Here is a 104775-nt window from a genome sequence, read left to right as displayed (position 1 = left end):
CACTGTTAACAGAAATGTTTTAGCAGCCACACAGTTTCAGATTTCTGCCAGATAGAAAAACACATGAGGTATTTGCTTTAAAAGCTGATTTGGTGAGAAAGTGAAGGAAAAAAAAGGACTCCAGGTTTTAAAACAGTGCCAGGAGCAGCTGTGCCACTGCAATTGACTTTGCCTCCTCAAATTTTAGTGCTGGACAAATTTAGCATAGGCCTCAGTTTATAGCCCAGACTCAGTATAGAGTCAGGTTTAGTGCTGACTCAGAAATACCAACTTGTCCTGACACAGACACTTAAAGAGACCTTGTTTGTTCGCCAGAACTTACCCCTCTTGTTATTCACTTAGAGTGGCTTCACATTCTGCAGCTCCAACATCACACATGGATGCAACAGACATGATGAATCTGATGTTCTACATTACCAGCAGACTGTTAAATTCTGCTTTCTGTAAATATGATATCCCAACATAAAAGTCTCACAGTATGCTGGTAATAAACTTCTGGTAGAGTCCTTATATAGCATGATACTGAACCTCAGTGCATTTTAACTACAGACTAATATGAGTTCCTGACATGCAGGATTATACACTGCGTGGTCAAAGTTGAACGTGATATGTTTAAATGAGAAATTATTATTATTAATGGTCAAGAAGTACACGCACACAGACTGCACACACAGGTTAGTGGAATTTACCAGCAAAAGTAATCTCTCAAATTTACAAAGTAAACAGTGAGGACGCGATTTTAGTCTCACCTAATTTGGTTAAAGATATTTTAATTTATGACTCCTTTGATTCAATGTGTGTTCCAGATAAATATTATTATTATTGGCAGAGGGTTTTGCCAGAATAGAAGTGCAATCTTGGCAACCAGTAATGATCTACATGTGATCAGAGTTCTCAGATATATTCAGAGATAAACCATCAACAAGCTATAAGACAAATTGGAGTAACTTCAGTTTCTTTTCACATTAATTTTATACTTTACAATTGAAACTAGAGCAAACTTTAGCCCCCCCAAAAAAGTTTGTTTCATAATGCAAATATTTCTGTTGTTACTGAACCTTCCTTTAAACAGTCAGATAATAGAGATCCAGTGCATTTTACAAAATGTTTTAGTTTCTTTCAATTTTGTCCTCACTAAAAGCCCAAATGGACCATTTCTGAGGAGACTTGTGTCAGTGGTCTCCAGGAAGCTGCACTTTCAGCATACCAGTGAAAAAGATGTTTCGAATGTGAAGTTTTAGAATTGACCTCAACTGCTAAGTATTAATAGTTTCCTTTTATTTACAAGAATATTGGAAGTTATACGGTGCTGTGCAGAGGCAAAATTACAAAACATGTACCAATATACAGAAACTTGCAGACCTGACTGCGTGCACATTACAAGTAAAAAAACCACACAAATTTTTATTACATTGAAATGCTTTATTTTCAGTGAATACAAAAAATAGTTTTTATCGAGGCCAGATAAATATCTTTTCTATTGTATGTTATCATTTACCTTTATTGTAGCGAATTCCTAATTTTATTTCTGTGAAGGGAGGGGGGCGAAAAACAAAACAAAACATACAGAACACTTCAAATAGTCCACAGCATTGAAAATGCATCACAACATCTTAATGGTGACAGATATATCGAAATGTTCTTATCACATGTTTCGTTCATAGTTTTAAAAGCACAAGGAAAGAAAGCCGACTTCATATCACACAATAAAGCAGTCGACAGGCTCAAGTGTCCAGTCTGTCGTCATTTAGAAGCACTGTGGTACATGCCCATGGAATGCAGTACTAAAATGTGTCCATCCGTGTAATATACATATTCAGTATCTACGGCATACTGATAATACATTTTAGAGGACGACATTGTTTTTTTGACTGGCAGACAGTTCCTCCATCATCCCTAAAAGGCCTTGCATGTGGCAGAGAGGAAAATAAAGGGGGTGCAGTTGCTTTTAGCACTTAGAGGAACAGTACGCTAGCGAATGGGAAATCAAATGTTAACAATCCACAGACATGAACCTACATTTAAAAGAAAAATAACAAAAAAATAGCGTGTCCAGTAACTTCTATTGACCACTGAGGTGAAGCTGTCACATAAGCAGACCAAACAGTGTATGGGCTACGGACTAAGGCACTAATAAAAACACTACAGACTTGACTGATAAAGCAGTGAACCCACCCCTCGCTTCTCACGCTCACACAAAATACACAGAATGGCAGAAATTCAGTCCCTCTGAATTCAGCTTAAAAATAAACAAACAAACAAACTTAAAGGTGATGGTCTGTCTTTAGCTCCTCGCTGTTGTATACTATCCTCACGTGGAGGTCTGAAACTATCTGCATCCGAAGCACAAAGCCATGCATTTTCACAGCAGGACCTATTCTCACAATCTACTGTAGTTTAATATTGAAACAGAGTCCAAATAGTAAGACATGTGAACAAAACACATAAACAAAAGGTTGTTCTATTGCAGCGAGCAGCATATTCAGTAACGTAGCACGGAGCACCCAGAACAGGAGAAGGATTAGTGTTGCAGACTCTTCACTTTCAGGTCATTCATATTAAAGATTTGTGTATTTATTTATTTATTCATTCATTTGTTAGAATCAGCTTATTTACCAATCTTTTAGATTCTGAATTTTGTTCTTTCCTGAATTTAGAAATGTGGAGATAAATAACATCAGTCCCTGGCAGTGATGAATTTTACTGGAAAAAAATGAAAGAAGGAAAAAAAAAATATATATATCAACATATAAGGACCAGTAAAGTAAATCTGTTGGGACTAATCACCAGGAAAAAGTGCATGCATAGAAGTGGGACTCTGCATGGCATTCGGCTAATTCAAGTGATCCGTGGCATCTTTCCAGTTATTCCAAACATGCATTATGTAGGAGTCGGCCTGCAGGGTTACGCAAACTTTTCCGTTCTGCACGAAAAGCATAAGCAGAGTTCTGGATTATTACTTTAAGTTTACATGGCAGAAGGGAAGCCAACACTGCCCCCTAAAGCACCATCCATCTTATTGCATCATGATCATATTCTGTTCATACTGTATATGGGTCCCATTACCTGAAATGACAAATAATTGGGGGAAAAAAAAAAAAAAGACTTTTGAAGGTCTTTGAAGATATTTGATATCTTGCCAAGAAGCCACCCAGGACTCTGCTAGTGGTAGTAATTAAATGAGACTGTTTGCGACCCTGAAAGAGACCCCTCTCTGCTAAAAATACTCAGGAGTAATAAATATCCATTTTATGGTAACATGCCCTGCGTAGGAAAGCATTTACATGGTAACATAATGTAAAACATTCTATTTGAGTCTTAGAGGCTAAACATGAGGTCCTAAATTCAAGGGTTGTGACAAACATGTAGAATTTCTTGCAAGTTGCATTAAGGAAGTTTTGCACGTCGAGCGGACAAAGAGTATAAAAATGAGAAGAAAGGAAGCAAAGACGCTTATATACTGTAACTCTCTACATGAAGAGAGGATTGCCAAAAAAATTGTTGAAATGGCCCAAGAAACATCCATACGCAAAATCTGACCTTCCTTCATATTAGGGTTTATGGCCACTGAATTAAAGTCAAGTCATGCCACAGTGATTTACACGATTCAGACAGACATTAAGGTGCCAGATTGGGGGTATACAGGCAAACAATCATACAATATCAGAGTACCAAGCAGAAATGTTTTTGCTTTCAGGGTGTCGTTGCAGTTAAATGGCTATGTGACGTGAACAGCAATACAATCAGTTCTTCATTTTAAAGTTTATGCACAAGAGCTGCAAATTGTTAAACATTACAAAAATGGTGCTTAAGAACAAACGTGAGAGCACATGTGCTGTTTGAACTAAGCATGTCACATTCTGGTTTAGATCACATCAGTTTGAAGTAGTTATACATTAGGACATGAAGAAGTTCTTCAGGCGATCACCACAATCTTTTTGTTGATTTCACAAAGTAGTCAGTATCACGCAGTAGTTTTTAAAACGTGCTAGTAGATGACCTTACATGTTGTCAGCGGTGTTCAATGCAGACCTGGGTTTGTTAATCAGTCACAACTTATCTGGATTCACTGGAGGACGGCGTACCAGTCCAGGTGTGCCATTAGCAGAATACAAATATGCACACAAAAACAGATGTGCTCTTCACACTGGTGCAAGCGTACATAGCAGCAAAGGTGAGGCTGAATAACTAGTTGCTGTCCTCTCGCAGTTCGCTGGGCAGGAACTTGTACTGCTGCTGCCTTATCTGGGCCAGTTTCTTTCTGGCTTCTTCTAACTCTCTCTCCTTCCTCAGCATCTCTTCCTGGGCGGCGATGATCTACACAGACAGTGAGGAAACTTTTATATCAGAGCATAGCTAATTTTAACTATTTTTAATACACACACGACCCAAAACCTGCAAAATATGTAATAATCGCAATGTAATCGTAATATTTAGAAAATTAACTACCTCAGTGTCTTTGTGCCTTAAGTTTCTGTGTGTTTATTGGTTGTATAGTCTAACTTAAGATGTGTGTGAATGCACTTGTGTACAAAAACAGGGCATTTGAATTTCATGTATTGACTGAAGAAGACAAAAGTCTTTTCTGAGAACACTGACAACCATCAGGAGACAAGATGAAACGTGAAATAATTAACAAGTAGAGGGCATTCAATAGCTTGTCAGCATTTTTCAGGAGCATCAAATCAATACTGCCAAATGCCAATGCCCAGCAGTGCTGAAGAATGAGAAACTGAAATTATTTGTAAAGCTGGTGACTAGAGATGTGTGAGCCAGTGGATATGAAGGACAAATTTCACTGACAATAAAACTGGTAAACGCACCAGAATGAACACATTTATTTTTTAATGCAACAGAAACTGGTTTCAAAATTAAATGCTGCTTAAAAGCATTACCTGCGCAATTCCACCCACAAACTTCGTCTTCACCACCACGTTGTCTTCATCTGATTTTTCAAATGCTGCCTTCTGAGCTGCCCGCACCAAATTGTCGGATGCTTTCTTCACTGCATTTCCAGCAATCTAAAGCGCAAATACATCATTTACAGAACAGAACAGCAACATAAAAACAAAAATATACAAGTACTAGCAGCTCAAGATGAGAGAAATACAGCATTTGACTAAAAGCAATCAGTTCCTCTTAACTGGTGCAAAGACAAGCATAAACATTTTCTAATTAAATGCACACCTGTAAAGTAAGAGCAAAAGCTATTGAAGATGATCACTAATCCTCTTCATATCAACGCTTTTAAATTAACCTGCTGTGTTTACCTGCAGTCTCCTCATGGCCTCAGAGTCTTGGTCAGCCTTCACCTTACAGGCCACCAGCAGCTGAGCAGTAGAGGCTGCCACCTGTTTGGCTGAAGAGATGAGTTTCTCCTCACTGGCGTGACCCTGCACCGAGGCATTTGCTGCCTCACACAGGTTGCTAGTTGCTGCTGCTACCATACGTGCCTGTTTATGAAAAAATAAGTTAATTTATTTAAAGTTAATTCATGGCAGATGTGATTGTAACCTGTGTAAAACAACACTTTTCACTCCAGAACTTACAGCAGAGATCAGCCCCTGGGACCACTGTCCATCATCCACAGCATTTGCAGGAACGGAGCCCACTTTTCCCTGAGCCACCAGCTCTCTCTGAGCAGCTGAGGCTGATTTAACCAAAGCACTGGTGGCTGCAGCAATGGATTTAGCTGCCTCTAGGATCTGCTCCTCAAAGTTCAGGGTCTCGTCTGCTTGCTGAGGGAGAAGAGAACCATTCAAATGATTAAGTCTTTCGCCAGAGTGAAATTTAAAGAAATATCAAAGTTGATTAATCCTCTACTCAAACTGAAGTACTTATCACTGGAAACAGATGAACTTTGGATTTATTACTCCGCTAAATAACATTTTGTCTGCACATTTTTAGACAGGACTTGATTGATCATCAGTGATCAAGGCTGGGACACTTGGTAAGAGAAACAAAATGATGATTCAGCCAAATACAGAGCTTCTTCTCAAACTGCAAGAGCTGATAAGGAGCTACATACAACAACATCAAGCAAGACTCTATAGAAAACATCCTATTATACTCATCTGCACATACACGCACACACACTTTTCACACAAACACATTCACACCACATGTCTGTAGACAGAGCGGGACACTGTAGGAATATGTTTGATATATAGTTGGGACTGAATAACAACCTAATATATCAAACATATCAGACAGAGCCCTGCAGAGAAGGCCTCCGGTGGTGGGGGCAGGCAGGGAGGGAATAGGGAGGGCGGGGGGTTAACTGGGAGCTAGAAGACACAGACTGGGACAGGCTTAAGCTAGAACTACAATGAACTAACACAGGTGGCTGGATGAGTGGTGGAGGAGTGGGATGAACAGGAGGGAGGGCACAGTAAACATGATGGTGTTTAAATTGATCTGAATGAAGACATTATGTACAGTATCATGAATTTTAGTGAGTTTGTCAAAACAACAAGTGTCAGCTACAGAGATCAAATTGATACTTCCATGAACATGAAAAATATATATACACATATGCACACAGTACTGTGTAAGACTCTTGAGCCATCCCTCATTTCTTCATAACTTGCACGAAAATAGTAAATGTGTGGAAATGGGTTTTTGAATTATGTCATTATGTGTAGTTTGGACAGTTCTAATGAGGGTATGAACGCTTTTATTCTTCAACACAGCCTGAACTCTCTTAGGTAAGCTTTTCTGTAATTTCTTTAAATTCTCTTCAAGAAAAGTTCCTCAGTCTCTTCTTTGGATGTTGGATGTATGGTTTCACTGCATTGGCATCGTTTTGGGAATCAATGTCATGCTTTATTCCTGGTATTGCATGACGGGTCAAAATTCTGCATTCATAATTCCACGAGTTTTGACAAGGTGCCTTACTGTTGTGAATTTTTCTCCCGACCCCCTCTGTACATACATAATTTGGCATACCTCAGCCGTTCGTCCTGGTTTCCCTTCCTTAAGAATGGCTTCTTGACAGCTACCCTTCCACTGAGCCCATTTCTGCTGAGGCTTCAGTGAACAGTAGATCAATCAACTGAAGGACCAGATGCAGCTCTCAGGTTTTGTGTCAGGTATTTGCTGGATTGCTCTCCATTACTTAAGACATTACTTTCAGATACTCTCCATCTGCTGTAGACAGTTTTTAGGCCTGACAATTCTTCTGTCCTCCTCTTGTCCAGTTTCCTCAATTTAAAACCGTGCCAGTGTTTTGGGAAACATGTTTTGTAAAAATACTATTTTATACCTGTCAAAATGTGTCTTTGGCATTTTTGTAGATTCAACTAAAGAAATTGGAACAAATGGGAAATTGGAGGCGATCTCTTTAAAATGAGAAAAATCCTCTATCAGAGTGATGCAGAAAAACTACTTCATGCATTTTTGCACCTTTGCTTGAGTATTGTAATTCATTATTATCAGGTTATCCTTAAAAACAAACAAACAAAAAAAACAGCCACAGCAGATGACTGTCCTTCCCTGAGCCTCGTTCTGCCAGAGGTTTCTTCCTGTTAAAAGGGAGTTTTTCCTTTCCACTGTTGCCAAGAGGTTGCTCAAATTGGGTTGTTTGATTGTTGGGATTTCTCTTTATTATTGCCCAGTACTTACCTTACAATATGAAGCGCCTTGAGGCGACACCTGTTGTGATTTAAAGGTATTGTAACTAAAAGTGAATTGAATTGAACAAACTACATGTTTATGATAAGCGACAAGTAACAAAGTGCCTCAAGATCCGACTACAAATTGGTTCGTGTCTGTTATGTGTAGACACAATTCGGATTCATCATTTGAGTTAAATTCATTTTTTATGCTTGCATAATTCATAGGTCAATGTTAAGCAGCTTAAAAAAACCCTCTGAAAATGGTCAGGTTTCAAGACTGGCCAGAAAATGCGCCCTTCAAGAAAAACTTTGAAACTATAGCTTAAGATCACTTAAGAAAATATAAGCCAGGCTGCTTCTCTGAAGCAAAATTTAAAGAAATAAGGGATGGCTCAAGATTTTTGCACAGCACTGAATACAACATCTTGACAGACAGGACAAGCAACAGAGCACCCTTTCAGTAATGCCACAAAACAAAATGTGCTATTTTGTTACCGTAAAATTGCTCCTTGTACAACTTCCAATAATAACACTGAAACTTGGATATAAACCACACAACAAGATGTTTACAGGCATGCACAGAGCACTGTTTAGGATATACTTGAACGTATTCCTACAAAGCTCATTTATGTAATGTACAGAGCTGTAAACACTGTGCAGTCCAAAGATCAAAATAAGAAGTTTTATCTAAAAGTCAACAAATCACTTGGCAGTTACAAGGATGACCTGTAATCTGAAAAGGTGAAATATTTAGTGCTCAGATGAAAGTGCACTCTTCTCTAAATCACTAGTCACTAGTTTTTACATTAAATAAACTAACACATGTCCACAGTACAGCACTGGTTGGCTTGTTGTTAGGTGCTTGCTGGGCAACATCATAATATCAGGCGATTTGGTGTTTTATAGTGAGATTATCAACCACATCCAATAACATTTCAGATGCCTCCTGTGACTCTTTGCAGAGGACCTGAACTTTTACTGGTCACCATTAAATTGTTACTATATAAAAAGCATTTAAGCAAGCTGCAACAGTAAAATCACTCTCACACACACACACACACACACACACACACACACACACACACACACACACACACACACACACACACACACACACACACACACACACACACACACACACACACACACACACACACACACACACACACACTCTAATAATGCTATAATAAACAGAGCGATTACAATAGGTCCTTCACACACTAGTGCTCGGGCCCTAATAACACTCTAGAGGTTAAAATTTTTAGGCAATGTGTGTATATCTTTACTTTTAACAGTTACATTGTTATGTTGGTACTTTTTAATAAAACAACTTTAATTTGGTTACCTGATAAAATTAGCACCAAAGTACTCCAGCTCACTAATCTATAATCTATATTATAGAAAAGTTACATTTATCATTTTCTTTTTAGACTTAACATTCACTAAAATTGTAAAGTCTGGACCGATAAAGATTTAACTAATGTGGCCAGCAGGGGATCCTGAGAGGTTTGGTTACAGGTTTTTTTGTAATGTTTTTGCTGTTTATTCCCCTTTTTGTGTCTTGGAAACAACTCTACATCTTCAAATAATTATTTAATGATTTTAAAGTATTTTAGCTGCTCATCACATCATCTTTGAAATACCATATAAAAATCACCTATAGCCATCAGTAAATTGATTGTTTAGGAATGATTTACCATTCATACTTTAAATTTTCAAGTCAGGACATTTTCTTGTGACAAAGTATTTCTATCCACACATGATCTATCATGATGAAAGACTTTTATGAGCTCTGGTGCTGTTTCATGATGAATATTTCTTCTTTATTTCCAGAGACAGCTGGCAGAAACGGTATGTTAGAAAGCTTTAAACTGTAAAAAAAAAAAAAATGGAAAAAGGCCTTTTCACAGGTCCTGTCTTTCTCTCTAACATTATGTTGACATGATTATCTCCTTCACCTCTCTCCTCAGTTATTCACCATACAGTCACCCACCTTTGGCTTGGCTCTGGGTTTGAGTTGCTCGAGCTTCTTAGCTGCTGCTTCGATGGACGCCGCTGCTCCGAGCAGCTCCGTCTCTGCGATCACTGTTGGATCCTCGGGATCCACCCACTCTGAACCTGAGGCAGGCAAGCGCACCCATATTCATGAATAAGATTTGAATTTGTAAATAGGATTTTATTAATGCTTCACAAAGCAGTGTTTTGACCGAACATGCTTCACACTGTGATCAAAAGAAAACAAGTACACCGTGACCACACACAGGAAAGTGTGCCGTGTATCTTCACATCCCATGCATAGCTGACAACAAACCATCATTCACTGCAATAGAGACAGAGTAATGGAACATAAAAGAAAGCATGATGGATAGAGCAGATGGATGTAACAGAGAAGCCTGAGAGCAGCTGGATTTGATGAGATTAAATAAAATCGATGTTAGCGCTGAGGAGAGAAATTATTTAAGAGCTCACAACTGGCACAGTACAGAAAACGGCCCTAACTTACCTCCATCTGTAGCAAGAGAAGGAGGACAGGAATATTACCAAATGTTTGAGTAAATAAATATTTTTTCTGTTACATGAGCTTTTTAAAAATACATTCTACTATTAACAGCAATATAATATTTGTTGGGAGCTTTATTAGACAGTAAATAAGAGCTTTATTCATATGAATTGGGGTTTATTGGATGACTCCTTGTGTAACATGTGGTGATGTGTGACTTTGTGCATTACCTTTCATGGCCTCAGCAGTCTGGATGAGCTCTGTTACTGCTCCCGCTACTCGCTTGGAACAAGCTGCCAGATGCTGCTTCTGCTCTGCAGTAGGCTTCTGCAGGACCTACAAACACACGGGTACAACAGTGTAAACTTCAAATAAACTTTTCCTTATTATTTTTTTATATATAGATACATAAACAGTGTTGCAATGGTGGATGCTCAAATTAAAGATGGTCAAAGTATCAAATAATGAAATTAGTGTGTGTACAAGTCATTTATTTTTACGTAGATTTGCTGGTGCAGTATTCAACCTACCAGCAGTACATGTTCCAGTAGGTCAATGTAAGCAGTTGTACACTCTGCTCCAAACATCAGTGCTCTGTTCTTCACCTCCTCACTGACCTCGGGGTGGTAGGCTGCTTGCTGAAAGACACAAACACAGACTTATAAATTTGTGTGGGTATGACATTTGTGGGTCAGAATTCTAATTTCATTTGCATTTGTAGTGGCGAAAATGATTGATGCTGATGATGCTGGGCTCAGCCTTTAAGATGGGGGGAAGAGCTTAGACAGTCGTAGAGAGCTCAGCGTAGACCCACTGCTCCTTCATGTAGAAATTTGTTCTATCTAGTTAGAAGCTAACGATGCCTCCTTGGCACCTTTCTTTTGAAAATTTACGCCCAAGTTGAATGACACTTCAGGTAAACCACTGGAGAGATCTGGAATACTCTGCTTAGCCTTTGCTACCACAACCAAATTCAGATAAGTGGGAAATAATGGGTAGATGGACATATTTTCTTTTCTTTTTTTTGCAACTTTTTTGGAAGTACTGCAATAAATCAAATTTAGACATGCATGACTTGTTTGTGGCAATAGAGCACCTTGCAGGTAGTGAGCATGTCTGACATGGCTTTGCGGCTGACGTTGGCAGTATGGATGATGTCCTCCTGTCGGCCAGAGTTCCCTGCAGCCACCGCTTTAGCAGTTGCCATGGTGATTCCTTTAGTCATGCGAATGAACTCCTCAGGTGTGGTTGTCTTGTTGGGAGCATCCCTGGATTGAAATACCTGTCGACATTTCAGTGCACAAACTTAATTCAGGGAATATTAAAATCAATAACTCCTCACTGTTGGAAAAAAAACAAACAAACAAAAAACTAAAGATGTTTACTTTGTCACTCACTCAGCATTTTCAATAATTACAAAAATATTACTCATCACACTTGCAAACTGATCAGTCCCCTTTCTGAAACGTGTGACGCCACCATACTGCTAACTAACGTTCACAAGCTTAGCCTCTCGACTCGTCCTTACCGACATTTCCTGTTTAATACACTCGATTGTAGCCTCAAGCGCTCTGGTACCGCGAGTAGCTTCGTCCTCCACAGCTTTGACCGTCTTCAGCAGGGATGTCACATTTGTCACCATCACCTGGAGAAAACAGAACACGGTGTTCAGCCACATCCAAGCTTTGAATTAGAAATAGAGGAAGGACAACAGAACAAACCCCAAATGACTGACATTATGGAATATTTAGGACAACAGTCTTATTACTATGATAATATTACCAACGAGGAGGTTCAGTATTTGGTTGTTTTTTATAACAAACCCCCCCTCCCCCAAAAAACTTTTATGTATAATGTATATGTAGTTGTAATTTATATTTAAAAAAACATCTAGGTATGTTTATTTTATAACTAACTGAGCAAATAAACACATTCCTAATCAAGATATTTCACTACACTGGTGGACACAGCCCTGACGATCATCATATATGGGTGACACACTGTTTTTTTAATATATATATTTCCTTGGCTCATCATGTTTTCATTTATAGTTTGAGCTAATTTAATTCAGATGATATTTCTATAGCTCTGTAATTTCACACTTATGTTGGAACAATGAGAGGACATAAAAACAGAACACATCCAGTTAAAATCAGCTGTAATACACCATATTGAAAGATAGGGGGCACACAAGCCCCATAAAGGAAAGACTGATTTGTCAGAGTTAACCCCCCCACCACACCTCCGGTCCTAAAATTGTATGTGAGGCACGTTGTGATCTTCAGAGAGACTTCATGACACTCTGTGGTGTTGCTGACTGAGAACTGACATTTTTTTTCCCAGGCTTTACAGGTCGAGGTGATAATGAGCAGTCGACAGTGTCATCGGTGAGTTATGAGCCGTGACTCTGAAAATTTACAGCGCATGTGTGTCGGAGCAAAGCACTAAGCATAATCATCTTGGTTGGAAGTATTAGACGCTTCCTGCTATCCCGAACAGCCTGACAATTTCCATTACCAAGTCTCCAGTTTAACTCTTGTGGGTGATTTTACTGATTAATGACTCGGCCTGAGTAAGGGGAGGATGTCTGCGCATACAGGATGTGGGACGGTGGAATTATTGTCATCAATTTAAACTGATGTCAGTTCCAGTTTTCCATTTTTATAATCAGAAAATATGAACATAAGAGAAACCAACAAAACTCAAATAGATTTGATTTTTTTTTGTTGAGTAAAATAAAGAAAATTCCAATATCCAGAATTCTATATTCGAGCCCACAGGAGGATGTTAAATTAGATGACAGTTTCAGTACTTGCAGACTGATCTCCTCACCTTCGCAGCGCTCTTTAGTTGGTACATAGATGGATCATCGGCTGCCTTGCCAGCGGCACACTTGGTGGCACTAATGAGCTCACCCAATGCCTTGGCCACATCTTTGACAGCATTTATCAGCACCACCTAGAGAAAGGACAGAAAGACACCGACTAATCACTGTGCAGTCCAGGAAAGCAGAAACACTGAAAGGTTATTGCCAGTCGCGGTTCATAATTCCATAATTCCTCCTATTAAACAGGCGCACTGGACAAAGGACAAACAGAAATGAGAGGATTACAAACACAATAATGGTCAACCTGTGTCTCAGGGTCATCAGAGCCAATGCTGGCAGCACCCAATTTGACCACATCTGTGAGCTGGGTAATGGTCTTGGCAGAAGACTGAGCAGCCTGTGCCAACTTCTCCTGACCGGAAGCTGCGCCGGACACCAGCATCTTTGTGTCCTCAACCAGAGCTTTAGCAGTCTTCAAAATGTTTTCCCTGAAACAGAAAAGGAAAGATTAAACAAGGGAAAAAAGACATAAAAAGACATTAAAAAAATCAACTGTGTGAGAACTGCTGTGAAAAGGACACACATATTGCTGCACATCTCTTTTAATATCAAAGGCATTTCTTCATGAAAGCTTGTGCAAACACGAGGAGGATTGCTAAGGTTACATAACAAGTCATGTCAGTTATTTTTTTCCTAAAATTGACAAAGGAGATTATAGCAAGCAGCTGCAGAGTTTCTTCTATTATTCTGAGGTAGCTGTGTGAGATGCTCGGAGATTAAGTGATTCTGTTTTCTTTCATCGTGTCCCGAGACTGCTTATCTACACTTCAAAGATTCTTCAGTGAGATACAGTGAAACGTCACAAACAACCATCTGTAAGGAACTACAATGATCATTTCTGGTGGCAAGTAATGGAACACGTCTATTCTCTACCCATTTTGCTGTATTTTTCTTTACACACTAGCATTTAACGGCGGAAGTGCTGCCTTAGAGCGGACAAGTGTGAGAGCAGGACAATAAGAGAAGTGTCACTCTGTGCATTTTTCAAAGCCTTAGGATAATTTATTGTTTCTATCAGCAGAGATTTCCTCCCCGTTCAGCAGCTAATATGTCACTCTGTCAGTCTGGGATGAAAGATAACAACGGTGGATTTTAGACTCCTGCTGGGTCTTGCAGTAATGTCTTGCACTACTGGGTGCATTTCAAGCACTAACCTGTGGTCGGCAAAGGACTCTTCGTTCTCTGCGTTGAGTGTGCCGGCGGACGCAAACATTATTGTGGTATCCAGATCAGCAATGATGCCAGACACAGCAGTGGCTGCTGTAATGCAAGCCTGAGTGCCCTTATTGCCTGCCTGGAGGGCTGAAAGCACCAAAGACACCTGGGGACATGAGCAGACCGTTAACCACACAGGTGAGGATGCGCAGAGGAAGGCTTTTTTCCCCCCCCATCTAGGATAGGTTGGTAAATTTTATGATGCACATTAATAAGGACAAACAAGTTTGGCAGTTTGCAGCAAAGTAGTGTTACTTTTGGCTCAGTTTGAGTAAAGTACACGTTTACTGGTCAAAACAGGGAAGAGCAAGAGGGAAAAAAATGTTAGTGTTGCAATGTGCTAAGTCACTGAAATAAGTGTATGTGATGTTTTTGAAATATTTCCTTCTTATGTATAAGTAGTATTAAAAAAAAAAGACTGGCACACTTGAATTATTAGAAAAGTTTAGATATGAGAAACTTGATAAGAAAAAGACGCCAAGTATGATGTGTAAAACACATATATACATATACATTATACATGCTTTGGATTCCTATAATTAAACCGCACACAGATAAAACCCACCAGAGCCGAATCACTTCACGTGAACTACATCGCTAAAAACAATTTTACTCTAACATTCAATGAAAGAACAACACAGAGGAGAGTTCAGAGCGGAACATACTCGGCCAAGCAGAAATATCTGCAGCCCAAAGATGAAGCAAACAAACAATGGACAACAATTAGCCCGATGGGTTTGGGTTAATGGATGGGGGAACTAAGATAACCTGTTTTGCTTCAGTAGTGGGCAGAACTATTGTGACAAAACTGGAACAAAATAAAAAAAGCACAATGTGTTTTTAATTAAATAAGGCTGTCCCATTTTATTGGCAGAACAATACCTTCTCTGTGACTGCACGGGCACAATCAATGAGCTCCCGCTTAGTAAAACCGTCAGAAGGGGTGATCTGCAGAGCTCCGGCTTTCTGGACCAGAAAGATGCAGCCGTGACCAAGATCCTGCACTCGGGTTTTGATCTGGAAACCAATCTGCAAACACAAACCAAAGCAAGAACATAAAGGAGGATGGGGGGGGGGGTTTAAATAACAAAATAAATAGTTAAAAAAAAAAGAATGAAAAAATGCCACATTTATGTTCCTGGACTAGAGAAGCTTTGCATGATTATACAGGTCATGGTTCAGCCCCTCAGTTCATGTATTGTTTGAAACAAGCTTTTTTTGCTCAGTTCCCCTGCCCCTCAAGCCAACTTTCATCTGACTGGCTGCCCTTTGTAAATAAGATTTGAGCAGGTGGATGGAGCGTCTGTGTTCACAATGCACACAGCCAAGAAAACAAAACAATAACAGAGTGTTTAGAGAAGACTGAAACTGGAATTCTGATGAAAATTCACCAACAGTAAATATATTTATATATGAGTAACAGAAAATAAGAGCACATTAAGTTCCCTTTAAATCCACAGCAGCCTAAAGGTCACATAGAGAAAATTCCCATATTGAAGGAGCAGAGCTCTTTTGTAGGTAAAAACTGTTTTCAGAGTCCACCTCACCTCCTCTGGTTCAGCTGTGTGAGCAGCCAGTCGTCCCTGAACAGCGAGCTGGCTGTAGTCCACGGTCACCTGTGATGCCAGGGCTCCCAGCTCATCTGGACAAGTCACTGATTTGGTCATCTGATAAATGGAGGGAAAAAGAAATTCAGCACTAACAAAACCAGATTAACTTTTCTTCACTTTCCGTCAACAAACTATCGAACATCATTAGGGCATAGTTAAATTAGGGCTATCATCACAAGGTTACAAAAGTGATCAAATGAGAGGATGAAAGTAGAGATGGGACAAATGGAGAACATTAAAATAAATGAGGGACTGCAGGTAGATAAATAATTTTATCAGATCTTTGGATTCTCCCAGGTAGATAAAATCATTAATCATCACTTACTGACTACGCTATGAAATGCTGTGAAGTCAAAATCAATTTTTCTTTTATAAATGAGCTCGTTTCTCTTCGATTTAACCAACTAGTCATCTCACAAAGATGGAGAATTAGGACCACATAACAGGACAATTTCTACTAACCGCAGATGGCTGATAAACTACAACATCAAACTGTGGACTATCAGAAAAAAGCTTGATTTCAGAATTGACATATAAATCAAACTATTTTGTGTACAATCAACAATAACCCATTCGTAGGTCACAGGCGTACTTCAGGAACAAAAATGTTAAGAGTTATTTTGAGAGCTTACCATTTCCTGAGCAGTGACAGCAATGGCTTTAGAGTATTTCACCATACTGGTCTGGTAATCCACAAATGAGCCCTCAGGTTCGGGTGGTGTACCTTCATCCAGCTAAGGAAAAACACACATCAGCACACAGTTAAAATGGCACTGCATTTTTTCATTTTAGGCACGATCGGTTTGTCCTTCGCGAAAGGAACAAACATCTTCAAACGTGAAGGAAATCAATTTTTCAGCTCTTTACTTGTAATGGCACGTTAAATCTAATCTACCCTTCAATTATACCAATTCTGCCAGGTGTGCAGGCATCAGCAAACCGACATTAATGCAGCTTTATATTCAGGGAAACCCTCTGTATGAATGATAAACACTCATTATGAATTATCCACTCTGTAATTACAGCTTTAAAACAGCATCAACCCCAAAAACATTTGATCATCAGCTTGCAGTTCAAACATTATACGTTTCTAGCATTTCTGCCAAATTAGACTACTTGTAATATCACGGAAAAGGCAGAGAAGACAAAGGAGATTCCAGAAAAACATGCTTGTACTGAAAGATAGCATAATACTGCAAGTGCATGATGTTTGCACCTCCTGCTGATAGAAATAATACGTTAAAATCTGCAGCCTCGACTAGGTGACTCAAAGTTAATCAGAAAAGCTGTTTAAATCACCGCTGCTAAAAACCACAATGGAGGGTGACCATTACGCCAATGAGATTATATGGGAGGATTATCCCCATTTAATCAACTACACTGACTGACACACAGACAAAACACGCACCTGCATGCTCAACATGTACTAAAAATGAACCATTTTCATAAATTATTCATGACATGCCACACAAAGTTGATGCAAAGATGCCGTTCCCTCTGGTGAAGCCACACTCCTGAGACGCTTCTTCACCTTTGCAATGCTCCTCACTCAGTACGGTAAGGAGAAATATAATTAGCTGAGGCTAGCTGCTGCCTGTACTCGAGATAAAAGGCTTTTTCTTGGTTTGCAGGCCAATAGTTTCACTGTTAATTGGAAAGATAGGTCAAATTATCTGACTCCGAGTAAAAATGGCTGCGTTCACAGTCAATGTTCCTTTGCTTCAGTTGCTCGTGATTTGTATTAATATGTTAATCAGTGACTTTTAAATGATGGCTGGGAAACATTATGGTTGTAATCAAGGTGTTACACAGAGCAACGGGAAGTCATGGGTCAAATGAACACAAGAAAAGAATAAAACTTTAATTAGATGATGATTGCTCTGTAACATTTGCTTCCATAAGACAACTTCTGTTATCACTACTAACTTTTAATACATTTACCGCACACTCAGTTTCTTTATAGCATTCTGGCTTCTGTCAGTGGGAAATCTTTCAAAACAGGATGTTTCCCCCTACGCAGGTTTAAAAATTCATACTAAAATGGACTATAACTGTGTAATATAACATCAAGTTGCTGCATTTTTAGTGCACTACGTTTAATTTTCCATGCCTGTTTTGGATGTTGGGGACAGGGTGGACAGCAGGTGGTTTTGCTCATTGTAAGATAATGTATTGTCTGACTAGCAGCCATGCTGTCTTACAACACAAATGAAGACAGAATAGAGCTGTCAATCAACACATAGCTGGTGATGAGCTGAAATAGATGACGGTGAAAGGCAGACAATCGCTGATGCGGACTAAGAGCTTAAAAAGTGGAGTTTTTTTTAGAGCTGCAGTAATGTCTGTTATTTATGAACCAGAGTGCGCAATTTAATTCACCCAATAAAACTCTAAACATATCTTTAAATTGGTGTAGATGTTATTCTGTGGCTTCTGATCCAAATGACGACACAGTGTAACCAGCTGCACTCACCTTGGCCATGGCATCTGCGATCGACTCCACCATCCCTCCCACCATTCCCACCTCACTGGCAGCTTCATTAAGTGTCACCATGATGTCATCAACCGCTTCCTTCATGAGCTGAGCTGCCTCTGCTATAGCATCATGGGTATGGGATGCCTGTGAAATGTGACATGGCACAAGCACATATGAAATATACGCACCTCCCATTTCAGAGGTTTAAAATTACCTCGTCAAACCAACCCATATATCAGGATATCAGGATTTATTTGCCTTGAGTAACAATTAGGTTTTTGCAATGGTCATTATCCATTTGCACTGAAACCGAGTCATTTTTGCAGCGTTTGGCTGAATCTGAGCAGAGAGTATAGCTCTGTACACTATAAACACGAGCAGCCAAGACATACTAGCACCCATGCATGTCCATGTCATAACATCGCCTCTAGCGTGTTTGACAGATAATGTGGTATGCTTTGGATCAGGAGATTTGTTGGACGTGGACTAGCACGAGGCGAGCGCCATTTGCCCATTTGCCCATCGTATTATGGCTGAATACTGCATTTACACCTGAGGTTATTCCTACAGCTTATAGCTCTATGAATTTGAGCTTTTGTCACCCCCCCCTTTTCCATCTGAGGAGCAGAGTAGGCTGCATTCTCTATGTCTGGTGCAGTGCTTCATACCTATATCGACGATGCTCAATGTGATGAATTGTTGGTCTGCTTTGTTAATCCATCCAGAGGTAGATCTCCGTCTAAACAGAGGCTACCGGATTATGGAGCCCAGCTCTCTGGCATATGGTACAAAGGGACTCTCTTTTTTCCTCAATGTGTGAAAGCACATTGAACCAGAAGAATGACATCCTCATGGGGTCTTTTTAGAGGTGTTCCTGTGAATGATGTTTGTGCTGCAGGTACTTGATCATCACTGCACACTTTTGTTTGGTTCTATCATTTGGACCTGGCAGTCCCGTCAGTGGTTCATTGTGTCCTCTCGGCTGGATCTACCGTGCAGTCGGATGACGGTGGTCTGACTCTGGTTCAGCAGCTACTTTGTGAGGTTTGTATATATGTTTGATACTACATGTGTACAGAGTGAATTGACTGAAAGGGTACAAACTGTTCTGTCCTCAACTTCTGTTCCCTTAAGGAGAGGAATTAGATACACCACCAGGTTGCCCCGTTGTGAAGCTGGGCTCGGTGAAGAGCGGCTATCAAACTGTGGGATGACTGTGATGATAAGGGTGTATTATATGCAGGCAGGGCCTCACATAGGTCACATATTATCTGCCTTAATGGCGTGAACAGAAGTGTCTTCAACCAGGAAGCGTGATATCTCATACTGTGTGTGTTATACCTTCTTCCACTCCTTCAGGGAACAGAAGTTACTGACATAACAGTTTCTTTCTTTCCTCCATCTGGTTTCATGTGTCCAAAGATTTTTCTTTTTTATTCAGAGATATGAAAAATCTTGTCTCTGAGTGTAACCAGTGGTTCGCACTTTATGGTAAACCCTCTTTATTTCCATTCATTGCGGTTTTTGAAGACAATTATGTGCTTACCAAGTGTTCAAGAATTGGTTAGATGCTGTGAAACTGTTTTACTTAACCATGGAAATAATTCTCTAATCAGACCTTTTTGTGCTGCCGAGCTGGTTGGTGTCCATTCATTATTTTTAAGAATTTAGCAGATTATTAATTTGATTACTCCTAATTCTTCTGGGATTATTTACTTATTTTAAGATGCAGAAATTTTGTAAAACCCTTTTAATTAAAGCTGAAAGTCTCCACTTCAATCGTATTTTGATCGACTGATTAAAACTGTGGTGGCACAAAGACGTAAAGGGTGCCCGTCTCTCCCTCGTCACCCATGTGTGATACTCTTTTGCTCCCATTGTTTGGTAGGAGGAGTTAAAAAGGCCTAACTGATCACACCCTTTTGAAACATCACTGTGTATCATAAGTGCGCAATAAATACAGTTAATTATACTTGTTGATGCACTGGAAAAGTTAATGATGGAGATCATTTTCCAATATGTGTAAAGGAAGTGAAGGAGCACTTTAAACAAGGTGCATAAAGCATAAAATGGTCGTGCCTTTGGGTTTCCTCCACCCTCTTTGGCAGCATAGAGCATTTGCAGAGCCGACTCAGCCATAGTCTTTGTTTGGTCCAGGAAAGTCATCTGCTGCTGGTGGTCCTTCAGCTTGGACGCCACACCCACGGAGGCCTTGATCAGTGGCTCAAAGTAGCCAGCCAACTGGGTCACCTGAGGTAAAATAAACGTTTTTAATGAGTCCAGAGAAACAGCACAAGTCAGCACTTCAGCCTACATATCGCTAAGTGTCATATTCACACGTGAAGAAGCACAGTTTCACAAAATGAGCAGCTTCTCAAATTATTTCAAAATGGTACGGTCATATAAGTGTTTAACCTTTTATACATTTCACTTACTGGGCACAATTTCAGGCCATTAAGCAGACCGTTTGGTGTGCAGACAGAATAAAAAGGAATATGTTGCAGTAATAATCTTGTTTGCAACACATGAAGAAATGCTGATAAGTTTGCAAAGATGGACGGTGACACAGAGCATTCTAGTGGGAGGTGAAAGTTTACTCATATAAAAGTGAAAGTAAGCCTGCTGCTTGAACAATGCATCAACTATTTAAAAAAAAATCACTATTATTTAATGACAGATAATGCTGAGATAATTATAACAGCCCACGGCAAACATAAACATATAGGCAACACTCCTGCCACTGAATCCTGCTGCTGACAAAGTACAACTTTGTTGCTCCACAGTTGCAGTATAATAATAATTAAGGCACTGCCCTATATACCTTGTGTCCTAGTTGGGAAGCTTCGCCCCTGGCAGCAGTGGAAACGGGGTCAATTAAGTGGCCAATTTCCTGCACGGTGGACGTCAGTTGCTCTTGTAGTGCCTGAAGAGAGGAAATAAAAAGAAATTGGTTTTTGTGTTGCTTTTTATGGGAGACAGAGGTGCATTCAAAGAAGGCAGCTGGGACCTGCTAAAAAGCAGGAAACATAACAGAAGGATAACTGCCCTGAGCTACTCTGACTTTTAATATGCGAGCTTAAACTTTTTATTATTTAGCAGGTGCCAAAACTTCCCCATTAAAGCCAGTGTCAGGGTATTAAACATAAGACTCACATCCCGTCCATACTGTGCTGAAGGACTACTGCAAGAAGAACTACTGCCATTCAAATATTTTGTTACATTTAAAGACACAAAAAGAAAAGAAAGAAATAATCCCTAGTCTCTCTTGAATGGTCGGAGAGAAGGACAAGGACAGAAAACCTAATTAATACCACTAAAAATAGACTCAAAACTGAGCGATTTAGCATGCAAAAAAAAGAAGTGGGAAAAGTGGAAGTGGGAAAAAGAAAAGGCAAACAGAGCAGATTAATATCTACGCAAGTAACAAAAAGACAAATGAAAACACAGACAAAGTTTGTGTCTGCAAAGATTCTGAGCCATCTTCCGATGACCGCTTACCTCCAGTGAGATGTCGTCTCTGCTGGGTAAGTTCTGGCTGACAGCGGCCAGAGAGGCCTGCTCAATGTCCCGGATACATTTGTTGATGTTATCGATTGACGAATCGCACTCCCGCTGGCCTGGGGCCTTGTCCCTGCGAACAGGAGAAGAGAAAATGAGAACCAGAAAGATAAAAATGAGTAATGAAGAAAGGAAAAGACCAGAAGAAGAAATGTTAACATTGGAATTATTAAAACACAGACACATTGCAGGATTTTTATCCCCCCCCCCACCCCCCCACCCACCCACCCCCTTTCTCTACTGGCTTCCTCATCTCATTGCTGCTCAGGTCACATCTGCCAAACTGTGGCCTGTAGGGTCTCGTCTCTGCATAGGGAGATCAAGCCAGGCAGCAAAATTAGCTTTGAAGCCTTTGATTTGTCTGTGGCTCCGGCCTCATGGGCAGATTAAGTTCGTTAAACATCCATTTCCATGCACGGTGGCACACCAAAAGTAAGACTAAAATAAAACCTCATCTCTGTGCTTAATGAGGCTGACAAAGTTATGAGCCCGGCTGTTGCAGGATGCTATGTGTATTCTTTGGCCTGAAATATATCACTGAATTCTATTACACTCCCAGTACTGAATTTGCAGTCTAAAAAGGAAGACGGCGATAAGGGCATCAGAACAGAAAGCGACGCTAAGCCGGCTACGCATGAATGCTAATGTGCAGATGTTCTGAGACGAATGAGAACCTTAACATTCAGTGTGTTTGACTCAGGGAATTAGCCTCTCATGGGCATCAGTTTTGTTCTGATCAAGGTCAGGTACAAAACTGTGTGAAAGAGGAGATTAAAAATGTGAGCTGCACAAAACACAAGTGTACGTAACCCCAGGTTACAGCTTTTGGCTGCCCCCTCTCAAGGTGCTTTATACAGCAATACAAGCAGATAAAAAGGGAGCACAAACTGTGTTACGAACAATTCATCACTGCACGGAAATAGACTACAGTGGTGTTGAAGTGCGATAAATTATTAAACTGATGATTTGGAGTCTTCCTGGGTTGAAAGGGTTTCACAATCCCTGCCAAATCATGATATTATTTTGTTTTTGTTTAAACTCTGCTAGCCTAGCTGTTTACCCATTTTCAAGCTTAAATCTGAACAGATGCTGGCACCAACTTCATATTTATCTAACAAACATGAGCAGTATTGATCTCCTCACCTAACCATCAGCAACATAGTGAATGTACCTATCACCCAAAATGTCAAAGTGTTCCTTAAATGTCAAACCTTTGCATAAACACTCCTGCTGTCGTTTGTCTTTTGCAACTAGTTTTGTAAAATCTCACTGAATCATTGTTAACTAACCGGATGGCTGTGATGAGACTCTTGATGGAGTCGGAGACAGTACGAGAATGACCGGCCAGGACGGACCACGTGGGCGGGTCTTTTGGGTTGATAACCAATGAGCGTGCGGTTTTGAGCAGATGGGTCGAGCTATCAAGCATGGACCGTGCCGACTGGAGGATGGGCTCCTGTGCTGCAGAGCCCTGGAGAAAAAACAAACTCAATCTAAATTTTGCATAATTTTCCAAATTTTTCTTCAACTGGTAAACTGTAAAAATGCGCAACAGTCCTGCACTAATGTTGACAGAGCCACACCTCAGTGCTGATTTTAGCGGGCACGCTGGCAAACTCTGGGTTGGAAGCAAATGTTGTTAAGTTTTCAACAGCTTCAATTAGTGGAGCCGTGGCGACTCGACACCTGTTCCTGTTTTCCTCTGAGAAATCACCATCTAAAGCCTGGAAAGTGAGAGAATGGAATAAAAAAAAAAAGGGGTGTATGAAACAAATAGCATTAAAACTGACTGTATTAAAGTTATCAAAAGCAAGCACTGAGAATAAATATTTAAAAAAAGACAGACATATGACATAAAAACAGGGATTCCTCCAGATTATCACACAAGGAAAAGACAGAAATGTTACGTCTAAGCTAAGTTTATAGCTGTACAATGACAATTAGGTCACAGAGTCAAACTTTTGACATGATAGAAACCTACCTTAATTGTTTTGACCAAGTTGGCAGTGCTGTTGGCAACCTCCTTGGCAGACTGCACAAAGTGCCTCTTGGCAACAGGATTGGTTGTCTTAGAAGAAGCGAGACGACAGGCATTGCACAATGCCGAGGTGTGCTTAGCAACAATGGTGGCAGCTGAGAGAACCTGTAAAATAGTAAAATAGTAAATTGTCAGTGACACTGCAGGCATGGACAATACAACATACATTCAGGACAGTATCTGCAGCAATAGATCACATCAGAGCTGACTACTGGAAATACTTTGATATAAGAGGCCCAAATGTACAACAAATGTAGTCTTATTATTTTTGTTTTGAACGTTTTCTGGAACTTTTGGCTTCATCAGAAAGTCGCCGCAGAGATAAGAAGAAATGAGATGAAAGAAAGCAGGAGAACGCAGGTAAGGTCTGGTTAGCAGGGGAATCGTCTCAGGAACTCCCTGCAGATGCCCATGTGGTATATGTGCAGTTTTGTGCCATTACCATTTATCTGAACTAAAAATCATTTACTAATAAAAGATCTTCATTAAAATCTCTGGTATAGACCGATGAGCTGGAATGTGACTTATGTGAGTTTTTAGGAAGTGACATAATTAGACAAAAAGATGTTAATCTTCAACGCAGAGTGTTGTTGATGGAAATAAAGGCAATAATGGGGTAAATATTAATATTAGACTTCCAGATCTGCAGGGAAAGCATCTGGCTACCAAACAGTTGGATGCTTCTGCACGGGGTGTTTGCACAGAATATTAAGCAATTTGGAGCAAACATAACCGTCCGCTTCAATAATTCTGTTTTCTAGAAATTTCTTGATTCTGACTGTTGTGGTGGTCTGCATTTAGTGACTGAATTTTCTTTCGAAACACTTCTCTTAAACTCAAGAAGTTGGATTTATTTAAACAAACCACAAAAAAAGTCTACAGATTAGTTTACGTGAGCGTGAACCATCAACACAGGAATGTCTTTATGCAAGTCAAGCACCAGAGAAAGGCAGTAAATAACAAGACAGACACAGGAACAAAACAAGACCGAGCTGCAGCGGATTAAATTATTCTGAACACATATCAGTCCAACACACTGGTCTGATAATGAATCATACTATAATATCTCTGCAGAGCAGTGTAACCACAGTGCTATGTTGGCACTGTATATTACACTTTTATATAATTAACTGGCTTTGGGAGGCGCACTGTATATAAAGAGAACAGTGGATATACCTGGGAGGGGCTGCTTTCTGGGTCAACAAGATTCTGACAGGCCATCTGGATTGCTTGGTTGGCTTTAGCAAACTGTATGGGATCCACCAAACCCTGGTGTCCTGCCTGACTGTTAGGGTCTGACACACCCACCAAGTAAGAAGCCTGTGGAAAAATAACACTCATCAAACAGCATTCCCCATCACCCCGACTGCTGTTTCTTTATTTCCCCAGAGAGTGTGACAATCGTTGCTCTAACACTCTGTACCTGTCCTGCAGCTTCAGTGAGGCCACACAGGGCTTTAGACGCTGATCCCACACAGTCTCCAAATGCAGACACGTCCCCGGTTTTGCAGTTCTGAGAAATGCCAGCCATAGACTCTCCCAGGACCTGAACAGAGAGTCGGCAGAGAAGAAATGGTACGCTTAAGATGCCTAATTGGAAGTGCGCCGTGTGCTTTGTGTCTGTCTGCTTTAGTCAAAAGCCTACCTTCGAGTTCTCCATCACACTCTCGATACAGTCAAAGTAGGAGAGGTCACTGACCGGTTCATTGGGGTTGTCAAGCATTCCTCTGACAGCCTGAGAGATGAATAAAAGTTTCATAGAAGTTTGAGAGGCTTTTATTTTCACTTTATTCTCATTAGTCAGTGCCAGAAAAGAGAGGCGTCTTATAATCCACAGCTTGTATTGAAACTCGCTGACACCATTGTTGATTGCGAATGCTTGATCACAAGGTGGTAAAGTTTTATTTACCTCCAACTCTCTCAGGGCATTGTCACACTCCTTCTGCCCAGGAGCCTGCTGTGTGCACAGAGTGATCAGCTGGTTGATGCTGTCAGTCACAGCTCTGGCATAGAGAAGAGGAACAAATATCACACTCCAGTCCAAGAGAGCATAAGGGAAACAGGCTTTTATTCTGTGCGCGTCGGTTTTGAAATGTGAGAATTATTCCTGCTTGTTTCTGTGTGGTAATAACACAGCTTATACACTCACCCTTGCAAATATCAACGTCTTTTTTGTTTGTGCAAGCTTATCAATTTCATCCCCTTATCTGATCATCTCAACATTTTGTTTGCATCTCTCTTTTTGTTTGCTTTTAATTTTTTAAATGACCCGTTTTGGTTGGCTGCTGCAATTGGCCCCATTAAACCCATTAATGAGTATGTTATCATAGCAAGCAGATGTCTGAGTGCATTTCGCTGATAATGTGAAAATCATAACAAAGCCCACTTGCCTTGATAGACGCTTTTACCATATGCTCATTGCCAAATGAGTAAAGTGGTAGTTTAAAAAACAGATCTAAACCAATAGCAATAAAATACAATTATCCCGTTCATAGCTCTGAACAGCTAATTATTTGCTGCTAGTCTTATTACCGAACCCTGGATCTTGAGCCTTATATCGACTCTTTGATCTTAAGATCTATCATGAGATACTACCGATCAAATGTGCTGTAAATATTAAAAATCATGGTTTGTGGGTGTGTGTGTACGTGGGGGCCAGTTGTAGTACCTTGCTGCAGCAGCTAGCAGGTTCTTGGCGTTTGCTGCTGCTGGGTCCACAGACAGACTTTTAGCAGCCAACAGCAGTTTGCTAGAAGCCATGGAGATGTTCTTCAGGTTACCAATCACCTGCACCTGGTCGTCCTTTTTCTAGAATGACACACACACATAAGCGTGTGAAAATACATTTAAAAGGAGTCTGAAGTCTTTGTCTCTTTACTGGGATACCCGAGTTGTGATACGTGCTACTACTGTCTTAATATTGATGACCAGATGTTGGAACTGAGATACAAAACCAACCTGAGTGTGCCCAGCCATCTCAATGCCAGCATCCAGGAACTCATCAAAGTCTTGGCTGAACTTTCCAGAGGCCACAGCCAGCTGGCTGCTGGAGCCTCTGGAGGCGTGGACCACCTCGCCCGCTGACTGGTTTAGTTCAGCTGCTGTTTGGTTGAGCTCACTCTGGGCCTCCTGGAATGACTTGGAGGCCGGTGGGATCTGAAGGCAGCACAAAATAGAATGATTGAAGATGAAAGAAATTCAAGCATCAGACGATCATCTAACAGTTCCCCAATGCATTTACAGTGGGTGTATCAGCAATAATGATGTCACTTTAGTGCTAACCCTATAAACTGAAAACTATCTGTAAACCAAAACATCTTTAGTCGTAAGTTTGAAACTTGACAAATGTCTAAAAAGCAACAGAAAAGTAAATCATGACCCTTTCCTGACTTGCATGCTTATGATAAAATGAAATCAGGTTTACACTCCCGTCAGATGAACAACGCTGCTGAATGATTTATAAGTGGTCCCTAAAGAATGCTTGAAATGATATTTAAAAGGTCAGTCCTGCTCTTCACTTGTACGTGTCATTAATCACATATTTCTCGAGGTTGTTTCTTTTTTCCTCCCGCCGTGGGAACGGAAAGCAATCTGTGATGCCGATGTTGTGCCGGCAGAGCTCCGATGACTCACGGTTTCAATCAGTAGCTTCTTGCTGGCCTCTCCGATGCTCTTGAGAGCCATGTCCACATCCTTCTGGCCAGGTAGACAGTTGACGCAGTTGTTTAGGGAATGAGACACAGCCTTCGCCACCTGAAACACACAGCAAACTGGGTTAAGGGGGTGGGCACAGGTGGACAAGCTAATCTAGAAATCCAAACTCAAAACGTTAACGAGCATAGCAATTATCCCCAATAAGTGCCAGTTGTCCATAAGGCTGAAAAGGTTTTTGTCAGATGTAGTGAGAATTTTCAACTGTGCCAAACTTTCACGCCCCTGAAAACAAACATTTTTCACTTTAAACTGCTGCACTTTTTAATAGACTCATGGAGTAGGCCATTATTTTTATTTTAAAGGGTCATTTATTATATAGTTCATTAGTTTATATAATTTTTTTATTACATTCATTTGTTGTACTACTTTTATTTTTATATTTTATTTAGGCCATTACTTATTTTCATAGACCTGAGTCTTAAGAAACTGCGTCTCATTCGGTCATGCTTCTTCATGGTAAATAACAGAATTTTTTTTCATCATAAATATCACATAGCCAGATCTGAAGCACACAACAACATGACATTAGATCTCAGTGAAGCAGTTCAAAGATAACAGAGAGGCTCACACATCCAAAATTAATTTGTTTTACTAAACGTTTCCAAAGGTCTTAGATAACACTATTTGGTTATTCTAATATTCATTTTTCTCCATTGATACCACATAATTTATTCATTTTGAGTGGAAAACACCTGGGCAACGAGGTATAAATAATTAAAATACTTTGCAATAAATTGCCACCTGGTTTATTATAGAGCTACTTCCTAAATTTGACAGGTGTTCACTTGACTGCATCACCAAGCAGATGTAGATATTCCTTCTAAACGTAAATATTCAACTAAACATATTAACCAAAAGAAAGAAAGGCTGATTAATAAATATATTAAACAAAAACAGAACCTGGTTTCATCTTTAAAAGTCACATCATGTAAATTCACGACATAATCAGTAAGATCTATTATTAAACTTCCTGTTCAATTCCTCCGTGAGTCCCAGGGGAAAAATATTACTTTTAACAGTGTATTTCATTTACACATGAGGTAGGAATTCTATCACATAGTCAAGGACTTAATTAGTGCTTCTAAAGCAGTTCAGGATTGTTCAGGAGTTTATTTTGATGACTTTACTTTTAAGGCACAGGTGCCATAATCTGAAAGGAAGCCGAGGGCTGGACCGAGCCTTCCTGCCATCTGCAGTGTTGGACTCCATAACCTCGAGCAATTCTGAACCATCTCACCTGTGCCAGTCTCTGCTGGCTCTCAGCGTCTCCGGGGGAAATCAGTGCCTGCTTAGCCTCATGTATGAGAAGCGCCGAGCCCTCCATAACGTCACGGGCCGAGTCCAGCATGGCAGCCGCGCCTTTGGGGTCCGTGGTGGACGCAGCAACGCCACGGGCTGCTTGGGCGAGTGTTTTTAGAGCCTGAGCTGTCTCTCTGGCTGCTATTCCTACACGCAGGATGATGAGAGGTAAGAGACAGCACAAATGTAACTGACACAAAGAGGCATCACAGTGCGTTATTACAGCTATGACACTTTGTGACAAGACAGTGTTCACTGTCATCTTCGAGTCATAAAAATTTGTAACAGCATTTGTTAAAGGCACAAAAAGTTATTCTTCTGTCTCGAGAAACGTGCAGCAACAAGCAGCAAAACAAAGGTGCCATGAGGCTCTTTCCCTCACAGACAGGAACCGACAATGAGAGTCTCATGAGAAATGTGACATCTCATCCACAACAAATTAGCTGGATAGGATAAAACAAATGGAATGAAACCATATTATGGTTCAGATAACAAGATTACTCAAGGGGGGGAAAAAAAGAAAGAAAAAACGGGTTCCAGGTGATGGGTGCGTTTCTCCTCTGGTTCTTTGGGCTATGCTCTAACCGAGGATACTGTTAAAGCTAATGAAATCACCAGTGAGCCGTGTGTGTGTGTGTGTGTGTGTGTGTGTGTGTGTGTGTGTGTGTGTGTGTGTGTGTGTGTGTGTGTGTGTGTGTGTGTGTGTGTGTGTGTGTGTGTGTGTGTGTGTGTGTGTGTGTGTGTGTGTGTGTGCGTGCGCGTGTGTGTTACATTCTGGAGAGGAAAGCAAGAGATAATAGCACAGGATGAACTTGAGAAAGGTCAAGACAACTAGTGACCATAAATTCAGCTCATTAAGGTGCGACATCAAGCTGTGGTCTAGTTGGTTTATAATAAAGAAGTAGGCCTTCTTGAGGCAATAGATGAAAGGTTGTATGTAGTTTCCTAAAATGATAAAGATTTCTTCCTCTTGCCTCGGTTTGAAGGTTTTTTTACTGGAATGATGTCAGCAGTACCAACCTGTGTAGTGTTCATTTCCTTGTGCAGCACAGGTGAGCAGCTGAGCCATAGAGGATCCCACAGACTTGGAGGTGCTGCCCAGATCCTGAGCACACTTCTCCAACTAGAGAGGGGGGAAAAAAGAGAAAATAGAGGCTTTGTATTTTAGTAACTGAAAACAAAATATTAGCCTGTAAACTATCACTTCTAAGCTCATACATGCTCATGCTTCATGCCCTGGAAGCATAAGCATGTCTTGAATCTAGTGCAGCTGAGTCCTGACTCTGTTTTATGGGGCTACAATGTTTCTTACTGATTCTCCAGGAAGTGGTTTTAGTTGGGCATTCACAGCAGTCATCTTGGCATCTTGTAGCTCACTTCTTAGGGTCTGGATGGCTGTAAGGGCAGAGTCTATCTCCATGGGGCCACAAGCTTCATGAGCCTAGAAAAAAAGCAAGTATATGGTCAATTACAGCTGTTTTGTTTCACTTGTAAGCAAAGATCTTTGAACAGAAATTAACTTTTTGTCTGTTTCTATGAGGTCTAACATTTTTATATGATCCACAAAGGTAAAATACTTTCTTGCACATGCGATCGCCATGTCCAACATCCAGTGATTTTGTGAAAACTATGCATGCAAGAATAAATTCCTACATGCACACATGGGAATGCGAGAATTCCCGTGCGTGTCTATGTTCTACCTTCTGTGCAGACGTCCTCAGCTCCGCCAGGCAGGTGGCCAGGTTCTTGGCACACTGACCCAGTTGCATGGCTGCAGCCTGATCAGTCACCGTGGGAACAGATGACTTGGCCGAGGTCACCATCTTACTGCCAGGCTGCAGAGAGAGAGAGAGACGTGGGAAAGACAGGGAAAAAACCCCCCCCAAAAAAAACCCCATTAATTTAAATTTTAAATAAAATGTTATTTATTTAAATCTTATAGGGCTCAACGGACCGCTTTCCTTTAGAGAATCAAGCAACCAATGCACTGTGTACTTCACAGACTTGGTTATATTTCTCTAACCGCCCGCTAACACCAAAAAGAGGTTACCGGCCTATTTTTAACGTCCCCACATGACAGAAGCACTATTTATACTTTCAGCCTGGTTTGCAATGTAGGACTGAAGTTACCCAGTACGAGTGCGGGCACATAAACTTTTAACAATCCCCACACCAGCAAAACAGGCAAACCAAAAGATCATAAAGGGCTGCACCTGTAAGAAGTTCTGGCTGGCAATAATGAGGGCCAACTGTGCACTCAGGTCCTCCGGTTTGGCCTGGCTGCCACGGACTCCCTGGACAAGCTGTGGGATGTGATCTGCAACTGCCTACACACAAACAAACATGGAGACACATTACCATAAAGATATGAAAGAAACATAGTATGAAGCACAAATTTCAATGCAGTTCACATTGCAAAAAAAAAGCCAAAACCACCAAAAATAAATGGCACCCCGCTGTTAGCAACATCCCTCACCTTGCAACTCTGCACCAGCTGCTGGTGAGCAGCTGTGTTCTTGTTGGAGGCGGCGGCGTTTTGAGCAGCGGCGATTGTCTGTGTGGCTGCAGCTGCAGCTTGCTTGGCAGCATTCTGAGGAATAATGACAAGACCCACACAAACATCACATGTAGAATATGGTTTCGCAGTCACGGTGTCACACTCTCTTCACTCCTCTGCTTCTGGATGCTGAAATGTAAATAGGCTGCTAAATATGCAGCATAAAAGACTAATAATTAGGAGTGGGATTTGTGTTCTCATACGTTTTCTTCTTATATTTCAAAAAAAGATGTTACATAATAAGACTATACACAAGGAAAGTGTGTTTAAAAAATGTAATTAAATAAACCAACAAAATCAATCCTTCTGAACGAGCTCAACATTATTATTTGAGGCGATATTGAGTTGTGAGTCAAGCAACCTTAAGGCATACGAGCAACTTTCGATCCATTTCGATTGTACTTCTTTTCCTATTTCAGGCAAAAATAAATAAACAAACAAACTGAAGCAAATATTTAAAACCTGACATTTAAATGGTGAAAAACAGCTTACTAAACATCAAAATCTCATCTTCCCTAATCTTTGGTGCCTCATTTGAACTTTGTAGACGGTGACACAGTATCCTAATACTAATACAACTTTGGAGATGGTGACATTTAGAATTGGTGCTGGAGATAACACTGTATCACCTCCCAGGCTAAATTCAGGAAGAAATATCATCTGTCTGTGGTAGCTGATTCACTTGGGTCGACGTGCAATGGCTAATTTTGCTCTGCTGACCTCCAGTCTGTTGATCAGTTTCTTCTTGATGGCATTCTGAGCAGCAGCATTAGTGGCCACACGCAGCCCCTCTGCAGCCTCCCTCAGTCTCTGCTGCTGGTCTTCATTCTCTGGGTAGGCTGCTGCTCCCTGAGAACACACACACAGATAAGCATATACATGACAGATAGGCAAGGCAGGAAGAAATAATCTTAGAACATCCAGTCTAGAGAAATCTTTGAAAATGACTTTCCCACTGCTCAACCTGATGCAAACAATCATTTCTTTGTAGACGGCTAAATGTCAGGAGCTGTTGTTTATTCATATCAAGAAGCTTTTCCATCTTCCTGTTTATACATACAGCAGTACATGTTTACTGGGTACTCGCACCTTCCCGTCTCCTGCTGCTGGAGAGAAAGCTCAGCCTGCTGCCATTAAGTTAATTAATGGGGAGCATCACCTGCAGCTACACAGAGAGGAAGGTGTGCATGACAACACATGTCATTAAAGAAATATTTAACCTCACTGATGCTACTGGCAGAAGTCACTGCGACCCAATATATCACGAGTACAGAGACAAAAACAAAACTCATTTTGTGCTCCAAGAGCATTAATCAGAGTAAAAATGTTGTTAGTAACCGGTTTCGAGTCGGTGCAGTTTGCAGCTGTCATCTGCCTGTTGGCAACTGCTGACACCATTTAAATAGAGCAGCCAATTTGCATAATTATTAGAAAGTGATGTTTTCCAGAGGGTGTAACAACACTTTGCAAGAAAGAATTCATCCTGGGGAACTAGTCTTTAAAATCCGAGTTTGTTTAATAGCAGCAAGGCACGCGAGTTTCAGCAAATCAACAGTGCTCAAGCATCAGCATTGATTTTACAATTTGGAGCAAAAGAAATAAGCTAAATATGCTAAACCCGTTACCAAGGCAATGGTTGGCTAAGGTCTCAGCTTCCATTCACACGGATAAACATACAGCTGTGATGGTGATAAGTCTGGCATCAGACTCTACCGACCAGCTGGAGGGCATCATTTAATTTTCATGGTGGGAGTTGAGAGTTATTAATATCAGCGTGAGATTCTGTTGACAGATAATGGGACCGATGTAGAAAGATAGCAGATAAATAATTTGGATAGAAGACGATGAGATAAGAGGCAAAGCTACGCCTGACCTCAAAAGTCTGGGGAGAAAGAATTTTGATGTCCTCGCAATTTTAATGTTGCTTTCATAAAAAAGTTATGAAGAAATAAGTAGATGAGAGAAAACTAAACAATCTATTGCTTCAGACCAATTCTGTGAATTTTACACTTTAGTTGATTATTGTTTCTGTACTTCAAAGTAATTCCTAATCTCAACTATTGCTGTTTACAAGAGAAAGGTTTAAGAGAGCAGGATTTTCTTCATTTCATTTCAAAGTATAATTTGTTTCTCAGTGAGCTCCAAAACCGCCTGAATGTTACAAATTTTAGCAATATAAAAGTCACTATTCACACAACTCCGAGTGTCCATAAATAAACTAAACAAGGCCTAGATTTTTAACGTGTAATTTCTAAATATTTAAAATAAAATAACTCTAATACACAACTCTACAAGTACAAAAGAATGAGCAGTGTCACTAAACCAGCAACGGTAATTAACACAACATTAACACAACATTAACCAACAACGATTCAATATGCAGCTTAACAAGACCGTGTAGATGTTGACTTTGAGAAAAGCAGCCTAGAAATAAAGATCAAGAGGGGTTTTTTTCTTTTTAAATTGAAAAAGTTTTTAAGGTCATCTTTTATTAAAGAACCGTGCCAACAAGACCAAGCAGAATAACCTCCCGAGTGACATTCTTGGTCTTTCCCCTTTGTGTGAACACACACACACCTACCTCCCTCTTGGGGTCTCTGGTTCTGCTTCTTTCCCCTCTGCTGTCACTATAAAGGTCACTTTATACATACCAGAGAAGCAAAGCCAAACCCACTGGATCTTTACACAATCTTAAAAATGCCATTACTGAGATTAAAATGAAATCTTTAGCTCAGTTCAGTCTTTTTGGGGACAGAATAGGTATCAAAGCCAAATTCCAAAAAAAGATAAACAGGTTTGTTTTTGAAATTTTAGCCTAAGGAGATAGAGCACTAATTGAAAGGTTGCTGGTTCGATACCTGGCTGCTCCAGTCTGCATACTAAAGGGGCAAGATGATGAACCCTGAGCTGCCACTGATCCCTTGATCGCAGAGTGAATGTTAGATGGAAAGCACTTAGATGCAAAAAAGTGTGCTTGTGTGTAGGATAAAGTGCTTTGATTGCTCAAGTCGACTAAAAAAAAAAAAAAAGCACTATATAAGAACCAGTCCATTCACCATTTAATAAATATGATTCTTACCTTTGCTGCCTCCACCATCCTTGCTGTGGCGTCAGCCAGCAATTTAGCAGCTGCCAGCAACTTCTTAGAATTGTCGACGTCGACCTCGGCTTCTGCATCGGACCTCATGGCATTCACCAAGTCGGAGGTGGCCTGAGCCAAGACTCGAGCCTGACGCACCATCTCTCCTGAGAAACGCAGCGATGGATTAAAGAGGAGAGATGAGGGGAGACAGAGACAGATGAGACGTGGGCAAATGTAAAATTCATACTAATGACAGGCTCCTTTAACCCCTCCTCGTGGAGTGGTTTACTCAATGAATGGATTAAAATTATGTCAGTGAATGTTTCCTACTAATGTGATAACCTACAAATTATGAACAAGAGGTATTTAAACACCAAGATGTACAACCATGCACCAGCAAAAGCAAAAAAGAAAAAAGAGTTCAACAAAGTATGAAATTCTGGCTTAGGAGGAATAAAATAAAACTAAAAAATAATACTGGCTTAGGAATTTTGTTCAATTTCAGGAGCCCAGTGATGGACTCTATCCAGGGTGTACACAGCCTCTTCCAATGTCAGCTGGGACAGACTCGAGTCCCCTCCACTCTAAATGGTTAGAGGTTTCAAAAAACAGACCGGGTGGTTGCTTGTTTTTAAGAAACCTGTACTGGGTACTTTTAGAGCTCTTTACTGCAAATGCTTCCAAGTTTACTGAATAATGAACAATTTGGATAACAACATTTAAAATTTCTTTAACCACTTGCAATATTAGTCAAACCTTTTTCAACAACTGCTTTCTTTTGTACTGATTAGTGATAACGATGCAATAATGTTCCCATGCTGGCAAACCCTAGCGGAGGAGATAAACATTTTAACAAGACAGTATTGATTTTTAATTTGGAATATTTGAATTTTCTAGCAGTAAGACAACATAAAAGATCCCCTTCAGACATTTTTAAGCTTACATAAAAGTACACTGCTTTGAGCAATCTTTTTGTTTCTGTGGTTTTGCCACAAAAAAGCTCAATTAACTAAAAGGCAGAAATCTTTACAAAGATTCAAGTTCAAGACTCCAACTACAATATTAAAAGACGTGCATATGAGGTATAAGCACCGTGATGAGTGAGGATCAGCTTTTAAACTACAAGTGATATTAGAAATCCTGCTTGCAGGTACACAGGTTTTCAGGTAAGCTCAGGGAAACGTTCAAAAGAATCAGATAAAATCCTTCTGGTGACAAAGTGGAAAGAAAAAAGCCCAACAGATCTCACACTGACCAAAACACCTTTTTTGAGGGAAATTTTAAACCCAAGAAAGTATAAGGTAAGATACAGGATTTTTAAGCTTTCTGATTGTGCATTCACTTGTATTACCACGGTCTGAAGTAATAAATATCACTGAGGTGTAACAAGGGCCTCTTAAAAGAGAGCCTGGTGGGAGAGAAAGAAAATATACAAACATGTTTCACTCAGTGTGGGTGAAGAGTTGTATTCCTAACAAGATCTGGAGGACTTTATATCTCCCTTATGACACACAAAGAAACAAGTGAATGTAAATATTACTAGCACTTTTCAAACTCTCCTAGACTAAGTCTACAAATATAGACTAAAGTATTAAAAAAATAAAAAATGATGAAAGAAATTATTGTTTATAATCTATGTGTCAAAGACACACACCCTAAAAGCTACTTTACGATAAGCCTCTGTAATTCCTGTGAATGTCTAAGGTGATCCTTCAACCTGACACTACTGACGGAGTGACTCCTTTTATGCTCTTCACACTTTATCTTTTTTATACTGGGTGTGACATAACATAACATACCGTCTTTGACAACCAGTTCAAAGGCGGCGTTTTCTGTCGTTCCTCTTTTATTTCGCTCTCAGAAGAATAAACAGCAATTTCTACTGTCAGGCCAATCACTTTGTCAGAGCTGACCTCTAGGCCCTGACATTCTCAGTGCATCTATATCTATCTATTGGTCTTTCTCTACTGTCAGACTTGTTAACATCACTGTCAGCTTTTCTCTGTGGACTCACAACGGCTGACAGGAGTCCATTCAAACCCAGCATCACGTCAGTCTGTCAGAGGAGAAGACAGGATGAGGCACAGATACACAAAAGCATCTACTCAGGGACTGCAAGCCTTAGAGATGTGGTAAGCCAGTTTTTTTAAAAGAAAAATGCACCCACAGGCACTGTTTTAATGCATTTGTCTATTTAAACTCAAACTTCTTAGAATAACAGGTTTAGTTTCGAGTAGCCTACCACGAGTAGGCTGTGGTGACTATTTATATACTTATGGCTGGTTTTTTGGAGGATGCTTCAGGCCGATTCAGCTCTGGTGGGTTAAAAGTGTTGATAGGTCAACGTTGACACTTGATTTCAGAATTGGACAGCTTAGATGGCACTTATCAGCTAGTAGCTATGAGCTCTGCTTAGAAGCCACTGAATGTGTTTTAGTCATTGTTTAATTTCTTGGCGTTCGTTTTTTCCCCTTCTCCAGATTATCAGCAATTACTTCCACAATACTTCTAAATTTGGATGATGGAAACAGGTCATCAGTAGGACAAAGACACATAACAAGTTTACTTTGTAACTGTCTCAGTTTTAGCATATTAGCATGCTGAGTTTTCTAAATGAGCACTGGACCCAGAGTTGAAGATGATCTGGTCGCCCCACCAGTTCATCTGCCTCCATCCTCTTTTGTCACATCAGTCATGAATTTTCTCTGTGGTCTTTCCCTTTTCTCCTGCCCAACAGCTCCATCGTCGATATCCTTTGTCCATTGTATCTGCTATCCCTCCTCTGCACATGTCCAAACTGTCTCATGTCTTCAAACCGCTCAACCTGTGCCGTCTCTCTGATGTCCTCGTTTCTAACCCTGTCCATCCTGGTCAATCGCAACAAAAATCTTAGCATCCGCAAATCTGCCTCCTTTTTTGTTTAAATCAGTGTCACTGTCTCCATACATCATAGCAGGTCTCACTACCACCTTGTAAACCTTCACCTGTCACAAATCACCCATGACGCTAACACTGTCCATTGCTTTGGATGACTGACCCCAGGTATTTAACTTGCTTCTTCACCTTTCCACCTACCTCCCCCTTTCATTCTCACACACTGGCTCTTAGAGGCTTTAATTCCTCTTCTAACCATAGCATACTTCCACCTGCTTCCTACTCTTACTGCACATCACAATGTCACCTGTGAGCAACAGAGTCCATGGAGACTCCTGCCTGACCTCATCTGTCAACCTGCTCATCACCATCACAAACAAGAAGGGGCTCAGAGCTGATCCCTGATGTAATCTCACCACCACCTTGGACCCATCTGTCACGTCTAGCACATACCTCATCACTGTCTCACTGCCTCCTCATACATGTCCTACACCACACTCACATACAGTACTTGTCTGTCACTCCTGTCTTCCTCATACATTTCCACCCTTCCTGACTTCAAGTGAGGAAGCGCGGTACTGTACATGCACTGAATACACAGCATATTTCAGATTTTAAAGTACTAGAAAATTCTCCTTCATTGGACTCACCAGCATCTCCCATTGAGCTGAAAATACTCTCAGTGACAGTCATAATGGTGTCCGTTGCCTGGTCATAGCGCCCAATCGGTTCTCCCCTTGAGGTGTACTGGCGAACATGTTGCAGGAGATCTCCTAAAGCCTGGCTAACCACGCTGGCTGCTGCACTCACCTTTAACACAAGAGATGCATTGTTTATTATTCCACCAGGCAGCAAAAGGTTTGGCGCAATGTTGATCTAAACTAAACCAAACTAACCTGCTTGAGAAGTTCACCATCTTCTGTGGCTGAAAGGCAGGCCTGGACGCAGCTTTCCACCGAGCGGTCGACAAGCTTTCCAGCTTCAATTAACTGCTCTTGGCAAACTGGAGAACTGATAGTTGGGCTTACCACCTACGTCAACATAAAGATGAAAAAAATATAATTACCTCTTTTGTGTGAGAAATGCAATACAAAAACAATTTTTTTTAAAATAAAAGGGCCTCAAATACAAACAGGAAGCTTATTTACACTGAAATAAATGTACCACTTTAACACTCTTTCATCATTAATTAAACAAAAAACCGAAGAACAGAGAAAACATAAATTTAAAAGGACTTGAGCATATGGCTCTCATCACACTGCTATGAACAGAGGTGAGGATTTGCTTTGTAAATGCAACTATTCAGATTAGGAGCCGGGAGGGCATTTAAACTAATTAGAGACATGTGGGCTGTACAATTACAGATGCACAAATATGATGAGGGCACAGGGTATTTATCAGTGCCTTAGCGTATACTGATTTTTTTCCACTCTATAAAAATGGAAGTTTGCGCTGCAGAAAAAATGATAGATAATTCTAATATTTGAGGAAATCATTTAGTTTTTATCAAATCTACAGCACGGTTTTTGTGATTATATCGCAAAGAGGAAACCAAATACAGTCTTTCCCAAGAGTTTTTCTTTTAAGATTCAAAGTGTAATATTCACATCCAAGACAAACTGAATGCCCCCCCCCCCCAAAAAAAAAAACAAACAAAAAAAACCCATTATTCAATCAGCACATCATTTCTAAAAAATAAGCATCATATTTAATGTATCTCATCCGAATACTACTTGATGCGAGCCATTTAGTATAGCTTTGAAAACTTCTGTCTGAAAAGATTACAGAAAAAACAAAACAAAATAAAACCGCAGGGCAATTTAAAAATGAATCCAGTACATAGTTTACGCAGCCAAGCACTGACACAGAGTCCTGTCTGCAGCACATGTAGGTGAGTAGTATCACAACTGAGGAGATGATGGCATTGCTTAAGTTTCTGAAATAAACAATTAACCCATAATTTTCCACACAAAGAATTTTGATGGATCTTTACTATAATACACAAAATCTGTCTGCCTGCTCATGAACTCCTCCTGCATGATTAATAGTTAAGCCAAACTTAGTACACTGGTACATCTTTGGCCCTTAAGGGTTCAAATAGGGCGCAAATAATTACATCATCATGTTGCCCAACAACCACCAACCAATGAGCTGAAATGACCCATTTGCAACATTTATGTATCTGTAACATCTTATAAAAGCGTTACATCCTTTGAATTTCTTGAAAATAATGTCTTAAATCCATAAATCGTCAACGTTATTTATATACCGAATCACATTGCCTGGCATCCACCTAACAATGTACTAGCGCAGGACCTGAGCATTGCAGGGGATCAACAAAAATGGTGTAATTATGAAAGTTTCTCGCTCCTTCTTATTATGTATATCAGTTTATCAACAGACCAAACAATACTGGGCATGGGCATGTACTAGTATATTAAAATCTGATTCAGTAAAAGGACTAGATGTTACAATCCCTGACAATGCATTGCTTTAAATGGAGAAAATCTTGGGGGATGGCTGTTCTGAGGAAAAGCAGCCCAGAAACTTTACCAGCCGCACACATCGTTGTGTGCATCAACTTTCGTTCTTTTACCCAAACTAATCTGCCATTTATCCTTGGTTAGGTTTAGGGATTAGAGATCTGATCTTAGTAGCTAAAAATTGGAAAACCTGTATCTGGCAGACACTCTCTGTAAATCATTCAACATTTCCATGTTTTTTCTTTCCGTTGTTACTCATGTTATAAGCTCCTTTAGCTAGCAAACCCAAAGCTACTGTCATTCAGTACATCAAATCTGACCTTAATATCCAGCATCTGCTTGACTCAGTTAAGGACAGAGTTATGGGGAGTGGTCACTAATAACACGCCAATTAAGTTGTTGTTTTTTTATGGATTACCTATATATGAACCTTATTATAAACATAATAAATTTAATCTTTTTCGCCAACACTTGTGGTCAAAGTAAATGACGCTTACAACTCACAACCTCCACTACTTTGTTGTATTAACTAAAAACAGGAAAGAAGTGGGAGTATTTATGTCTGTTGTAATGCTGGATGTAAAACAAAACATTTTCTTCCATCGGTTGTGTGTGGGGAGAACACAGTTAAGAGTGAAGGAAAGACAAGTGATCTGTTTCACACACACAAAAAAAGACTGAAGAAGTTACTGATCTACATGTCTAAAGCAGAAGAGACAGACAAGAAGATATCATAATTAATACTATTTCTGATGTTCAGCTGATTGGGGATATCCTACATTAATTCTCTTCAGGCTGTAAGGGGGCAATAAACTCCCCAGGCTGTCCTTTTTTCCCCATTTGGTCCACATAGTTTTGATTATGGAGCGCGGACAGTTTAAGCTAAACGCAATGAATTATTGTCAGTGTCACAGAAGGCCGATGGAGCAACGGAAAATATCTCTCAACCAGGAGTTAGATAAGGGATTTAGCACGGAAGTTCCTAACATCGAAGATCTATGTTTAGTTTATGGAATACATGCAGGAATATTAAAACAGTGGGTGATATTTCAAAGTTGTATTCCTTAAAAACCAGTACTGGTGTAGGCCCAAAAATGTAATATCGGTCAAGTTTAAAAAAAAAAAAAAAAGATTCATGCTTGTGACGACTGGTGAAGGAACAGAGCTCGTCACTTTCATTTCATATCACCTCCAATAAAGCATATTTTTGTACCTTGGCACATGCCACCAGCTGAGAGGTGGACAGGGCACACTGCGTGGCTGCAGCAATGACCCGGTTCTGGAGGACGGTGTCCTCTGCAACCTGGGCCACATTCTTGGCCTTCAGCACCAACATGGCTGCTGCATTGGCCACTGCTTTCGCCAGATTCATCAGGACATCCTGTAAAGACGAGCAACAAACATGGAAAAAAATGTGGAAATCCACCTCATTAGCAACATTATGTACCTGTACATATATAACATTTGATATAATAGCCATAAACAAATGGAAGAAATTGCAGCAGCAGCAGCAGCATACAGTATAAATGAACATTTAAACCAACACTATAGTGAAGCAAAAATCAGTGCAGGATTGTCTGCAGTTATATGCAACTAAATAAATCTCATCAAAGCTTCAGCCTCAATAATCCAATTAAACACACATACGCATTTAGCCACTCCACATCTGTTCAACTCATTAACTGAAATGTTGTAAAATGCAAAACAAGCAAAAAATGTAACGCGTTTAGTAAGGCAGGCTAAAGAAAAGCTTCATTGTTTCCAGATTAAAAGCTAGGAAATCCTTGAATTCAAACCGAAAACGTGGTCAAAATATGGAACAATATTTTGGTCTTTTTCCCCTGGATACAAGGCGATTTTGATTAAGTGAGTGGCAGTTCCAGAGCATTGACTTTTCTCTGAATGCAGTGAGGTGATAAATGGCTGCAGTCTCACCTGAAACCTCTCGTCTGTCTCGTTCTCTCCAATCTGGCGCAGGAGGTCTCCGCTGGCCTGACCAATGCTGCCTGCTGCTGTCAGCACAGTCTGTCTTGGCTGCAGAAAACACACAGGATGTGAAACTGTATTTAAACACCCGGCAGCATTTTATATCTTGATTTGTGTGTTGTGTGCGTTGTATCAGCAGCATCTAAACTCAAATCTACAATTCACCTTTCCAACTATCTGCATGCACAGTGATGCACACCTGTGTAAAGCTGAATGGTTTTCGGTTAAACGCTGTACAGTACATAGATTTTTTTCAAAACAAATTAAAACATCCTTACATTAAATTCCTGCAAACTAACTAACTCCAAACTACGTGCCGATCAGCTCAGCTTTAATATCCCGTCTTTATTCAGATTCACCATAACAATTTAGTTAGTTAAAGCTGTCAAGCAGTGGAAGATGGTAATATAATTAGGTTAGTTCAGGACCAGGAGAGAAAATAGATTATTCAGAGACGATCCATTGTCTCATGGTAGAGCAGCTCTGTGACCAATTTGATTAGCTTTTTTAGGTTGCCCATTTGGACTGAAGAAAACGCTCCACAGGCACGTACACACAAAATCTGGCATTTAATGGAGTACAAATGGCGAAAAGTTTGCTTGATGCTTGGAATCCAGAGTGAGGACTCATTTTCACACATTCTCCATTTTCTGCCTCTATCAATGTGGCCGCCACCCCTCCTCCTCCTCCTCCTCCCTCTGGTCTCAACACAGTGTGCAAATTTGGTCCTCCCTTCACATTTTAGCTTCTATTCTAATACCTCCTTTTATGTCCAGATCTTATTTGACTTTAAAGCGACAACCAAAGCTGAAGTTCCACATATTACATATGCAGTAGATGATATTAATGAATATACAATGCTGCTTTTTAACTTAGTAGCCATCGGCTTTGCCGCAGTAATAGATATGGCACTAAAATGTAAAGTAAACCTAAATACTGAAAGAGCTTAAATTGGTTTATTTTCATATTCTTAGAGTTTGGGGTGCTTTCGCTCACCTCTCCAGAGGCCGGCTCCACAGCCTTCAGCAGGTCAGATACGGCCCCTGCAAGTGTCCTGGCAGCCTTCATCAGGTCGTTGCCTCCTCCTACATCGTCCTCCATGAGTGCAGCCAACAGCTTCACACCCTTTGACATTTCAGTCAGGTTGGAGGATATGGTGGTGATGGCGCAGCCCACTGCTGTGTAGTCTGTGTCGGTAGGATCGGCTAATTATGATTAAGAATGAACAGAAGAGAGGAGATCAGGAAAATATACTGTCTCAGTGAAGTGATTATAATAAAGGTACCCCAAAACGAAAGATTCACTGAGTCAGTCAGCTAACTATCAAAAGTATTTGCCTTTAACCAAGATTATAGAGTTTGCATAATCACATAAGTCTATTTCAGCTGAGAGAAATAAGCAAAAAAAAAAAAAAACCCCTAAAAAATAGTGAAGAAATTGGAAACAATTCCCGAGAGTATTAAGCTGAAAAAACCCCACCAATAAATGATTTTCAACATGAAGTGGCAAGACTGGCACAAAGCCAGCCGACACCTTCACCAGCCCACATTCTCCAAACCACAGCAGGATATGAGAGAGCTATTAGACTTTATACAGGTTCTACAATGATGATAATGAACACCAGAGTGATGGAAAAGTTCTCCTTTAAAGTCACTAATTGGCCAAATAATTTTAACTGCAAGAAAATAGCGCCGCTAACACTTCCTCGTAAAAGTGTGAGCACCACTACTTTACTACTTCACTGGCCTTATGTAGAATTCCCAAAATACCTAATTGCGTTTATTTTAAATAAATGTCAGCACTGAACAGTGTACGCCAGAGACACGCTCTACTATTAAGACTGAAATTAATTATATTTTTTCCTATAAGCTAGACTAAATCCACGCTTTCTTAGTGGACAAACCGATTCATGCTCTGAAGAGGAAATTAATAAAGAAAAGCATTATCAGATTGTGCTGACTCCTGCCAGAGCCACTGACCAGCCGTGAGGTTGACAACAGAGGCTGTTCCTGCAGTGATGGCGTCGACCTGGGAGTGGATCTCGTGTTTTGACTCATCCATCTTGTTTTGGATCCACACCTTGGATGCCTAAGGTGACCATAAATCATCACTGAAGCATGTAAAAATGCTACAAACATGATTTTCAATAACACATCTTATAGACATATTATTACTATTACAATATCAGTATATATTACGAGTTCAAGTGCAATGCAGGGTACCATGTCTTGTCCCAGTGGTGGAAGGTTGTCCACCTCCCCCAGGTCTATCTGGGCTTTCTGCACAGCTTGCATGCTGGTGTTGATGGTTCCCATCAGAGCTTGTTGTGCTGAGCTCTGCACATAAAGATAAAACATGTCACCTTACACTGCAAATATTAGACTGTTTCTTAAATTCACTAGTTAACATGTGCAGCAGCATCACTACAACCGCCTCTTACACGTGCGGCTTTAACAGGGAAGAAAACTTTACAGGCATCATTACCAGTGGTGGCATGTGTCCACGGTGCATCTGACCCATTGTGATCTGCTGCTGAGGGGATGGCATGGTACCCATGCTAAGTGATTCTGTGCCGACTGAGCCAGAGCGGATCACCCCTGGCAGCGCCACAGAGCCGTGCTCCACCCGGCCCATACGGTTAAACTGCTGCTGAAGGATGGTGGACCTGCAAATATGATGGTGTAAAACATTAGTCTACCCAGTTCAAAACATAGCTGTGAAAATGTCTAGTAAGAAAAAAGAAATTACTAAGCGAGCACATTTCTGGTTGTTGGTTGTGAGGATACGTGCATTTGTGACTGTGCACAAAGCAGAAAGATACTGAAAAGTCTTTGCAATGTGTACATCTGGCAGACAAAGGCCTTATCTGTTTTTCTGCAGATAAGGCCTTCCAGAGTTTGGCTTACTATGTCTTTGTAATATTAAAGACGATTGCCTACAGCCAGTGAACAAGTCTGGATAAAAGCGGGCGAAGGGGGAGAAAAAAAATACAATAACAATTGCAGCAAATACTCTCTCAGTTGAAAACAGGAAAGCAATATCAACTGAGGCATGAAAGGAAAAGGACTTCAGTTACACGCCGAGAGTCCACTGTGGCTCGGTGAGCTAATATACATCTAATAAGGAAATGTTCAGACAGAGCCTTTGCCTGTCCGGTGCAGCAAAATTTCCTCACATAATGATTATCTTTCAGGATAAGGAAGTGAGGTTCTGTGAGATGGATGTCTGAGCTGTGGTCACAGGCGGCAGAGAGACGGAAATAAAGAAAGACTTAATCTTGTGCTTTGTTCAAATAATATGAGAACGCCTTGCACGGTGCTATTGTGCTCACAGTCAAAGCATCATCATACGACCGTTTATACTCAGCATATATTTGAATACAACTGGGCTTAAATAAAGTCTGCTAATTTATGCTAAACAGAGGCTACATCGCTTAGAAAATAAACAGGACAAACAGGTTTGCAGGCTTTACCAGCAACCAGCTCAAGTAAAACGTGCACCACTTTTATTCAGCAGGCTAATACACATACTTTTTCGGGGATACAGACTCCTCGAGCATTGTTGACTCCTCGTCACCTTCTAATCCGAAGCGATCCTTGCTTTGCTTCTGCAGGAGACAAAATAACAGAACAAAAATTTGAGTGACACAGAATTGCACACTGGCAATTTGTAGGTTCATGACAAATTAGGTCATCCAGAGTAAAATACAACTGAACCTTGAACACACCTGTGATGGATGGTTTTCTAACCCCCAGAAAAAGGAGGGGACAGCAGTTCTAATGCCTATAACAGTGATAGGTAATTGTGTTAACCATGGAACCTCAGCTGTTCACTCTAAGCTTTATTACCAGCTCCTGCTGTATACCGGTGCCACATGAGCCTTTCCACATGTGCTTCTTTTTATTTAAATGGAGCTGCATGACACAGTGGCTGGGCTCTGTCTAGTATCAACAGATGTGAGAATGCATCTGTCACAGGAAGATATTGATTCGTGAGGATTCATCAGCATCTCCAGAGATAAATGTCTCACCTTTTTGAGAATGATGTCGATGTAACCGGCAATGAGCTGGGAGATCTGTTCCCCTTCAGTGGTCTGTACCGAGTAGTAGCTCTCTTGGTACTCCCCAAAGTCCTACACACACACACACACACACACACACACACCTTATACATGCATTTCATCGTGGATTGTAAGGAAAGTAACCACTGCAGAGTGCACTGTGCAGGCTAAGGATTTACTGTGAGGATTAGAACACTACACATCGCACTGGTTGACATCAAAAGGCTGCAACATACAGAGAGTTGGATTAAACCAATAGCAATCTTGGGGTAGACGTTTTACAGGACACTGAAGATTTCTTTCAGCAGAGCATTGCAAAGGTTACTTCCACATGTATTGTTTAAAAAAATAAGTAAAATAACGAGTTCTTTACACTCGCACACTTAAAATGCTAAACCTTCCACCATGACATCTTCCGAAAGCTGCAAATCAAACCTGAAATCACAGCGTCACGAAAAACACGCGGACTAAACGGCAGAGCACTCTGCCGAATTAACAGCAGGAAAGAGGCTGGGTTAATTTAATTAAGATGTTGCATCTTCCAGACCTGCAAGATTAGAACCATGTTGCTGACACAAAGAAGGGATTTTGACACTGACCAAAAAAAAAAAAAAGTCTGTTCAATATCTGAAGTGCACTAGGGGAAAAAAAGCCATGCAGGCTGAGTGTAACAGTGATTGTTTTATAGCACCGCAGGAATCTTTGGGTTTACCGTGAGCCTGTCACTCTTATTTAGTATTAGCGACACGATGCTCAGTGCAAACAGAATGAATAAAAGATAAAACACGCCCCCAACAGAGCCAGCATTACTGAAGTATTCAGAGCTCCTGCTTTCTGTAATAAATGTGCTCTAAGTCTTTGGCTTAAAGGCAGAAAATGTGGGTCTTACCAAGGTGAAGCTCTTGGGTGATGCTGCCCACCTCTTCACAGTAGTAAGTGGCCACTCTTGAACTACATCTTTGGTCTTCTCATCCACTCTCATCACAGACTCTTTGGTGATACCCAAAAGCCGTGGTACCAGTTTATTCTTGCTCTTCATCTTTTCCTGCAAAAACAAATTTGAACCATGTAAACTTTACAACACTGCCAAAAAGCACAAAATATAACTGAGGGTATAAAGTGCGATCAGAGACATTTGAAGCACAGGGCAGATTAACAGGTTAAGAAAATCATGTAAATTTATCTTCCTCTCAGCACAAAGGTCTAATTTTTCTGTCACAATGATATGCCAAGATGGGTACTTATCTATTCAACCAGTGGGGGGGGGAAAGCTAACTTTTCCCAGTTAGCAATTAAAATGTTGCATCTTAAATCATGTCTTTATCTGCCTGTCAACATCTTTCAACCTCCTGCTAGATCTCCTGTATTCACTAAACCTTTAATGTTATACTTAAGTTGCTTCCTAAGCCATAAAGCATTACATTATTCCCCCCTTTTTCTCTTCGATGGAAAGAGCAAACATTTGTTCAGGAGCTGCAGTTAGAGAACAGACAAAGTGATGGACTGTGACACGAGGGGCAAAGAGGTAAATTGTGCAAAAGCCCTGAAGGGCCCGTAAACTCACTGGGGCCTCTGCAGGTTATAGGTTAGAAACTATCGGCTGTTTGTTTTTTTTTTCCAGAGTTGTTTTTAAAATGTTTCTGCTCCGTAAAATTAACCTCAATGATGACAGACAACAAAAGGTGAGCAGATATAATGGCTAAAGATCTATATTTTTATGTATAGAATATAAGAATACACAAGTCACTCGCTACAAGCAAGAGAACCAATACAACAGTCTTTCCTTTTCAAAAAACAAAAAACAAGATGCATCTTTGCTCTTTATCCTTTTGTGATGAAAGCTATTAATGAAAAGCGCAAGTGACTTGTCCCAGTAATACCAGGAAATATCCAATTTTCTACTAGAGAGCAGTGAAGCTGACAGGAACAAATGATGCAAATGGAGATTTCCATTGCAGGATGTCCTCTTTGTGACTAATTACGTGGGGGAAAAAGTCACTGATACTCTTGTCAGAACAGTTTTATAGGTACTGCTTTTGGAAGTCGGCAAATTGCTCCCATCAGCTCGTATCTGTTGGCAGCTGGACTTCTTCATGAGATTCAGTATCCCCGGTTTACCTGTACAATGTCTCCTAGTATATCTCATTCACTCCACTTCCTCCCTACTCACTCTGAAATAATCTTAGCGCCACACTCGGCTGCACAGACAACATTTGGTTTCCTTCCAGGAACACACTGAACTCCCTGCAGAGGAGTTGCTGCCGGTGTGTGTTTGTATGTGTGTTAGCGAGAGAGGTGCGCAAGGGGAAAATGCACGGCAAACAAATCACAAAAGGGTTCTTGCTTTTGCACACAGCGCATTCTTTCATCTCACTGGGAGATTTTGGTTTTTTTGCAACAGGTACTCTGCTTAGTTTAAGGTGACATAACGAGCTGCGAGAGTTCAAATAGGAGCAGACAATTTATACAAGCCGAGTCCACCATCAGCCTCTTTATCCAGTTAGCACCAAACCCAGAGGACAGATTTCATGCTGTGAAGATAAAAGGCTCCGGCTTCACTTCGGCTAATTCCAAAATCTGGTTCCTATTACAATAAATAAATAAATAAATAAAAAGGCAAGTAGAGAACTTGAGGCTATATTCACTTTTTGAAGAAATAAAATAGGGCATTGGTACTTCAAACATTTGGTAAAAGGACAAATGGATGATTTTAAAAACTTACCTTGACGAGGAAGAAGGAGACGCCGTATGTCCGCAGAGACCGCGCCAGCTTGACGTACTTCACTTTTGCCTCAATCTCGGTCATCTCGCCACAGTTCTTGTGCTCCTGCAGGTCAGATTTTTCATGGATTGATTTTCAGAACACTGAAAAATCCTCCCCATTTCACGCTTGTGCACCAACGTGTACATTTATCAAAAGGGACAACACGAACACACCTGGAATATTTTCTTCTCAGCTCCTCTCTGCTTTATGTACTCTTTGGGTAGAAACTCTTTCAGGCTAGAAAAGAAAGGAAAAATAAGAAGTTGAAATTCATGAAAAAAGTGTGAACTCTCCTTTTGTTGTTTCCTTTTCTGTTTATTTCTGACAAAAAGAAAAAAACCTAATATTTTACACGTTTTTCCACAGACGTCATGACACAGATGCTTACTCCAAGAATCCGGGTTTGTGTTTATGCTCTATGTGAGGTCCAAACTGGATCTGGGCCTGAATCCCTCCAAACTCACAGGCCTTATCAAACGACACCGGGTGGGAACCGTTCAGGATATCATCTCGAGCCTAAAAGACAAATTAAAACAGTCAGTAATTAACTGTGACAGCCTCATGCCATTGCTTCAAGTTTATGACTTTATTTTCCACTGTATCTGTTTTCTAGACTTGCATAATTCTTAATTGATCAAAAAAAGCCAGCCGTGTGCACATTTTTGTAGCTACTTGTCACCATTAGGAGACACGAGAAAAATGGATTTTACTGCATATCTTCTGCTCACATCCTGTTTTACTCAGGAGAGGAGAGACACTCTTATCCGAGTGTCTGTTTTGACACTGGCAAACTGCTGATTCAACAGTCATGAACTGCTGAAACGAAAATGAGAGGAAGACACATTTAAAAGTAAGTTCCAGACCTGTACGTAAAGCAGGTTGAGTTGAACTGGGTCTCTGGAGTCTACATTCTGGTCAGAGTAGAAGAACTTGCGTCTCAGGAGAAGAGTCTCGTTCTCGTCCACTCCCTGCTCCCTGAATGTTCTGCTATGGTCCAACCAGTTCACTAAAAAAATTAAAAAATAACAAGTTCATAGAAATCTCTTGTTAAAGAGGCATAGGTCTATTCTCTTTATTTAATGCTCACCATATACAGCAGCAAGTTTGTTTTGTGTGTGTGGTTTATTTATTAATTTTTTTATGAGTATTTGTTTTTGGTAAACACCAAATTGCATCTTCACATTAGTGGCTGTAAAAAGCAAATATAAATACATTTAGCCCGATTTTTTTTAAAAAAAGGGCCACGTGCCATCTCTGTAGCAAATTTCCTCATTTGTGGCACGTGGCCCTTTTTTTATAGCTCAACTGTTTAAATTGTATGAAGGCATAAAAGTTCTGCAGTGTTAGGGGCGTGGCTGCTTTAAGTGACAGATGGGTGCTGAAACAGGCAGCTGCTGTCTGCTACGCTTTAGCTAAACTGATAACAGTGTTTGCAGTGCTGGAGGCTCACTTTGCAGTTAACTGTACTACAAGCCAGTTTAACTATTTACTTATGTGTTACTTAGCACTAATAAACAGGTATCTGTGTCTATGGATCCACCTTGCCACTCAGGTTTGGTAGGGCTGCATATACCTCCAAATATAGTAACTTTTGACTTCTGAAAGCTAAGATGGCTAAAATGCTAAATTGAGGCTTAAAGATGGGACTTCAAACCTGCTGTTCATGGTGGCTCCATCTTTGTTTTATATACATTATACACTTATGGGAAAACAAATGCTGCAAAGTGAATTTATGGACATTTATTTGGATTTGACGTCAACTATAATTAACATAAATTAAACAGACTATGGTCCCAACCAGACTAATCTATATTCCCTTATTCTTGAAGTACAAGCAAGTCCATCTTTCCCGTCTCCATTCAGTCCTTCCCAGGTGAGGCTCACCTTTATTACAGAGTAAGGCTTTAATCTTCTGCTATGAGAGAGTAAAAGGGGAAGAAAGGGGTGATTTCGCACACAGGCACAGAATACAGCTGCATTCCTATCTTGGATGCAAAATAGGCAGGAAGTGAGATGTTTTGACCTGGGATCAGGAGTTTTAGATTTAGTACTCCCAAATTCCAGTGAAAGCTGGTAGATATCGCAGAGAGCTGTGAACGTGGGCTACTAAACTGCCACTGTGTGCCGCTTTCCATACATAACGTGTTTCTGGTAAAAGACTTCACTTTTCTTTTTCTTTTTTTTCCTTTTAAATAGGGAAAACTCATGTTTGCATTTCTTTCCTGAACTCACAGTCATCGTCTGTGTGAAGCTTGGCTTTCAGCTTTTCCATCTTCCTCTCGTCTCGCAAAAGCGTCCTATCTTTCTTCAGGGTACCCATGCCATCCTCCTTCTTCTCCTCCACCGTCTCCTGGATCAGAGAGTATTCCTCATAGTTCGTAATGCCTGGGGAAAGAAAGGATTCCCATCAGAGATAGGAGGAAAAGGATTTCACATGGAAAGATTATTCTTTTTTTGTGTGCGTGTCCATAAAGGTTCAGCTCAGATTCAACAGATTTGTAACACAGAGAGGATTGGCAGCATAAGAAAACAAAGATATGATGTACCTATTCTACTGCATATAGTCACAAGCAGCTCTCCCACTGTTTTGGAGTCGTCCACCATGATAGTTTTGACAGCCCCGTCCAGCATTTTAATTTTCTGTGGTCTTTGCTTCTTCTTGTATTCAAGAATATCCTGGTTGAAAACAAAAAAGGTAGAGAGAGGGGGAAAAATGTGAACAAAATGAAGAAAGAAGAATGAAGGGAGAGAGAGCGAGTCAAAGTAACTACTTAGAAAAAGATCACAAGCATCCAGGTTGCGTGGAGAGAGGGGAGAATAAAGGCCAGAAAACCGTATTTAACGGCTGCCTATCACAGCCTGCTGCTCCCCTCCAATCTCAACAATGAGACGAGATTTGGTTCAGAATAATTGGTCACAGTCATGCCTTCTACCTGAGTTGCCTTTGGTGGATTTAAAGAGGAGAAACCATTTAGAGCTGCAAAACCACAAGCGCAAATGTACCGAGGGGCTGTGATACGCAGTTAAATAGAACACCAGAGTGTATCGGGCCTTTGGCAGTGGGAATCAGAGCCTCTGAAACAAGCTGGCAAGCGATCTAAAGCTGGCTATAGCACTTCTTTAAGGATCGCTTTTAAAATCTTCTTTTGATGTTCTCAGTGTCTTGGTTCCCAATTTTAGCTTATGCTTTATTTTCTCAGGGTGCTTCTTTGTTTTGTCCTCCTGTGCATGATGTGTGTCTGAATGAGATTTCTGGCAGCTGTTTCAATTTCTCTTTAGTGAATTTATGTCGATCGAAAATGTTTTCTAAATTCAGATAAAATGTTTAAATACACTCAAACACTGAAGCATTTTGCTGATCTATTCAACACTGCAACTCCCATACCCAGTCTTAATGCCAGGTATCAGAAGTATTGTTAGCAGAGGCGGGAAGTAACAAAGTACCAATACTTTGAAACTGTATTTAAGTAGAATTATTTTGTCCTCCCTACATTATAACACAAGTACCTCTAACTTTGTACTCCTTATATTTTGAAAACAGGCTTGTTACATTACATTAGGTAACATCTGAGGGGAGATATTTCCTGTCATTACACACATTTAAACAAAACTAGACAATATACTGGTGGATCCATCGATGGTGCTTACGCACTTAAAAAAAGGGGGAGGGTGAAAGAGAAAAAAAAACAAAAAACAAAAAAAAAAAAACAGGAAAAAATACATAATACAAAATACATAAAAATGCACAAAATTATATATGTCAATCATATGACTTATTGTATTACACTCAGGGGTTGCAATACTTCTGAATCTAACTAGCACTGCAGAAGAGGAGTGAGCATGAAGGGAGTAAACTTTTCTTTTTCTTTTAAGTGACAGGTCATTTCAAATTTCTGGCAGCTCACCAAATATCCGCAAACACACAAACTGTTGGTCTGTAGGTTGTCACACAGTGTGTCTGCTAGCTAACTGTTCAGCTGCCGTATTTCCCAGGAAGGGAAAAGAATGAGCGCTAACTTTACTAAGAGATGGAAAGATATAAAGCCGGACAGCAGAGGGAAAAGGCAGCTACTCCAGGACATTTAAAAAAGCCTTTTAAACACATATGGGATTTATAGAATAATCTTGCTTTTTTCATATTGGGAAGAATTCTGCAAATCAAATTAAAGTGCACCAACTTTTTGTTTTCCAAAGGTTCCACTGGTCCTCTTGCAGTAATGCACCATGTTGGATGGGTGCAGAGAAGCTGTGCTGTACATAGTCAATGTTATGTTCCATCAAGGGTAAATTATATTTAAGTTGATGATGCTGATTAGATTCACTCACTAAATTCCACCTTTATGGGAAATCAGCCATGATAGCTCATATAATATCTGCGTATATTTGCTCAGGTGTGGTGGCAAAGTCACTCATCTGTAATGCAGGCAACAGCAAGAGAGACAGTTTTTCTGTTTTTCTCTGCTTCAGTTCTACTTAACAGATGTTCAAGCTGAATAAATTCATTAGAATTCGAATTTAGGTTGAAATGAGATTCACATTCCTTTGTATTAATATTATTTTTTATATTAGTATGGTGTTTTTATGGCAGGAAGTTCAGTTAGCCTTTTATTTATTTGAGTTAAACCAGCACTTCTAACTTTTACAACTGTATTTTTTTTAAAACACAAGTATCTGTACTTCTACTTAAGTGAAGAGTGTTTGTAATTTTGCTAACTCCAATGATTAGAAAATGTGTGAGACGCTGGGACCACCAAGCTCCAGTTTATGACACAGTGTTATTCACACAAGGATCCAGTCACACAAAGCTTCTGCGTGTGTGTGTGTGGCCCCATGATGTCAGTTATCCATAATTCACGGTTACGTTTATTTACCCCATTGCGGAGCATGTAGTAATCCAGTGCCCTTCCAGATTCCAACCAGATGCCTTTTCTGGGGTCTTCATCCGAAAGAAACAGGCCATAGTCTGAAGCTGAGAAGAAACAACTCCACTTTAGACATTAAAGAACTGAAAATGACTCCCTAGGCCAGGATCAGATTAAATGACATCAACTCTATAATGACCCCTCTATGACAGCATTTACCACATGTTCTGTAACAATGATCATAAGAGCGCAAGGCAAGTCTGTAAACATGGAAAATGAAAAGAGGGATGATGACTTTGGTGCTGCTGAATGGAACAGATAAGTCAGACCTGCTACTCGTGTAAAATGGAAAGCTACCACTGGGGTCATGGAAGTAATGGCAAAAATTTCAGATTCCATAGTTGCTTAATTCAGTGGTTCTTTAACTGTGGGACTAACTTTGCAGAGTAAAGAACCAATGAAATCTAATTTTAACACAAATGTGATTTATGTAAAACAATTAAACAAGATTTTAATTGTCATGTTGACATTTAAATCACTGGATGTCAACTTGAATCAGTGATTGATACACAAAAAAAGTATTTTTTTTTTTTGGGGGGGCGGCTTCTGAAAGAAAGTTCATGTCTGAAAAAGTTTGAGACCCATTGACTTAATCAGAAGCACAGCGGCCAAAAGTATGACATAATCTAATCCAAGCATTAGTTTATTGGGTAGCATTACCAAGAAACACACAAATCTGTGCTCTCATGACAAATACTTGAAAACTTGGTTATAAATAAAAAAAAGAAAAAAAGAATCAAGTCTTCTCACAGATTTGACAACTTGTTTATTGACTGCAATCCAATTTAAATCAGTGTAATTGAGATATAAACCTACCAAATGAGGCTTTAATGTCTCTACATTTTGTAAATCAAATATTAACTTTGTAACATTTCCAACATATTGCTTTTTGCTGCTAAAGTCAGCCAGTAAAGTTTATACTTCTCTCTTTGTCTTTACAAAGAAAACCCCCAATCATAGTTTGTTCTTGCAACCAAGTAGGTAAGTAATTCTCACCCTGTCCAGTTTGAGCCTCTGGGACCCTCTCTCTGATGATCCTGCAGGCATCGTAGACGGCTGTGGAGGGCTCAAACTGCATCGTCTTCACAACGTTGCATTGCCGCACGCAGATTTTCAGTGACAACGCCACCATCTTGCCAGGTGGTGCGGGCGAGCGCTGCAGCTACACCTGGCAAAAATCAAAGACAGAGGATCAGAGGTTGAGTTTATTAACAAGGCACGAGTCTCAAATCTGAGCAGAGGGAAGAAACTCGTTGAACAGGATAAAAGAGCCAGATGGTGAAGAAGAAGAAGAATGCCCCTTCAGTTGTTTTGGAGGGGAGGGTCTCTGAAACACAAATCTCTGTATGTTGTTTTTATATTCTAGTATTTCTAATATATCCAGTGTGGCACCACTGTTGTGCTTGATGCAGATATTACTACAGGAAAATGCATAACCTAAGCTCTTGTAGTATATCACTCTTTCATAAGACACACTTAAGGAAAACATCTCCTTGCACCGTCATAAACAATGAAATTTTATGAATGTGAAGTGCTAATTTGTGCACAGTGAAGCCACTGTCATGCTTCATAAATCAAAAAGAGCTAACAAATTTATCACTTTTTGAAAATAGCCCATCTGGTCCCTGCTGGGGACAAAGAAAAAGTCTCTTCTCTGTGAAAGATTTAAAAGTAAAGCAGAAAAGCAGCAACAACAACTGGAAGCAGAGAGGCAGCTCTCTACAATTGTTTTCATACTAGGTGGGTAAAACCCGCTTAAGTCTTTGGTGTTTCTTTGCCAATGGGGGGGGAAAAGGCAGCAAGAAAAGCCTGCATGAAATTTCCTTCTTCAGAAAGGAAACAAAGCAATTTCCAACTTATCTAAGTCAACATCAGTCCTACTTTGTTGAAATAACAGAATGCTTGATGTTCTCTTGCAACATCCAAACCAACAGTGTAAGAAATCACACGCTGTCAGTCAGCTACCTGCTTATCATCTGTTTGCATTCATTAAAAAAAAACATAAAAAAATAACAAAAAAAACCCCAGACAATACTGAGATGAAATACTCAAGGTCCTCTCACACACTGCTGCATTTTTATCTTGGGTATTATAAAAACTATCAAAAATACTTGCTTTAACAATACTTTTCAGTGTGTAATGTGCAATTTTAATCCATCTTAGACAGTTTTATGTCATTAGAAATGCACGAGGAGGAGCTGCTTGTACACTTTCAGATTCAACACTGCTGCGATTCACAACTAAAATGGAGAAAAGGGAGAAAAGAGCAGTGACCTCGCTGACAGAGAACATCCTGTCTGTCACCAACGGGAACATAGGAATACCCTGTGGCACAGGAGGGTCAAAGGTCAGAGGTTAGCCTGGGCCATAGCTGAAGTACACAGGCAGCTTCCCCCTCTGCTCCGCTGGCCTCTGACCCCGACTCAGACACTCAAAATCTGGTTCCTATGTGAGATTAGCTCACACAAAGGAGCGAAGCGTTCGTCTTGCACACCATGTTGACATGTCACTGTGGTATTCTGAAGCCGGTAATAACACAGCCAGGCATTTATCAGATATGCATCTCAAGTTGCGTTAAAAAAAAATCCATTATGCTAATGTGTTTTGTCTCAGTTTAGCACTTGTTAAAATGTTCTATTAACAAACCATTTACGCAGACTTTCAAGCCTGTACATTTCTTATTGCAGTGTATTCCGTCTTAGTCAGTCAAGCCTTTTCCCAAACCTCCTGCTGATAGTTCTTGGAGCCAATCCAAACACTTCAACCCGTAACAACTGGCTCTTACTCAAAATATAAGAGTGTCAGAGCATGACACTGGCACAAACACCATCCTAAAATAGATATTAGCTGCTATTCTGGTGATCGCCCGCTAACCAATAATATGAAAACATCTCTCTTAAAAGACCAGTTATCAGTTATGAAAAACAAACAAGGTAAGCTTGTGGGAACACTGTAAGGGCTGAGGGTGATTTACAAGTATATGAACACATTTCTGAAATACTACAAATTCTGCATCGCTGCATGAAGCATCAGCAGCATCTGTTTCAGAGTCACGGTCATGATTGTTTTGTTTTTTTTCTATTCCCTTTATCTGCTAAGCTTACAGTGCTTTCTATCTTTTTGCCAAGAAACAAACTTTACAGAATTTCAGAAATGTAATCATCAGCCTTTAGTGGAGAAAGATGAACAGGAGGAAAGGATAAACATTAACCCCATTTCCAAAAAAGCTGGGAATGCTGCGATCACAATAATAATGGAACCAATGATTTCCTTATCATTTAAAATCTAGATATGGAATATGGCCATGTTTCCCACTGTCCTGCATCAGTAAGAACAACGATTTCTATGTGATGGGATTTAAGCTGCTTGATATGGGATTTCAAAAGTTTCTCTTTCTTCTAGTGCTTTCAGCGTTAATCTCGTTAAAATGACGTTAACGCGGCAAATCTCTGTTAGCGAGTTAACGCGGATCGCCCCATGCGAGGGCTGCACGGCGTCAACGCATTAGCGCGGTTAGCTCGTTAATATGTTAGTGCTGTGCAGCCCCTGACGTCATTAACGTCATTTTAACGAGATTAACGCTGACAGCACTACTTTCTTCATATCATTCACTTCATATGTATTCAGTAAAAGTTTTCAGTGGATGAAATATCTGGAATCACTTCAGTCCTTCAGTTGAGCCAGCCCAAGGAGCCAGAGTTTCTTGGAACTTTTTGAAGTGCTATTAAAGCAATAGTTCAAAGTTTTTCTTTGGACATTGGCTACTTTTTCACACCAGTGATTGTAATTTTCAGAAGAATTTTCAGAAATGGTCTCAGTGGACGAGCGGCTGTCAAGAAACCTTTCAAAGGAAACGGGAAGAAAAGGCTCGGGTGTTTGAAATTACTCAACAAGTGGCTGAAAATCTGTGGAAGTTGTCTACAGCCAACTGCAAAATAAGGCGGAGGCTCCGTCATCATTTGGAGCTGCAGGTTTTGGAGAGCTTATCAAAATCTGGTGGCACTTTACATTAAATTATGTAAAGTACCATCAGTTGTGAATTCACCATGCAATACCACCTGGAAAGTATCTCATTAGCAAAGGTTTCATTTCGGAGCATAATGAATATAATAATGAAAATAAACACACAGGAAGCAGCGTGGTTCAATAACGATTAGCTCTTAACAAAAACACAGACTGGAACCAAATCCAAAGCCAAGCTGGAGAACTGTTCCTGAAGACTAAAAGAAATGACAAGAAATCATACCTAAGAGACTTCAGTTAGCGTTGAAGTATTATTTGTCATAACAAATGTTGACTTTCAAGGAATTGTGCAAACTCCGATTTTGCCTTAGTTTCAATAAATTGCTGCTTCTATTTGCCATTTTCCCAGCAAACTATAAAGAAATAAAGGGCGACTCAAATTTTTTGCACTGTACTGTGTCTAGCAATGGAGTCAGTCACTTGACTAGTCTTTATTTATATAAAGATTCAGGGCAGAAGTATAAATTAAGCTTATGAGTTTGAGCTTTATGCCATCTTCTGCTTGAAACAACCAAGGCTGTCCCACTTTCTCCTTAACCTAGAAGAAGCAGTTTCCACAATTTTCAAAAACAAATCTGATTTATGATCTCCCAGGACAGTTTTTCCATTTTTTAAATTCTTTTTATTTAAACAACATTCAAGCATTTCTGTAAAAAGGTTTGTAATATTACAATAAAACTGTGACAGGATTCAGCCCATCACTAACAATAAAAGGAGGTATGGTACCACAAGCACAAAAATCCATTTTTGACTGCAACTTTATGCATTTTCCTTGTCCCTGTTTTGAACATTTAAACTGTAGCATAACACATCTTATTGGTGTCAACCATGCTGCTGAAATGTTATTCTGTGCAGTCTCCCATTTCAATACAGGTGGCAAACCTGGCGATGGATAAGCACAGTGAATGCACAGTAAGGCCACAGACTGTTTGGGTCCCGAGTCAAATCGGAAGTGTGGAAACTAAAAAAAAAAACAAAAACAAACAAAACAAAAAAAACCACCCACACAATCGGCTCACACAAAATCCTTTTAGCCTTAGCAGTAATATGGAAATTGGTTGTCACACAGCATGTTTTATTTATCCTCCCTTAAACCATTTTGAGCTTCTGTAAGATGTGAATCCTCTGTGAATTATAATTCCATTTCACTGCACACAAACAACATATTCACGAGAGGAACCGATTTGTTTCCGTAAACAAACACGGCTAAAAACATCCTGAGCACGATAGCCGTCCAACTTTTTACCTGCTAAAATCTAAATCACGCACGGTAAACCAAATGATGAGCTTGATTGAGAGCATGACACTCCCGATAAGGCCCATTAAAAAAATATGAAGGTTCATCCTACATTAAGGCAAAGCAGCGTCTCCATCGACGCCAGATTACTGGCAAAGCGTCCCATCGTGCATTTTCGCTTCTCTGAGATGAGAAAGGATTTGCCGAGATCAAATGTGATTGTAAAGCCCCCAAAACACTTTAGTACAGCCAACTCATTAGACCGCAACAAAATCCAATGAGGGAATACAGCTCCAGTGGGCATGCAGTACCAACTAACCCGCTCAGTAATGGTGTATGCACCTAATGTAATTGAAGAGGCAACTCTCTTGATTTAGTTTATTTTTAAAAAAAAAAAATGAATATTCAGACATAAAAAGCACACAGATTTTAAGAGGAACATAAATGACATATAAAGGTTTTACCTCAGTAGGATATTAAATTAATCTGTAAATAAAAAATTAAAAAAATGCATAGCCTTCTTGAAGACAAATATGAAGACAAAACCAAATCTTTTAAAACACCTGAGACTCCAGTCATGTGAGCAGCTAGCAGGAACCTGTAGCTGCTGACAAATCAAGTAGGAAATCCATTCAGTTATTGTAATTAGAAATGGTAGACTGATGCTGTTAGCATGGCATTTAAAAAAAACATTTTTTAAAATTTGGTATATTGTTAGTCAGCCAGATGTTAATTAAAAATGAGTCTGGGAAAACATTCTAATATTACAACCCTTAATTTCCCAGATTTGGTATTATATTAGCCAAAGCAGCCTTCTGTGGTAAAAGACCGATTAATTGATCAAATTACAGGCAAAGAGAAAATGTTTAGGTGTAAAATTATTTATGGCAATAAACAAACAAAGAACTCAAAGAAAGAGAGATTCCAACCACTTGCATCTCGAGTTTCACTTGATTCGATGAAGAGGAGTTGTGTTTTCAGCGGTGACTACAGTAGTCAGCTATTTCATTCTTGGCATAATTTCGCTCCATTCTGGCGAATCCATCTGGAGGCAGGCCCGTCTGTTTGCCTGTACACTTTGATTACCTGCTCATCTGCTTTATGTGGCTGTACAATTTATCCACCTGCATCAGGGTGTTGTCAGTGAGCGCCATTTTCTGTCTATTTTACATACCTGCCTCTCAGAGCTACACCTTAACATCAAAGCTAATTGCCACCAAACAGCAGAAGAGGAGTTAAAACCACCAGAATGTCAGGAAACGTTAGCGATTTTTAGGAAAGGAAACCCCTCCAGCAGAGGAAAAGGTGCCGCTGCCCTCACACACCGAACCACCAGTACATGTAAGAGTAACACAGACAGAGAACGTATAAATCCTTAATCATTAATACACTGTGGACTCCCACACTCAACACAAAGCCTCCGTTCCCCTCCTGACTTTAAACCCACTGCACCAGTTACACCTACACTCCTTTGATGTACTGCAGGCTCACATAACGAAGAATATTCAACAGGACCGCTTTGCTGTAAACAACATTTTTCATGTGACGTACACCAACCATAGCAGGAACTCATTCAGGGCCAGTTTAATCACAGTGCACTGGCCCTTTCTGAGTAATAAGTGTGGATTTTCAGGGAAGTGTCACTAAACATGATGACTAATATACATTGTTCTATGTATATGTTCTATAAGAGTCCACTTTATGACCACTCAGTACATTTCATGCATGGATTTTGGGATGGAATAATATAAATTTAAAAACAGTTTGTTTTACTTCAATTTCTTAACCTTCACTAATTAGCACTACAAACAAAGAGTGTTTTTCAACAGAAAGTTGCAGGTTATTACAGTCTATAGCCACGTGGTACAGTTTGGCCCTCTAATTGATGTAGGAATATGTGGGTGGAACATGTCTGCTGGTGTCATTACTTTTAGATCATGCATAACTTGAAACCCTCATAGCTTAGAAAATTTAAGTAACTGTACGAGCGTGCATTTCAAAATCAAGCTATTACATTTTCCTAACCCTACCCAAGTAATGTTCGCATCAAAATGAAATCAAAACCTTAAACTGATCCCAGCAAAAGCTCAACCCCAAGTCATCCTAATACTCTGTTAAACATCCGCACCTTTCTGTTAAATGCTCTGGATTTCTGATAAGAAAAAACTTGATCCAAGGTTAGTTCATTTTAGTCTTGTGCTTTTACCCAACTAGAACTGTGGGTGGGTGGAAACTATCACCTCTATTATTGAGCAGAAGCTGGGGTAAATCCTGGTCAAACTGCCAATCCATCCAGAGGATTAACACAGACAGGAAACAAACACCCATAATCAATTTAGAAAAAACAACTAATTAAAACAAGCCAATATCTATATCTTTGGTTAGTGGAAGGAAAACAAAGAGAAAACCCATGAACACGAGCAATGTCCCAAATAATCCGCAAGGTAAAATCCAGCATATTTGAGCTGTGATGCACCGACACTCCGCACTTATTCTTGATTCTCTGTCCTATGATGCCATCACAAAGAAAAACTAAAGTAAGGAAAAATTCTTTGCCAGCAACAATGAACTCAGACTTCAAACAAGCGAGCCCTGAAGGTCTTCAGCATTTTATCTACGTATCATATTTACCCTGAATAAAGGTGACAATGTCCATGTACCTGCTGCCAGAGACTCTGTGCGAGAGGCCGACAGGGAAGTTAATACTCTTCAACAGAATTGCCATGAGCAAAAGGGAAGCGCCATGAATGTGTTAGCTTAGACACGTCCCAGGTGCATCCCACGATCTCCTGCCACCTGATCTAAACAATACGACTTCTATATGCTGTTTAAAGTAATGAAGAGTGAGGAATTACTCTAGGCTTGTAGTTACTTGCAGCACTGTGCGACAATTTGTAGTACTTATGCTTTACTCATGCATTTCTATTTTGGCCAATTTTAGATTTGTGTTTCAAAACAATTCCCCCAAGAGCCACACCTCTTAAACTAATCATTCAGGTATTGTCCATCCCATTGTCAAAGGTGTATAGAAATGTCTGCCTGTTGATGATGTGCTCTGATGTTATCCGTCTCTTCTAAACAATGGTCTACCTCCATCTCTCATCACAAAAGCTTTGTCAACATGGAAAAGTCCCCCAAAGTCTAAAACTGCACCGAGACATTTACTTCATGTTTGTATTCATGTGAGTTACGAAGCCTGCAGGCTGTGTAACCCAGTCTATTCCTAAGACAGCACTTTGTAACTGGTGCAATCTAACTTAAGGTAAGTATTCTGCCTGCGAGATAATACTGGCTTAAATACTAAAATAACAGAACACACCAAGTGTCTACACAGATTAAAGATGACAGATTACAGGATATGCTGTGTTGTGATGGAAGCTTTATTCTGTAAGATGTGCACCGATTCACCTGTGTCTGCATTTTGGTAACTACCGGGTAATTCCAGCCGACAGGAGTCGGGGGTTTTGCCATACATCTGCCACTACACCTCTAGTAAATTAAGAAAACTACATCTCTATCAGAGAAACATGATGTAGAGAGCCCTGATAATCGAATAGTGCATGCTTGTGTCTTCCCTGAATTTGCACAGACAAAAAACCCCACACATCTCAAATAGCGACTTACAGGTATCCCTAAACTCCAATATAAAAACTAACTGTATATCACCACTTATTATAGCAAATCAACTGCATTGAATGGACTTTGTTGCCTATTGACTGTCTTAAATGAACACATTATCTCAACTCTGTGGACACACTCTATCAATAATATAATGACCTGCCAAGACTGCTGCCCTTTCTTTGGGTTAAGGATTAGGCTGCACTGACTTCCACTGGAGCTAGTAAATGCACATCCAAGAGAACAAATGCTGACAGATGCCAAAGGATGGGAGCTGTCAGTATGGTTTGTGTTAAGCACTGTGTCATTTGAGTTAGAAACTCAGAGGCATGGGCTTTAACACGCGCATCACACCAGTGGAGACAGACAGTTCACAGAGAACATGAAAGAGTAAAGGGAAAGCGTGTTACATTTTGTCACTGTGCACAAAGAATATGATTTCATGTGTAGAGAACTCCCAGACAGCTCGTGAGATAAAAGGAAAATTAGAACAAGCGCTAGAACATGTAGCTACCGTTCAATAGATCAATGAGGCAGAGTAGTGCCTGCTGGGAATGCCCATGCCCTATTACAGTAACATGTCCTCTAATCCAATAATAGAACAGCTTACAAGTCAAACAGGCCAATCCTAGAGGATTTCTGAACCAGACAGACAATCAATTCGATATTTGACCAGAGCATGTTAGTACCCTACACAAGGCCAAACTGGGCTAGTGCAAGCCCATTTACACATAGTCCACCTGCCTCTCAGTTTATCATAGTAACATATAGCAACTTGTTGTTCCAGATGAACACATCACTTTCTAATTTGAAGTTAAAAGTTGATTTATTCTCTGACCTAAAGCACTGCACAAAGGCAGCGTGTATTTATCATGCAGTAGCATTCACTGTGCACATGCCCCTAGGAGATTGAGATTTTTGTTGTTTTTTTGTTTTTTTAAATAAACCTGACTGTAGAGAAACCCCTTTTTAAATGCCTGATAACAGATACCAAGATAACAAAGTTTTAATTAACCATGTCTGATAGCAAAAAAAAAAAAAAAAAAAAATCAGTGAAAACCAAATACAAAAGCTAAAACTTACACTCTAGCCCTGGGGTGGAAAAGCTAATGTGCTCCTAGAGCATGTTACAAATTGCGATCCATCCATTTTTTATGCACTGCTAGGGAATAATGATCATGCTGTGTAATGCAGTACTTTGTCAGGCTTCACCATAGTAATTCTGAGTGGGTTTAGTTGAATTATTATAAGGCGACACATGCTAACACTGGCTCTTAAACTCAAAGTCGCTGGCAGAAGTCAGCATCTTTGTCAGTGGTTCTCAGTCTGAATCCTGCAGAATGGTTCAGAAAAAAAAAAAAACTTACAGCTTAGCATTATGAATAAAAATCTAATTAAAATTGAAAATATATTATATACTGATTAAAGGACACAGGAAAACACTTAGAAGAGTACAAGCAGTGGTTAGATTCATGTGAGACAAAGCTATTAGGATGTTGGCCAACAAGTGCGTTCTATCATCTAACACAAATGTAAGGATTCATTTTCTAAGTTGATTTGTAAGCTCACACAATAATCGACGTAGAGGCTGCGAGAGTTCTACTGGAGGTAAACCACAGGAGGAAATGCTTGAAGCTTTGAGAAGAACAAAAGGGCACCGTTTAATCAATTCCTTATACTTCGGTGCTGTGCTGATGTTCTAAAATCTTAAATCGAAAAGAAACCACCCTCCAAGCGCTGCAAAATTCAGTATTGCTCATTTTTAGCACCTTTTGCACAGCTAACAGCCTGCTGGCCTTTTCCATTGCTCCTCATCTCCACTGGCCTTTCAAGTGTTTCATACATTCGGTTAATGTTTTCTCAACTACACAAACACCCTCCCACACATAGGGTTGGTCGTCCTGACAATTATTCCATGATGAATGAGTTTCAGAGTGTTTACCAATTTCATGTACATCTGGAACAAGCCAGCCTTTTCTTCTAAATAACCTCAGCTGCCAATAAATCAATTTTTATGACCACTCATATCCAAGGCAAACACAGTGTAAACAAGACATTCTAGACCCTCTCTTGACTAGTCATCAAGCAGAAATGAAATTGATCTAAAGCACACAAGCTTAGTCACACACACACAATCAAACCAGCACAGTTAGAAATGAGGTCATCCTCATCATCCAGCCAGCATGAATGGGGCTGCAGAGGACAGGAGGTTGAAAGAGTCAGTGGAAAGTGTTGGACGAGGAACTGAGTAAATATCGCTCTGCTCTCGCTCTCTCTCTCCCCGAGTGCAACCGAGTCAAGTGGTGACCCCTGCTTACTGCTCACCATGTGCATTCCAGTTCACACAGGCTCACGCTGGGTAAAATGTTTTTGAACTAGAGTCACCGGACTGAGCAGATGCTGAAAGTCTTTCAAATGCATCAGTGCATAGGAGACAAAAATGAAACCCTTTGGGAGTACAGTCACACGCACATACATACACATCTGGTTTCAAGGTAAACTTGTTAATGAATATTTATGCCTGTGTTCTACGAGGCCTGTGGCGTTTTCTTCTGTTAGTATCAGAGAAAAAGAAACACTCAAACTCCACTGTTTAGTCTTTTTAAGACTCAGAGGAAATTTTGATAAATGCATGTTGGCAACAAGCGTGACCGAGGAAGAGAGGCTTTGCAGGTGTCAACCAACTGTATTTTTATCTTAGATTTTAATTTTCTTTAAAAAGAGGCCAAAGTGGAAAATGGAAATGAAAATTCATGTGTCGGATAACATTTTAAACAACCAGTCTTTCTTCTTTTTGGCCTGCTGTGTTACAAATGTTCAAATAAATATAATTTAATCCATACAACTAAAAATAAAATTGCTATACTTTAATTACTTTTCATTATTGCCTAGTTTTAAAAAGGCATGTAGGATATAAAACCTTCAAACCCTTCTTTGTGGAAAAAAAATGTTGCATGTGAAAAAACCCTGCTTGCATAATTATCCACCTGGTTGGTGGTGGGGTTAGGTGACAGACTGCATATGCCACAGGTCACAAACTCCAAGTCTTTTGTGTTCCTGTGTGTTTTTGCATGTGCATTTGAAAGAGAGAGAGCGAGAAAGCAAAAGAGAGAGAGAGCTTGGCAAACAGCTAAGCCAGGCAGGTGATGCATCTCTGTCGGCAGCGGCTCTTGTGCAAGTGTCGAGTTTCATGGAAGCGAAGAAGAGAGGCAAACAGTCCCACAACTGCAACACATTCAACATAATGAGGCAGCGTGACACACAGTCAGCATGATCATTTATTATCATTACCCTGTTTTTTGTTGTGTTTGCCTACATTAAGTAAATAAAAGTTAATGGAAAAATTGCTCAAGCTGTTACTAATGTTTCCGGGAACTGAAAATCTTGAGTGACGTGAACCTGGACCATATCAGCCTCTTAACTAGAAGTAGGGAGTCTACTTGAATCTATTCAAAATATGAGGCCAAACCACAGTCATCCCCATCATTTGGCTCAATTTGTCATATGGATATCAGCTTTGACGGGTACTTGAAAACAAACGTGGCTGTGTAAGACTTCTCGTTTCTGAGCCAATACTCTGACTTAATCTTGCATTACAACCCTCACTTACTCCCACATTGCAGTTTTCCAGTAAAGACCACAGCTTTTGTTTTCTATTTAGAATATGGATTCAGCCTCTAACAACTCCATTGCTACTCAAGGATTTGTTCAAATACAGGTTGCTATGGTTACAGAGGCAGGTTGTGGCTCGACTAACATCTGATCTGCTTTATAAGGCATTAAAATGAGAAAACACTGGTGTTCGTCTGATATTCACGTGAAAAGGAATGTTTTCACGAGACTTTATGCAGTTCTGTAAAAAAAAAAAAAAAAAAAAAAAAAACCAAGTACACCCCAAGATTTAGGAAGTTGTGGAACCACCTTTAGCAGACAATAATGTGAAGTGATTACTTTCTTTACAATTTTATCAACCTGCACGCTGTTCTTTAAAGCGTCACTTCAGTTCATTTATGTTTGCAGTCATGCGTTTATCCAGAGCTTCTCTTAAGGTCTTACCCACAGCATTTACTTTGAATGGAAATGACATACCCATCTACAAACACTGGCTAGCTACTCTCTGTGCTGCAATTAAAACTGTGAAAGGTGTAGCACAAACCAGAAATTGACAGTTTGCCTTCAAAATAAAAGTTACGCATTATGAAGCATGCTGGCTGTAGTGCGGAGGCACAACTTTTACTTTGAAGGCAAACCTTGTCCATTTCTAGTGTGTGCTGATTTTTTTTTATGTTCTACCAAGCTCAGCTTAGTAAGTATTTGCAGACCAACACAAACAAACAAAAAATACAAGTAATCACTGCAATGAGCAAGTAGCCAGAGTCAGCAATCTTTGCGAACCACTGACAGTCAATACATATTTTTCCCCAATAATTGGTGATTGCATCACTCCCAATAAGGCAAACAAGTCTGGAGCAATGTGTGCATGATGTCACATGAGAAACCTCAATACAGAGGAGTTCGTGGCCAACTCAATGACTGCAACGCCCCAGGTCCTGTAAATGAATCCCAGTGATCACCCCTCAACCTCATGCTTGGGGGTTTGGCAAAACACAAACACCACATATAAGCACAAATATGCTACTGTGGATCATGACCACTTTGTGCATCATGAGATGGCCACATCATCTCCACTCTGGACCAATGAGAGCAAAGTGAAGATGCTTGGTTCAAAGTTGATTCACAAGTTTTGTGCTTTGTTCAGATGCAACATTGTTGTTGTTGTGTGTGTGTGTGTGTGTGTGTGTGTGTGTGTGTGTGTGTGTGTGTGTGTGTGTGTGTGTGTGTGTGTGTTGGTTTTTTTCTGGCAGCCCCTCAGTGTTTTTCTAATTGTGCTGTCATGAACGATAACATTTAACATACTAACTGAGGCCTGTAGTTTATTCCAGCTTCTCTGAGCACTGCACAGTCCAACCTTGAAGTAAATTTACTGGGCTGAACATGGTGGCATTGTGTTAACATGCACATGAATGCTCTGGGCCAGTAAACTGCCAAAACTTCTACTTATATAGCGGTGCTCACACTTGCTGATGATCAATAAATCAAGTGCACTTGATTAATAGCACCAGTTGCTATTTACCCTCTTAACTCCTATGGAGACAATAAGGAGGTTCTGCATAGAGTCCTATGAAAACTGTGTAATCAAACTATAAAAAGTCCAAAAAAAAAAAAAAAAAAAAAAAAAAAAAAAAAAACCTATTAAGGGTACACTGATTATTAAATTTCTGACAAATGTTTAAAATCACGATTTGTCAAGTATAAATACTTTTGTTTGTTTTGTTTTTTTTATTTGCAGTTATTCTGTTCCCCCTTTGTCCTAGGTAGAGAAATATTTGCTGTTTGAATTCTTTCAGCTTTTCACATAATTTTTTTAACATTTATCCAGCGCAGAATTCAAGAAACCAGAGAAATATCAGCAATATGTTATATTTTATTTTCCAACCTGTCAGTTTCAGTGAGAAGGGCCAGTATCTGCTAATGCCGATATTCGAACGATATGCCTGTGCGTCTTATCTGTTAAAGCAAAAATTATTCACAGATTAAACTCAGTCAAGAAAGCAGCCAAAGCTATTTTAATACTCTAAATAAATGCTATACATTCTATTAACGACAAATTCTATTCTTTTTATTTGATTTGTAGCTCTTGAAAGCAGAATGAAGAAGCAGTACACAATGAATGACATACTTTCATAGACTGTTGAAACCGACTCGTCAGCCTACTTTGACCAACAAATTTGGAAGTCAAACTCAAAATATGATAAGCATCAAAGTTCTTTGTGATATCCTAAAAAGCATAAACAGTACAGCAGAAAGCTAAACACAGAGTGAAATCTTATTTGGGAATTTCGTTTTCTACAAAACTGATTAATAACATCCCAAACTGCGTGTAGCATGTTGCCAAAGTCCATGATTCAACCCATCGTGGCTCCATCGTGACAGACAACTGCAGCCACACATCACAAAAAGAAAGTGTGTGTGTGTGTGTACCGAAATAAAGTGAAGGACAAAACTCAGTCTAACAATCTTTTTACAACAGCAAGGCCATTTCAAACACGCTACCAGTGCCCACCTTGTTGTTTCAGGTTAGCAGATTATTAAAAGACCCAAATCCAATTCAATGCCATTGTTTCTTCTTGAGCTGCTGTTATCTAAAGAGCTGCATCAAGCAGAAGTAGCACTATTAAAAAAGATAAATTAAAAAATAATTTAAAAAAAAAAAAAAAACAACAATAATAATAATAAAATGAATGTTCTCTATACGAGGATGACCAATGTAAATACAAAGACCGGTCAGAGGTCTATAAAGCTCATCTTCCTCTCAGACATAATTGAACACAGATCTCAGTGAACAGCACCACTTCCTCTCATCCGAACAAACGTTCCGAAAACCGCAGAAGACAGCTGGGCAACATCCATCAGAGAGCTAGAAATCCAGAAGAGTCACCAAACCATTCACAGGCCACCCTGCCAGTTAGAGCTTTGACACAAATGTGACTCACTCCACATTTGTTGCAGGCTTTGCAGGTTCTGAACAGACAAGCAGGCGCGAACAGATCTCTGTGCATGAATGTGCATTTGCCTATCTACTTTTCTTTACCCACATTCCCTCTGACAGGGCTGCAATTTGTCTCGAAACAGAACCGAACTGATCTATATCTCGTTATGTAAAGCCAGTGGCGTAGGGGGAGATCTGCTATAGGGAACCATTTTTAAAAATGACTCAAGTAAAAAGGATGAGTTATAGCTCAACCTACTCTAAGGGCTTGTACTTTAACTATTTCCATTTTGCACTGCTATTCTTGATAAGTCTGAGGAAATAATTCACATTTAAAAGATTTTAACAATTTTTACACTTGCAAGCAGCTTTAGAAATCAGCTGTAATATTATATATTCAAATTTAACATGTAAAATGTACTCTGAGTTTTGGGTTTTACAGGTAAGACAAACTTTGGAGAATATCAACCTTGGTAAACAAATGCATCAGAAACAAAATTTATCGAGGCACAGCTTTTACTTTGAAGGCAAACCTTGCAATAAATTACACCATTACTCAGTTCAAAGACAAACAGCTTTTCCTGCTAAATCCAGACCAGGATCAGAATATGACACATCCTACTTTCAACAAGTCTCTGGTAAATAGTGCTCTAACAAAGATATTATGGAGCCAGTTTGCGCAGCTGAGTGTACAACAAGACATAAGAACTTGGGACAATGTCGGTAGAATAAGGTCAAGAAGCTTGCCGAAGTTGTCCTTTCTCACATGTAGTACACGACAAGTCTACAAAAAATGTAAACCTTTTATTTATTTATTTAATTTTTTTTTTACAATGTGATTTTCATACTTATTTCTCAAAACACTTTAAATATAGTTATGACATTGTAACCAATAAACTCTGCCATGCACTAAAGGTTCATATAATCTCTGCTTTATATGCCTTTAACGTTTATTGGTTGGATTGTGTTTCACGTGTGACTGGTTTCGTGAAAGTCTGAGGATAATCGCTGATGTCAGATAATTTCCTTTAGTCACTTTTCTCCATAATAATTCCACGTCCATCTGCAATAGCAAAAGATCTTCAGTTTGAATACTGTTTGGATGAATGCAGATAGTAGTTAAGTCATTAGTGTAGCAGTGCCGACTCCAACTAAGGGACACTGATGAACAAAGATATAATCACGGATGAAAGTGTCACTAGAGATCAAATAGAAACAACAGTGGTTTTATCAGTATCAAGCCAATTTATACATAAGTGACAATATTAACATTCAAGGTCCAAAGTACATGCGACAGTTTTGATTTCAGCACGCTGAAAGAGGCTGTATTTATTGAATTTGTAGCTATTTCACTGTAAATCTATAAAAACCAGACTTATTTTTTAATAAGCCATAACAAAAACATATAAAGATAGTCATCATTTGAAAACAAAAAGGAAGAAAAAAAAAAAAGAAGAAATAAATCCAGGGGAGAATACCCATGATAGCCGGGTTGATTTGAATGCCAAGAAGGCCAAAGGATTTCCAGACTCTGAGGCCCCCCTCTATTTGGCAGTGATGCAATTCCGATTACACAACCCTTCCCAATGGCACAGTCACTCTGACTGGAAAAACAGGTGATTCACTATAATGGTGTCAGTTAGCTGGTGTGGCGATGGCCTCAGTCTCACCCACCAGGAGGCATGACCTACTACTTGCCGGTAAAATGTCTTGCTGTGGAAGGAATTCAGCGATAGCCTGAAACGGGGCGGGATGTGGCCGAGAGCCACTCACACAGGGTGAGTAAGACCAATTCTCACATGAAAAATAAAAAATAAATATTTAATCTGTTTGTTGACAAACCAAAAAAAAAAAACAATAGTCACATTGCCTACTCTGCTCATCACTAGCATTTTACTTTCTGAAATCACAGACAGTCCTGGATACAACAACAACAACAATAATAATAAACTAAGGGTATTTAAATAGAAAATACATATAGCATTGCTACAAATATCACAGCATCAAGCAGGCAGGTTTCCGCTATGCTGACTGTGAAATCACTTCTTCCTCAGCACAGCGCTCCTTGTTTAAGAAATACTTGGCATTGCTGTTGAATGATGCCGCTCTGACTCACTAATTCCACAACATCTGGTCATAGTCAGTTGTAACCACTGCTTTACAGTCACCATAGTGACATACTATATCATCATGCTTAGATAAAACACAGACAACCTCAGCTGCAAGATATCAGGTCAACTGACAGAGATTTAGTGCATGATACTGTACAAAAATATATCTGTAATTTAAACATTTATATATAAACCCTAGTTCATTAATTAATTAATTCGTTCATTAGTATATTGTTTCAAAAGAGTGCAATACACAATATAAATGAAAATTATATACTGCAAGAAAAAAGACAAAGCTGCTGGGTTAAAAGTGACTTATTTCAGTAATCCACCGAGATAGTCCAACCCAGAATTTTGGGTTGGTGTGACTGGAAACATTGGGCTCTTTATATCCAGCATAACAGTTCCCATAATAAGACTACATAATAGAATAAAATCTGTATTTTCACAGCATTATACCGACTCCAAACCTCTGAATTTGTGTCTGGATGTACTTCATGTCTGCTGTGATAAAAGCAGAGCCTATGCTGAATATGGATACAACTATAATCCATATTCAATCCATACAACTATAAGATTGGTAAGACTTGATATGGACCATGTTCAGTGCAGCCAGACGTTTATCGTTTGGGAAAAACAAAAAAGCACATGGCCAGGCTATTTAGTTCCATCTACAATTAATGAATCTTTCTTGGCAAGAAAGAGGCTGACAGTGCAACAATACATCCACTCAGGGCTGTACCATCGGCAACAGTCGCAGCGTTTAAAATGCAATATGTCGGCCATGCAAAGAGAAACAGAACTAAAACAATTGGCAGTGATAAAAAGAAACAGAGTATGGATTAAAAAAATAATTTAGAAAGGTTGCTGTCTCATCAGTAGCAGAGCAGAGGTGGTTCCACAGCATGTGGAAAAAGCATGTGAGGTTGTCACACAATACCTTGGAAAATTAATAAATTATGGAAACCTGATCTGCTGCTAGCTCAGACTGCTTCTTTGCCCATCTACTGAGATAAAGTCACTAACAAATAAAGGCACCTTTGTGTCTACCTTTTTTTAGCAACCGTCTACTTCAGCCTATTTTGGTGTATTGCCGGAGATCCAAGGAAGTGTAGTGTAGTGTTGAGTTGGTAGCAGTTAGGATGTGGATAAGGATAAACAGCCCTGACAATGCAAGACACAGGGAAACCTACTGCTGCTGTTTTTGTCAATGCTGGAAAGCAAGCTGCAGTAAAATTTTATACATTTCACATTCATCAACTTTAAATCCTGCAAAATATGAAGAAAAGATCCTGAACTCAAACTAACATTTTTATAAATATATTTTGTGGCAATCATTAAGACAGCCAAAGCTGGTCTGTGTACTGTATGTGCCGTCTATCCAAAGGTTCATCTGATCACAGCTTCACAAACTGAGCTCATGCTGGACTAATCATGTGAGAGCAAACAGAGTACTGAACAGCTGGAGGAGGCTAGGATCACACACACTAGCTGAGCCATGACAGATATAAACAGACTTTTAAGGAAAAGTTTGGACTGAGACACAAATTCCTTGTCCCCCTCCTCCTCTCCGTCTCTCTCTTTACTGGCAGCTCAATTTTCAACATCCCACCATATTACTCGAAGATACACTACCATTTTCAAATGTAATGCTTTGTTAAATGAATGGGAAAACCCTTTAAATCTGGGTTACGCTATGAAAACATGGAAATGTCAAACACTCTGCAGGACACCGATTTGTTTTCAGCTGTGTCTCTTGGAGCATTAAACAACGGTCGACGCCAAAGGCAAAAGAAGCACTTTGTTAACAGGCACAGCAAGGGACAAAATCACAGGGTAATTAACATGTTATCACTTCAAAAAGCCGATTCTTAACCTATAGCCTGATTATAATTTAGGATTACACTTTAAGCACATCTGATTACATTGAGATCCGCCTGTTTATTGAAGCTTGGTGCAAATCAACATCCGAGCTCATTAATTGCTGGAAAACTAAAACACACAGCAACTGTAAACTCATTTGCGGAGTGGAGCATAGTTACAAAGGAGCTGGGCACCAGATGTTGCCTAGTTAATTGCCCCCAGAAAGCAGCACATTGAGTCGACTTGAAAATGTACATTATTGTGTGCTGTTAGAGAGGTCTGCATACAGGCAAACACAATTTAATATATTATAAAGTCTACTGACTATTAGTTAGTTGAATGTAAACAGCATAATCTCGAGTGTCCACAGAAAAGATCACAGAGTAATTGATAAACTGTACCAGGTGTGTCTTGCTTACACACTCTCTCCCTTACTGGGTAAACACACAAATGGAGCGGAAGTTGACTGTTTAGTTTCAGCGGCTCCCTCGACTGATGTGTAATGCTTTAGAGTGAGCTGTACAGGTGAAGTGCTTAAGCTTTCACTGTGAACCTGTAATCGTGTAAGTGAAGAGAATGACAATAAAAGAAACAGAGAAAAAAAAACACTGAAAAATAAAAGGGGAGAAAATACAGTGAAACTGAAGATGCTGCTGCTGCAACTCCAAACAGCAGATAAAAGCAACACGACTAGAAATCATTTAGTGTGCTTCCATATGGCTCCCCGGCAGCTGGAAGCTACTCCTGATCATCCCGATAAGCCTCGTCAGAACAAACATGTAGCACGCGACAGAGCAGTAACCTAACTGTATAGGTTCCATTAACGCAAAGTAGCACGTCTTCTACAATATACACAAACTGGATATTTTACCAGGTAGCTGATCGCTAACTTAACTATCTAGTCAGCTAATCACATCCAGGCAACTCAGTGGATTTTGGCATGTAGATCCGGTCAATGCAAGCATCAGAATGGAAAGAATGGAAAGAAATGGCATGGTTGTTGAGCAGCAGTTCACTTGGTGAAAACGCCTTGTGGAGGTCAGAAATTTGACAATGACCAGACTGATTTGAGGAAGGAAACCGTGACTCAAATAACCACTCGTAACACCTAAAGTACCGTATGCAGAAGAGCATCTCTAAATGCACAACACATCGAACCTTGAAGGAGATCGGTTAGAGCAGCAGAAGACCATACTCGGGATCTTTCAGCTAAAAACCTGAAACCGAGACTCATCACACTGAACAACAGATGAATGGAAAAACATTGCCACATCTGATCAGTCTTGAATTCTGCTGCAACATTTGGATTGTAGGGTCAGAATTTGGTGTAAACAACATGACAGCATGGATCCATCCTGCCTTGTATCAAAGGCTCTGTAATGCAACTGTGTGGGGGATATTTTCTTGGCATACTTTGGGCCTCTCAATTAGGGATGAGTATCGTTTAGGTTTTATCCGATACCGGTGCCAAATCGGTACTTTTGAAACGGTGCCGGTGCTTAAACGGTGCTCGAACCGGTGCTTAAAGAATGGAGAACACAAACTTTGTCCAGAACCCTCTTATGTTTTTATTTTTAGCAGTCTCTTTTGTTTTCTGCAAAATGATAAGCACCATGCAGCCCCACGCATGGGGCGATCCGTGCTAACTCGCTAACTCGTAGATGTGCTCGGTGTGAGGTCTTGCAGCAAGCTATCAAATACGGTGCATTTCTCGGGTTTTAAGAAAACGGCATGCGTCGCCAGGTGTTTTATCAGATTCGAGGTGTTACCTCCTTTGCACAGTATCAGCTTAAAGCACTTGTTGCAGGCTGCTGAGTTTGCATCTTTTGCTGTGAAGTACAGCCAGACTTTTGACCGCTTCGCCTTGGGCATTTTTAATCTGTAGCTCTGCTCTAAAAGAACATACGTACCTGGGCCCGCCTACTATCCTTGGAAAGGTAAAATGATTGGCTAGAATCCAAAGTGTATGACAAAAAAAAGCACCGAAATGTGTGCTGCTTTTCGGTCTGGTTACTACTGTTTATATCAAAACATCGGTACCCATCCCTAATCTCAATACCAAATAAGTTTCTTTTAAATCTTTATCAGCAACCTTTACGACTAAAGTACTCAAACGAGTTTCTTGTCAATGAGTTCACTGTACTGAAATGGCTCTACAGTTATCAGATTCTCAAAGTGTTGGAATAGGAGATTTCCATCATGGATGTACAGCTGACGAATCTGCAGCAACTACGTGACGCTATCGTGTCAATATGGAATAAAATCTCTGAAGAATGATTCCAGCACCTATGCCATACAGAATTAAGCAATATCTAAAGGCGAGAAGGGGTTCAATACAGTACTAGCAAACTGTACCTTTTAAAGTGAATGAATTTCATATTCATCCTCTGGTAGCATTGGTAGCAAAGTAAGAGCTTGCCACTGGGAAAATGTCATTGGCGTCCAATCTGTCTCAGTACAGCATAAAAGTCAAAACTGCAAAGCCTCCATTACAATTATCCAAATGTGTGATTTCACACTTTAATTTAATTTAATGAAAAGCCAAATCACACATTTTCAGCTACTTCTCTTTCACCCGTAAGTGGTGTTGTGTACCATCTGTAATGACTTCTTTTTTTCCCTCCCAATCCATCCAGCCACAGTCCAAACATGTGATTTAAAAGCTTTTCTGTCACTATATGTCTGCACCGTGTCTCCATTAACAGCCTCTTACCTTATTGCTCAGGAAAACGCAGCCCTGGATATCTGCTGATCTTCACAGCTGAAAAACAGAAAGGAGGATATTTATGAGCCACATTTGCAGAATGCAAAAATACAGACTTGCACACAAAAGATAATTACAAATGTTAATCTATACAACGATTAAAGCAATGGATTCACAGCAGGAGTATTCATGCTCCACTGAAACAAAATACCTAGGCCTATATTTTTAGATATGTGTAACAGGCTATGACATATTTAGCAGCAAATAAGGATAAAATACACTCCAGGCAAAGCATAATTAGGATATGCACAATAATTACTTGCTTGCTGTTAAGCACAAAGAGGAAAATGCATTCAGTTAAATAAACAGATGCAAATAAGTCAATAAAAAAGCAGAACAGTTTAACTAGAATATTTTAAATGTCAGAAAAATTAATAGTTACAACTATGTAGCACACTTATTACACAGCAGTCAGAGATTTTGACTAAATGATATTTAACCAACAACATTGTGGTTTAAAATTACCTACTTCATGTGAAGACTGCACTTTACAGGTATATCAGGCTAAAACATTTGAGGTTTGTTCATTAAAAGAAAATGAAAAAACAATGTCCAAGGATACAGTTGCAAAGGTTTTACAAACAATCTACCACAAAAAAAGATAGCAAATTTAATCTGTGCTGTAGCTGTATATGCAGTATTTTTCTACAGCTACAGTTTCCAAATGTTCAGGGCTGATCAATACAGCAAGACAGCCAGAACATTTCACAACAGGCAGCATGGATTATTACACCTGCCCAGGCAGTACAATATCATGCCCACAGCCAGAGTTAATGACAACTGGCTGCAGCGGCTCCAGACAGGGAGGAGGACTGATGGGTGGACAAGTGAGAGACACTCTTAAGGTGGATCATCGAAGGCTAAACCAGCACGCTGCAGGCTCACTGTCGTGCCTGTCCTCTCTCCCACGGGAGGCTCTGCACACACTGCGGTAACACCGTCACTTGCGACATCCGTGCAATGCTATACCCCAATGAAGTTATTTGTTTTCACATACAGCAAAATGTGAAAAGATAAAGTACGTTTCACAGGAAGCCAGAACTATCTGTCAATTAATACATCCAAGCGGTACAAACAGTGTGATATTAGGAAAGGCAACTCCAAAGGGCTGCATACTGATGAAAGCAAACACTGGCCAGTGCTGCTAATGATTCTGATTACCTGCTTAATCATCAGACTCCACTGGAGCTTGGCTTTTGCTCAGGCAACCTGCCCCCTGAGTGTTATTGACTCGCTGACATTGGCAGCGAGTTGAAGAAGGGTTTAGGTTTCTTACTGGGAGGCAACTGATTCACACAATGACTCACTTCTCCAGTCCCACTAAGGAGGTAAGAAATCAAACTTTATGATAGCAAATGTTCATTAAAAAGGATGAAACAAAGTGGAAAAAAGGGCAGGAAAGCAGCATGCACCCACGCACTCTTGTTTTGATGACTTTTTTTTTTTTTAAATTTAGCTCCTTCTGCCTTGACAGAAACAATTAAACTTTTTGCTACTTGACTTCCAACAGCTTGAGAGATTCTAGTATGCTAGTGGCTAAAGTAGCCTATATTAACTACTAATAGCATATAACCCACTAGTTTCAAGCATGCCTGTGAAGCAGAACATACACTCAAATAGGTTAATTCACCAGAATTTTGTTTAAAAAAAAAAAATTCCTGTTGGCAAGTTAAGTCAGTTCAATTTTATTTCTATAGCACCAAATGACAACAACAGTTGCCTCGAGGTGTTTACAGTGTATCCTGCTAAACAGCGCCATTAGCTGCTACTTGCATACAATCTGATAGCCTTAAGCAGCGATAAAAATCTACTTTCAACTGAAAAGCTAGGTGTGTCCCAGAACCACTATAGTTTTTAGGTTATTATGCTAATAGTAGCTAAAGTAGCCTACATCAGCATCTACTAGCATATAAGCTGATAGCCTCAAGGACAGAAACACCACTTTCAACAATAACAAGCTATTTTTTTTCCCCCAGCGATTCCCAGTGTTATGCTAGCAGCATTAGCCACTAGTTATAGCTGATAGCCTCAAGCAGAGATGAATATCACCACTGTAGACAGACAGGCTATTTGCATGTTCTTTTGCCTTAACTAAATCTAGGAACACTGTTAACCCCACTGCATCTTTTCCTAGTAGTGGCTAATGTAGCCTACTACTATTAGCATACTAGCTGCAAGATGCATCAGATGTGAGTAATTTTCTAGTTGTCGCTACATATGCAGCATCATTTCAAAGAATCACACTGCTCAGTTTAGCAAAGTAGCCGGATAAGTAAGAGTATCTTATTTTAACATTCAAATTACAGTTTTGCATAAAATGGTACACTGTTACCCAATGTTTGTACCCTGTGATAATAAATGGTTATTAGATGACATTTAACAGGGTCTCCTATTGAACGCACAAAAGCGCTATATAAATACAGGCCATTTACCACATTAGAAAATGAAAGGGAAACTTTGACACAGATCAAACAACAATAATTTCAAAAAATAAATAAATAAAAAACATGAAAAGAATCATTGGTAATGCCTCAAGGAAAACAATTAAGGACAAATTAAACAGGGTTACTTAAAGAGAGAGGGGGAAAAAACAAATCTCATGCAACTAAACACATATTTGCACTCTTATCATTCTTTCATCTGAGCCTGAGGGGGGTTGCTTTGAGCAAAATTCAACATGCTTGATTTAGGAAACTCCCAGGGGTCACCACAGGCATAAGTAGCAACTATGCGCTTAAAAACCACACTTTACTTGGAGGATATTTTTGTTCTAGCTTAATTAGTCCAATAAATAAATAAGGCTGCAGGAAGTTATAACTGAGTAGGGGAAACTCTTACAAGGTATTTCTGGGGTTTCCAGAGGTGTGGCACATTGCTGAAGGCAACCTTTGGAAGCACAATGCACCACTGGGGACACCATTGTTCAGTCCTGCTTGTTTCATTAATAACACGGTGCAGAAGAGGACAGAGTGGGGACAAGTCGACAGTGTGTTGCCTAGGAAAAGCCCAAAAAGGAGGCCTTTAATTAAGCTGCCCATTATGATGCCCCAGCATCAAACTATCAACAGGAGATTAAATTTGCTTAATGGCAAACATCAATGAATTATCTTAAACAAATTTATTGCGAACACAGCTGTTGCCACTGAAGCTCTCCTCTAAAAACTCGGGGCTGGGTGCTAAGTTCCTTCATCCAGGCCATCTCAAAGATCAGTGGCAGCTGTTCACTGAGGGGGAGCATTGCTCATTCACATCTTTACCAAATTCTTCAGAGATCTGCACAAAAAACTGCAACACACAGGCTTGCTCAAAGGAATAGTTAGACATTTTGGAAGACTTATTATTCTCATTTTTTGTTTGCTCTCTGCGCCTTAAATATAAAGTTAAGTGTTAACTTCATGACAATAAAAGCACTTGCAGTGCAATTGTCCTGTATTACAATCTGAAATTGACTTGCAAATAGAAAGATTGTGAATCCCAAATCATGGCCAAATATTTTCTTCTCAAGTACATGGAAGCTTATTATCATCTGAAATCCATCCAATAAATCAAACAACCCTAATTACATTCAATTAGCAAGACAAGTGGCTCAGCGTCAAGGACAGGCAGATCTACCACTACCATCAACAGCAAACCTTAGCTCCAAATAGCTTTACAAAACAGAAGTGTCTCAATAAAACCATAGCACTACCACCTGAAATAACCCACAGATGTAATAGCAGGGATAATCTTTGTTCCATAAACAACCCGTCTATAAACCACAGACTGAAATTTTCAGCTCTTTGCAGAGAATGGGTTTTGGTTTTTTGGTTTTTTGGAAGCAATGCTGATGGGAAAACAACTTCTGGATGCTGCTCCTGCTGTTTATATGTCAGTAGGGGAGCACTGATAGTCCTAAGTCATGGTAGACATCCCAGCACTGAAGATACTGACTAATCGTCTGTGTTCTTTCAGCACACTTTGTATAACTTGATATGCAATGACCTAAATGGCAGCATGGATCTGGGAATGATAAATGTGATGGAGGAGGTGTGAAGAGAAGACTCTATCCATTACCCCCACTGGAAGCGACTAGAACTATAACTGCACTAAAAATATAGAGCTTGCCTCCAGAAAAATCAATAAGTTAAAAAAAAAAAAAAATAGACCTTTAGAGAAATCAAGATATGACAGTTCTGTTGCAGGGTTTCATCCTAATTGATGAGAAAAGTACATGAAGTAAAAGTAAACAGATATATTTTAATCCGTACCACCTGTGTGAAGCAGATAACGTGACCTTTCGGTGCAAATGCCAGCTCGCGTTTCACTAATATCAAACAGAGCAAAAAACATTTCGTGATTCAGTGGTTAGAAGGCTCGACGTTTGAATCACATGGCTCTCTGAAGCCTTTTGTTGCAAAAGTTGCATGTTCTTCCTGAACCTGCACTGGTTTTCTCTGCATGTGCAATCTTTTTAAACACAAATCATACTTTTCTGCTGATGTGTGATCCATTAATATACTTGCTGAAAAGGAACAGAGTTTTGCAGCTTACAGTGTGATCCCATCATGAAGCAGAAACTAGGGGGCTTTGCTTGAAAGAAAAATCAAAGACAGATAATGATAAGAAAACAACTAATAGGGGGGAAAAAAAACTAATGGCAGTAATAGATTAAAGAAATTCATAGCTTTTACTTTTATCTGCTGTTATTTGCGTTCTATCCTGCTTGCGGAGCTCAAAAGTGCCACAAAAAAAACTTCAGCTCCTTATTTAAAATAATACAGATGCATCTCTGTACAGCGTGATGAGAGAGACAGGCAGACAGAGGTGAATTAAAGTGATGGATATGAGATGAAGAGGCAAAAGAAGATTAAGTTAAAACAAGCCATTGTTTAAAAGCATGCTAATAAGGTATATTATCTAACCCAACAGTTGGAGCTGTGGTATACAGGAGAAGAGGGAAAAAAGTCCTCTGGTGCTTTGGCCAACCAGGTGGTCCATTTAAGTCCAGACTTGTAATACAGTGGCAGAAATGCTTATATTAAATTATGTAAGAGATCAAGTGCAACACAGTGCATGCCCCCTATAAGAATCAACACATTTTCACAAGCAAATTAAAAAATAATAATAAATACAGGGCCTTATCACTCTTCTTTGAGTTTGGAGTTTGTATTTCCCCCTCTGATTTCTCTTCTTTCCCCCCTTTTTGGGCATGACATCTGGGGAACACCTGGTGCTTTGCATCATATGCAAGCACACATACACACAGTTGTTACACAGGGGTTAGGGGGTCAGGAGCCCGGTCTCCAGACACACCATTTAATCTGGTCTACGTATAGACAGTCTCTGCACAACCACAATTACACAACCACACACACACACACACACACACACACACACACACACACACACACACACACACACACACACACACACACACACACCAGACCCTCTCTCATCTCTCTTCTATACAAGGCAACCACTCAACCCTCTCTGGGGAGGGCAGAGATTCTCACTGATTAGCTCTGCCTTTCCAGATAGTGGGGAGTGGTGAAGGTGGGGGGTGCGGGTGGAGGGTAGGCACGGCTACTAATTCAATTACACAGATTCTCGTCTGTGTTCAGGCCGACTCCCAGTTCCATGAATGGAATCAAAACCACCCCGGCTGAGTGGGGGGTGAGAGCAGGGTGCCAAAAATGTGTTTACATTTGTGATTTACACTGGTTGGTTTTGTTTTAGCTTGGGAGAGGCCTCTATTATTCTCTGGCTGAACACTGGAAACCCCGTTATGAAATAAGGGCTTCACAGGATTTCTGACAAAAACATGTAAAATGACCCCCTGAAAAAGATTTTTAAAAAAATCTGCAATTAGTTGCTATTAAAACTCAACTTTATCCACTTACAAAGATATTTAGCCCCGTGAAGCTAAAGTGTATTTAGACAAGAGGCAAAACAGGCAAAAGTAAAAGACAACACAAACTGGAAATCCGAGTTGCTCTCTATATACTAAAAATAAATCTAAATATCATTTCGTGTAATTGCTTTTCGAAAGCTACAGCCACCAACAATAGTGCAATGAAATACTCCTATTTAAAGTTCCTGCTGCCAAGTTTCTGTGAGCAGCTGCCAAACAATAAAAACTGAAATGACAAAAGCACAGACACCTGAGGAAAACTATCAAAAAGAAGCAGAAAGAAACTAAAACTACTCAAATAATGTGAATGTACAAATCATAAAAACATACATTTATAAATTTATGAAGCACATCTTCAGGTGCAGTGGTTAGCACTGTTGCCTCACTGCAAAAAGGTCCTGGGTTCAAATCCACCATCTGTTAAGGCCTTTTCTGTGTGGCGCTTGCATGTTCTCACCGTATCTGCAGCCCACAGACATGCAGTCAGTGGGGTTAGGTTAATAGGTGATTCTAAATTACTCAAATGTGTGAATGTGAGTGTGAATGGTGTCTGTGTTAGCCCTGCAACAAACTGGCAAGGTTGTACACAGCCTCTTGCCCTTTTTTAGCCGGAATAGACTCCAGCACCCCGTGACCCTGAACTGTAGCAGAAAAAAAAAAAAAAAATGGATGGATGGACAAAGTTTTCTTTTTAAAAAATTTTTACACTCACTTCACATTTCACTTGTTTATTAACAGTCATCCATCCCTAGAAGTAAATCTGCCCTAAAAAAAATTCCCTGAAAAAGCTGAAACAATAAAGACTGGCCAAGTCAACAAGATCCTTCCTTTTTCACCATCATAAAACAGAACAGAGCAACCGTCAAACAAAAGGCTTTATGCAACACTTAACACTAGTTAATGCAAATGCACAAATCAAATTGGCAGAAAAATAATATCAGTAATAAATCGACATAAAGACCATGTCATAACTTTTTTTCTCTTTCTTTTTTTGCTGTCCATCTGTCTTGAAAATGGTTTCTGGAGAAGCTAACAAAGTTTCAGAGGTAGAAATCTGGGCCTTCGTCCAGTGTTTCAAGCAGGTTTTGCTGGACATAAAGATACCAGCTGCTAAGCAGTCAAGGCATAGCTGAGCAGCTTGATTCTAATCATACTTTTGCACTCCTTGGCAGGGTGTGATGGATCCTGTACTCTGGTTACACCTTCTGATCCTTCTTTGCACAATCCTGTACTGCATTTGGAGCTAACATCTTGATGGGAAAAACACCAATTGCTTTGGTATAGCAAAAATTCATCATTGGACTAATCTAGAGCTACTATCCATTGTTACTTTGGTCAATATATGGCAAAAATGTTGCCACTCACTGCTGGCAAAATAATAATAAAGCTCTTATATGTGCCAGAACAGCTGATAAAGGCCCAAAACAGTACCAACAGTGCTGCGTGAACATCCAATCTAGTAAGAAAGCGATAGAAGTTACTTGAGAAAGTGTAATCGATGAGTGCCTTGATTGGAGGGAGCTTTTTATTTTGGCACATTACACCACAGAATAGTTGGCCTCTTTTTCCTTTTGGTCCTCTCAGGCTTTAAATGTGCTCACCGACACGGCCGGCAGGGTCAGTACATTATTTACAAGGTACAAGAAATCACCAGTTTAAAAAGCCATGTCTCAGTCTGGCAGTCTTGCAGATTAGGATGGTCCAACCTTCCTCATGAGCTGCTGACCTAATCTTCTTTTGCATCTCAGCCGCACAGATATGCGAGTCCTCTAATCCGCTCATTGGATGGACAGCTGCAAACAGACATTTAACGGTCTGCTGCTGTAGCTCTAGCCATTTTGGCCTTCAAAAAGCAATACGGCCACGAGCTACAGTATATGGATCGACATATGTTTAAACCAGCAAAAGTACTGCAGAGCCACCCTTCATCTTTTTCATTACCTGCATTTGCAGTCAAGGTTTTCTAAATGGGGGAAGTGTGGGGTTTTTTTTTTTTTCTTAGGCGTGACACTTTCTTAAAGCAACCCCCCCTCCCCCCAAAAAGTGTATGCGGCAATTTCAGGACAAGTGGATGTGATAACAGTTCCTGGCAGGTAAGCCGACAAACAGGCAGGAAAACCAATTAAAAAGCAGTCTGCTGGCTGCTCTGAGGCCCAGGCACAGCAAAGGAGAAGAAAAACATGACATGGGAGGTAAAGTGACTTACAGGCCTCCGACTGCCTATTGTGGGTGAACAATTCAGCTACTCCAAGCCCAGTTTTTCAGAGCCGTCTGCAAAGTGAAAGCCTGACCCCTTGCTTGTCAGTTCTATTGTTAGGAGAAGGCAAGAGCCGCTCCCAATTCACCTCATACTACATTAAATGCTATGAATTGTTTGGGGAGTTTCTGGCAACAGAAAGCAGACAAGGTGGTGAGCGTGCACACGCTCGTGCACACATGCTTCCCGGTTTTAAGATCCATCGTTTGAAGACAGAGGAATTATAACAAAGACTGCATTAAATTCTAATGACCTGACCTTTGTTTTTACAATACAATATCCACATTACTGCTGATGTCATTCAGCTAGCATATCAGTGTTGCTCCATCATATTTAAGCCATCTTCAGCTTACAGGCCAAATCGTTGTAGTTAAAATCTAACTGGTGTCAAATTTCTTCTTTGTATTATTGAACACATGATCCATTTGTGGAAAATCCATGTTTGAAACCAGGTCTTGGTCAGCCATTTAATATATTAGAAACTGATTTATAGGCTAAATTACACCTGTGTCAAACCGGCATGCAAAGTCATTATCTAATTAGTGTAATAATCTAATGTATGTAAAAATAATTAAAATTAACAGATGGAAGAAAATGCTGGCTACAGCACTCACAGCATTTGCAGTGTAAAAGCACAGAAGTATAAATGAAGAGGAAATCGTCCTTAAGCACCTCATTTAGCATTGTAGTAACACTATAATTCTAGTGGTGTAAGAAGCATCTCGGGAGGGTTGTTCATCGTATTATGTTTTCTACGCAAGTGACAGTAATACTAAACTCAAGCTAAGTTAAGGCACGGTGACCCATTTCCTGTCATCACAAATCACGCAAGAGGAGTCAATTTTTTAGATACCCAGACAAACACAATGCTAAAAATTCAAAATGTCACACAGGCAGTGTGAATATCCCGGCCCTCTATGCACCGCACTTCATCCGTTTACCAGATGTCTGTGCTGATTTACAGCCTAGTGAGCCCAACCTGTGTCATTTCATCCATGTGGCTGGGTCGGGGCTGAGGTGTTGACATGCTTGCTAACCACAGGCTTGAGAAGAGATAGGGCTGTAAGAATTAAGAGAGGGTTAGATTCGAATGGGGAAAAAAAGAAAAGGTGAGATGAAGAGAGAAAACGTTAGGGGGGGTTGTGGGGGGTGGCACAGCTACTGTTTCCTGCGAGGTCAGCAGACTGGGGCTGATTCCAGGACAGCTTATCTTTCAGTAGGAATACCACAACCAGACCAAAGGAAGACCCAGGAGGGAAGGAGGCAACCAGCACTATGAATTCTTAGCATGTTACATACCCGGAGGAGTTGATGACATTAATGACAAATAAAAAGGGTTTTTTGTTTCTTTGTTTTTATTAGATGAGATTTGGGGCAAATCAGAACAAATAAAATATGGTAAATGTGACAATTCTGAACAATTTAAAGTCCTGCAGTCCATATTTAAGCAACTTATACAATCCCTACCACAGTGTTTTAGAGGTGATGGAAGTCTAACCTTGATCTCGACCGTGAGATTAGAAGGTCCAAACATCTGCGACGACGGAAGTCCTTCAACATAATAGCAGCGTAAATAATTCACTGCTAATTATTATTACAAATCTGCAGTCTGGGTTGCTGATATAAGGTTGAATAGTCTGTTCCACTGTAAAGATAATGTATCTAATCACAGCCTTATACGGTACCATAAAATCTATTTTCAGAGTTATCAGGAAACATGTTGCCTTAATTTGTTAGTTTAATGATTAGGCGTCACAATAGTTATGGTCCAGTCTTACAGTAATGATACACGTGTCCCATAAATAATGTAAGCTGACCTTGTTTCATTAACAGGAAAAAAAAAAATGACATTAATATCGTTAATCACTTGATTATTACTAGTGTAGGAGAGTGGGTGGGGAAAAGTTCAGATAGTGTTTTTTTCCTCGTTGTATTGACCAACTCCATCTATGTGTTTGGAATCTTATAATGTTCAATCAGGCTTTAAGGGACGCAGGTAACCCTGTAGAGCAGCAGGTATTTAATAAAATCAGAGGCAGCACTGGTGGAAATAGCTGGAAGCAAAAAATGTGACTTCAGCTCATGTTTTGTAAAACCAAGTTTAGGCTATACTCATGGGGGGGATTTCATTCATATCCTCTGACAGGTCTGTCTGCCTTAAGCACACGAACTGTCTTTTATGCTCTCTGATGTTAATGGACCAGCGTCAGAGTTGAAATATGAGAAAAGTCCAATGTTTGTACTTTGTATGGTGTGGATAGAAAAGCCTCTTTAACCTAACTTTTTTTTGTCTATTATTCATAAAGGAAGGGTTTTGAAGTTTCCTTTGAGCCTGGAACTAAAAGTCAAAGCATGCGCAACATACCACAAGTACAAGAATTAGCAGCCATGGTGACAATGCCATTCAAACCGTGCTTGTGACAGATCTGTTATTAGTGTTGATCAACTTCTAAGGGAAATCTCTCTCTTTAGCTCCTACGTATTTCACTATGTTCACAAGGTAGTTGCTAACTTTGCGCCTGCTGTTTTGTGCTGCATAGTATAGAGTTGTTTTGGTAAAAACGGCATATAGCTTAGGAAAAATACAGTCATTTTATAATTCTCTGTGGACTCATTATCAGCCTCTAGTTGTTAATATAGAAATATTTATTGCAGCCGTTTTAATGGACAGAAAAGTGCATTTTTGTTCTCGTCTCTCAATAAAAATGCAAGTAGTACCAGACTGTTCATCTCAATGACCATCTGTGGATTAAAATGGAAATTCCCTCCAATAAAAAGAAAAAAAATGTGTCTGTTTCAGGTGAACACAGCCTGGCTTAGTAAATCCATGCAAGGTGAAGGAAATCATTGGAATGCATGGCAGTCCAAAGCACGCAGGGGTCCCAGGTTTCTCGCGAGTTTTCACCTGCTCACACAGCTGCATTAAAAAGCCAATAAGGCTTGGCAACACACTTAACAAAACTCTAATCAAGGAACAAGCTGCACTTGATATCTTGGAAAACAGATCAAAAACAAAAAAAATCCCATCTGCCACTTGTAACTGGCATATAAACCCAGCGTGCTAGCAGTGCCTGTTGCCAGTTCAAAATCCAGCCTGAGCCCCTGCATGAACATTTTCCTTGACAGCAGCCAGCAACAAATTTCCACCTGCTATCTGCTGACCAACCTTATGAACATAAAGAATATTTGAGCAAAATAAAGCTGAGGAGACTAGCGGAGCGCACACTTATGAAATGCCTATTTGAACAGACTGCTGCTTGTAGTATGAGAGATGGAAATCAGGAAGATTTTATCATTCCAGTAAGAGGGAACCCATGCGCTTCCTTACTCAAAAACAAACACCCTCCCCCAAAATAGACATGATCTTTAAAAAATAAAAACAAATCAGGGCATTCTAATTTTCCCCCTCACTCCTCTATATTTTTACTTGATGTGGTCCAAATACATCACTGTAAGATGACTTTAAATTTAAATCCTATAAAACTTATAAGTTAGTTTTTAAAACAACTTTTAGCTTCAGTTGTTCAGTTGATATGTATCTAGTTTATATTTTTAAATAAAGTACTACTGGATGTAAATGAGGATCATATAACATCACACTGTTATATGTTATGCCCCAGTCACTGAAGCCCACAGAACTGGTCAGTGACCCCCTGGCAACCTCCAGTTGACAGGGAAAAATCAATATCCAGTGACGAATTGGCAAAACCTTAACTTTCAAGACAAATTGTCTCCATTTATGGTTTTCAGTTTCACTGCCGCTTAGCCATGCAAACTATGGGCAACTCACAATCTACTAGCAACCAAAGCAATCACAGGGAGGCTTTTTATGCAGTAACACTGTTGCAACCAAATTCACCTGAGGAGAGGAGGAACCACTCGCCAACCAGTTGGGGAACACATATTTCCCTATTAATCAGAGGTTGCCAAGGTGCCTCTATGTGACTGAGGCCTTACTTCTCTTTATGCTGAAGCAGGTTCCAGGTCTCTCTTTTTCTGTCTTATCAGCAACACTGAGTCATCTCAGAATAAGTAGTAGAGCGATACGTAGCCTACGCAGTTCTGCTTTTCTGTTTGTACCACACAGCCTGCGTCTATGCCAGGTGGACTGCGCTACAGTAACTGCGGGGAACCTTTTTGTGTATGCGAAAGATTATATGTGCAAAGCTGCCAGTGTGACTCAAACATTATGAAATATAACACTATAGAGATATTATATCTGATATGTATGCTGTCACCTGGTCTTAAAAGTGTCTTGTTATAATAATTTATTCCTTAACTGACCGCCTCTGTGTGCAGAGTGCACAAGAGAGTAGCACGCTGCATTCACTGATATGATGCTTCTTAAAAACCCCAATAAGACAGACTCAGCTGGGTCCAACAACTTTTTCCTGGCAGAAACCCTGAAGAGAGACATCATTCAATCATGTTGTCAAAGAGTTGAAGCAGTGGGCGAGGAAGCCTCCCAAGTAATTTCCCTGAGGGTGTGCTCTGCACTGGGGAGATAAGTAACCCGACTGAGGACAAGGCTGGCATTCTACCCCAACTCCAAAAGACAAAATGCCCGAGTCCATCTAAATAGAGGAATCTGACAATGGAGCATTTGTCTCTTTGCCAGCTGGAGAACAAGCTCCCCACAGACATGTAGATATGAAAGACAGTACGCAACAACTTTAAGCTCAAAAGATTACTAGGAACAATCTTATTTTAAATTGGCAAAGCAGAAAATACTGACACTGGATTATCTAAATTAAATTCAAACCAGGACCACGAGTGATTATACCGCTGTTTGCAAACAGTGGCCTCTGAAATTAAGGATGCGGTGATTATGAAGCATCAAATCCCATGGTTTTCATTCATTCTACACCGAGAAAAATGCCAAGATGAAGTCAAGACCTTGTGAAATCACATGCAATTCATGTAGCGTGCATACATACAGTGACTTAGAAGCAAACGGTGTAGCACTGATTATACAAAGCTGACAGCAACTTTTGACTTAGCATCAATGGAAAAAAATGCATCTCCATGCCTGCCTGAATAACATTTCAACATGTACAGGTAGTACATTTAGCAGCCTAACCGCCATCTTGCAGCTGTCACCTGTCACAACCAATGTAACCTGTACTTTTTCACTACACTTCTTATCCATGATGATGCATATAAAAAAAAAAAGATTTAAATTGTAACATGTTAATATGGCATATCTTATTTGTTGGTTACACTTTTAAATATGCAATGAAACTGTAGCAGAAGAAGAGACGTCTGCAGACAAATCGCTTCGCTTCCACTTCTCAAAACGCTTACTGCAACCACCAGACTATACTCAGCCAGTGGCAGCTAATGTTACCACAGTATTCTTGGGGGCTAGCTGCATTAGTGTGCACTGTCCATAACCCATTGCACATATAAAATCCTATTTTAAGCCACTTGATTAACACTGAGCTCTCCACATGTAATGTAAGCCAGCTGCCTGAATCGTTTCACTGCCTTAAAAAAAAAAAAATAAATAAAAAAAAAAAGGGTGGGGGGCAATGTTTACAACTCCACATAGCGAAGCACACTCTGTTTGAGTGGTGTTTTGTCTTCTTCTTACTGTCCCCATTTTCTGCTGCGAGAGGCCTGGCAGCGCTCCCGTGTGCTCTCCCTTAACTAATAAACAAAGAATGGTTTCCCTTATATAGCTCTTTTCAAAGTCTACAACATCCACATGCAACATCAGAGGTTTGCAGGGAGGTGGGAAGCACAAGCAAGTCTGTTGCAGACAGAAAGGCTTCGGCCAAGGGCAAGGAGCACTGACAGTGCGATTGTGTAACACTCATACATTAACAGCCACTTAAAGTGCTATTTCTGGTGCCATCCATCTGCAGAATTTTGCAGCGTCAGGTTGGATAAGTTTGTGAGGGGTGCAAAGTGAGACACATCCAATGAAAACCAACTAGGAAAAAAAAAAAAGCATCCCACCAAGAGGAAAGCAAAGAAGAAAAAGTATTATAAAATAATATTAGTATAATGTTCGAACACAAAACCTGCCTCCAGTCAGATTTTAGAAAAAAGGACTCGCAGAATATCAGATTTTCACAACACAATTAAACTTAAAGGATTCACAAAAATTATGATATTACAAGACGTTTAAAAAATACAAACATCATTCATTGTAGTGTTTTTTTTTTAGATGAAGAGGTTAGGGTCTAGGGCTAATGTGAACCAGGCGAGTGCAGGGTGGTGGTTCCAACTGGCATATCAAGTGACAGTAAACATAATCACCACAACATACTAACATCAACAAATCTATAAGGCAAATAGTGGCAAAAAAAAAAAAAAAAATACAGGATGAGCAAATGCCTTTGACGTAGCTGGGACTCAGTTTGTATACAAAATAACATGAAGTTAAAACAAAGAACCAAACCACAGTGACCCAAAGTGGCCAGCAACCAACTCTAGACACAAATGTGAGTCAACGTGCCGGCCACAGTGGCCAGGTTAGAAAAGGCTTCAACTAGAGAGAAGCCTCAGCAAAGACGCCTCATTGTCCCATCATCCCTAGCCCTGGCCAGATTTTAAAAATAACCTATATTACAACATAAACTTTGCAAAGACAAAAAAGGAAAAAGGAAAAAGAAAGAAAGGATAAACATACTAAAGAGAGGCATGTTGGTAACAAGAGGATAAAGTCAACTCAGTGCTGACAAAACACATTATCAATCAACCATGTCTTTAACTGATGTTTAAAAATGTATGTGTTCTGCTCTCTGATACTGATGGGTATAGAGCTGTTTTGGAGCCTTTATAGAAAATGCAGACTGACCTACAGATACTCAAAGGAATAATCCAGTTCTGTCTAGTCAAACTTCTTGTAATTTGATTTCTATTTGCTCTGATAGTAATAAACTAAGTGGTGAAGGAGCCATGTGAGGCACATGTAAAGCATTAAGGCCTGCCTGCGACCAGGTAGTAAGTAATATGGAAAAATCTGCATGAACATATGGTGTTTCATTTTATGTTATATTATGTTAATTTGGTCAAGGTGCCCAGCCCACAGACATACACCTTTCACCATCACAAAAGAAAAACAGCCAGGTCTGATGTGATCCTTTAAAGCTAAATGATGTGACGTTTTACTGTGATAGTTCATGATTTTCACATGTCCAGACCGTTTGCTCTTCTGCTCTGCAACACTGAGGCCATTTCAGTCCCTCTGCCAGTAGGGCGGCCTTATATAGAGAGGTGACTCCTCATGAAAAGCATTTAGAGCAAGAATTTAGACTTATGGGAAAACCAAGAATAGCCTCCCCAGGCTGCAGGAGGGCTAGGGAGGAGCTAACGGGTGGTGGTGGAATACATTTCCAGTACTCCCAGAATGATCACTCGCCCCTGTGCAACAAAGCTCCAAGCTGCTCCACAACAACTTCCAGGGGGAATTCCAGAGTAGGATTATTTTCACGAACCGCTACGTCACAGCGACAGAAATAATTTGATGAGTGACACAAATGTTGAAATTTGTCAACAAACAACATTCATGTTGAGTAATGAGAACACCATTTGTCCATGACTTCGTCGTAACATTATCCCCCAACTGCCCAGGCAGCTTCAAAGAGACAGAAGAAACATGTCCTCATCTTTAAAATAGAAGGGTGGGTCTGAGGTTTTCATTGGCAGAGCAATCAAATCATGATGTGCTCATCCACCATTTTTAATTTTCTGGCAGTGGATGCGCTAGATTCCCAGTGGATTCTGGAGATGCTGCTCGCATACCACCACAGCAGTACATTTCTCCTTTTTTTATGCTGTTGTCTTTTTACACCATACCAAAACTCTTGCTCTTTTTGTTGGACAAAGGTATCTGAAGTTTTGGGTTGGTTAAAGGAGACAGGACAACGACCTTTGATAAGTAGACCGAGACTGCTAGTGTGGAATCTAGTAAATGCCCAATATTTTCTTTACTGACCAGCAGTTGGAGTTTTTCAGTGTTTAAATTATTACATGCAAGTTATCCAAGAGAAACAGGCATAAGATGTGTAATCAGAAAACATTTACTAAGAAAGACAACATTTAGACAATCCCTATAATCTGAAAGAGTTCTGAGAAATTCATCATCACACGTACAACTCCCGACTTCAAAGATTCATTAGTCGATCCATTAAGTTAAACCACTGCTGGAGTACAGAGATAGCTGCATAGTTTAATTTCTACTGCAGACTGACTCTATTACATTCTCTATTTAACAGACAAGATCCTGCAACCTTTAGGCAACTACAACGTTTTCTGGTTACTTCAGCCAGATCAAACAACCCCCAAGCAGAGAGAAGAGGAGGGTAAACGAAGATTGAATTTTACTGCCTTAAGCAATGTAAGATTTGCTGAAGAGAAATGTGAAAATTACAGCATGTTACATACTAACATGGTTCACAAGGGTTGGTGGCCACATGTGGTTTTGGACAAAACAGCCAATCTACACTGTTTGCAGTGAACTAGGAGTACCACACACCTGATTAGGTTTCATTTCTGCCCCGGTGACTAAGAGGCATGAGCCTCGAGGTGGCAACTACGGCAGCATGGATTTCTGCCAGAGATGCAGTCCAGTAATAGCTGAAGAGCTCAGCTGTAACCTGAAACACATTTCAGAGCAGATACTCTTTCATCCAAAAATTGAGATGATGGTTGACTTTGTCCAAAAGCCCTGAAACTGCAAGCTGATGTTTTAAAGAGAACCTGGATTTGTTCCAGCAAACACTGAACGGTCTTACAGATGTTTATGTAGCTTAAAAGGACATGCATTTCATCATAGTGAGTTTAGATTACAACCAGAACAGCTACCCCAGGGCAGGCAACTTATTTTCCCAAAGCAGCATGCTAGCTGTATAAGTTTATAAAGAGATTAAAAAATACATATATATAACATTGAATACATTTTAGTTCAGCTTACTGGTGATGACCTCCACAACAGTTCCAGTTTCTCATGTGGCCTCCTGAGAAAATTAATTGCCCACCACTATACAATGATCCCACAAATTAAAATGGATGCACACTAAAACCAAAGTTCATTATTAGAATCCAAAAGCTTGCAACACAGCCCCATCACAAGCACTTAAAGCAAAAAACAGCACTGGAATTCAGCAATGACTGGTGTTCATTTCAGAGTACTAAACTGAAACAGGATTACTTCGCCACACTTCACCTTTAGAGCGCTACATCATTTTTAACACAGTATTATTTTCTGAATTTATGAACGCGATTGTCAGACAGCATAAGAACGTCTGTGTTCCAGCTGAAGGATCGACCAGCTCTAGTTTTGACAGAGATAGATAACTGCTGCGCCGAGGTTGGAAGCTCTGTTCTTTCAGGTGTGGAACATTTGACAAATCAATTTGGCAGGACAGTAAATTCTCAGCTCCTCTGTTGCCAAATATGAATATCCTGTGTTAAAAGCCCACATTAGATGCTTTAATGCTAGAAAGTATGATTCTGGACAATATATAAATGTATCTCTGGGCACAATGGCACTCATTTGTTCCAGTTTAAAACCCTGTTGTAGTAGTAAGCAGCATGAGTTTCCATCTCTCGTCTCTATGACAACCATACTGGCTACCGCTGCTCCAAACTGCAAGGCATGACCAAAATTTTGTATTTTTAAACCAGACTGAGGGTCGTCCGCCTCGCATCAAAGAATGTACAGAGCCACATATGGAGCCTGCTGCAGGGCAACAGTTGCTCAGACAGACTGCTTGCTCCTCCTAAAACATACTTCATGTTTAATTATAGACAAAACAGAAACCACCACCCCCTCGGCGCACACACACAGTGAAATGTCCTGCCCTTGAGTCATGCTGAGTATTTAAAACTAATCAATTAGGAAAGGCTAGTTGTGCAGAAATAGCTCTTCATGTTACCAGTGGGCAGTCACGGTACCGGCTTCTATTTGTGATGCAATCTACATGGGATGGTGAAGTGAGTGGGAGGCAGGCAAACGAGAACTCAGTGGGAGGTGGGAAAAAACAGAAAGTAGATACGATGTGCCAAGAAGGCAGCCTCTGCTGCATCCATCCAACTGTAACCATCATCCTAAACTTACACATCACAATCAGTCCACTTGTTTGCTTGTTCAACTGGTAGTATTCTTTAATATCTGGGCATTAATCTTTACACTGTTCATTTTTTAATGTCGCAATACAATATTCTTTTTTTTCCCCCACAGACATTTTAAAGAATTAAAAAGCCTGGCACTGAGACTTCAATATGTTATGAGCCAATCACTTGCTGCCAGTTCTTACCTCATAAATGAAGGATAATCGAAAGTTATCCAATCTTTTCTCTATCTGACACTATCCAAAACCTGCACATGTGAAAGAGGCAGGCACAGGGAGCCTCTGTGAGGGGAATCTTGTGATTTCACTCTTGCGTTTAAGGCCATGCATGCCTAGGTTGGGCACAACAAACTGTAAAATTCTCTGATTTTGTTAACTTGAACTGGGCCAGACACTCATTAAAGTCTCCAGTCAGATCCTGGCATTAAGAACACCAAAACACCAAAATATTCACAACAGTTTTTTTCTTCCCAGCATGTGAGACATTTAATTGCACAAACTGAAGTTTGAAAGAAAGAACCCTTTGTATTTTAATCTTTCTGCCTCTCCCTGTTAAATCCAGAATCAAACTCCTTCTCCTCACATACAAGGTCTTGAATAGTCAGGCCCGTCTTATCTTAAAGACTACATAGTACCACATCACCCCAACAAAGCACTTTGCTCTCAGAATGCTGGCTGACATTTGGTTCATAGGATGGCTCCTAGTTTGGATTATGGAGACAGACTCTCTCTCTCTATTTTTAAGATTAGGCTTCAAACTTTACTGTTTGCTAAAGCATATAGTTAGGGCTGGACCAGGTGACCCTGAATCCTACCCAGGTTACTCTGCAACGGGCCTAGGCTGCTGGGGGCTTCCCATTGAACAGTGATGTTCATACACCACTCTGCATTTAGTCATCCACAGTGTGTCTATTGTCCTGCCTTCCTCCCCTCACCCTGATCAGTCATGGCTGATGCCTGCACATCCCTGACCCTGGTTCTGCTACAGGTTAAAAAAAGGAGGTTTTCCTTCCCGCTGTTGCCAAGTAATTGCTGGTTATCTGATTGTTGGGGTTTTCTCCGTGTTATTTTGGGGTCATTACTTACGGCTAATTACGGCTGTTGTTATTTAGCAAATTATAAATAAAACTGAAAAAACTTATACATAGAGGAAATTCTGCAGTTGTAGCCAGAACCACAGAACAAGAAATGTAACAATGTAACAGACACTTCTGCCTCTGCTGTGTGCAGGTCAGCCATACGGCCCAGTAGAAGGTCTTGCCTCCATGAAAATGGCCCTACAGAGCCTTTTCAGATGAACTCAGTGAGCTGACATGAAACATTAAAGTTGTAAATCTTGTCACTGGGTCAGGCCTAGCAGATTTAACACTTTGATTTACACAGCAGCATCAGGTGGGGTTTAATGTGGGCTGCAAGCGCTCCTCGAGTATTTAATTTGTCATAAACACAGCAGAAGAACTGATTTATTTGCTTACAGAGCAGCCAAACAAACTCACACTGCAGTTATGCATACACAGGTTGTTAGAATACAAGGCAGGAATGTTGGACTCCACTAGTAACAGTGCAAAGAGCTTCAAAGAAAAGTATGTAGAGAGTATAAACCACTGAATAGCTTTTGCTTAACAAGAAAAAAACAAAACCCCAAAACAAAAAAAACACTCTTTTTAAATAAATCTCAAGGATTATATTTAAAAGCATGTTTGCACCCATGGATTGGAAAGAATCGTTAGCTGAATCCAAAGTTACAGCTATGCTTTTTTCAGTCACTGAGGCTGAAGAACATAAAGGACAAAGATAAATGGCAACATGTTAGTTTCAGCAAAGGACCCACCACACATACTGACATGCTGAAGTCAAACAAAAACCTGATTTAAGCGATGGAAAGTTAGACCATCAACCATTCACGACTGATAAAACAAGTCTGCTAGTCTAGTTGTTCAGAGGCTGAACTAACAAAGTAGCAAAAGAGAAGAACAGATGATGTAAAATAGCCCAACAAGACGTCCCTAAACAAGGGCAAGCAGGCGCCGTGTATCCAAATACGAACGCTGAACATAGATGAGACTATTCTGACTAAGCCTGCTCAGTGCATGCTCAGGAGTCAAAGCTTTAATGTCATCGTTAAACAAATCGACAGCATCAATGTGACATGAGTCAAACTGCAAATGTGATTAGGCATGCTTGAGGTCATCACTCCCCTTTTCACCCTGACAAGTAATTCATACAATGATCATCTATAATTGCATACCCACATAAGAACATTGTCACTCAAACAGTTTAAACTACACCAATTATCTTTGCCAGCTTTCTCAGCCAAACAGTGATGCTTAGTTACCAATCTGGCAACCACCTCCAAACATTTGTTTCAGGCCCTGAGAGCCACGTTAAGAAAAAAAACAAAAAAAACAAAATTAATTCCAGGTGACCAGCTGGGAGCTGCCCTGGGAAACAAACGAAGAGTAGAGACAGAGCTTCACGAGGTCAGTGCAGCATTAAAAGCAACCAGAGCTGGTTTACTTCAGAGCGACTCTGGAACGAGCATCAAGGGATAGCTGCTGCTTTAGAATTTTGAACCTAAGCTGTATTAGGTTTGATGAATGTAGCTTTCTTTACACAACTTTCACTGTTTTCCCTCCACCTGCATCACAAGTAGTCTGTTCACTTCGCAGCTTTTGCATAAAATACTTTTTTAAAGGGTAAACAGTTCACAAGCAGAGTCTTTTTTTCCCCTCTTGCAGTCTCTCAAAGAAAATCTCAATAGAAAACTTGAACTTGCTTGCTGTACACAACAACACTGCTGACCCTGACCATGAAAATAACACTTTTTGTATGTTCCTTTTCCCCCTGCCAACAGAGCACAGCAGAAATATCTGGCTGAGCATGGCAACCGCAAACTAATCCGCTGCATTATCAGTGTCATTAAAGTGTCATTACGGTTTGCTCATTACTTCCTCTCTGTGGTCAGAGGTGACAGCAGAGGCCCGATTTCATGCAGAACAATGAGAAAAATCAATAAACTAGCCATGTGCAGCTGATGAGTAACCCCACAGATTGGACTTGAAGCCAGGAGCACATTTCCATTGAAAGTTAAAGCCCCCAACAGATATCGACAAGCTAAATGACTATCACAATCCATGCAATCTTCCAGCTGTAGACTCTTAACTTCTGCTAAACCTATACATGAAGCATTTATTAATGTGAGAAATCTTAAAAAAAAAAAAAAAAAAAAAAAAAAAAAAAAAAGTGTGATACTTTGAAATGCAAAATGAAATACTTCATCAAGAACATCTCTGCAATTCTCACTCCATCTCCATTGACTTCAGCACCAAATAACTGAACAGTTACACTGAAAAAAAGAAAAAAAAAAAGAAAAAAAAAAAGAGGGCTTTTGTGCAGGACTGTGCTTTGAAAAACTACTAAGAGCGTAATGGATGCATAAACACACTCTCCAAAAGGTCAGCACAGTTGCTAATGTAATGAAAACGCTGTTGATTGCTGCTTTTATGTCAAGGAAGCCAGAGTGAGTTTGGCCAGTTTAATAAATGATCATTGTTGTCGCCGGTGCCAGAGCTGCATACCAAGCAGCAGCGGCGGCAGATAGTAACAGCTAGGTACGGGGGCTCGGGAGAATGACATTTTCACAGAGATGTACAGAAGAATAAATGATAAGCACGCGAAAACAGAAGCTGGGCTCATTAGCCGAGAGCTGCCATTTTGAAAGGACAGATTTTAACACAGGGCAACTTGAGGTGGAGCGATGACATTCTCTTTTGCTGAAGCCTCTTTATTAGCTATAGATTTCTGGGCAAACATATCCGATATCTGCCGAGCATTCCCCACAGGGTATGCTGTCCTTACTGTCAGCCGGATCTCAATGCTCAGACTCATGTTAGACATACCTAGAAGAACAGTCACAGGAGAGCACTCTCCCGAGGCACTACACACACGCTGAAGCCTGCAGCCTATAAGGTCATGTGTCTTCTTCTGACAAGCCAAGGTTTGGGCAGCTTTTGGGGGTGGAGGCATCCAAAGGAAGTGTGGGGGGGATCCAAGGGAGGTGTGTGTGCGTGTGAGGGGTGGGGGTGTTCAGAAGAATACTTTTGCATTACAGGCAACTCTTCCTCCATTCCTGACCAGCAATCTCATGAGAACTGTCACAGTCTACACACAAGGCTCACTGAAATTCCCAGGCTGCTGATAGGTCCATTCATTCTAATACTAGTAGCCATGGCCTGCACTGATCCTTCCTCACACACACACACACACACACACACACACACACACACACACACACACATATACAGGTGATCTCCCAGCTCAGCCCCATGCCAAACAAGAGGAGACATTTGGAGACATCACCAGATTCCCTGCTGTAATAATAACAAAAACAACATGTGATCAGTGTAAAAACATAACCAGCCTCGTCTTTCTATGAAGGGGTGTGGCAGCTCAGCCAGTCATCCTCACCATTTATTCAATACAACCTGCTGCAGTGGTGGAGCCATACATTACTCCAACATGTCGCGGTTTGCATTTTCCATCACAGGTTAGCCAGAAGAATGGCAATCACGTGCACTCAGCCATGGATGAAAGGTGGCAATAACGCCCACAGTTCAAACATAGGTGCTCCCGTCCTCCTCCTCCTGCAAGCCATGTGATATTGGGCGACTGTAACTGGCTTCGTACAGGTTGCAAGCTTTAACGCGTGCGTTTCCGACGCAAGCGCGTGAAAAACAACGATTTAAAAAGTTGGAAACAATTGCCTGCTCTTACGAGAGGCAGCTTGAATGACATGGAAACATGGCGGAGGCTGGTTTTCTCCGGCCAGTGCAATGCAAGTTAGGATACCAGCCGCTCGGTGAACTCTTTAGACTCCGCACTCACCGCACGCTCGATCCTGCGGCTTCAAAGGCCAAAAGAAGGGAAAACGGAAAGATAAGAGACAGAAAACCAAACTCACCGGGCGACCCCCTGCTGCAACCATGTGGTCTGTACAAGTCGCCCAAGAAAGAAAAAACAAAAAAACGACGCGATGCAACCACAAAAGTCAGCAATTAGAGACCCCCACAAGTTTCGTTAATTCAAATGAGCATCACGGCGACTGAAAGACCGCAGATCCATTCAGAAAAAAAATGCAGCGCAGTCACAGAGCAGAGAGAGGGGCTGGGACTCTCACGCTCACACACAGCATGCAGTTTGATTAAAAAGCTTGGTCGGAGAGGTCAGGCAGATCTGCTGCTGCCAGGGGGGGAGATGGTCACCAGATTAAACCGATTACAGGGGGGGCTGTAAACCTACCTTCAAATCCTCTGCTGGGGCATTTCAGGCAAGTCAGCCCTGAGAAGATGCACATTAGCCGGCAGCCCCGCTCCTCAGCACTAAAATATCCTGCGCGTTGAGGGGAAATTTCCAAGTGGCCGACAGTGTGTGAGCAGCAGAGGTACCGTGTGTATGTGTGTGCGTAAATGGGGGGGGGGGGATAATCCTACGGTGGGGCAAAGAGGAAATGCGTCATTATTAATGGCCCAAGCGTTTTGTAGTCCGTTTGGTCATATCTATATCTAGTTAAACTACAAAATGGATCAGGTTCGGTGATGTAGTGTTAGTTTCACACGTTTTTTTTCCCTTCCTGTTTTTTTTCTTCTTTTTAATAACGGACGAGCATTGATGTGCTAAAAACCAGAAACTAAAAAGAAAAGAACAGAAAAAGAAAAAAGGCACTTAAACATCACCACCTGCTCAAATATTTTGAAAGTCCAGAAAAGCTGATTGTTTGCCTTATTGCGGGTTGGGCGGTGAGGTACCTCAGACCTGCCAGATCTGCTCTTTTATAAAAGAGGGAGATCCGGGACAGGGAAGATTAAAGACCCTTAATACCACTACTGACAGGTTCAGGGCTTGGAAAAAATATTCAGCTTTGATTTTATAACACAGAAGGAAATGTACCTAGTTAATAATTCTCATATTTAATGCTACTGGTTCTTCCCACACTGAAAAATGGAAATATCTGACTGACTAAGCTGTATAGTGGACAGCAAAAGATCTCTAAACTACTTGTAGGGTCACAAAAACATGTTCATACACAAGCAACTGAAAGACTGATTCTCTCTCCTTCTGTCAAAAAAAGCAGTCTCTGAGTCCCTTTGACCTTGACAGAGTTATTGTCTTAAACTCAGTGAAGCTCCCCCAAAGCCCCAGAAGACAGCTGCATTCATGTCACAACAGTAATAAATGAAAAACTATGGATTAAGTCAACCTAAGCCAGCCAAAGGGTCCAATCTGGCTCTCTGATTGCTTTGAAAAGTGTGACCACTGAACAAAATGAGGCCATCACTGCATTGTAGGAGAACATTGCCAAGGGATTTAATCACGTCATGAAAGTGGATGTCTGAACTGCTAATTTCAATCCAGGCCACAGTTCTGAATCATCAATGTTTGTCAGCTTTCTTACTGACATTAACATCACCCAGGGCCTGCCACGCCACTAAAGTGAGGAGCTGTGCCAGCAAGTTTCTTTTTAATAACCAACTGAACTGCTTAACTGCTTTAGAACTGGGAAATAATGTAAAAAAAAAAAATCAGTTATGTGTGTTATTATGTTTTACCAGTTCGACCCACTTAAGGTCAAATGGAGCTATATGTGCTCCATGATTTGAATGATGGATTTAAGCCACTGATTTAAGCCATTTGGGAAATGGGACCCAGCAAACTATCTGAGAGCAAGACAAATAAAGAAAACTCTATACAGAGTTTAGGTGTTTTACTTTACAGGGGCCACTCGGGTTAAAACTGAACAAAAATATAAGTTGAGGGATTGGAAGCAGTTGTTCCACATGCTGTAAATGGATATCGGGTTCTTGTTGTCAGGGCAAAGTGGGGTGAAATGTTAACTTAAGTGGGGGAAAAGCTCAAAGATGCCGACCCCAGCTGGAGCAGGACAACTACAGCTAAATACCAAACATTCTCATGGAAGCCCCTTGATACCGCCCGAGCATTTAACACTGTCTGCCTCACGCTGAGGTCCGTCTGCCCCTGTAATCTCTATACTTCCAGAACGACTCCAGCTTAAATCACCAGGCATGTTAATGAGCATTACCAAATAAAAGCATGCAATTTTTCATTTTGCTTTCAACAAGTACTCATAGACATGAAAGAGGAGGGAGGAAATCCTTTCAAGTACAGCAGACCTACCACAATAAGAGCTATTTGGCTGTAACACTTTGATTACTGCTTTAGTTTGATGAACTACATCTCTACCACAAAACAACATACAGGGAGCCACAGCTCACAAACTAGTAGGTGGGCACATAATATGCTATTTACACTGTGCCGAGTTAATTGCAATGAGCAGAAAGCAAAATAAAGAAATGCATAAATCCTTCCACTGCACGTTATCACCTTTAAGCCCTCTACAAGCCAAAATCAGCCAAATGCTGCCACCTTGTGGCAGAATACATGCAATACATCAATCAGGGCAACACTAACTCCAATTTAATGCTCTTACAGATTTATGGGGTAATAACTAAAGGTTTTGTGTTTTAGATGTTTTGAGGAGGTTTAAGTCTGCAACATAAGATTCGTGACAAACCTATCAAAACTTTTGCTGCCCCTAAAGAAAGATTGTACACAGATACAAAAATTAGATGTTTTCCAATCCAGACTTTGAGAGCCATTAATCTATTATGCTTCTTAATGTTAGTAAATGCAACTGCACAGGAGGTGATGCTATTAGGTTTTACTTTGAGTTGAAAGCATTTTGAAAAAAACTGCATCACTTAACAGAAATATACCCAACAAACGTTGTATCTGTACAAGCAGAACATATTTTTAATCGAAAGACAAGGCGTTGACAATATTTTGTACATGGCAGAAAAATACATTCAGATGTGAAGCACACACAAATCTTCCTTAAACGTGAGCTTTATAGGTTCTCCAACTAAAGCGTTCCAGGTTGTATTCAGGGAAAAATGGCAAGACTTCCAATAATCTAACATTTGCAAGTCACAGACACATGGGTGTAGCTGTTTTGACTGCATTTTAGTTTCAAATAGCCATTCCTTAAAATCTATTCTGTTCCATGTTTTGCATTTAAATAACAAACACACAAAAACATCTACTCCATTTCATTTAATGTAATGGGCTTGGGTTCATGTATGTCAGACTCCATGCCTGGCAAGCTCAATCTCCTGCGTGCAGCTGTCTCAATCTTCTGCACCAGCTCCACATCCCAGGGATGGGTGACAAAGCTGAGCACCTCCCCATCCTCTACACCACCTGCTCTCCCTACTCTGCCTGCCCGGTGGATATAGTCCGTGTGGGATTCTGGGAAGTCATAGTTGACCACCAAGCGCACTCTGGATGTGTCCAGGCCACGTGAGGCAATGTCTGTGCATATTAGCACGTCTACACTGCCCTTCTGGAAGGAACGGAAGATTCCGGCACGCACAGCAGCAGGCATCTCCCCTTGGAGACGTGCATGCTTTACCCCCATCTCTTCAAGCGAGTATCCAACCCAGTTGACGGTGGAAGATTTGTTGCAGAACACCAGAAGTGCGCCTCCACCTCTGTCTTGCTGCAGCAGCTTCAGAGCTTGGTGGAGCTCTAGGATCTTGTCTGCACCTTTTACCTTCAGGAATGTCTGTTTAACATGGGGCATAAGAAAGTGCAGCATCTTGCTCCTGATAATAACTATTTTTCCAAGATCCGTCACCTTGCTGAGCACGTCGCCCACACCACCTGGAAAAGTTGCCCCAACCACGAGGAGCTGTGCTTTGTGACCCAGGCCACGTGTTTCCTTGGGATCACTAGCAACGTTGACGTGGAGCAGGATGTTCTCCAGCATGTCAGAAAAGCTGGGGTCGAACATCGTGTCAGCCTCATCGACCACAAAGAACCTCAGCTCACTCAAATCCAGACAACGCCTCCGCAGGGCCTTGACCAGAGCACCTGGCGTAGCCACTAAAATATCCGGATGATCCCTCCTGAAGACTGTCTTGATGTGTCCCACACCTCGTCCTCCTCCAACGGTCCTTGTAACGAAACCAAATGGCGCACACAGAGTCCTGGACACAGCTGCCACTTGCTCCGCCAGCTCTCTTGAAGGCACGAGTACCACAGTGCATATCTTGTGTGCACTCTCAGAGTAACTTTCAGACTCCTTATCAGCCTGCAGTCTGTGAATAACAGGTAGGAGATAACTCAGCGTCTTCCCACTGCCAGTCTCAGCAGCACAGAGTACATTGTGACCTCTCATGACTTTGGGGATGGTCTGAAGCTGCACAGTGGTGGGATGTTTAATACTGAGAGTCTCTAAAGTCTCCACTAGCTCCTTGCAGATGTGGAGATTATTAAAAGTGGCTAGCGGCTTCTGTCCACCGTCCTCATTCCAGTTTTCAGCAACATAAGGTGCAACAGCCTTGACGTTGTTGATGCTGAAATAGTCACCGAATGATTTGCTATGTTTCCATCCTTTGGAGCAAAGAGAAGGCTGCTCGAATTTTCCCAGTATGTATCCGGCAGACTGGTTCAGAGCTGGGTTCTTGCTCTGGATGAGGAGCTTTCCAGCTTTGATGGTGTTGATCTTGCTTTTGCTTCGAATTTCCTTCACGTTTTCAACGCGTCTCTGCAGGTACCGAGGAATACGAATGACCGCGGTCTCTGCTCCAGTCTGACAGAAGCGACTCTGACCGAGAGACCGAAGGCAAGCCGACGCTTTAAAAAGCTCACAGCAACACAATCTTCTTGATCCGAGAGCTCTGGACGCTACCAAAGCCAGATGGGCGACCTTCACAGCCTGCATTTTAAATACTTAAACGGCTCGCAAGTGTCCAAAGGTCAGCTGACGAGAAAAAGCAGCAAAACCAAACCATAAAAATTTGGAAATAAAGCTAATTAAATTAACTGTAACTCCACAAAAGACAATATAAAAGTCCAAAAAGGCGCAGAAATTATATACTAGACAGTCATGTCGCCATGCTTTCCCGGCGAGTGCTGATGATGTCAGTGGGCGTGGCGTGACGAGGTGTACAGAAAAGCCGAATCCCAATTCAACTCGTGTGTTTTGTTGTTTGATTGTTTGAGCTAAATTTTAACCAAAAGACAGAAGTGTACCTTACGAGAGATTTATTATTATTTATTATAATATTACACGTCCTATATCAATATCCCATCACTAGTTGCTTTTTTTTTTTTACATTTTATATTTATCACATCTACTTGTGTAATGCGAACGTTTGCAGTCGGTGGGGTGGTGGTCTGCACTGTTGTCTCACAGGAAAAAGGTGCTGGGTTCAAAAACAATGGCTGGGCGTCTCTGTCTGGAGTTTGCAATTTTCCCCTACGGTCGTTCGCCTTCTATCAGGGCAATCCAGCCTTTCAAAGACACACGTGGGTTAGGTTAACTGGTAATTCAGGATAGCCATAAGCTTGTGTCTTTCTCCGCGTTAGCCCTGTGACAGACAGCCTGTCCAGTGTGTATCCTTCCTAGAATAGGCTCTGGCCTTTAATCACCAAGAACTGGTTATGCAGAAGTAAAAGGAAGGATGAGATAATTGGCAAGATGGGAAAGAAAACATAATGAATTTTTAAAGGTATGATTATATTTAAAGATACACACTGGCATTATAAAATAATAAATTTATTAATTGATAAATTTATCAATCGAGGGTCCCAAGAAAAGAATTCTACCTGATTAGTGCATCCATTTTGAAGTTGTATTCACCGTAGGGCTGTTACAATGG

At 40.3% G+C, this 104775-nt stretch overlaps 2 protein-coding genes across 5 annotated transcripts; both read right to left on the bottom strand.

Moving 5' to 3' along the window:
* Window positions 1-1413: 1413 nt before the first annotated feature.
* Window positions 1414-99490, bottom strand: tln2a (talin 2a). 4 transcript variants are annotated; one of them, XM_039612138.1, is made up of 59 exons: window positions 99335-99490; window positions 75757-75804; window positions 54638-54809; window positions 53591-53688; window positions 51266-51395; window positions 50952-51104; window positions 49583-49725; window positions 49108-49235; window positions 48893-48956; window positions 48678-48782; window positions 46845-47000; window positions 45926-46027; window positions 45426-45502; window positions 44380-44560; window positions 44118-44231; window positions 43875-43983; window positions 42892-43100; window positions 41845-41943; window positions 41123-41290; window positions 38323-38457; window positions 38077-38236; window positions 34550-34716; window positions 32191-32319; window positions 31390-31503; window positions 31127-31240; window positions 30614-30748; window positions 30226-30354; window positions 29934-30036; window positions 28852-29060; window positions 27534-27653; window positions 26859-27056; window positions 26569-26708; window positions 25810-25903; window positions 25546-25635; window positions 25324-25446; window positions 25077-25220; window positions 23844-24005; window positions 23446-23586; window positions 23152-23333; window positions 21803-21935; window positions 21126-21227; window positions 20384-20554; window positions 18302-18448; window positions 16461-16562; window positions 15766-15885; window positions 15101-15247; window positions 14158-14324; window positions 13248-13431; window positions 12949-13074; window positions 11645-11761; window positions 11213-11398; window positions 10647-10754; window positions 10347-10452; window positions 10120-10125; window positions 9610-9734; window positions 5550-5738; window positions 5271-5453; window positions 4896-5021; window positions 1414-4317 (listed from the first exon to the last, which is right to left on the bottom strand). In XM_039612138.1, exons 3-59 carry the CDS (start codon window positions 54771-54773, stop codon window positions 4189-4191), a joined length of 7635 nt encoding a protein of 2544 aa, XP_039468072.1. In that variant the 5' UTR covers window positions 54774-54809; window positions 75757-75804; window positions 99335-99490; the 3' UTR covers window positions 1414-4188. The 4 variants fall into 4 exon arrangements, with proteins under 4 accessions (XP_039468072.1, XP_039468076.1, XP_039468079.1 ...); XM_039612142.1 differs by lacking the exon at window positions 99335-99490 and adding an exon at window positions 98997-99121; XM_039612145.1 differs by lacking the exon at window positions 99335-99490 and adding an exon at window positions 98504-98528.
* Window positions 99491-101839: 2349 nt separating this feature from the next.
* On the bottom strand, window positions 101840-104072 carry ddx28 (DEAD (Asp-Glu-Ala-Asp) box polypeptide 28). Its single transcript, XM_031732782.2, has one exon. It carries the CDS (start codon window positions 103833-103835, stop codon window positions 102150-102152), a length of 1686 nt encoding a protein of 561 aa, XP_031588642.1. The 5' UTR covers window positions 103836-104072; the 3' UTR covers window positions 101840-102149.
* Between the last annotated feature and the right edge of the window lie 703 nt (window positions 104073-104775).

This window comes from Oreochromis aureus, linkage group 1 (genome assembly GCF_013358895.1).
Source record: "Oreochromis aureus strain Israel breed Guangdong linkage group 1, ZZ_aureus, whole genome shotgun sequence".
Classification (NCBI taxonomy): domain Eukaryota; kingdom Metazoa; phylum Chordata; class Actinopteri; order Cichliformes; family Cichlidae; genus Oreochromis; species Oreochromis aureus.
This window is presented reverse-complemented; position numbering and strand designations above follow the sequence as displayed.

Excerpts from the sequence above, each read along its gene's own strand:
- tln2a (XM_039612138.1), bottom strand. The coding sequence starts at position 54,773 with ATGGTGGCGTTGTCACTGAAAATCTGCGTGCGGCAATGCAACGTTGTG. Across the intron at positions 41,944-42,891 it reads TGGAGCCGGCCTCTGGAGAG|CCAAGACAGACTGTGCTGAC; the intron begins GTGAGCGAAAGC and ends TGTTTTCTGCAG. Across the intron at positions 4,318-4,895 it reads TTGTGGGTGGAATTGCGCAG|ATCATCGCCGCCCAGGAAGA; the intron begins GTAATGCTTTTA and ends CTGTCTGTGTAG.
- ddx28 (XM_031732782.2), bottom strand. The coding sequence starts at position 103,835 with ATGCAGGCTGTGAAGGTCGCCCATCTGGCTTTGGTAGCGTCCAGAGCT.